This window comes from Rhinolophus ferrumequinum, chromosome 25 (assembly GCF_004115265.2).
Source record: "Rhinolophus ferrumequinum isolate MPI-CBG mRhiFer1 chromosome 25, mRhiFer1_v1.p, whole genome shotgun sequence".
Taxonomy (NCBI): Eukaryota; Metazoa; Chordata; class Mammalia; order Chiroptera; family Rhinolophidae; genus Rhinolophus; species Rhinolophus ferrumequinum.
In genome coordinates, this window is record NC_046308.1 from 19,454,709 (window position 1) to 19,580,153 (window position 125,445).

At 54.2% G+C, this 125,445-nt stretch overlaps 7 protein-coding genes across 16 annotated transcripts in view; 1 reads left to right on the top strand and 6 right to left on the bottom strand.

Moving 5' to 3' along the window:
- Positions 1–12,599, bottom strand: part of LIF (LIF interleukin 6 family cytokine) — a 17,159-nt gene extending 4,560 nt beyond the window's left edge. The window contains exons 1-2 of one of the 4 annotated variants that reach the window (XM_033097243.1): positions 11,933–12,599; positions 1,762–1,882 (exon numbers count right to left, since the gene is read on the bottom strand). In XM_033097243.1, coding sequence (XP_032953134.1) covers positions 1,762–1,780 — 19 coding nt within the window. In that variant the 5' untranslated portion in view covers positions 1,781–1,882; positions 11,933–12,599. Of the gene's footprint in view, positions 235–1,761; positions 1,883–2,201; positions 2,221–4,096; positions 4,221–11,932 lie in introns of those variants that run through there. The other 3 variants (XM_033097244.1, XM_033097245.1, XM_033097242.1) reach the window with 3 other exon arrangements.
- Positions 12,600–17,040: 4,441 nt separating this feature from the next.
- On the bottom strand, positions 17,041–21,032 carry OSM (oncostatin M). The gene is made up of 3 exons (XM_033097253.1): positions 20,910–21,032; positions 19,192–19,325; positions 17,041–18,555 (listed from the first exon to the last, which is right to left on the bottom strand). The coding sequence occupies exons 1-3, from the start codon at positions 20,941–20,943 to the stop codon at positions 18,016–18,018; spliced, it is 708 nt and encodes a 235-aa protein (XP_032953144.1). The 5' UTR covers positions 20,944–21,032; the 3' UTR covers positions 17,041–18,015.
- Positions 21,033–34,062: 13,030 nt separating this feature from the next.
- CASTOR1 (cytosolic arginine sensor for mTORC1 subunit 1) lies at positions 34,063–38,542 on the bottom strand. 3 transcript variants are annotated; one of them, XM_033097228.1, is made up of 9 exons: positions 38,317–38,542; positions 37,645–37,715; positions 36,305–36,492; positions 36,087–36,219; positions 35,691–35,814; positions 35,118–35,231; positions 34,927–35,009; positions 34,744–34,838; positions 34,063–34,633 (listed from the first exon to the last, which is right to left on the bottom strand). In XM_033097228.1, the coding sequence occupies exons 1-9, from the start codon at positions 38,427–38,429 to the stop codon at positions 34,565–34,567; spliced, it is 990 nt and encodes a 329-aa protein (XP_032953119.1). In that variant the 5' UTR covers positions 38,430–38,542; the 3' UTR covers positions 34,063–34,564. The 3 variants fall into 3 exon arrangements, with proteins under 3 accessions (XP_032953119.1, XP_032953118.1, XP_032953120.1); XM_033097227.1 differs by having other exon boundaries at positions 35,691–35,817; XM_033097229.1 differs by lacking the exon at positions 35,118–35,231 and having other exon boundaries at positions 35,691–35,817.
- Positions 38,543–40,740: 2,198 nt separating this feature from the next.
- On the bottom strand, positions 40,741–70,572 carry TBC1D10A (TBC1 domain family member 10A). Of its 2 annotated transcripts, XM_033098354.1 has the most exons (9): positions 70,262–70,572; positions 52,690–52,789; positions 48,653–48,760; positions 44,328–44,434; positions 43,551–43,665; positions 43,399–43,464; positions 42,403–42,592; positions 42,156–42,310; positions 40,741–41,585 (listed from the first exon to the last, which is right to left on the bottom strand). In XM_033098354.1, the coding sequence occupies exons 1-9, from the start codon at positions 70,468–70,470 to the stop codon at positions 41,109–41,111; spliced, it is 1,527 nt and encodes a 508-aa protein (XP_032954245.1). In that variant the 5' UTR covers positions 70,471–70,572; the 3' UTR covers positions 40,741–41,108. The 2 variants fall into 2 exon arrangements, with proteins under 2 accessions (XP_032954245.1, XP_032954246.1); XM_033098355.1 differs by lacking the exon at positions 48,653–48,760 and having other exon boundaries at positions 40,752–41,585.
- Positions 70,573–76,962: 6,390 nt separating this feature from the next.
- Positions 76,963–96,208, bottom strand: SF3A1 (splicing factor 3a subunit 1). The gene is made up of 16 exons (XM_033097593.1): positions 96,046–96,208; positions 92,990–93,111; positions 88,894–89,101; positions 87,298–87,555; positions 85,024–85,098; positions 84,154–84,304; positions 83,637–83,830; positions 82,638–82,755; positions 82,177–82,362; positions 81,357–81,478; positions 81,018–81,263; positions 80,266–80,473; positions 79,593–79,747; positions 78,509–78,610; positions 78,345–78,416; positions 76,963–77,552 (listed from the first exon to the last, which is right to left on the bottom strand). The coding sequence occupies exons 1-16, from the start codon at positions 96,106–96,108 to the stop codon at positions 77,451–77,453; spliced, it is 2,382 nt and encodes a 793-aa protein (XP_032953484.1). The 5' UTR covers positions 96,109–96,208; the 3' UTR covers positions 76,963–77,450.
- Positions 96,197–112,792, top strand: CCDC157 (coiled-coil domain containing 157). Of its 2 annotated transcripts, XM_033097595.1 has the most exons (12): positions 96,197–96,434; positions 99,159–99,308; positions 101,869–102,127; positions 104,166–104,337; positions 105,097–105,739; positions 106,457–106,534; positions 106,890–107,080; positions 108,403–108,579; positions 108,753–108,921; positions 110,010–110,149; positions 110,806–110,894; positions 110,984–112,792. In XM_033097595.1, exons 3-12 carry the CDS (start codon positions 101,880–101,882, stop codon positions 111,231–111,233), a joined length of 2,157 nt encoding a protein of 718 aa, XP_032953486.1. In that variant the 5' UTR covers positions 96,197–96,434; positions 99,159–99,308; positions 101,869–101,879; the 3' UTR covers positions 111,234–112,792. The 2 variants fall into 2 exon arrangements, with proteins under 2 accessions (XP_032953486.1, XP_032953485.1); XM_033097594.1 differs by lacking the exon at positions 99,159–99,308.
- Positions 112,793–112,888: 96 nt separating this feature from the next.
- RNF215 (ring finger protein 215) lies at positions 112,889–119,880 on the bottom strand. Of its 3 annotated transcripts, none has more exons than XM_033097598.1 (9): positions 119,501–119,880; positions 119,109–119,252; positions 118,594–118,665; positions 118,431–118,516; positions 117,816–117,972; positions 114,312–114,431; positions 114,093–114,236; positions 113,791–113,893; positions 112,889–113,702 (listed from the first exon to the last, which is right to left on the bottom strand). In XM_033097598.1, exons 1-9 carry the CDS (start codon positions 119,786–119,788, stop codon positions 113,680–113,682), a joined length of 1,137 nt encoding a protein of 378 aa, XP_032953489.1. In that variant the 5' UTR covers positions 119,789–119,880; the 3' UTR covers positions 112,889–113,679. The 3 variants fall into 3 exon arrangements, with proteins under 3 accessions (XP_032953489.1, XP_032953488.1, XP_032953487.1); XM_033097597.1 differs by having other exon boundaries at positions 113,791–113,950; XM_033097596.1 differs by having other exon boundaries at positions 112,889–113,893.
- Between the last annotated feature and the right edge of the window lie 5,565 nt (positions 119,881–125,445).

Below are 125,445 nucleotides of genomic sequence, written 5' to 3' on the forward strand. Positions count from 1 at the left end.
GGGACTCGTGGCCGAGGGTGCTCATTATCTGTCCTGGGACAGACACCAGTGTCCCCTCTCAGCCTCTAGCTCTCTCTCCCCTGGTCTGGCTCTTCTTAGTTTTCACCACATCACTACATCTGTTTCTCTATCTCCTCCAGATCTCTAAATCTTTATCTCTGCTTCTCTCCACCTTCTTTTCGCTCCCTGCTTTCTCCTGAGAGAAGGAACGAGAAATGAACGATTCCCATCAGTTGGAAGTTGGGTCCAGAGTGACACCAACCATCCAGCCCTTTTCCTCAGGAAAGCAAACGCCCCTGCGGCCTCCTCGCCCTCTGACTGGAAGGCACAGTGCCCAGGCTCAGGGGGTCTTGGGGGGAGGGGGGAAGAAAGGCCCCTGAGACCTTTCTTCCCACCTCCCAGGATAGGTCAGATTCCTAAGCATTACTTCCCGCTCACTGGCCCATTGCAGCCCAAATCTCTCAGATCAGTCTCCCACGGGGACCACAGGCGGACAGAGAGGGGTATCCTCTGCTGACCCTTTCTGCCCTCCCAAACCTGTCACATGATTCTGGATCCCTGGGCCATTTGTCCCCTAATTCTGCCCCTCCCCCACCTCTTCTACATCCTCCACATGTGGCCATTCTTCTACTAGGACCCTCAACGTCACCCCAATTTTGTGATTCTGTTCCCCTATCCATCCCCAAATTATCATTCAAAACTTTCTGTCCCCCAGTTCTGCACAGCTCCTCATCTCCATGCCCTCCCCCTTTTGTCCACTAGTGCTTGCCCCAGGCCCTGGGTTAGGACAAGGAAAATCCAGGGGTCCCACAGGCCCCCAGAGCCTTGGGGAGGGAGAGGAAATGGTGCAACCAGAAAAGAGAAAAGGGAAAAGGTCGCAGGCAGCCAGGTGGGCGGGGGAGGAAGGAAAGTGAAAGGTGACAGGAGAGCTGGGAGCTGTTGGTGCCTGTCCGGGATCAACCCTCCCCCAGGATATCTGCTTCCCCTCTTTACTCTTAGGTACCCTCAGGAGAGGCCTTTCCGGGTGGCTAAGCAGCAGGGGCTGGGGTCAGCAGACCAGTAAGGCGGGGGAACCGGTAAGGCTGGGGGAGGGGTGCGGGAGCTTCTTACACCAGGATCTTCCCTGCTGGGACAGTGGGAGCCTCAAGTTCACTTCTGCTGGGTCCCCTGCTCCTCCCAGCATCCCCAGGAAGTGCTGAGTCCCCGGGATTGCTGGGGGGGACCCCTAACCCCCACCCCCAGCTCACCTAGCACAGACCACAGCTTTCACACACTAGCAGATGGAGTCCGCACCTGCTCCTGTCCCAGCCGGAGTTTGCGAGCTGCTCGGGCGGCCGGCGCCCCTCCCAGGGAGCAGCCCGGGACGCGGTTGGAAAAGAGAAAGCGAAAAGACAGAAAGAAAGAAAGTGGGAGGGTGAATCCAGGAGAAAGCGGAGCTGGAAGAGCAGCCCGGGAGAGTGGCAGGATCGCGGAGGAAGAGGAGGGAGCAGAAGGTGGATGAAGGCTGTGGCTCCCCCTCCCTTGCCGGCCAACCTGCTGGCCCTGGGGCGGACCGGCTGGGTGCGCGGTGTTGGGACCATGTGCCTGCGCTCGCCCCCGGCCGCCACCCAGCGCCTCCAGCGGCGGGGCTGGCTGCGCGGGCGCCCCAAGTGTCCGTGTATCTGCGGCGGGTGGGTGTCCCTTTCGCGATCGCCAAGTGCCCCAAGTTGCCGCTGCACTCGCAGCGGGGCGCGGAAGCCAGCGCCGGTCGGGTGGATTTACCTGCTGCCAAGACCTTCATTATGCGCTGGACTCCAGAGGGCCTTGGAGGAGACCTTAGATGCCGGCAGTTTTCAGAGGTTCATGCTCAAATGGGGAATTTGCCTGATTTATATACTGGAGCCTGTGTTGTAAGACAGAGAGAGAAACAGCTATATTTAGCAGGGATCCCCGTCCAGGAAGTTGTTTGAGGTGCATCATAGGAAATTATGAATGGAAGAAAGTGAGAGTGAAGGGGGGGGCAGCGAGGGGGGAGGGTGGGGAGAGCAGACTTTTTCCCTCTTCTAAGAATTTGATTGATAAAATTATAATGAACTCTTCGACAAAACACCCTGTGGTTTTCCTGAGTGGCTTGCCCTGAAGTATGAGGAGGGGGAGGAGGGACCCCAGGCCGAGTCATCAGGGTCCCCTGGCAGTGGGTGCCCCAGACAGCCCTGACTCACCTGGGTTTGGGGAGGTGGCTTGAGACTAGGCAAGCAGATGGAGGCTGGCACCTGTGGCCCCCTGATTGGGGGCTTTGGGGGACAGTGGGCAGGAGGCAGGCTGGGGCTTGGCTGAGAAGGAGGCTCCAGGAAGAGGGGCTGGGGCCCGGTGTGGACTTTAGACAGTAATAAAGCGGAACTGAACGTGGGTGCTGGAAGCCACCTCATAGGTAGCCTTCTCCAACCTGCCCGTTGCCACTGGGCAAAGTGGGTCTCCACAGGGAATGGTCGCCCAGGGCCAGGCCTCCTGACGGCCATCAGAAGTACCTGTGAGGCTGGGAGTAGGGGGTTGTTGTGACTGGGTTATCTGGGGACAGCCTGGGGAGGAGCTTCTGGGAAGATGTCATGTGTCTGGGGTTTACCTAAACTCTTTGCAACCCCACCTCCCCCTTCAGGGGAAGGTAGCCCAGCGTTTCCATTCTGCTCCACCTGAGGCAGAAACCTTGAGGAGTTTAGCAAATCAGAGCCAGGTTTCCTCCTCAGGATGCAGAGGGATGGCTGGGGAGAACAGAAATAGCTTGCTCCTCCCAGACCTGCCTTAGAAGCCCCTTGGGAGCCTCAGAGAATGATGGGGGCCCCCAAAAGGTGCTTCTAGAGTCGTTAAGGCAGGGTCACAAATTCTGGTGTCTGGTAGATTCATAAACAAGTGAGAAGGGGGCAGGAAGGAATGGTGGGGATTAGGACAAAATGAGCAGAGACTCCTCCCCTATAAAAAGCATTTTTAAAATGGGGTGGGAGAGTGCTGACCAGAGAAAAGATATCCGGGGTCACACTGTCCTACAAGTTGCCAGAGGCACCCACTACCCCAAGAGATGTCTCATTTCCCTCAGGACCCCACCCCAACCCTCTGGCCTGACCTTGACCAGAACACAAGCCAGGAGAGTTGGTTTTCTAAGGCCAGGGAGACCCAGGGAGCTTTCCCCTAGGCCTTAGTACCCCCTGCCAACCCTCTCCCCAATCCTGCATGCATGCCCCCAACTCCTGCCTCTTGCCACATCTCAGATCTGCCCAGCCAGGCATTCCTTCCTCATCGTGCCAGGATGGATGGGCCTTAGTACCTATTGCTGTCCCCCCTCCCTGCCACACACACCCTTCCCCATCCAGGCTCACTTCCCGCATGCTCTGGGGGCCTGGGATATGTGGTGATAAAACTGCCCATCCCACCTGGAAGCAGGGAGGAGGCTGGTAAAGCCCAGGCTGGCTCTCCTTCCTCTTCCCTGACCCCCACACCTTGTCTCTTCTTTGAGGGGCCATAGAAGGTCCCACCTGGCACTTGCCCATCCATTACACCTGCTCTGAGGTTGGTGTACACCCCCGGAGACCCACCTATCCCAGCGTGGCTCAGGCAACCCCACGCCCAGGACATCCCAGCTCACCTCCTTCTTCTCACAATCCCCCCACGCCAGCCTCTCCTGCACAAGGGCCAGAGCACATGACCTCTGGATCCTCCTCCAGCCCCATCCCCCATCTCCTGGACCCCTATCACCGGACTCAGCCTGGCTCTTCAAACCCCAAATCCATTTGACTAGGGCCCCCCTGTGGCCCCATCTAGGGATCCCCTTTTCCCCTTCCCAAGTCTCTCACTAGGTTCCCCGATTCTCCTGGGGTCACCCACCACCCTGTCCCGACAATCTCCTGGCCCAGTCTCTCCCCTATATCCTTCCGAATGGACTTCCAGGGCCTTGCACTGGCCTCTGGCTCCCCGAAACCCACATCAGCCCTGTAATCACCCCCAATTGCCGCATAATCTCAGCCCCACCCCACAGGAAACAGGAAATGGGGGCAGAGTCTAGGAGACACTTAACCCCCTCCCTGGCTGACCCCCTCCCGTGCCTCAGTTTACCCTCTCACGGTACCTGACTTGGCCCGTGCTCCCCAAGTGCTGTGGGCCCCTCGGCACCCCAGGCCCAGCCTCCCTCTCCTGTCCATGTCCAGGCACCACCTGCACTGGGCCTCTGGGGGAAAGGCCGGGCAGGGTCTCGGAGCCGTCAGGCCGTGAGCTGCCTGCAACGTGGCGTTGGTCCCCAGGAATCAGCCGCCCAGGCCGAGCTCCAGGCCAGCTTTGGTCTCCTGGAGTTTGTTTTCTTCCCTCCCTCCCTACGCTGCTGTGTGTGTGTTTTCTCCAGCTTCCTCACGGAAGGCATCCTCCCTTCTTGGCTGCCTGCTCCCAGGGTCATGACCCCAGGCCCCACCCTGGAGTGGCAGCCCCAACCCGGCCCCTTCCAGCTGTGACTTCATCCCCAGCCTGTCCTGCTCCTGCACACTGAGCCTGTTGGGGATTTGACTGGCCTCAGGGTGAGGGGGACAATGGAGGCCCCCATGTCCCCACCCCGGCTGAGCAGGGGGTTGCCAGGCCCGAGCTCCAGGGTCTGTCTTTAGGTGGCCGTGCCATCCACTTGCTCATCTCCCCTCTCCAGGAAGTGAGCCCATGAGCTGGCCTGGGGCCTTCCCATGGCCCCTTTGGGCTCTTTCTCCTGCACACTTTAGCACATGCCACCAACCAGTCTCTCCTTTTCTGCTGATTCTCATCCACAAACCTCTCCTACAGAAGGAGTGTACAGAAGTTTTACTTTTCAGGAGGGGAAACTGAGGCTCAGAGGGGTAAAGCACTTGCCCGGGACTGCACAGAGGGTTAACAATAGAACAAAGTCTCTGGCTTGCAGGCCACAGTGATGCCAGCAGCACCTCACGCTATGAGAGTAGCGAGGGACACTATGGCCACTTCCAGGCTGCCTCCCGCGGCCCAGATGGGCGGTTAGCCTAGTGCTGTCCACTGTCCTTTCAAATAGAGACAGGTCTTATTCCCCAGTCTTTGAGGACCTGGATAGGGTCTGATACTCATTTGTACTCTTGACAGCACCTGGCTCAGCGTTACACCAGAGCAGATGCTAAGTATTTTTAAAAAGCATTTTACAATGTCTAAAAGCTGTCTGGGTCAACTCTGTCGTGGAGAGAAGGTGTGGAGTCTGGTGGTTTGAAATGTGGACTTCGGCCTCAGTTAGAGCCGCGTTAGAGGTTTGGCTCTGCCAGTTTTGAGCGGGGTGACTTTGGGGAAGTGATCATCTCCTGGTCTCAGTTTCTTCATCTGTAAAATGGGACTGATGGTACTTACACCACGGGTTTGCTATGAAGGCTCAGGACAGCACAGTTCTGAGCACCCAGCAAGCCCTCTACACATCAGCATTGGTCTTCACCACCACCCCATGAAATAGGGGTTCTTGTCCCCATTTAACAGATGAGGAAACTTGGGTACACTCCAAGGCTGAGTGGTGGAAGCTGGGCAGGAGAGGGACCTGTCTACCCTTTTCTGATGGATAATGGAAGCAAGACACCCTTATAGCCTCCAGCTTTAGGGGTGCCCCAGAAAATCAGACTGGCATGGTATGAGGGCTGGCATGGTAGTGCACTCACTCTTCCCACGTCCCATCCTGGCCCCTGACCACCCCCACCCCAGGCCTGAGCTGAGGACAGTGGCTGACCTGACCTCACCGCCCCCAGGAGCTGATTCACCCCCCACCCAGGCCTCATCTGAGAAGGAAGGAGACATAGCTCAGCTCAGAGGGGCTTGAATCACCAGCCACCCCCTGTGGAGCCCCAGGGGGTGTGGGGGCGGTGGCTAGCCCCCTGCCTGTCTGTCTGTCTCTTTCCTGCACCCCAGGGCACTCAGGGGAGAGGGGAGAGTGGCAGTGGCCATTGACAGAAAGGTGACAGGGAGGTACCATGACAGCCAGGCATCCTGTGTGGGCAGCCAACAGCAGTTAGTCACCAGGTAAGCAGCTCTCTGGGCATTGGGGAATTCCCCAAGACCAGTGACCCAGAAACTGAACACTCTGGGCAAGCCCCACTGCCCAGCCTATCCCCCTGCTTCCTTCACCATCCCCCTCCCCTGTGCCCAGCTAAGCTCTCAGTTCTCTGAAAACCCAACCAGCAGCTGCTCTCAGCCATCAGCTCAAGCCCATCCCCTACCTTGATGTTCTCACCTGGGAAATGAGCACAGGGAAGTCAGATGGCCCCAGGGGAGAAAGTTGGGGGCCAGGACTGGGGCTGGTGAGGGGCAGCCAGAGGAGACAGGAGAAGCTCAGGAATTCTTGGCACAGCCCTGGCAGTTGGGTGCCCTGTCCAAAAAGGCAAAAGCACCTCATCATTCAGCATTTGCGAAATGAGGGTGCAACGACACCTGTGGCCCCTCGCCTCCACCCTGCAGCACCACAGAACCATCCACGCACTCTCATGGACTTTCCTGTGGCCCCTGGCTCAGCTTTGCAAGTCAACTTCGGGCGGTCTGGGGCTAGGCTGGCGATGGGGCCTGTGGCTTAGAGCCAGGCAAACCTGGGTTCAAATTCTGCCCACACCATTCACCAACAGTGTGACCTGGAGCAACCGACTTCCTCTCTCTGAGCTTCGATTTCCCTTCTGAAAGTGGGGATTGCTGTAGTGCCAGCTTCGTGAGGCTGTCATGAGGAGAGTAAGTGGGAAACGCAGATAAAGTGCCTAAACATAGCATCCGTTCTAACCAGGGCTCAGGGTTGCCACAGAAGGGCCTTGGGTCAGGCCTGGGCTCAGGGGTCAGTGCACCACTTGTAGTCTGAGACGAGCCAGGGAGGGCTCCTGGGTCGTCTCAGTACCCAGTGTGGAGTGGGTTCTGGGGGAACCAGCCGCCCCTTACAGTCTCAGCAGGGAGATAAGCAGTTTCCCGCCTCGGGCCCTGGAGAGCCCAGCTGTCTTTGGGGCTCTTCAGGCCCAGGTTCTGGGCCTATTGTCTGCCCCTTCTCACTCTCACCCCATCAAATCTCTGGCAGGGACCAGTTACACCTCCTTGGGGCCAAGGAAGTCCCAGAAGCCATCCTGGCTTCCCGCCAACTGCCCCAAACATCACCCTGACATTTCCCCACTGGTTCTGCATCAGGAATCAACCCCCTGGAGGTGAATCAGAGTGACTGCATTTTTTAGTAATTCTGATAGAAATTGCAAGGGAAACAGCAGCCTGGAGAGCCCCAGTCACTGGTATGGCCAGAGGCCTGCCTCCAAGGGCCATGCTGCTCGTGCTCTGCCTTCAGCGTCTCCATCTGTAGAATGGGTTGTTCTCCCCATTCACTCATCAGCACTTAGTGAATGTGGCATTTTTGCCTCTGCAAGCACTTTGACCCCCTCCAGGCTCTCCCTGAATCTCGAAATAGCCCAAGACCATTGCAGGCAGATATAGACAGAGATATTTTCACACTGTGGGTCTCTGCCTCTTAGTGGGTCATGGATTCAATTTACATGGGTGCCGCCAGCACTTTCAGAAAGGAAATGGAATAGCAAAATCACCCAGCATCGCCTGGAGCAAGGGCAAGCACTGCTCCACGAAAGTTTTTCTTTCCATTGTCTGTATGTGTCACCACATGCACCATCCCCTGGTTGCAAGGTGCAATGTGTTTCTAACCGTGGGTCGTGGTCAAAAACCTTTGTAAGCCGCTGGTATCGATGATGAAAGCCAGGCCCGGAGGGGCTGAGGAGTGACTTGCCTCAGGCCACTCAGCTGTTGGCAGCATGGGGCTCCTGACTTCCACCTCAGCCTCCATCCCTGGCAGCTCTGCAGTGGGCAGAAGGTGCTGCGGGTGGGGTGGGGCAGGCAGGTGTTCATGGTGGGGAGCGGAGACCTGGCAACACCCCGTGCCAGGGGCCAGCCTCTCACTGTCCACTCCTTTCCACAGCCTCAGACTCCTGGGATCCCCTCCCTGCCCTCCCCACCCCGGGTGGGGCCCAGGGTAATCACAGGCCTTTCCTCACTCTGCCACACACAGGAGCCCTTCAATCTCACAGCGGGCATTGGGAAGAAGAAGCGGCCGCCGTCCTTCCTCCAGGGTAGCCTGTGTCCAGGAGCACCCACCAGGCTCCCCATGGGTCTGTCTGTCCGTCTGGGCCTGAGTGGGCATCGTATGTGTCTGCGTGTATAGTGAGGGCCTTCGTGGGTCCGCATGTCAGTGTTCTGTCACAGGGCTGGGTCTGGCCCTGTGAGTCTGTACACGAGTGTCTGTGCTGATCTGTTCACCTGTGTGTGGCTGGGAGAGAGCTGGAGCATGCATACCTCTGGCTGACTTTGTGAGCCTTCTGTGTGACTGTGTGAATGTGTGTGCAACCTCGTGCATGAATCCCATAAGAGTGTGTGTCTGACCCTGTGTTTGTGTGAGTTTGTGCATGGCGGAGGTTTCTGAGCACAAGTGGGGAGGTATGACCCTGTGTGTGTGTGCGCATGGTGCCCCCGCATGCGTCTCCAACCATCCCTGCTCCTCACCCTCCAGCCCCGCCCCTGGGAACCATGTGGCAGCCTCACGTCACAGGGGCCACCAGCAGCTGGTTTCCTCCCCACCCCACCCCAGACCCCCCCGCCCTGGCCACCCTGACTCTTGGCGCAGGGACAGAGCTGATGTCAGAGCTGAGCTGACAGCTTCCTTCTCCCACTGGATTTTCCAAAAGAGAGAGACCACAGCTCAGCTCCTATTAAATAATCTCGGGGCGGGAGGTAGGGGAGGATGTTTCACTCAATGATTTCCTGAACTCAGAGGCAATAAACAGAACAGGAAGCAGCCCCACGGACCCACTCAGCCTGAAAGTGGCCAGCACCAAGGTGGGGCCCGCCTCCCTCCCCTATGCCCCACCTGGCGTCAAGCTCACTGGGGCCACCCCGACTCAACCCCAGAGATGACGTCAGGGAGGCAGCCGGGCCCTCTCCCTAAACTGTCCCTCAGTGCTCACAGGAACTAAGGAAATGTTCTGAGGATGGTGGATGGGAGGTGATAAGATGGAAAGAGTAGAATGGCCCCGTCCCAGTGGGTGGGAGGATGGAGGGGGTGAGGTACAGTTGGACTATCCTCTTCCCTGGGAAGAGAAGAAAAGATGAACTCCCTGAAGTCAGGGAAGGATGGGATCAGTAGGGGATCTGGTAGGAGAGGCCCAGGCCACTCACTGCATCCTGCAGGCAACCTGAGTAGGATACCGGTCTCTGCACCCTTGGGCCACTCCAGCCTGCTTCCCGCCCTTTCAGGGACACGTGGATGGCACGCCCAAAGCCTTTATGAGCTTCTTTCCCACCCATGTCCCCCAAAGCAAACCATTACAAATTGCTCGTTAGAGCTATTATCTTCAATCCTAACCCCCATCGTCAAGGGAGGCATTTCAATTCTGGTTTTACAAGCATGGAAACTGAGGCTCAGAGAGTGGAATGGTTTGCCTAAGGTCTCACAAGGTGTGATAGAGCCAGCCTCCCAAAATCAAGAGCCAGGAGTCCAAGTGGTTTGGGCAGCCTGATGGGGCTCGCTGGCAGCATGGGGGTCCGGAGGGGGACTTGTCCTGCGGGAGCCCCTCCTTCTGCCTGGGCCAGCCGCTCAGCTGCTTATCAGCCACAGGACTCCATGACACAATCCTGCTCTGATCTCCTGCCCAGCTGGCCTCCTCCACCCTGCCCCACCCTGGACCCCGTTTCCGCTTCCTCCCTTTCTGGGTGGGACCAGCTGCCCGGGATCACAAGGCTGTCTGGAGAGCCGGCATCCCTGCAGCCCCTCAGCGGCCATGTCTCCCCCTTGTCTACTCTGGCCAGTGGGCTGGCAGCAGGGGACTCTCATAGCGGGAGGTCAGTAGCCTATAGTTCTCTACCCTCGGACTTCCCCCCAAATCTCACCTACCTCCTGAAATAATGTTAGCCTGGGAGAACTTAGAGACCATCCTGGCCTCTGCCGGCCTCAGTGTCCCCACTTGTAAAGAAAAAAGGTTGGAAAGATGAGGCTGGGGTGGGGGCAGGGGATACTAGGTGGGCTCTGCAATCAGCCAGGCTTCAGGTCCGGTCCTAGCCCTACCATTTGTGAACTGTGGACCTCAGACAGGTGACCTCATCGCTCAGACCTCAGTTCCAATGTCTACAAAGTGGGACGCAATGTCGTCAACCTGTGAGGTTAGTAATGCCCTCTGGAAAACCCTGGCAGGCACTGAAGATGTGCCTGAGTTACTGATATTATTATCTTAGCTGTTGAAACTTCACAGGTGGGGCGCAGAGAGGGAGTACCATTTTTCCAAGGCCACACAGCAAATTAGTTGCACATCACAAACAGCGTGTGGGCTGCTTGCCTCATGAGGACTCCCAGACAAGAAGTAAGGAACCCTGGGTTTCAGCCCTGATTTGCTGTGAGAATTCCAGAAAGAAGCTTCTTGGAGTCTCAGTTTCCCCATCTGTAAAACAGGCCTACAGAAGGCCATCAGCCTTGAAGGAGTTAGAAAAAGCTCTTCAAAGCATCAACTGTAGGATGGGTTGCCGGGGATAGAGAAAGCCTCACGGACACCCTGAAAAGCTGGGCCCAGCGGGAGTGAGGGACAGGTCCCGGCTCACTGCCCGGCAGGCGTGCTACAACGCCCAGCAGCTGAGGTCGGCTCCAAGCTGTGGACTGCAGCGCCCCCCACCGCCCAGCGGGCAACAGGCGCCATAAGCCCCAGGCCGGCCTGTCTCCGCCAGTGCCTCTTCCAGAGCTCCGTAGGGCAGGCTTTGGGGATTGAGGAAGTGGGCAGGGATGCCTGAGGTTGGGAATGGAGGGTGGGCAGAGGTTCTTGGCCAAGGCAGGGAAGAAGGAGACAGGCTGAGGTGTTCTCTGCCCAGTCCAGCACTTCCTGGGGGGGAAACCCTTAAAGACCGACCACTAGGGGACGCCAGGACCACGAGCAGTGGGCTTGGGGTGGGGGACGCGCTGCCTTGGTCCAGCTGGAGCTCTAGAAGGAGACGGAGAAGGGGCAGCGGTGCCCATTCTCACTCACTTCAGGCCCCAGGACCACCTAGTCCCCGCCCAGGACAGGTCACGGGACAGTGTCCCCGCCCTCTCAGAATCCTCTCCCCAGTTCTCGGGAACAGTTAATGATAAGATTGGGGTGAGCCCCTTGGAGGGCCATTTGTACTAAGGTGCGCCACCCCTCAGGTGCCAAGCTCTGTGTAGACTTTGCTTGTATGTTTCCTTCTTCCCCACCATAGCCCCTGGCCTGGTGCTTCCACAATTAGGTACATCTTACAGAGCAAGTAAAGCACAGAGTGGTGGAATTCTGCACTGGCCCAAGGTCAAAAGCGTAGGGAACATGACCTTGACTGACCACAAGCTCTAGATCATCCCATGAAGGACTTCACTGTGGCAAAGACCCTCACTCTTCTCCCCAAAGCAGAGGCAGGCAGGGGCCACCCCATGACCCACCGCAGCCCCTCTTGGAGGGACAGGGACCCTCTGCCTGTCGTATCTTCATCTGTGGGAAATCTAGGCCTCCAGGGGCTCAGAACCCTCCATTGTTCCGGGGAAAAGGGAACTTGAGGGGCCCTTGGGAATCCAGGAATCAAGACCCCCAGAGGAATGACTTCTTGGGATCACACAAAGCCAAGATTCTGTCCTCCCCATCTGTGCTCTCTCCTCGCCTTTTAACCCTGAGATGATCTTTAACCCCTCACGTGTCCACCTGACACTTTCACATCTGGTCTTTCTTCTTTACCTCAACATCCTCAGAGAGATGCGCAGGACACGTCTTACCATGCCCGTTACACAGATGAGGGGACTGAGGCCTAGAGAACTGCGTGGGCTACCAGGTTCCCCCCGGACACACAAGAGTAGGTGTGGTGTTCGCCCAGCTGAGGATAAATTTGGGGACTGGTACCTACCCCTCAGCCCCACCCCATCAGGAAAGCCTACCGTGGTCAGCGCCTGCACAGGACCCGCCAACGTCTTGCAGGGTATGTGCCGGGTCTTCAGTGGGATACCGTTGTCTTCGGGGCCAGGGCCCCCTCTGCTTCCCTCTCCTGCTGAATCTTCTCTGGAGACGACTCCTCACCCCACCCCCAACTTGACTTCCCGTCAAGGGCCGTGTGGCTGAGGCTCCCCCCACTTCCACCCCACCCCCCAGCTGAAGGGCTGGGGGCAACAGGGGCAGAGAACCCCAAATTCCTGGCCAGACCGTACCTGACACAGGTGGGGCAGGGTCTTCAGGTTGGCCGAGGGGAGAAGCGGGGGGCCAGGGGTGGGGAGGGGGCGTCCCTGTGCCCCGTGCCCCTGCCCAGTGCTGCGTGGCTAGGCTGCTGGGACCTGAGTCACAGCTGACTGGGCCGCGCCCAGCCCTTCTGGGTGACCCAGGCCGGCATAAGGCGATGACTGGGCAGCCCTCCACATGACCGGCCAGGGTCGGCCTTAGGTGTTTTGACTCAGACCTGCCACAGGCCGTGTGCACCAGGGCCATGCTCCCTTGTCCCTGTCCCCAGAAGAGTCACAGGGCCGTAGACATCTCCCTGGACACGGTCCCCTCCCAAGCTACCACTCCCTGCCCTGGCACCCACCTCAGAACCCTGGAGCCACCTGGCTTTCTTGTCTGCCCTTCTCCACAGGCTCCAGGGCCTCACCTGCCCAACCCCCTCCCTCGGAGACCTTCGCCCCTCCCTGAGCCCAGCCCTCGGGGACGCCCCAGGAAGCAGGGAGTGGGGCTGGCCTTACCGAGGGCCTCCCCACTCTGACCATGGACTGTGACCCTTCCCTCAGTGTGGAAAAGGGGTTCTGTGGGCATTCCAGGTCCCAGGCTTGGTGTGTGTGTGTGTGTGTGTGTGCTCGCGTGCGCGCGTGGCGGGGGGGGGGGGGGGGGGGGAGGGGGGGGGGAGGACGAGGACAAAGAACTGTGAAGAAAGAAAACCAAGCAAAAGGGAAAATAAAGAGAACGTTGTTCGTGTACCTGCTCAGTGACAGCTTGACAGCCTATGACAGTGGTGACATAGCACTTGTGTATGTGTTGTCCTCCAAGAAATCTGGTGCAGCCTGGGAGGGGGACCAAGTTAGCCCACTGCACAGAAGGAAAAGCTGAGGCCCATTCTGGGAGGTTACACCGCTTACGGGCAGGGGGCTAGAGTTTGAACTCATTTTGCTTAACTCTCAAGTACTTTCTCATCCCATGAGAAAGAAGGAAGAATCACATTAGCACTGGTGGACAGCAAAGGTGAAAAGGCCATGGAGGCAGAAGACTCGGCTTTGCCATTTGCAAGGCATGAGTTTGTTTTATAGATAGACGATAAGTGCCAGGACCCCATCCTTGCCTTTTTCCTGCAGTTTCCCTGCCCTCCGAGCCACCTGTCCTAGAAAACGTCGCATCCCTGTGTTACAGGCAGCATTGACCAGGTTCTGTGACTGTCACCCTGAAGACTTGAAAAGGAAAAAGAAAACCTGGCTTCGAGTGGATTCCAGCAACACGTTCGCACAGGACTCCTTTGTCTTCCTGGCCTGTGTCAGCTCACCCATGGCCCGTGGCTGCTTTGTCCCTTCACATGAGCCCTTGGGGGGAGCATATGCTATTTGCTTGCTCACAGGGTATTGCCACTCCAAGGAAAGGGTGCTGAGGAAAGTGTGCCTTGTGGGGGATCAGCTCATTCTGCAGCACAAAAGCTGTGATTAGAGTCCCTGCCCAGCTGCCCGTCACAGCCGATGGTCATGGGAACCCCAGTCTCACAGCAGTGGGTTCTGTGGGGTGGATGGGGCGATCAGAGAGGGGTCGCTCTGACTACAGATACAGACTCCAGACATGACCCCCTGCAGCCCCAGGGAAGCCCCACAAGCCCCTCTGAATGGGGGACTCAAGAAGGAGGGGACATTTGAGCTGACATGGTGGGGGAAACGTGGGAGGAGTAGGGAGGGGGAAATGCAGGCATTAAGAAGGTCAGGATGTCCGGATATGTTGGGGGCCAGCTGAGCGTGTAGAGACGAGCTGGCAGAGTTGTCTGGACCTGAGAGCAGGAGCCTGGCACGCTGCGATGAAGAGTTTGGAATGAAGGCCATGGAAGTAGGACGGGAGGGAATCATTGGAGGTTTGACAGCAGAAGACATGATAGTGAGATTTTAGACCACGTCCAGGGAGCCAGAACCTGGCTGGTGGGGAGAGAAGGAGGCCTAAACCAGAGAAACAATAGGACTTTGTGATCAGCAGGGAGAGGAGAGGCTGAGGGAAAACGACGGGATGGGTTGGGGTTCTGGAACTTCATTAGGGGCGTATAGGAAGCAGAAAGGTGTGGGGTTCGGGGTGAGTTTGGCCTTAAGGTGCCCACGGGTGTTCTTGGCAGCTGAGTCTGTGGATCTAGACTTGGGAGAAGATCAGGCTGGAGATGGTGGTTTGGGGAACAGCATGGAGGTGACAAATCCTCACAGGTGGGACCCTGAGACCCTCACCCCAGAGTCTGGAGATTATTGATCTGCTTCCTGCAGGGTGGGTGCTGCTCCAGCTCAAAGCCAGCCCCAGACCCCTCTCCTGGGGCTTATCGATAGAGTAGGGGGATGGCCAGAGGCCCAGCCGGGGGGGGGGGGGGAGCAGCCACCCTGGGCTTCCCAGCTCTTCCTCTGCAGATCAACCTCTGCCCCTCTGCGGGCAGCCGCACAGCCGCCACCGCACCAGCTCCCCTTCCGCTCTGAGACTCTGAGCTCGCCAGGCTTTCAGTGTCTGCCACCTCACACCCACAGCTTCCCAGCAGCTCAGCCCGAGGAAAGCCCCCCACCCCCATGCTGGCGCAGGGCAGAAAAGAGGCCCCCTCTTGTTGGAAGCACCTGGATGGCACCTGTCTGGGCCAGACAGCCTGTCATGCTTCTCAGTGCTTTGACTTCCTCCAGGGCCCCTTCTGCCTTGCTCTTCATTGAGCGCATACCCGATGCAGGCACTGTGTTGTGTGCTGGGACAGCAGAGGAAAGCAGATTCCCTCTCCATCCTCAGTAGCTCTAGGCTAGTGAGGGAGGCGGACCCTTAAGCAAACATCATACCGGTGCAGGCCCCCAATGGGGCAGTTTTGAGAGAACAAATAACCAAGTGGCTGCACCTAGACCATGGGGACTGGGGAAGAATTGTTGAGGATGCACTCACAAATATGACAAGGAACAGCATTCCAGACAAAGGGAACAGAATAGGTGGAAGTGCTGTAGGAGGAGGGAGCCTTGGGATTTCGGAAACCCAAAGGTGGCCAGTGTGGCAGGATCCGGAGTGCAAGGGAGAGCCCAGTTGGGGGCAGTGGAGAGCACTTACTAGATACCTGGTAAATAGCCTGGAATTCTTGAGGCAGATGGTCAGGAAGACTGCTGGTTGGGAATCAAGGGCTGAGAGTTCTAGCCCCAGCCTACAACCCTGTGGCTAACTGGCTCTGTGACCTTGAGCAAGACGCTTCCCCTCTCTGGGCCTTTTTGGTAATTCTGATCCTTGAATGCTCGGAGCCTTTGCCCTGTGTACCATCTGGAGGCACCAATTCTTCACCTGCATCCTTCAGATTACAGAGTGGATGTCACCTCTTCCAGATGCCATCCTGACCACCCATGTTGCCTGAGTGTGGGGGCAGAATCCCAGAGAGCAGTTTCCAGGCTCTCGGCCTCACGTGGAAAGGTGCTGGCTCAGGTAGTAAATGGCCATCAGCTGTAATTGGATGGCCATCAGCTGTGGCTAGTTGGCCGTCAGCTGTAACCAGTGAGCCATTGGCCACTAATATAACTGCTGTGGCTACACTAGCAGCAAATGGGGGCTAGCAAGAAGATGGAGTCTGAGCTAGCAAGCGCGGATTGCAGTTAGCACGGCGGAGTGCGGGTTGCGAATTGCAGAGAAGTGGACGGCAGGTTGCGGAGAGTGTGGCTCCTGTTTCCTGTGTCTCCAACCCAGCCGCTAGCGAGAATATAGTGGTATGACTCCCCTAGCTATGGCTCCGTGGATGTTCCTTTTTGGCCTCACCATATCCTGCGTTTTTATGTGGGGAGCGGAACTAGAGACCCCGCATGTCACCCCGCGTGACACTGAGTCTCTCCCTTTCTACTTTGCCAAGCTCGTACTGCAATCTCAGATGCTCCTGTCAGTACTTTTGCTTGTGTGTTGTCTGTCTGCCCCCTCACCTGGGAGCTCTGTGCCGACAGGGACTCATGAAATTGTCGGCCCGGTTACAGAGGCTGAAGAGTAATAGGAAGATACTCCCGTCCTGGCATCTAACTGATCTGAATTTAAAATGTGCTCACCTGCAGTCAATTTGCTCTGAGAACATGTCCAGGTGACTCAAATTCTCTGAGCCTCAGTCTCTCACCCGCCAAGTGGATCATATATATTGCAGACAGTCCCTCATAGGGCTCTCCTCCACCTCTAATGTTATGTCCTGTGCCCACCTCGGCCCCCAATCCCAGGAAGTGGGTGTAGCCAGGGACTCATCCAGGTCATGTTCATCTGCTTCGGTTAGCCCTTTATAGCTGCTGCCTCAGCACTATATCATCCATTGGCATATAGGTCCCCCTCCAGTTTTCTGGGGGCCAGATGGAATCCACACCCCCTGGGGCCCTTCAGGGAGCAGTTTCATTCAATTCACCGGCTGTGTCTGAGGCAGGTTCTGTTATTATCTTCTTCATTTCATGCAATGCTCATCAGCACACGTACCCGAGCCACACACCCACAGGAGCCACAGCAACCCAGACACTCCAGCCTGCATCCCTCCCCTCGTGCTCCCAAACCCCAATGTCTCAAGGGAGACCCATTCAGACACAACAAATGCCTTGTCTGTTTGAGACGCCCCCACAGTCAGACTGGGGCATGAGACTTCCCTTCCTGGATAGGGCAGGGACCTCAGCCCACTCCTCAGGTGGTAGATGCTTGTGGCCTTGCCACCTCGGGACCCCCCACACACACTTTCAAGAGGCCAGCCTCCCCCAAATCCTCTCCCACAAGGTAACAGACACACAGGGGCTTTAGAAACCAGGCAAGTTTTAAATATATGTTGGCACAATATTAACATTAAATACACATCATAAATAAGCCTTATAAATAGAAAACAGACAAAAACTGATACAAATTGATAAATTAATCACGTCCCTCCAAGGAATTGGCCCAGCTGAATTTAGGAACCCTCCAGGACAATGGTTTCAGCATGAGAAAATTCCACCACCAGGGGGAGCAGTCAGCAGCCGGAGCCCAAGACCAGGGGCTTTCCGGCGCTGGAAGGTCTGCAAAAAGTTCAGTCTGCACCCTGGTCCACTTGCATTGCGTGTCCCAATTTATGGAAAGAATTTGAAATCTCCCCTGTGTCACTGAGTCCCAGCAACTGACAGGCAGAGAGGGCTTTACATGGTCCCTAACTCCCTCGATTCACAAAGAGAAAGCTGAAGTCCAGAGAGGTAAAGTGGCCTGCCTGAGGCCAAACAGTGAATTAGGGGCCAAGCTGGGAGTTGAGCCCTGTTCTTTGGACACCGACCCACCCCCACCCCGCCCCCTGCCCAGACCAGTGCTTCTTCTAGGAAGCACTGTGACTCTGCCCCTGTCACAGCTGCTTAAAGTGAGGTCACCCAGACGTCCAGGTGTCTGGCCTGAGACTGGCAATAAGGCATAGGAGGCCAGCTCAGGCCTTGACCACCCCCTCAGAACCATGCCACCATGGAAAGGAGGAAGTCTGGGGGCAACAGCTCTGCAAGTCATGGGAGGGAAGGGCCGGCAGGCCTCCGGGGAGCAGAGCAGGGGGGGCGGTCAGTCTCACCATGAGTCAGCCTGTGTCATCAGACCCCTGAATCAATGGAAAGTTGGCCCCGCGTGGCCTGACCCAGCCACCCCACTGGGTCTGGAGAACTCAGGACTGGTGGGGAGCAATGGCCTGATCCGATCCCCCCAGCCTAGGAGAAGGTAGAGGAGTCAGCCCGGCCCTCACCCCTTAAAGTGCACTTCTGAGAGGTGGGGAAGTCAAGGGAGCAGGCTTAAAGGCACAGGGGAGGCTGCGCCATCCTAAGCACCACTGGGGCGCCCCGTAAGGCTACTGGGGCAGCTGCCCCCTAGGCATGAGTCTCTTGCCCCTCATGGAGGGTTGCATCCTGTAAGCCCCCTTCCGCAGGGCCCGGTGGGGGCTGTGTCTCCGGCTCCGGCTGGGACTCTCCCTCCACTTGTGGAAGACCTGCCCTACTGAGTGCATGAAGCGGTGGTAGCCACGCAAGAACTGGCAGCCCTGTAACTTGCGTTGAAAGGTGTCTGACGCAGGGGGAGGTGGCGGCGAGTCCTCTGTGCCTGCCTGAGTGGGTTCAGCTGTCTCTGAGGAGCCTGGAAGCAGCTGGGCCAGGCAGTAGATGTTGTTCCTAATCCCATAGATATACCTCTTCACTGTCCCAAATTCCTGGACTTTAGGGAGGTCCTGCTGTAAAATGGTCAGTCTGTGTAGGACGTGGCCCAGCTTGGCGTTGAGGGTCTGCAGGAAGCCCCTCCTGCTGAGCCCATGCAGGGCATTCTCTCTGGGAAAGACCCCGGGGTGCTCTTGGCAGTGCTCTTTCAGTCCAGGCACATCCAGGCCTTGGGCGTGCATCTGGGGTGGGGGTGAGGGGTGGGAAGGAGAATCAAGCAGTGAGTGCTGGAGCCCCCACCACACACACACAAACAGCAAAGTTTGCTCTGTTCAGCCTTAAAACGCTCGATCTCATCCACCCCTATTCAATCCTCCCCTTGTACAGATCCGGAAACTGAGGCCCAGGAGGGGAAATGATCCTCCCCTCACATACCGTCACTGCAGGCAGGGTCAGAGGGATGCAGGGGGACTGGTGGAGGGGTCCACACAGGCGGAGAGTGCGGTGTGGGGAGTGTCAGTGGGAAGGTGACCATGAGCTTCAGGAGAGCAGGACTCACTTTTGTTCACTGCGGCATCTCTGGGGCCCAGAACACGGCACATGTTAGGTGCACAATAAGCGTGCTGGACAGAGGAATGAGGCAATGGGGTTTGGGTTCACCCTCCAGGCCCAGTGAGCTTGGGAAGCTGTATTGTGTCAGGGTTGGGCCTGGGATATTTGATGTGGGCCTGGGATAACACGGGGACTCAGTTTTCCCACCCCGACCCCCATGTTGAGTGGCAGTTAGGCGGGTGTGGGTTGATCCTCTCTGGAGTTTACTCCTGCCCTAACCCCCAAGTTCTCTGAGACTCAGATGCCACCAGGGGCCGGGTACTCACATAGGGGTCTAGCAGCCTGCTAGTGTCCTGCATGAAGTCCGTCTGACGCTGAAGCTGCTTGAGGAGTTCTTGGTCATCACCTGAGCAGCTGCCCGTGACCACTGGTTTCAGGAACAGGAGTCTGAGGACCAGACCTGGGGCAGAGAAAGGGGGTGTCACCTGACATGGGAAGGAAACCACAGTGGGAGGTTTTCAGAGGAGAGGTCACTCGAGAGGGCCTTGGAGGGGTGCCTCCTGTCATCCCAGGCTTTGTGCTGTGGAGGGTGGGACTGGGCACTGTGTATGCCAGGAGCACCTGCTGGGGCCACAGCCATCTGTCCAGGGAGTTACTGCCCAGCACCTGGAACAATGGCTGTGATTCACCAAGTAGGCCTTTGAGGGGAGGTTGTGGGGCCTCCCCTCAAAGGGGAGGCTGGGGCTCCTGGGCCTGCCTATCCTGCCCACTTCATGAGCTGACATGGGGTGGCCCAGGTCGGGCTGCTGTCTGTAAGAACTCTGGGCTAAAGGATAGCTACTGCCACAGAACCCTGGGCTTCCTGTGACAGTCCCTGGCCCTCCACGCATGTGGGCTTGAGAGAGCTTCAGGGTGGGCAGCCTGATGCCCTGAACTGTCTGAGGAACCATCCAAATGTTCAGTCTGGGAAGGAGGTGCGAGAGCATTCAGTCCATGCCCCCATTTTACTGACAGGAAAACCAAGGCACTGAAAAAGAGTTGCCCAGGTCATGCAAGGCCAGCCTGTCCCCCGACCTTGAGCCTCCATCCTCTCGCCACTTCTGTCAGGCCCAGGGATGCTGTGAGCCTGTCAGAATGTTCCAGGGGCTGGGCACAGTTACCGCTCGCCTGCCTCCCCCCCTCCGCCCCCACCCCCACCAGCAGCCACGTGGTCGGAAGGGGCCTGTGGTGCAATGGCCCGGAAGGCAGTGACACCATGTTCCCTTCCTAAGAACCGTTCGGGCCCATGGGGAAGACGCTGCTGGGGAGGGCAGAGGGGCTGGGTGCCCAGGAACAGCAACAACAGGGCACCCCTCGCCACCTCCCCAGGTATCTGCTGCCCGTGTGAGTGTGCATGTGGGACCAGCGTGTCTGCCTGCTGTGTGTCCAGGTCTGTGTGAGGTTGGAGGAAGCAGTTGTGCCCCGTCCACCATGGGGACTCCAGGCTGCATGTGGGGGTTCCCAAGTTGGTGAGATTGAGGGCTCTGAATGATGTCACGTGGCTCTGTGTGTGTGTCACCCTGTGGGTGTGGCTATGTGTGCTGTGTGATTGTGTGGGCTCTAGGGCCCCCAGGCCTGGCTAACTGTGTCTATTCATCCCAGACCCTGCGAATTGAGGCAAGAAGGAGGCCCCTCCAGACGTTATACCATTTTTCTGCTCAGTTTCTGCAGCTTCCTCCTCTGAGCAGCACAACTCCCACCTCCATCCTGCTTCCCCAGCTTCTCCCCTAATCCGTCGCCTTCCCTTACTCCCTGGCTCCCAGAGTTGCCTCTACATCACCTACCCCTGGAAGCCCTCCAGGGATACCCCCCTCTACCCAGTGAAGATGCTGTGTTCTCAGTGAGCCCCTCTCCTTGCCTGACCCCTGGCTCTCTTTCCATCTCAGCATCCTTCTGCCCAGTGCCCAACCTTCCCAGCTCCCAGAGGACAGAGGGTACCCCTGATCCCCACTGGCACCTGTCGGCACAGCAAGTGGGTGCTAGTGGGAAGGAAGGAAATACTTACTGAGCAGTACCCTCCGAGGAAGCTGTGCCCGCATGCTGGGTGTCCAAGCTCCAGCCCTTGCCCACTGGGGATGACACCTCCAGGCTGGGTGCCCTGCGGGCTGACAGCCACTTTATTGCCTGCCGGAGCGATTGGCCAACACCTCGTGAGGTGGGTGGGGAGGGGGAGGGGGAAGGGCAGGCCTTCTGGGAACATGACCCCAAAAACCAAAGTTTCCACGGGCGGCCAATGGGTGCTGGGTACGGTGGCATGCCTGCTCCTCCTCCTGTTTTCTTCGAATTCGTTCTTCGAGGTCACCCCCACGCCCAAGGATGATGCAAACGACAGCCTCAGCCTTCCTGCGGTGAACAGGGAGCAAGGGGGTCCATGCCATCTGCAGGGTGCTGTGTCCGGAATAGAGAGAAGAGTCTGCCAGCCAGGTCCCTTGATGGCCCACAGGTCACTCTCAGCCCAGGAGCCATCAGCCTCCCAGGCCACTGTGGTTTGGGGCTGAGGAGAGTGAGACATCTTCCTTCTTGAGTGCCCTTCGCGCCCTCCTGCTGGGGCTGTTGGGACATCTGTGAACGGAAACCACTGGGCTCTGGGCACAGAGCCAGACCCAGGCTGGCAGCCCTGAGATTGTGGTTCTGGCCTCAGGACCTGCGTCCCCCAGTGGGACTCCAGGCTGTCTCCTTCCCCCACCATGCACCTTCCACACAACCAGCCTTCCCCATCCTCAGCCCATTGCCACCGCCAGTCCCTTTCTCTACAGACAGGGTTCTTGGAGCGAGAAAAACAGATCAGGGTTCAAGCCCACTGCCAAGCTGTGTGACCTGAGGCAAATTGCTTAATCGCTCTGGGTCTCAGAGGCCCTACCTGTAAAGTGAAAATGAGAAAAGCATTCCCTAGCCCACTTCACAGGGCTGCTGCCAGTCATGGACATAAAAGGCAAGTTCTTTGAAGGAGAAAGGAAAGATACGAAAGTCTAATTCCAAGTACTAGCTGTCGGGGGTGTGAGATGGGGAGTGGAGGAGATGGGGAAGCTGTGAGCTCAGAGGGGAAGCCGGGGTGGGGAGTCACCGTGGTGACGGTTGGGGACCAGGTTTCACTTTCAAAGATAGTGATCATGGGTTGGCCCTCCGTGTCTCACAGACCTCTGCACATCAGAATGAACGGGCCCTGGAGACCACGCGTCCCTCATCCACCAGCTACTTCACAGTGGGGTAAACTGAGGCCTAAGTGAGGGCAGACCAAGAGGCGGGGGGCTGGCCCAGGCCTCCAAGCCAGGCCTGGTGGCTCCAGCACACCTACCAAGGCTGAAAGAGGGTCATTGGCCTGCACCCTCAGGAGCCTGGCAGGGAGGAGGGTGTCAGAAGGCTGGCGAGCCAGGGTGGGAGGCTGCCAGGGAGACCTGAGCTGTTCCAGCTGGGGAGAGAATTGGGCCTGTGAAGCCTGGACTAGGAAAGCCGAGGTGGCCAGGGCCAGGTGCCCTCTGTCTGTCCCCCCTCTGGTACCCATCATGACCACTAAGGCTGTTCCCTCTGTACATAGTCCCATCATCAATCATTTATTCATTCAACAAATTTTCATTTGCCCCCACTCTATGCCAGCCACTCCCAGGTGCTGAGGATCCAGCAGTGGGCAAAACCAGACGCACGCCCATGCCCAGGGGCTGCTCCTCCTCCTCTACCCACTTGCTGGCACCAAGCACGGTGCTCACTACACCACGCCCAATCACCCCACCTTCGCCACCCCCAAAGGTCAGTTCTGGATTCTCCTCCTGAGCATGTCGCTTCCGCTAAATTCCTCATTTCTGTGCCCACCCCCGCAAGGCCGCTTCCTGTGCCCATGCCTTCTGCATTTCACATCCTTGATCTCATCTAGCAACAGCCCTGGGAGGGGGAATGGCTGGGCAAGGATGCATCAGCTCCCTTTCATAAGGAAACTAAAATTCAGAGAGGCTCAGGGCCTGGCTCCAGGCGGGAGAATCAGGTCCCGCCGGAGAGCTTCTTGCCCCTCTCAGCGACTGCGGACCGACCTCCACACTCGGGGGACAGCCATGTGCTTTGCCTTGTTCTCCCCTCCGCATAGTCCAGGGAGGCCAATTGTCTCCTTGGTTGAAAGAAGCCTCTGAGGCCCAAAGACATGAAGTTGCTTTGCCTGAGGTCACCCTGCGTGGGATCATGAAGAGGAGGGGGCCACTCAAACCAGGGCTGTTGAAAGGGAAAGACCACTCTCTGAGCATATGGCTCATTGAGGTGCCCAAGCAGGTCCCAGGGACAATGGCTGAGACACTGGTTTGCTCGAGTGGCCGTGCCAAAATACCACACTGGGTGGCTTACATAAAAGAAATGTATTTTCTCACAGTCCTGGAGCTAGAAGTCTGAGATCAAGCTGTCAGCAGGGTCGATTTCACCCCGAGGCCTCCCTCCTTGGTTTGCAGACGGTGTCTTCTCATTGTCTCCTGACATGGCCCTCCCTTGGTCTGTGCGTGTCTGTGCCCTAATCTCTTTTTATAAAGACGCCAGCCATATTGGATTAGGGCCCACCTATATGAGCTCATTTTACCTTAATCACCTCTGTAAAGGCCCCATCTCCCATTCTGGGGTACCGGAGGTTTGTACTTCAACCAATGTATGAATTAGAGGAACGCCATTCGGCCCATAACAGCTTATAAGAAGAGGGTATGGTTGGAGGGCTGCAGGAAATGTGGACACTGGTGAAGACGCCACAGCTGGGGGGAGGGGCCAGTGATGGGCAGGAGGACAGGGAATGGCCCCAAGGTGAGGAGGCCTGGCTGCCCATTCGATCAAAGCGTGAAGCGAAGATGCGTCAGCGTTTCTGGTGAGGTCAGCACCCAGTGACGTCCCTCTCGCCAGCAGGAAAAGCTTGCAACACAGCCCAGCCAGTATAAATAGGCTCCCCAACCACAGGGCCCGGGCTGTCCCCTCTTCCCGGGGCCACGTCAGCCAGTGCCGCGTGATTTGGAGGGGAAGAGAGGATCGGCTTGGTTCCTCAGAACTGCTGCTTCCTTGCTTTCCGGCCCACCCTCTGGCTGCAGGGCCTTTAAATGCAAGGACAGAACCTGGGGTGGTCTGCGGGACAGGTCAAAATTGCAGGCCGCTCCTCTGGTCCATGGGGTGGAAAGACGATGGCCCCTAACCTGCTGGGTGAAAGGAGGAGACCAATATGCCTGTGAGCCCAGTGTTCCTGGCCCAGTCACATCCCCTTTCTGAGCCTCCGTTTCCCCTCTGTAGACCACAGTAGTACAACTTAACAATCAAGAGACAAACAACCCAATTAAAAAATGGGCAAAGGATGTGGATAAACATTTCTCCAAAACAGAGAGACAAGTGGACAATAAGTACATGAAAAGATGTTCAACAGCGTTAGACAAAAGGGAAATGCAAATCAAAACCACAATGAGATACCACTTCACACCCACTAGGACGGCTGTCATCAAAGACAGACAATAACATGGAGAGAACGTGGAGAAATCTGAGCCCTGCTAAACTGTTGGTGGGAAATACAAAGGTGCAGCCACTTTAGAAGATAGTCTGGCAGCTCCTCATATGGTTAAACATAGAGATGTCAGTCACCCAACTGTCCCACACCTACATACATACCCAAGAGAACTGAAAATGTGTGTTAACACAAAAATTTGCACACAAATGTTCGTAAAAGCATTTATTCATAAGAGCCAAAAAGTGGAAGTGTCGTGCGGGGTGTCAGGCAGGGTCTCTGTTCCCACTCCCCACATAAGAACGCAGGACATGGTGAGGCCAAAAAGGAACACCCACGGAGCCATAGGTAGGGGAGTCATACCACTATACTCTCACTGGCGGCTGGGTTGGAGACACAGGAACCAGGAGCAACACAATTCTCAACCCTCACTGTGCCGCTTGCAGACTCAGCCACCATCTTCTTGCTAGCTCCCCCTTTTTTGCTAGCCTAGCCATGGCAGTTATATTAGTGCCCAATGGCTCACTGGTTACAGCTGACGGCCAACTAGCCACAGCTGATGGCCATTTGATCACAGTCGACGGCCATTTACTACCTGAGCCAGCACCTTTCTATGTGAGGCCGAGAGCCTGGAAACTGCTTTTTGGGGCTCTGTCCCCACAGGAAGCAACCCAAATCTCCAACAGAAAATGGATTTAAAAAACTGTGGTCTTTAGAACTTCTGGAAGGAACCCAGCCCTTCATGTACCTTGATTTTAGCCTAGTAAATGTTATTTTGGATTTCTGGCCTCTAGAAGTACAAGATAAATGTTTTGCCTTAAGTCACTAAAAAAATAAAAATAAAAAATGGTCTATCCATACAAGAGAATATTATTCAGCCATGAAAATGAAGTACTGATGCATGCTACAGTAGGGGTGAACTTCAAAAATATTAAGTGAAAGTAGCCAGTCACAGGGGCGGCCAGATGGCTCAGCTGGTTAGAGCGCGAGGTCTTTGCCGGTTCAATTCTTGCATGGGATGGTGGGCTGCGCCGCCTGCCACTAGATTGAAAACGGCAACTGGACTTGGAGCTGAGCTGCGCCCTCCACAACGAGATTGAAGGACAACGACTTGACTTGGAGCTGACGGGTCCTGGAGAAACACACTGTTCCCCAACATTCCTCAATAAAAAATAATAAAAAAAAAAGTAGCCAGTCACAAAAGACCCCATATTTTATGATTCCCTTTATATGAAATGTCCAGAATAGTAAATCTATAGAGACAGAAAGCAGATTAGTGGTTGCCAGGGTCTGGGGGTCTGGGGATGGGGAGTGATAGCTGATGGGTGCAGGGTTTCTTTTGTGGTGATAAAATGTTTTTGAATTAAGCTGTGGTGATGGTAGTCCATTCTTGTGAATACACTAAAAACCACTGATTATGCACTTTAAAATGATGCGTATGATGGTATGGGAATTGTACCTGGATTTTTAAAAATGCAGTGGCAAATGCTGCCTTCCAGGATGATTCGCATAATTCAGTGAGATCGTGGCCAAAAGTGCGTGTCCCTTAGCAGGTGCTTAGTAAACTCTTACCCACCAGCCACTGGGGCAGACGAAGGCTCATGTTTGTTTATGTCACAGGGTGGCTTTAGTGATGGTTGGGAAAGACATCATTACATAAGCCCGGGGCGAGCAAGACTCTACCCATGAGGTCAGCAAGGTCACCGTGGACTGGGGGATATTTGGCTGGAGACCTGCTACACAGTTCTTCTGGGACCTGGTGTGTCCCAGGTGTGGAAAGCCACGTCCCACCTCAAATTGGATAACTGATCCTCCTTCCAAGAAGACCTGAACTGCAGGGAGGGAGGAAAGGAAGGAGAGAGAGAGAGAGAGAGAGAGAGAGAGAGAGAGAGAGAGAGAGAGAGAGAGAGAGAGAGAGAGAGAGAGAGAGAGAGAGAGAGAGAACTCACTTCTGGGCAGGAACCTGTTACTATCTGCCTCACCCTAGACTGGGCCCCTCTGCTGGGAATCCGAGTCAAGGAGAAGGCAGGTGGCAGCCAATGAGTCTCCTCTGAGGTAGAATGACCAGGTGACGAGGGGGCTGCCCTGCTGTCTGCTCTCTGACTGGCCTGGAATCCCACCTCCTCACCACCACCTGGCCACCCTCCCTGAACCCTGGGGTCTCTCTGTGAGGTGAGGGGACAGGTGAGATGACCACAGAGCCTATAGAGGGCCCATAATCCCAGAAGCCCCACGGGGTCCCTTAGCAGCTCTAAGCACTGAGAAGTCACTGTAAGTAAAATAACCCTAAGCATTCACCGAGGATAGGGAGTCCAATGAGTCCTGACTTTTGTCAAGATGGCAACATACAATGCCAATTTTGAAACATCACATTCTTGCCAAAAATGTTTTGGTGTCCAGGCACGCACCCAGTGGTGATAATCGGCACCTTTCTGGAGCCCTTCTGTGCGCTGGGCCCAGTTCTGAGCATTCCACATGGGCGAGCTCATTGAATCCTTGCAACCACCTTATGAGGCAGAAATCGTTGTCTCCATCCTACAGATGGGGAAACTGAGGCCTGAGAGGTGGGGTACTTGGTGGAAGCTCACACAGCTGGGAGGGAGCAAAGGGCTCAACCAAAATGAAAACAACAGGCTCTCAAAGTGAGGAGATGGGAGATACACTCCCTTAGGAGGCAGCTGCCAGAGGCAAGGAGGAGGGCCTGGCAGTATTTCTGTAGGTCTGGAAAGATAACACTTTCTTTGAATGCAGAATGCAGAGAAAAAGCTGCTACATATACGAGATAACTGCATGAGGCCACATGCAAACAGGACCCCATAGGACCAGAGAGAAAGGCAAGGAGGGGGAAACAGAGCCACTTGCAAAATAGCTTTGCTGCCATTTCAGCCCTCTGGAGGGTCTTGTACAACACAGCCTGGTCCTGCTCCCTCCCTTCCCATTGCCCTTCAGGCAGGGCCAGTCATTACCAGGCCCTATTCATCTCTCCCAACCCCCTCACACCTCTGTAGCCTGCCACCTGCCTGACCCTCCTCAGCTCCTCAGGGGAGCCAAGTGCTCCGCCCAGGGCCTTTGCACGTGCTGTCCTCACTTCCTGAACACGCCACCTACTCAACTGCCACCTGGACATCAAGGTCCAGTCCAAGCTTCACCGCCAGGTCCAAGGCCTCCCTAACCTTTCTCCAGCCTGGCTTGGGCCTGCCCCTGCTCCCCTGCCCCCCCACCCAGAGTTCCATGCACCCCTCTTTGTAGCACTCTTCAGTGTTGTAAACTTTTACAACTGTGGGGTTGTCGCCTCAGCCAGACTGTAAATTTCGAGGGTGAGCACTGTGCGGTGACTCCCCATGGCCCTTCTCCAGAACACAGCACCGGCCCCAAATGTGATAGGCGCTCAGTAAATCCTTAATGAATAGATGAATGCATGGTGTATAGATGTGGCCATCTGTAGAAGGTCTTCTGTGGTCTCTAGGGTGCAGGATCCAGACATGCCCCCATCCCACATCTAGTGCCCCTGCAGCCAGGCCTCTAAAAGTGCAGGTCCACCTCACTGCCAGGCGGCAGCAGGTTCTCTTGGAGTCTTTAGCATGCCCTCTCCTGGTCGCCTTTCCCCAAGGAAATCAGAATCATATCACTCACAATACACCGAAGCACATGATCTCTTTTTGGGGAAGCCTCGATGTCAAAGATGCTGACTTTTTCCTTTATGATAATTTTTCAAAAGCAAATTCACAATCTATTCTTTCACTCTCTGCAGATGTCAACACTTTCCTGGAAAACGAACTGAAAAAGAAAAAGGCAAGGCATTCCTCCTGCTTCTTTTAAAGAACTCACTTCACAGCAACTTCCACCTAAGCGGCACCTAACAGCCTCATAGAAAGGGACCAATCTTCACATGAAGAGACAATCCTACATTTTGAAAACCAGACAAATCATGGTGGCTTTTCAGTCCTTCATTCAGTTTATATTTAAGTACATGCCAGGCACCAGTATTGGTATAGGAGATAAAATGCCTGGCAAGAAAGACAAGGCTTATAGAGTGAGTGAAATTATTATAAATGCCTTTTTATATCTGGGTTCTGAATGGTGAATAAACACACACACACACCAATATCCAGCCTGGAAGGCGCCTGCAAGACCCATTGGTCAGGCTGCCCATTTCTGGCCACAGGAGAGGATCCCACCCAGCCTGGGCCTTGGTAGTATTCCTGGGTCTAACAATACACCCGCATCCTGCATCCTTCCCAGGACTAATGTCAGACCCAGGAGACGTGCCTCCCTCTTGTGGGTGGGGTTTCTGAGCCAGGATGTCCCTGACCTTACACTGTGGAAAGCCATCTTCCTCAACCCCATAGAGCGGGGGTGGGGTCCTGCCAAGCAGGTGAGAACGTGGCCAGCATGCTCAGGGAGACTGAGTGATTTCTCTGAGCCCCTGGTCCCTGCTTGAAGCCCAGACCAACCACACAGCGTGTCCCAGCTACACAGGACATGATGGCAGTCTCTTTTCTGCTGGTTGAGCTAGTTTCCTGGCACTTGCAGGGGGGAGTCCTTAGTCTAGCCGCAAGCATGAGGATGGGGGCAGGAGGGGTGGAGGGCATGGAGGGAGGAAGTGGGATGGGTTCGGAGCATTCTCTTGGTGCCAGCTGCACCAGCACAGTAAGTGAAGCAAAAGCTCAGAAACTTTGCTCAACAGAGACAGATGGGGGAACTGGCCAGCGTCCCCGTGGGGCTGTCTACAAATGACAGCCCTGGTCCCAAGGGGAAGCCCAGGACACAGAGGTGGGACTCACTCGCAGGGATACTGACTAAACCTGGGGCAGGTGCCAGGAAGACCTGCCTTCTTCTCACTCTTGTTCTTGGGGAGACATCAAGGAAACTCTGGGCGTTTATCTTGATCTTAAACAAAAAAGAAACAAATCCTGCAGCTCCAAGGGGAGAGGAGGCCATCAAAGCTTGCTCTATCCAAGGGCCTGTTGGTGGCCATTCATGGGGTAAGGGGTCCAGGGCACCCTGTCCACAGATCAGGTATGTAAGGAAGAGAAGAAGAAGACAACATGGCATTAAACAAAAATGCTGTCCACCTCCACAGTTAAGAAGGCAGATCTTAATATCCAAAAGGTAAGAATAAGTCAAATGTCCATCAACAGATAATGGTTAAAAAATGTGGTATGTTCATACAAGGGAAAATTACTCAGCCATAAAAAGAATGAAGTGCTGACGTATGATACCACCTAGATGCGCCTTAAAAACGTTATGCTGAGTGAAAGAGGCTAGAAGCCAAAAGTCACATATTATACAATTCCATTTATGTGAAATGTCATGAACAGGGAAATCCAGAGAGACAGAATGCAGATTGGTTGCCAGGGGCAGAGGGGAGGGGGAATGGGGCATGATAGCAAATGGGGACGGGGTTTCCTTTTGAGGGGATGCACATGTCTTGGAACTAGATAGAAGTGAAGGTTGTACAATTTTGTGAATGTACTAAATGCCACTGAGTTATTCACTTTAAAATGGTTAATTTCATATGGTGTGAATTACACATCGATTGAAAACCTTTGTTTAAAACAAGGCTGAGCTTAAGAACACAGCAACCTCAGGAAAACCAAGGGGCTAGAAAGCAGACAGTTGGCTGCCCAGGGGGAGGAGCGCCAGAGAGCCTCCCACAGCCTCTCCTGTGTTACTGCCTGGTTAGCATCTGTGTCAGGTCTCATTTGTCCACTTAGAAAAGCCTCACCTCAACTGAAAGGCCAGGGCATGCAGCTTCCAGGAAGGGAGGTTTCCGGCTTTGGGGTAGAACAAGTCTAGGGTGAGGCACCGAATGGCAGGGCAGCCAGGAGATCTGGTGCCGGATGGAAGGTCTCAAAGCCAGACTTCCTGAGGAGGGAGCTGCCGAAGGCTGAAGACCAGGGAATGATGGGACACACTAGGGTTGTGCTGGGGAAAATGTGCTTGTGCAGCCAGATGAGGGGGAGACCAAGGCAGGGAAACCAGCAGGAAGTCTGAGGCAGCAACACAGGGGGACAACCGTGGGCTGAATCAGGGACCTTGGAAGTGTGGGTGTCATGGTGGAGGGCCCAGGCCAAGGGGCTTGTGCAGTGGGGCAGAAAGCAGGGCCAGGCTTGCTCTGGGCTGCAGACAGAGATGGAGTGGGAGGTGAGGTAGGAGGGAGACCAGGGAGGATGCGGCTGAGGCAGCCGGGGGCGAGGGCAGAACGTGGACGGCGGTGGGGGACACACACAGAACAGCCTTCCACTCCCCTGGTGACTACAGGGAGCTGGGCCTTCAGAGATCAGGGAGAGGCAGGGAGGCCTGAGGGGATATGGGTCCAGGGAAGGAAAGTGAACAAGCGGGTACATATGGGCACATGTGAGAACATGAAAACACAAAAGATGCACGTGTGTACACACGGACATAAAAAAGTCCCCTAGCTGCAATAAAAAACAGACACACAGAAACACGAAGTACATAGGCTCACATGTGCACACGCAGGCATAGACGCACATTCCAGCAACACAGGACACATGCAGAGATGGAGCCAAGTACACAGCTGACGCTCACACATAATGGGATGCATGGACAGCCACAGACACACAGACCTCCAACAGAGACACAAGTACACACCGGGATACACCGATAGAGACATGTAAATGGACACACACACTTTCCGCCGAAAGACTCATTTGTACAGATGCACATAGCCAGCACTGACTGCAAATATAGTCCTGCATATACATACCCAAGTAGCACACGGACACCCAAGCGGCTCACCCATCTGCTTGGAGCCATGGCCAACCCCCTGGGAAGGAAGCTCTGGGCAGCCCCATGAGGCAGCCTTGGCTCAGAAACCCCCTGGGAAAGTGAGACACAAACCGCGGCCATTGCTCAACACATCCATCCGGCCTGGCCCAGGGTCAGGGAGGAGCCAGGGCCAGGCCTCGCGTGCCTGCCCACGCACTCGTTGCCACCGGCAGCAGACACCAGCCACCAACGCAGACAGCTGGGATTGCAAGGGATCTTGCAAAATCATTTCATCCCTCAGGGTTCAGCTAAAGTGTCCCTTCCCCCAGGGAACCTTCCCAGGCTCCTGTGGGCACGGTGAACCTTCCTTTTGAATTCCGATATGGCCATGCCCAGCTGTGTGACCTTGGGCAAGTCACTTTAGCTCTCTGTGCTTCATTTCCCCGTGTATAGGGGGATAAAGAACGTGTGTTGAATACATAAATGAACAGGGCACCCCTCCCCCTCTCCCACACAGCGATGGGGGAAGCAGCTTCCCCATGCTCAAGTCAGCTGGCCACAGACTGGGCTCCCCTTCCTGGCTCCTGCCTAGTCCCTTCCCACCCACTGGGATCCCGGGGCCTGGTGGAACATCCAGAAGGTGTGTCGTTTATTCTTCTCTCTACATAGACCCAAGAAGCCAGCTTTGGAGCAATCAGCCAGCATGGCCCTGCCTGGCACAGGGATGGGGGTGATGACTTTAAACCCTGAATTTCTGCTTTAATGTCTTCGAGGAGGACTTAAGAGGTCACTTCCTCTGTATGGGCATGAAAATAAGGGTGGAAATGCACAGCTGACTCTTCCCGCCTGAGGTTTCCTCATCTCCCGTCCCCACCCACCCGAGTCCGCCACCCAGGTCCACATCCTCCTGGCAGATGGTGGACACCACGCTGGCGGTCTTAGGGCCGAGAGCACCTTCCCATGCCCTGAGGAGCCGTGGACAGGGCCCTCCCAGGCCCAGGCTGCCGCCTTTATGAGGACGAGCTCTCAGGTCTGGGGCCTGGACCCTCGCCCTCAGGAGGAGCTGTGCTGATGTGGACAGGTGAACTAAGGCTCCCAGGGCTGGGACAACAAGGACACAGGCTGCACGCCGGGGACTCCCCCAACCCTGCTTCTGAGGGACCCAAGCTGAGCCCAGCTCCAGGCCTGAGCTGACAGACTGCCTTCATTCGCCCTAGGACCCTCCGGGGGCCTCGGAGGGCATGAGGTGGTTCTGCAAGTCCCCACCTCAGCCTGGAACAGCTCAAGGCCTGTCTGCTGATGGCATGCAGAGAGCTTCAGGTGCGGGTGAGGCCCAGGGTCACAGCTCTAGAAGGCACCCCTTCTTAGCTGAGTGTCCCCAGGCACCTCCCAAACCCTATTACCCTGACTCTAGTGGGTCTCAGTCTCCCTGGCGCTGCCAAAGCACGTGTCCCTTTTTGTAACCCACTGAAGGCTGAGAGCTGGCCCAGGGACTCCCATGGATACTCTGGGAGCTAAAACCCCTCCACACAGACACACTCACGTGGCAGACACACAAGGGAACACTGACCTCTAGGCCTGGGTCCCAGTGAGACCAGCCCACTAGGTATGCCTGTGGCCCCCTCCCCCAGACCGGTCCCATGGGCAGCCCCAAGAACTAATCGATGCTGGATTAGGATCTGGTTTGAGGGACCAGGCGAAGCCTAATGCCCTTGGAAAGCCAAGATGACAAAAATACCCAAATCAGGTAGAGACTTGGAGACAGACAGATGGACAAACCCTCAGAGCTGGATGTGTGACCAGCTCTCTAGCTGTAGGTCAGACAGTCCCAAGAATTCTGGTTCTAAAGCCCCCACCTCAGCCCAGGCTATCCCTTGAGTCAGGGTCCAGGGCAGGCCCTATAGGAATAAACAGAACCCCCTATACCCCATGAAAGACAAACTGTAAAGAAAGGTCCCCTCTCAGGGTCAAGGGGCATAGCACCTTGAAGGACCTCCTAGGTTTCCATGCACATGGGGAAACTGAGGCCAAGGGGAAGGTTCTGGCCCAGGGTCCCCAACTGCTCACTCACCGGGCCAGGATGCGCTCAGCTCCTCTGATCTGCAGCCCCCAGGTCCAGGGGCAGGGCGGGCGCCCTGCCAGAGGCCTGGCCCCCGTTCTGACTTTTCTGAGGAGCCACAGCACGCTGAGTACACCGAAGTCACACCCTTCTGCCCTTCCTGAGTGTGGGCGGGCCTGGGCTGAAGGCACCTGATAACCGACCCGGCGCATCTGTGGGGCCCATCGGGCCACAGTGGAATCCCAGCCTCAGAGTAAGGAGGTGGCCCCTCCGTGACGGGAAACCTGGGCCCAGATATGCTGACTGAGCCTCTGGCCCAGGCGTGTAGCCACTGAGAGCAGAACGGGCTCCAGGTGGCCTCCAGGCCCTGTCCTATCCTCCTGGCAAGGGAAAGCCCAGTGTGTGGACTCCCAGGTATCTACTGTGGCTGGCCCCCTCCCACCACTACTTAGGAGAACCCTGGTGCAAGAACTGAGCGATCTCTTGGCCAGCAAGGACTCCTGTGAAGGACAGCCAGACTCAGGCTTGGTCCAAAAGAAAGCAGGCAACAGACTAGAAGAAAGGTGCTCCTGGGCCCTCCCTTGAGGGAGTTTTGCAACAGGTCAGCCATACCTAAGGTGGCAGGGAAAGCTGGGGGATCCCCAAGCAGGAGTGTCTGGGAGTCTGCTCATGTTCAAAACCTTCTCGACTATACCAGAAGCCGCAAGGAACGAAGAAAGAGGCCAGACTTCAGAGCCAGGGCTCTGGATGGCTAAGTCACCTCACTTCTCAAAGCTTTGGTTTCTCATCTGGAAAATGGTGATGGCTCACTTACCGCTCTTGCTATGAGAACTGAGTGAGGTGAGGAGGGGAGACCAGGACCTCAGGCAGAGGGGCCTAGCTTCAGACAACCCCCAAAGACCACAGCCCAGCCTGGTCACTACAAGCCCTTTATTAACAAGTTGATAAAAAGAAAAAAGAGAGAGAGAGAGAGAGAGAGACGTAAAAATACTTTTCTTCGAGGCCCCGGGAGGGGGAGGCACTGTCGGAACTCACCTGGCGGGGGAAGGCAACCCAGCCAGAGGCAGAACGGAGATTAGGGAGCAGCTCTCCCAGGGCACTAAGGGGAGATGGCTTGGGCCTCAGGCAGGGAATGTGCAAACGCCGAGGCTGCCAGGGAGTGATGGGTTGAGGGCTTCCTAGTGGAAGCCCCGAGCACCGTGTTCCCGTGTGGGCAGACACGTGTGTCCACGTGAGAGCCGGTGCCTGCCGCAGCTTACATACAGACAGCAGAAGGCCCCTCCTTCTGCAGGGTCCCCCCGCACAAATGCAGGAGGAAGGAGAGGGAAGTGGGCTCATCCCAGAGCTTGAGGAAATAGCTTAGAGAAGTCTCTGGAAGCCTGGGGATGAGGAGGACCACAGAGGCCGCTGTTCCCCTTAGGCCTCATAAGCCCAGGCCCTCCTGCCGTCGCTGGAGGACCTCGATGACGCTGCCGATGCCGTCCTCAGGCACCTGTAGACAGGTGGGGGGAGGGCGGGGTCAGGGCTGCCCCGACTTCCTGCCCCTGCCCTTCTGGCCTCAGTGTCCCTCCAGGAGCCCCCACCACAGCCCATGGCGCTCACCAGGGCATGGTCAAAGTTGAAAGTGCTGATGTAGTAGGCAGAAATGTCGGCCGCAGCCAGGGGACCCGCGATCTGCGCCACGATCCCACATTCATCTACAGGTGGAGGAGGGGGCCATGTGGATCACCCTGGTCGCCCCACAGGCCCTTCCCAAGCCCCCAACACACAGGAAGCGGCTCTCACCAAAACCCAGGGGCTGTCCGCCAATGCGCACCATCCTCCACAGCTCTCCTGAGGAGCTGGTCAGCAGGAGGTCACTGGGGAACCTGGGGGAGGCAGGGGGCCCTGGTGACCTCAGAGTCTGACGCTCCACCTCCTTCCTCCCTGGGCCTGGCTTAGGGTCTGTGGCCCACCTGGGGTCAGGGGTCACATACTTTTTCTGCGTCTCGGCATCCATGACGATGGAGATGTAGCCCTCAATGAGGGAGAAGGCAAAGAACGTGATGGAGCTGGGTCCAGGATCGCCAGGGCCTGCCTCTTTGGGGGCACTGGGGAAGGACAGGAGGCTCACGTACCCTGCAGGCACCCAGCCCACTCCATCTCCTCCCAGCCAGGGAGCAGCAGCGCAGGCCTCCCGTCTCTGGGCCACTTTCCTTCCCTGTCAGAGGGCCCTAATATCCTGATGGCACTGGGTAGGGATGGGGGAGAAGGACGATGAATGCTGCCTGTGCTAAAGACGCAGGACCCCAGGGCCAGGGGGCCTGACCGGGTCACGGCTTGGGGGTGGCTTGGGGGTGGCTTCTCCCACACTCCAGGAGAGGGCTCCAGCTGCAGCATTGGGACTTTTCCTAAACATCAGTGAAGGGCATGTGGGCATCTCAGGCTGCTGGGAACCCAGACACAGAACAGGGCACAGAGGTGCAGAACCCAGGGACAGGTAGAAGGTGGTGGGACAGACCATAGGGAACAATAATGTGAGGACGAGACTAAGTACAAATGAGGCCCACCTGTGGGAGTAGAAGAGGACATCGATGAGGGTGGTGGCAATGGCTGGTAGCGTCTCAGGGTCCAGCGTAAGGACACAAAAACGGTTCTGCGGGCTCTGAATGGGATGCACCGTGGGGCTGGGCCCTGCTAGGGAGGAATCCGGAGGTGGAGGGTGAAAACAGGACTATGGGCTGGGGTGCCCCCTGGTGGCCGGCCAGGGAGGGGCCTGGGCTGGGTGTACAGTCCTCTACAGGAACCTGCCTTGATTTTCCCAGCCTCACCTCCCGGTCTTGTGAAGCAATCATTGTCAGCTAGTCTCCCCCTACACACAGACTCACCCACACAAGCAAAGGGCCCCAGTGAGAACAGGAGCCCCCACTCCCCACCCAGGTCTTGGTGTCAGAGGGCACCCTCACCATGCTGAGCTCGGGGAAAGCCATTGCTGGAATCATCCCTGGCAACAGGCACAGGCTCCCCGCCCACCTCTCGATAAATGTCGAACTCCTGGGCCAGCGTGTGAATCACCACAGACAGGTCCTGCTCCCGCACCTGGGCCGCAGGGACATGGCACATCACATGAGTCCCCGGGCACCCATGCCCACCCTGCCTGACAGCGGCCCCGTGGGAAACTCACCAGGATGAAGTCTGTCTGGTAAGTGGACAGCATGAGCACAGATACGTGGTGCTCGGCCAGCGGTGCAATGACGGAGCGGGCGATCTTGGTGACCCCAGCAGCTTGCACTGCTGTGCCGCTGTGGGATGATACGTTCATCACCAGCCATGTGGCCTCAGCCACTTGCAGGAACTCGGATGGGGGCAGCTCTGTGGGCACAGGGCACATGACCAGTCAAAGCCTGCAGGGCTGGCCCCTGCCCGTTTCCCTACCTGAGCCTTGAAGTGCTCTACCAAGGTAAGGTCAGGTCTGGAGACTGGGGCTATCTCCCTTCTACAAGTTCTGCTCTCGACACCTGCGTGTATGCAAGGACTGAGATGTGCTCCAGCTTCTGTCCTGCCAGGGATTGAAACCTTCCAGTTGAGATCTGAGCTCCAGACTCAGACAGACCTGAGTTCAAATCCCAGCTTCACCTTTTACTTGCTGTTGACCTGGTGCAAATGATTCAGTCTCAGTTTCCTCATCTGTAAAATGGGATGACTGTATGTACCTCATTGCAGTGTTCTGTGGGTTAACAGAAGCTTTATACCACGTGACACCACGAGGGGGCGCCACCAGAATGGATTGGCTGGGGGGTGTCCTTTCCCCTTAACTAAACCAAACTTGGCTGCAGTACAAACAGGGAAACTAAGGCCTGAAGCAGTGCAGTGGGTGATGGACCAAGCTCCCGGTGGCTGGCCTGAGACTCCAGGCCTGTGAAGATGGGTCAGGCTGGAAGGAGTGGGAGCCAGATGTCAGCTCCATGGGGCCAGAAGGACCAGGCTGGCGTCCAGTCCAGAACAGGGGACCTGGGCCAAGGTGGCTGCTAATTGCTCAAACATAAGCCCCTCAGGACCCTGCCCTGGGCTGGCTGCCTGCTCCTGCATTCCTTCCCCAACCCTAAGACTCCTGGAGTTTCCAGACCAGCCCCGGAGGGAATGACCAGAACCAGGGAGGGAAGTCCAGGGGGAAATAATGGCCAGGGAGATATAACAGCCATAGGAACCCCTGATTCTTGCCAACAAGCATAATTGAGGGCCTACTGCTGGTCTGGGGCTGCTAAGTGGCCCTCACACACAGCCCATTTATAAAGCCCTTATGGGACCCTATTAAATCAGAACCCATTTTACATAAGAGGAAACAACAGCTCAGAGAGGGGAAGTGACTTGCTCAAGGTCACACAGCCAGTGAGTAGCGGAGTCAGGTAAGAACCCAGATCAAACTGCCTTCGAGGCTTCAGCTCTTGGGACACTGGACCCCAGCATCTGGTGAGAATTCCCCAAAGAGGGGAGCGCGACATCCCTCCCTAGCCCAGCCCCCACCTTTGAAGCCCTCCTCGTCCACCATGAGCGTGTAATCCTCGGGAGTCTCCGTCAAGCTGAAGAACTTGCACCTGGTTGGGGGTGGGGGGAATCTTCAGTCTGGGTTGGGCAGAGGGGGCAGGTAGACTTCGCTCCATCCGCCCCTAAAGACCCACGCCGGGCTCCTCCCAGCCCCCTCAAGCCTCAATTTTCTCCCAATGGCCGTGGGGTGTGGGACCCAACTTCTGAATAGCGAACTGTTTTCCGCCTCCTGAACTTCGCAGGAGCCCCCCGCCCCTCCATTCCAGGAGGGAGGAGAGGCTCACCCGCAGCGATAGCCCCGGGGCGTCGGACCTTGGGTCCCCTAGACCGGCCCCTCTGACCCGATGGGAGGCGTCTGGAAGAAACTCTTCGCAGTCGCCAGGAAGGAATACCCCCACCCCATTTGACACCACTCGAAATTAAGCATTGCACACCCACGGCTGTTTGCGCCTTAACTGGCCCCGGATAGGCGGCGGTCCCAGGGAGCGTAAGCACAGGCCGGATGGCGGCCGGGGGGTGGGGTGGAAGAGCACTCCCCGCCCGCTCCCGCTTGCCCCAGCTCGCCTCGTGGCGACTCTACAATCTCCCGACCCCGTACCGAAGCGACAGTGGAGCCCACCCCAATCTGTGCCCCGGAACCCGGGCGCGCACCGGCTTCGGCGGGGCAGGAATAGCAGCTTGATAAGTGGGTGCGTGTACAGCCAAAGACCGGGGCGGGCGAGGCTCAGCACCCGCACCCGGTGCTCTAGGATGTGCAGCTCCATCGCGGTCGGCGCGGACCGGACCCCGCCGCCAACCAGACCCAGGCCGCGCCGGGGGCGGGGCGGGGGAGGCGGCGCCGGAGGCTTAAAGGAGCCGCTCCGCGGCCGCTTCCACGCCGCCCGCTACTCCCCGAACCCGCCCAGTCCCTCGCCGCGTCCTGCTCCCTGACGGCCACGCCCTGAGGGACGCGCGGCCTATCCGGGGTGGCCACGCCTCCTTCTAACGCCAGAGCCTCACCCAGCTCCTCTAGTCCACCGAGCCCCGCCCCGGATGACTCCGCCCCTTTAACATTGGTTTAGTTTAGGGAATCACCAGCTGACCCCATCCCGGTCGAGTCCTCCAGACCCGGCCGGGCCGCGCCCCCTCTCCGGGCTCCGCCCATTCCACCGGTCGAGGCTGGGATGGGAGGCTTGCGTGAAATGTGGGGTTACGTCCTTTGGGCCCCCATCTGGGCCTTATGATTGAGGTCGTTGAGGCTTTGGAAGGGCCATGAGGTGAACCGGGGCTCAGCTGGGACCAGAGTGTTGCCCCCAAACCGCTGGGGCATGAAGGGGTAGGGGTGCGCTCTGCAGCCCTGGCAACCCTGTGATTCTCTTCCAATAAAGTATCCTGGTGCCTTTCTCCTTCCTCTCATAGAAGACTCCCCACTAGGGTCACAGAGATAGGAAGGGCCCCATCCACCTCTGTCTGAGCAACTTACTGTTGGGTAGGGCCGTGAAGGTGGTCAGGCCTAAGGCGGCCCCTCAAAACTAAGTGCTTGGGCCAGGAATGCCCAAGGCCCAGACTTCAGGGTAGTCAGATCTCAGACCTGAGAACTGAGCCCTGCTGAGGCCTCCCAAAGCCTGCGGCCATTAGTAGAACCCAGTCGGCCTGAGCACATCTAAACTTGCTTCATGCCCAAGGAGGCCCCCAGTGCTGGCAGATGCCCCAGATCTGAGGCTTGTTAGGACCAACTTGGGCTCGTTTCAACGTGGGGACTGGGTTCTGCTCAGGCCTCCTCAGGTTGAAGACCCCAAGGCTGAGCAGCCATCCGCACACCGAGGCTGCCCCTGTAGCAAGACCGAGCATGCTCTGGGGGACACTTGTCTGGGCAACACATTCTCAAGCTTCAGATCTGCGGCTTTGAACGGAGCAGGTTAAAGCAGGCCTGCACAGGCCTCCTGCCTGCTTAGGAGCCTCCACTGTAGGTGGGTGGATACGGGGCAGTGCCTTCCCCCACTGGACTCCGGCTCAGAGGGTTCATGTGGAACACTGTGCAGCTGCCACATCCTGGCTGTCCCCTGGAGGGTCAGGGGGAGGGGACCGTCAAAGGCTGAGCCCCTCAATTATCAATGATACAGTTGGGATGGGAAACCACAGGAGGGAGGGCTGGGAGGTAGGAAGTGGATGGCCTGGACAGGCTTATGTGAACTTTGACCTCCTCAGGCCTCAGTATCCCCAGCTGTACCAGGACAAGGTGTCCCAGGCTGAAGGCTTTGGGATGCCTGAAAATTCCTAGGGAGACTCTACTCCTCCCTCTCCTGTCCCCTCCCCCCATGGCACAGCCCAGCTTGGTGGCCTGCCAGGAACAGCCACTATTGTTTGACTGGAAAAGCTGCTTCCTCAGCAGAAGGGAGGGGTCCTCTCCCAGGGACACTCTGTCCGTACCCTCGCCAGTCATCAGGTTGTGACCATAGCGCCTGCCTGGACCCTCAATGACAGTCACCTGGCACCCTGGTCGGGAGAGGTAGCTGAGGGGCTCTGGGTGCAAATTTGCACCAGCTTCACCTTTCCCACTCAGCGCCTGTTTCTTCATCTGTCAAATGGGGATAATAACAGAGCGTACCCAATCAGCTGGTGACACAACCAGTCCCATGTGGCACGTTAAGTGCTCAGTAAATGACAGGCGGCCTTCTATCAAAGACCCGGACTTCTCCTCTCACGCTTCTCCTCCTGGGCTGAACATGTGAGAGCATTCGTGGTCTCCCCACCCTGGCACCAGCACCCAACCCAGAATGAACACTCAGAACCTTACTGGGGTCCAAAGTGGCATCCAGGCCAGGCCTTGAGGAGGAAGACCCTTAAAGAGCTCCTCCCCATCAGTGACGAGTGGGATCAAGGCTGCCGCTGGCGCAGACCCTGCTTTGCCCCAGCACTGGGCTCCGGCCCTGGTGACCCTTACCCATGGCAGATGGTGGGCACGGGGCACAGGGATGGAGTGAGGGGAACAGGGGCTGGCCCTGGACTTGACATCCCCCCTGGCAAGGATACTTCTCAGAGAGGCTCAGGCACCGGGGGTGGCACTCCCTTCCCAGTTCCTAGCTGCACACCAGCTCTCTACTCAAGCCTGTTTATTTCTGTACAAAACCATGTTTCTATTTACACAAAGAGCACCCCACCCTTTACCCCACCCTCTCCCCTCATGCCAGTGCCCTAGCCCTGGGGAGCAACCCCCCAGGAGGAGGGGCCTGAGTGAGGCCCTCACTTCTGCATGCCCCCGCAGGGCCGGCCCAAGCTCCATTCTGGAGATAATAAATAAGGAGGCTCAGGCAGAATCTGTGCTGGGCCCGCCAGACTCTACGCCCAGCGGCCAGGCAGCCGGGCCCCCCAAGCGCCCCCCCGAGGGTAGGCAGGCCCTGGAATGTCAGTCTGTGAACCATGTGTGTGTTGAGACCCCGCTCTGGAGGCCTGAGCTGCCGGGGTTACAAGTAGGTGTCCTCACTCTCCTGGGATGTCAGGCTCTCGTGGGAGTGGTGGTGGGCTGAATCCTGGGGAGCTGAGTCCTGGGGGCCTGGGTCCTGGTGGACTGGGTCCTTTGGGGGCAAATCCTGTGGGGGATGTGCATCCCCCGCAGCGGGCACCACCTTGGCTTGACTTGGGGTTGGAGTTTTGTCCAGCTGCCCACTCGCCTTCGCCTGCTTCTGCTGCTTCTTCTGGATCTCCTTGGGTGGCTTGGGTTTGCCTTTGGAGCCAGGGAGGGGGGCATCTGGGGGCAGGCGGATGGACGGTGAAGGTTGCAGGGTGGGCCGGGGGCCTGGCTCTGCCTCCAGGATGGCCTTAGCGCCATGCAGCCTGGGCGGGGAGCGGCACTGCAGCTCACCCCGGGTCTCCTGCCAGCGCCGCAGCTGGATGAGATGCTCACGCTCAATCTGGCGCTCTGTCACTGGCAGCTCTATCACCTGTGGGGGCGACGACAGACAGGTGGGCATAAGGAAGAACCTCCCCCTCTGCCTCCCAGCCAGGGCCGCTGCTCTGCCTCAGGCTCCCCCATCCTGTTACTAAAGGTTGAATGAAGGTCTGGTCCCTGAGGTGGTCGTCAGGCCAGAGTCGAGTACAGGTGAGCCAGGCCCTGAGACCCACTGCCTCAAGCTGCCCGTGCCGCATGGCTCCGCTTGCCTAACGGTGTGTTACCTAATTATAGCCCCTGAGAGACAAAAATCCACAAAAGAAAAAAGGGAAAATAAAGCCAAGGCCGTGGATGTGGTACCAGGGAGGAAGAGGGGGTGACTGGTTGCAGCTCCCTCTCATTCCCGAGTGGTTCAGAACAGGGAAGGCCCCACAGACCTAGGCCTCTCTACGCCCCCTTATTCACAGCGGGATGAGGTCCGCCCCCACCATCCTGGGCTGCTGTGCACTGGGCCTGGCACCAGCGACTCCCGCTCAGGGGCAGAGGGATACCAGGCTCCCCTGCAAAGGGCCCCCATGTCCCCGCCTCCCTCCGGGTGCTGAGGGGAAGGGGTGGGCCGCACCTCCTGGACCAGGAAAGCCTCCTGCATGATCTTGGGGCTGAGGCTCCGCAGCCGCTCGATAGTCTCGTACTGGCCCTGGCAGGCCTTGAGCTTCTCGGGGGAGCCCAGCGCGTGCTTCAGCAGCACCAACCCCACCCGGAAGATGATCTTGACTCCTGAATGGGGAAGGAGCGCAAGGGGGCCTTTAGGGAGTTGCTCCTGTGGGCTGGGCTTGGGGCAGGGGTGCTCCGCGAGCTCAGCCTGGTACCTTCGCAGAAGAACATGTCCCAGACGCGCAGCACGGAGCTCCAGGGCAGGGTACGGGTGAACGCGCACATGAACCACTCGGTCATGTAGAGCAGCGGGTCGATCTTCTGCCAGCTGAGGTGCTTGTGGGCCACGGGGGACACCTTCTGCAGCAGCGAGAAGAGGATCTCCCCATCCAGCTGGATCGCCTCCTGGGGGGACAGTGAGGCCATGACCATGGGCCAGCAGCAGCCAGGAGACGGACTATGCACGCCCTGGCCCCCAGCACCAGGCAGGCGGCCGGCCTTGTGCTGGGCGCTGGGATACAAGGATGAGCAGACAGCATGTCCTCCTCGTGAGCATGTAGTGAAAAGGGGCGGACAGACATGAGTCACAGGAGCAAAAAGACTGGGGATGGGGGTGGGGGGGAACTAAGTGCCCAGAACATGGCAAGAACAGGAACACTGGATGAGCACGTGCTGGAGATTCCACCTGTCAGGGTCCCTCCTCAGGTTGGTAGAGCGTGTAGGCCTTCAGCACACAGAACAGATCCTGCTGGCTGTGGAAAGGCCAAGCGTGGCAGGGATGACAGGTGCCTCTGTCACCTACTTCCCTCACCTGTGCCCCACTAGACCCTGACAGGTGGAAGCTCCCTGAGGGCAGAAAGAGGAGGGAAAGGAGGAGCTATCAGAGGAAGGAAGGGGACGACAGGGGCAGAGGTGTAAGCCTATGTCAAGGCCAGGGCAGGGAGGAACTGGGTGTTCTGGAGGAACGGAGATCTTCCGAATGGCCAGATGGCTGGAGGCTGAGATGGAGGCAAGAGCAGAACTGATGACGCTGGAGCCTGGGAAACCTGACCCTGGCAGGCGTGGGGACTTCAGCCTGAAAGCAACAGGAGGCTGGGAAGGTTTCCAGTGAGAGCAGGACTGCCTGTGGAGCGACAGGACTGGAGAGGCCGCAAACGGTTTCCAGCCTGGGGGAGGTCCCAGGCCGGGTCCGGGGCCCAGCAAGCACTCACCAGTTTCTCACTGTAGTAGCCGGGCAGGTACTTCTCACAGATCTGCACCAGGCACCAAAAGGCTTGCTGTGGGCGAGAGAGATGTAAGGTCTTGCTGCTGGGTGTTCCTCGCCCGCCCGTCCCCTTGCCCGCAGATGAGGGCCTGGTGGTACCTCAGCGGGCATGTGCATGAGCAGGACAGCAGCAATGGGTGCCTGGGCCTGGCAGTAGCCCTCCTCAGGTCGGTAGAGCGTGTAGGCCTTCAGCACACGGAACAGATCCTGCTGACTGTGGAGAGGCCAAGCGTGGCAGGGATGACAGGTGCCTCTGTCACCTACTTCCCTCACCTGTGCCCCACTAGACCAGACCTATCTCAGAATGTGTACTTCTCTGGAGAGGGAGCATGACCTGACTGCGGTCACCAAGGGGTCAGTCTCCCACTGCGGCACACGGATTCTCACGTGACCAGAAGATGGAGGCACCCCCCCCCCTTTGACAGGTGAGAGCAGAGCCTCAAAGAGAAAGCAGGGGGCAAGGCCAGGGCAGGATGCCAGATAGAGGGGAACGACGTGTTGGGGGCTGGAAGTACGGGCCCCTCACCCAGAAGCTGTGGTCGCAGGTATCTGTCCTGGTCCCCTGGCCCACCACATGTCTCCCTTCCTACATACCCTCTGCTGACCCAACACTCTAACCCTCTTTCTCTCCACCAAAACCTATTGCAAGAAGAGGGCAATACTCTGGGGAGTAAATGATGAAAGTTGCCCCAGAGGTAAGAAGAGACACTAAGAGGACCCATCAGACTCAAACCAAAGAAGGGAAACTCTAAAAGTGGAGTTTGGGGCCCACAGCTTCCGGGCCTCCTAGGTGCCCCCAAACTCATTTTACCTCCTCTCACTCCTGAGGGACAGGGCCTAAAGCCACCACCAGACTACCACACCCAGCCTGCTCACCCGTGGCCCCCCCGGGACACAAACATCTCGTGGAAAGGGAACTGTCGGTGCAGGTCGCGCTCAATCACATCCAGCCATTTGGGGTCCCCAGGAGACATGTCCAGCTCCTGGAAGCAAGGTCAAGGGCATATATTAGGCATGAAGGACGGCTAGGACGATACAAATGTCCCAGGTATTGGAGGAGGCCCCCACCCGGGCAACGCCCACCCAATCCCATTAGGGACTGTGTCTTCCTTTGGACAGGTCAGGAAACCTAGGTAAGGAAGCCTGGGCAGAGGCAAAAAGGCAAGGGCAGTGAAGGGCCCTGGAAACCCTGAGAGGTGATCCTGGCTCCAGGAAGACCCATGTGGGTAAGAATGTCCACCACAGCTGTAGCTGGAAGTCACTTCTAGGTATTTCATTCAGGACTCAAACACCTTGTGTCACATCCGTAAGATGGAAGGCTACCATCAAAACCATAGCTACCACCTGTTATGTAGCACTGCTCTGAGCCACCTGTGGGCCTTACTGACTCTTCTTCTCCACCCTAAAACACAGGTCCTATCATTACGCTGTTCACAGATGAGGTTCAGAGGAAAGTCATTTGCCCAAGGCCTCATTATTAGAAAATTGGTGGGATAGGGCCGGGAGACCACGTTGACTCAGGGTCGTCAATCCCAATTCCTCTGCGACCTGTTTCCCTGTGCAAGTGGAACCGCCTATTCAGGAAGGGGTGTGTGTGACACAGTGTGCGTGTGTGTGTATGTTCTACACACAGTGCTGTCTTGAAGGACATGATATTAGTCAAACCACTAACCTCAGAGCCATCTCTGAGCGCTGAGGTTTCAATAAAGTTTAACTCTTCTTTGAACTTCTGTGAACATTTTAAGCTTGAGTACCATTTATAAAAACAAAGTACAGTTGACCTTCGAACAGCACAGGTTTGAACTGCATAGGTCCACTTCCACGTGGAGTTTTAAAAATTTACTTTTAAATTATAATTGATACACAATATTATATTCATTTCAGGTATACAACATAGCGATTAGACATTTATATACCTCATGAACTGATCACCGGATAAGTCTAGTACCAATCTGACACCATATAGTTATTAAAACATTATTGACTATATTCCCTATGCTGTACTTTGCATCCTGGTGACTATTCCAATTTGTACTGCCTAATCCTTTCACCTTTTCACCCATCCGCCCAACCCCTCCCATTTGGCAATCATCAGTTTGTTCTCTTTGTTTATTTTGTTTGTTTATTTGTTTTGTTTTTTTTAGATTCCACATATAAGTGAAATCATATGGTATTTGTCTTTCTTTGTCCTACTTATTTCACTTAACACAATACTCTCTAGGTCCATCCACATTGTCACAAATGGCAAGACTTCACTCTTTTTATGGCTGAGTAATATTCTATTGTATATATGTACCACCTCCTCTTTATTCTTTTATCTATCGATGGATGCCTAGGTTGCTTCCAGATCTTGGCTACTGTAAATAATGCTTCAATGACCATCCAAGTGCATATATCTTTTCAAATCTGTGTTTTCAATATACGCAGATTTTTTAAATCTTCATATAAGTGGACACACATAGTTCAAACCTATGTTGTTCAAGGGTCAACTGTATTTTCAATCCAAAGCTAGGAATCCATGTATGCAGAGGACCGATTGACGTTATATGTGGATTTTTAACTGCATCGGGGGGTTGGCACCCCTAAGCCCTGTGTTGTTCAAGGCACAACTGTAATACACACAAAAAAATCATTTCTTGGATATCTGAAATGTTCTATATCTCAATTTGCATGTTGGTTACACGGATGTGTATTATTTTCATCACTCACTGAACTGCACACTTAAGATCTGTGCATTTTACTCTGTGTAAATTCGTATCTCAACTTTAAAAGAAGAAAGAAGAAAAATCAAAAAAAGGAAACCCAGAGCAGGGAAGCAGACTCAGTACACGTTGCCTGCAAGACGAGGGAGGCATCAGGGGAGGCCCCAGGAGGAAGGCTGAGACCTTGGCAAACACACCAAGTGGGCACAGGCCCAGGCTCGGCCCTGACCAGCAGGTGACGTCATACAAGCCCCTTTACCTCGATGGGGGGAATTCTAGCACTAAACTAAAGAACCTGGGTACCAGGTCACTTGACATGTGATAGCAAGTACTAAGAGAACGAGCTGATGGAGTGGTCAAGGCTGGAAGGTGGTGGGAGAGGCCGGGAGCTTCCAGAGAAGGCTCTGGAGCAGGCACACAGCTGAAGAAGTGGGTGTTCGACCTCTAGGGCCCTCCATGCCCTCAAGATGGGGGCCTGCGTGTATCCTATGCACCACCAAGTCAGGCCCAGGATGGGATCCTGTCTGAGTACAGTGCTTTTGTTGGAAAGGAGAGGAGGGTCCCACAAATTCTTCTGAGGGTTCCTATGAGGTAGGGACCTCAGGACCCAAAAAGTCAGTTCCTAGGATGTGCTTGCCTAGTACCTCAGCAGCCCAAGGTGCTCAACAGTGCATGAGTGGGTGAAAACAGAAACGATGTAGCTAAAAAGCCTATGGAGGGAAAGGGCATTGGGCGTGAAAGGCAGGCCTGCGCCGCTGCAGATGCTGCTGCTACCACAGCCTCCATGAGAGCCGGAAGACACCTCATGAGGTGACGCGAGAGAAGAAAAGCAGGTAACAAACAGATGGAAGGTCCTCCTCTGCCTTGCACAGGGAAAGAGGAAGGAATAGCAAGTAGAGGAGAAAACAGAGCCACCAGGGACTGCAGAACCTGCCCTGACAGCTGAAGTTGGGGTTGGCCACCTGGGTCTGCCTGGGAGTACAGGTATGTGATGCCACCAGCAGCCCCTTCACTGTACCTCTGCTTTGGGCTCATGTGCCCACAGCAGCCAGAAAGAGCTCATCTCTCTGCATTTCCTCTGTGTCACTCACAGGCAAAGTCATTCCAGCTGTGCTCACAAACCACTCTTCCAGCCCCCAGGACTGCCTCAGGGGCCTACCATTCTGCTTCACGGCATCCTGAAGGCCTTTCTTGGCAAATCTACCTCCTTCCACAAGCAACCGTGAAGGCCCCTTAGGGGTGGCCCATTCCTATCCAGACGCACCACTCCTCAACACACGCATAACGCACATACGGCTCCGTGCTCTGCTGCTCACGCAGGCTGCACTCACACCTGCTGACAGAAGGCTGGCCAGGCCACCCGCGCTCTCAGCTCTCTGCTGTGCTCTGGCAGCTGGAGGTAAGCTACGGACTTAGGTGGGGCTCTCGCCCCTGAGCCTCCCCCTCCGCCCAGGATGCGGTCCCCTGAAATGGAAGAGATATAGCCACTGGGAGCAAGACTCGAACTGAGAGGCCGCTTGGGTGGGGCCTGGTATTGGTGTCCAGTGCAACTGCCCTAATTCAGAGCTTCCCCAGCCAGACACGCCACCAGGCAGCCTCCCTGACCTCCAATGCCAAGGGCTACCAGCAAACAGCTTTCCCCCGCTCCAGGTCAACAGCAGAAACTTTAGGCTGCCGTGCCTCACCCACCCTTCTCTAGGAATGGGTTTGAAGGGACAGGAGTGTTCAGTGAAGGTGAAATACGTCAACAAAGAGCTGGTGGCTTGCAGCTCTCTCACTGTCTTCCTGTCCCCAGTCCCAAGAGCCTGTGGGAAACCCTAATGCCTGGGGCCAGGCCAGGCAGGTTAAGCCAGGGCAACCCCAGGGACGCCAACTGCCTCCCACAGTTCCCTAAGGGAGCAGGCTGGACGAGCTGCCCAGCCCAGGCGGGCCCCAAGAAGCCCCAAGAATGGAGGAGTGTTCTTACCCTGGCAGCCAGGGGGCAGGGGACAGCAGGTAGAGGTGAGGAGGGAAAAGCATGGGTGCGGAGGGCACCCTCTCTGACCACTAACTGGCTTCTGACACCGAAGGATATTAGTTTGTCTCTGCCACTCCTGGCGCTGACAACCTACAAGCAACACAGGTGAACCACGTCTGGCCAGACTTGAATGAGGCAGGAGAAAGAGTAGAGAATAGAAGCCAGGAAGTGTTGAGGGTTCTGTGGCTCTACTGGGCAGGCCCCCAAATGTCCTGAGCACAAGGCCCAAGGCAGTCAGGGAAGTGATCTGAGTGTCCCCTTCTGATGCACAAGAGCTGGGAGGTGGCCCACTGAGCCTAAGCAAGCAGACCTGAGTGGTTGTGAAGAGAAAGCTGGAATGGGCAGTGGGGTACATTACTTGATGCGGGGCTCTGTCCACTGCTCATCCTGCTGAGTCCAGCTGAGTACATGGAGGGCCACTGCCATGGGGAGGATGCTAAGAGATGTGGGAGGAAGGACAGGGTGAAGGCTGGGCAACTCACGTCAAACTTTCCAGGGTTCTGCTGTAGCTTCACCTTGCCTCCTGACAGGTACTGCCAAGCACGACCCCGCAGAGAAGGTGGGATGCCCTTCTGGCACCGCAGACGGATCTGAAAGTCACAAGGGAGGCTATGCCAATGCGTCCACCTGGGCGACTCCCCCAGGGGCTGCATGCCAGCCCAGTGCCTCTGCCGATGCTGGGTAGGCCTTCGGCGAGCACATCAGCAAGAGCGGAAAGGGGGAGAAAAGAGGATTTCCCTACTGTTGCTACCAAGGCAGATCCAATGACTGGGGCTTGTGCGACTGCTGTTTATGGTGCTGCCACCAGGTGATGGCAGAGTCCCTGCTCCAGGGACAACACAGGTATTCCCGAGGTCTACCACAGAATTCTGAATCCCTAACACCACTTTCTGAATCAAAATGGAAGCACACAAGTTGGAGGAGCCTCATGAGATGTCACAAGGAAGGCATGTGCAGTGAGGGGCACAGCTACAGCCACAGGGAGGGCAGCTCATGAAATACCTGAGAATGTGGCTGGGGCACCTTCGTGGGGGTGTTGGTTTAAGGACTGTTGGTGGCAGGACAGAGGCAGCCTAAAGAGGGCTCTCAGCACAACTCAGAAGAGGGGGGCTGATCAGAATGGCTCCCTCTTTGTTTTGGTTAAGAATCCCCTCTTCTGCTCTCCCGACCCTGAACTCCCACGATCTCCGCTGCAAGGAGGGGCAGCTGGCCTGGGCGCTAAAGTGGCCCAGGTCTGCCCACCACTCAAGGGGTGGGAGAGGTGAGGAAGGACGTGTTCTGGGGCAGCTCACGACCCAGAGCTAGTACTCAATTCATACGCCAGCTATTTTTATCAAAAACAGGCTTCCACTGCCAAAACCCAGTCTGAAAACTTGTCACGTCTCTTACACATGGGAAAACTGAGGCAAAGAGTAGGGAACATATTAAGGTCACAACATCAGAGGTGACCACACTGTAGAGGACCCCGCTACCTCCATACAGGCTGGAGGGACACAGCCCCATGCACTTTTCACTTCCCTGGCCTCATGGAGCTGGGCGGGGAGGCAAGCTCCCCTGTGTTGGGGGCTGAGTGAGGCTTTGAGGCAGCTGCCCTGATCGTCCTGCCATGACTTCAAGGCCAAATGTCAAGAAAGGTAAGAGCAAAGGTAGAGAGGCCCTCCTCCAGAATGGGGGTGGGGGACTGACATTCCCCTCAACCCCTGCACTAAGCAGCCGTGTCTGGGATAAAGGAGTTGGGAGCTCAGGGCAGGGGAAGAGCGCCTAGATCTGGGTTTGAGTCCAGCACTGACCTTGAGCCAATCACTTCTCATTACTAGTAAGATCAGAATGATAATACCTAGGATTCTACTAGAATGGGGAAAAAACCATGCCTAGCAGAATGTCTTCAATAAACGATGGTTTCCTCTCTACCCCTCCGTCCCAGGAGGGTGCTGACACAGCTGCCCCAGGGCTTTGAGCTATCACCTAACTTCCCCTTACCTGGAAACCCCCTCAAACAGTACCATTAAAAACTCTCAAAGGAGGGAACACAGAAGGCCAGGCCTTCCTGATGACTAGTGCAAACAAGAGAAAACTTTCCAAGGGTCAGAGTGTCAAGAACCAGGAAGGAGACAGGCTGAAGGCAGTGGGGGAAGAGCCGAATGGCTGGTCACAGGAGCCAAACTTAAGCTCTGGGACTGCCAGCAAAGTGGGGAGAAAAAGGGAGCGGAAGGGAACTGCCCCAGGCTCTGGGAAGAGTTTCCAGCCGCTGTGGGACAAGGGTCTCTACTTAAGGCAGACACTTGGTTTGGGCAGGTTTTGACCAAGAGAAGCAGTGAGGCCCAGAGTCACAGGCCCTTCAGGCTCCGCCCAGGGCCTAGCTCAGCAGAGCCAGCCTCTGCCTCATCACAGCCCCGGTCCTGCTTGGCCTGCCTCGGGGGAGCCCAGGAACACCTTCCATCCACAAGGTTCTCCCTCAGTCCCAGGGCTGGGGAGTGAGATGCAGTTCAGCTAGCTTTGCCCACTCTGGCGTCTGGAATCCTCCTCAGCACAGAGGTGCTAAAAAAGGCAACTCCACCTGCCTGCTTTAGGCGGGAGGCAGTGGTGGGGGTCAGTAGGATAAAGCAAAAGTAAGTGCTCAGGCAAACAGAAAGCACAAAGGGTTATCATTCTCTGAAGCAATGCGTGAGAAAGCAGGTCTCTGTGACTGGTGAGTGAGGCCCCACCCTGCCTGCTGAACTCTGGGAGGGACGCAGCCTGAGCAGAGCCCTCTGGGGGAAGACAGTGTTCCAGCCACAGGGTTCGGTACCCCTCCTGGGGACTCAGGATGAGTCTAGGAGAAGTGTTGGATCTGGACACACTTCCTGAAACAGGTATTGTCCTTCCTGTGCCATGACTTCCTTACCACGGGGCGAGCCCAAGCCTGTGCAGCCAGGCAGGAAATGCTCCCAGGGCCAGTGTGGCCACAGCTGAGGTTGCAGAGGAGAGCAGAGGGCTAGGGCGTCTGAGTAGGGTGGGGTGCAGCCTCCTGTGGTGGCCCCTGTTGGGCTGGGGTAGCCCTCAGCTTCTAACCACAGCACCAAGGAAGCAAAGGGGAAGAGGAAGTGGTGCTGGCTGCTCTGCTGACAGGAGCTTCCCAAAGATCCCCTCTGGAATCCCCATTTGCTAGGGAGCCTGCGGCAAGGCCAGAGCCAGGAGTCACCACAACAGACAGTGGAGAAGGAGCTGCAGCTCAGGGTAAGAGCCTGAAGGGTAAGTAGGTAGGAAAACAGACCCCGGAGTCAGACAGGAGGCACTTGAGGAAGAGCTACCTTAAAAAAAAAAAGAAAAAAAGAAAGAAAGAAGAGAAACAGTGGAAGACTTTCTAATAAGCAAAAAATGATTGCCCTCCAGCCCACACGGAACAGCGAGAAAGAGCCCAGGCAAGGTGCACCCCTCTTCCCATGGGCACCGGGCTGTATAGTCACCATCTCGTGGGAGCCTTATAACAGGATCGTCAGTCCCACTTGACCAGGGAAACTGAGACTGTAAGGGTGAACTCACTCACCCACAGTCACACAGCGAGCCACGGGCACGAGGAGAGGAAGGCGGGGGCTAGGCCCAGGCCCATACCTGACCTTTGATCTTGACCTTTCTGCTAGGCTCTGCAGCTGGCTGTGCCAGCGGGGACCACACCAGCGTGTTAGCTGATGACAGCGAGCCAGCAGGTTTGCTTTCTGCATTGGGAACTTGTGCAGAGAGATCCCAGCTGCGAGGGCCTGGGCCAGCCTCCACGAGGCCAGGGGGTAATGAGACCGTGCCAAGGTGGACAAGGGCATCCACACACACACGAGTGGGGGGCAAGAACATTCCTCCGGACAATAGGGTTGGTGCCTAATGATAGTCCAAGCAGCAAGGCCCACCGGGTGTTTTCATTGTTATGACTATTAAACTGTGAGGTTACTTTTATTTCTTTTTGCTTTTGGCCAAGAGGCAAGAGGAAACTCATCAAATTAATCTAGAAGGTGAAGAAGTCCCCTTACTATAGTGGTGAAGAGTATGGGCACTAAAATTAGACACCTGGATTCAAATTTTGATTGGGCAGGTCGTCTGTGAAGTGGGGATACTACCACTGCCAACCTCACTGGGGGACTCGAAGGATTATCCAAGTCCAGTGCCCAGCACACGACATGGCAAATGTTCAAGACATGTCAGCTATTATGAGAATTATAAAGTCCTCCCTGGGAGGCGATAAGCAGCAACAAGGACTTCTCCGAGGACGGGGGAGGGAAGCTGCCCAGGAGGGCTTTCGGCTCAGAGCAGCTTTGAAGTTTGACTCCAGGACAAAGTTTGCACGAGTCTGGAGTCATTGGAAAGGAGCAGGTGAAAGCTGGCCCTGCCCTCCGAACAGCTTCTGTGCCCACTTCAGAGCTGGTGGGGCACACCTACGGCATCTGGCAGCTGGAGAAAGCCCTGCTCCTCCAAGCTGAGGTACTTCCTCCCTCTTCCTCTTCCTCCCAGTGACCAACGCCCAGCCCAGGCCTAAGGTCAGGCCCCTCACCTTCTTGTGCTTTTTGGCCATCCACTTGTCCCAGTTGTTGAGCATGTCCAGCCACTTGGACTCCCTCTGCCTCAGCACCTCCAGCGGGACTTCCTCTAGCCTGTGGAGCAGAAGGCAGGGCCCGTCACAGGTGCCAAGAGAAGCAAAGGCCCTGGCTTAGGCCTCAGTCACCCATCTGGTCAGACCTCCTTTCTTCCCCCTGCCCTCCATCGCCTGCCGTTCCCTTTGGGGCTGTTTAACTCGTGAACACCCTACCACAGACGAGAGGAAGCCCTGGCCCTCCTTGAAAGGCACAGGACAGAGGAACAACCAGGTTCCAGGGCTCACTCCCTCGCTCAATGTGTCAAGGGGCTAAACGTCACCATGCCTCTCTGGGGCAGAGGCCCGAGTGCCTGCATCTGGGCGCCAAAGCAAAGCATTCCTGTCCTGGGTCTGTCTTGAGAAATAAACCTCTTCAGAGGGCCTACGTGCAAGGTGCATTGTTGGACGAGAAAACTAGTCAAACAAGTACAGAAATAACATGCTCACCTCTTCACTCCAGCAAAACTAGTTACTCATAGTTTCCCCAATTACCCCCTGGCCCTTTCCCACCTTTCAAACTGTGCTCATGCCAGACCCTTTGCCGGAATGCTCTCCAAATTTTCTCCACCTGTCAAAATCCCACACACACATCAAAGCCCCATCAAACACCACTCGTTACGGGTAGTAACCGAGCAGCTATCCCAGCGGGGTCAGCATTGGGCCAGGGCCAGGGCCTCCGGGCAGGCTGTGGGGAAGCACGCCTGTGACTGAACCAAGTCCTGGCCCTGAGGCGTTAACGTTCTACCAGCCCCGAACGCCCACTAGAGCTGGTGGGGCAAACAACTCAGAAGGGAGACCCACCCCAGGCAGGCCCTGCGGCAGGCGGGGGGAGCATCCCCGGTTCTACCAGAGGGCACGCCAGTGAGTGGGCTTCCTCTAAGGAGTGAGTCCCCAGGAATTCATGAGTTCATCTAACTCTGACGGGAAAGAGAACGAGGAGACTAGCATTTGTCGGCTGGGTATTTACATACGCTTTCCTATTTAGCCTACAGAGCAAAACTGGTAAAACAGCAACAAAATGCATGTGTGTACCTCTCTCCACACACTCTCTCTAAAACATTATTTTGAAAGTAGTGGATTATGGATCTTTTAAATTTCTTTTTTTGTACTTCTTTTGTTTTGTTTTCCGTTTTAAAAAGTGTTCGATGGTACTAAGAGGTAGGCTATCCAGAGAGGGTATCTTATTCAAACAGCAAATCAGTGGAAAAAGCCAGACTCAAATCCATGTCCGCTCCGAGCCAAGAGCCGCACTCAGTCCGGCCTGACCTCCCAGAGAGGAGCACGGGGTCAAAGGCACTGCGGCGGCTGGGAGGAGGCGCTCAGGAACAGGACACGGTGGGCCGAGGGCTTGGCCCAGGCCTCAGTTCTGATTCTCTCTGTGCCGGAAGGAAACGCTCTGCTGTGACTTTTACTGGTTGGAAGAGCAGAGGGAGGGGCCCTGGCAGAGTGGAGGCCTCTGTGAGGCCTCAGAGACACAAAAGGGCAGGTCCTCTTCTGTGCAATTCATCTGGAGAACTGCACAAGCCTGAAAGCAGCCTCAGAGCTGAACAGCTGAGGGAAGACAGCCTGGGGCCAACCTGGTCCCCTGCACACACCCACACTAGTCTTGAACTTCTGACCCTCTCACCACCTAGAGGCCTAACCACGGACTGGGGACACTCCCTGTCCCTCTGTGAAAGGAGAAAAGCAGAGACCACACCGTTAGATCAGGTAATTTACAAAAGGACATGTATCTCCAGGCAACCCCCAAACACCCGGGGAATGGAAACCCAAGAACCAGGAATCACAGGCCATGCTGCTTTCCACCACCTACAAAGCACTTGATGATACACGTTAGGGGATGAGGCTTCTTGTGAACTAAATGAAAGGGAGTTCCCACACTGAGTCAACAGGAAGTTCTGGCAGCTATGGATGTGGATCATATCTGATCCAATCCCCCCACTGAGCAGGTGAGAAAACTAAGGCTCACAGAGGGCAAGGCTTTTGCCTGCGTTTCCAAAGAATTCCCTTTTTATTAAATAAAGAATTCCCTGGTTATTAATGTGCCCATTTGACACCTCCACCCTCAGGTCTTGTCTTTGCTGATAAGATCTGATTGCAGGGCCTCAGAGACAGCCATTCTCCCAAAGGCAGATACACAGGGAAACACATTCAAGTTTAGTGGGTTTTTCTTTCTTTCTTTCTTTCTTTTTTTAAACTGATGCCAGATAACAGCTTTGGCAGTTTCAAAGTCCCAACATCAAACCTCAAACCGGAATTTCAGTTGGGTACAAAACAAACGACCATATTTCCTGGGTTCTAAGACACTACTGATTTTAAGTTACACCATCGATTTGGCAAGATCTTCTCAGAAACATACAAAAAATCCACCACTACTTTAAATGTACATGTCAACTGAAAGATTCTGTTTTGATTTTTAAAGCCTTCAACTAGGAACATTTTGAGGAAATAAGGTCATTTGAATGGCTTCTCCCTCCAACAGCAGTGGAGTTTCACCCACCTAGAGGTGGTGGAAGGAAGACACGGAGGTCTGGCTGTACCAGAACTGAGCCAATCACATGCTCTCGGGTAGACTTTTCTTTACGCACAGGATGCGCTCCTGAAGAGTTGTAGGTTATCCATTTTGCAAAACTCAGAAGGTTCACATCTCCTTCAGGCTAGTCAGTCAGGACCTCAGAAGGCATCTGATCAGACTGCTATCTGATATAGGAATCCCTTCTACAACAGGTAAGTCCCTTTCCCTCTCTCAGCCTCAGTTTCCCTATAGGATTGGATGGCCTGCATTGTGAATTGACCCTCAAAGAACGCCCAGAAAGGAGTCGTGAGATGAAGCTGAGGTCGGGTGTCTCTGCAAACAGCATGATGGTGTAGAGGTCCTGACAGTGGAAGGAGAGTACCAGCCAGTTTCTAGTGACAAGGAAGGTGACAAAAAAGGCCAGTTTCAGGAACCGAATGGCCCATGGGGGATGTTTCAGGTCTGAAGGCTTCACTCACCCTTCACAAAACCCCTCTCTCCTTAAGGTGGCCTGAGGGAGTCTCTGTAACCAAAAGAACCTAAGGAGAATAGTCTCCAGGGAACGGGCCTCATTATCTCCAGAGGAAGCCGCCCTATTGTTAAAATTTCTTACAGTTAAAAAACTTTCTTCCCCATGTAATGCCAAAATTTTCCTGGTAACTTCTTACACCCCCTAGTAAGGCTGCACAATTCTCAGCCAGACCAGCCTCATACCAGGCACCCACATGCTTATTTACCCCTTGTCAACCCACCCATCCTCGCTGGATTGCCCCTTCTTCTCTCCTCTCCAGTCAGAGTGACCCTTTCAGGGCCCAATATAACAATCAAACCCACAACTTCAACAATAACAGCAGCAATAGTAGTTACCATTGGTATATCTTTTACTATCTATTTCTTTCTAAATGCTTATATATATTATCTCATGTACATTTTATAACTCTACCACAATATCATATCATTCTCTCTATTGTATAGAAGTAGAATGTAAGACTTAGGGTAAGTGTCTCATTCAAGGCCATGGAGACGGCAGTAAGTGACAGAGCTGGGACTCAAACCCAGGCCTGCCTGACTCCACAGCCCACGCTCCAGACCCTGAGAGTACAGCCCGCGGCCCCTACAGGTCACGCCCTCAGCCGCTACACCTGCCCAGATCTCATTAACTGGCTTCAAACCTGAAGACCTTCATCCTGACTTAGAACACCATTTCTCAAAGTTTTTAAGAGACCCACAGGAAGAAAATACCTTATACTGAGATTTTACACACGCACACACACGTGCGCACGCACACACTTAACCAAAACATATTTTATAAAATAATTTACTCTTACATGTATTCATGCACTTGGATCTTTTCAGTTCAATTATATATTACTCTATTCTATTTCTTCTTCTTTTTTTTTAATGCTGGGCACAATCCCCTAAAATTGATTTTAGCACTAATTCATGAATGGATCAAAGCATGAAGTCTGAAATCGAATACTCGTTGCAACTTGCTCATATTGCTCAGCACTGCCCCTCCCTAACTGGATTGGGTCTTGAACTTCTGTAACACCCACTGTGTGGGTTACCATGCACCCTACAGATGTTCAACAGGTGCCTGCCTGGTTTTTGCCATGACATTACTTTCATCTGCATTGCATCGTGGGGTATAAGGCACTATCTATAGCAATTTTATTTGTGCCCCTAATAGCCTAGTAAGGTGAATCCCTCAGCGATGAATTGCTATTTCCATTTGGCCCATGAGAAATTTGACCCAATTTGAGAGGTTGTATGACTTGGGCAAAGTCGCAAAGCAAATAAATGGCAGACAGGGCTTCCCCTCTGCTCCAGTGACTCATGTGCTGCTTCTGGCTCCCCTGGGAAGGCTGTGGGGAAATCAGGCTGTTCTAAGATGATGCCATCAGGCTCTATCTCTGGCTCCAAGCCCCTAGAGACTGTCTAGCCGCCTCCTCCTCCAGTCTTCTGACTGACTCAATGAGTGACCTGCCCATACCTAGCAATGCTCAGTGAGACCCATACGCTGAACAAGCACAGCTGGCAAGCACAACCTGAGTTAGAGACAGCAAGCCTGGGAAATGTGCCATTTGCCAGGCGCCCCCTCCTGAGGGAGACAAAGGTGGGCAGCCAGGGAGCCCCTGATCCCAGATTTTGCCGGGCTCTCGGGCTGAGCTAGGCTTAGCTGTGCTGTGTCACGCCACGGCCCAAAGCAGCAGTGACATGCCACTGACTCCAAGCTGTGTAGGCGCCCAGTTTCCTAGTCTTCTCTCCAGACCCAGGGGCTGGGGGCTGCCAAGAGCTCAAAGGGACAAGACTGTTTCCCAAGGCTTCTGAGACGGCAGGTTGGGGCTCTTGCTCTCCTTGTCCTTCCAGCTGTCTGCTTTCTGCTCAACACACCTCAGTCAGGTAAGGTCCCGTGCCCACGACATGATGGTGGAAGGTAAACCTCAGCCCCAAGGAACCAGATAAGACCCTCTTCCAAGCTTCATGCTCCAAACCAGCCCAAAGGAAAAGAAACAGCCCTAGTAGAAAGCCCAATGTCACAAACCACAGGATTGAACCTTCTCATCTCACCCACTGCGGAGGCCAGGTGAGGTGTGGGGGACAGTGCCCCACTCTCTTAGCCTCCAGTTCCCCACCTGTAATATGGAGGCAATGCCACCTCCTCAGAGGGCAGCGGTAAAGATCACACGAGGCAATACATTTCCAGCACTGTCCGCGTACCAGCTCTGCCACACACTGCATAGGCACACAATTTCCCAAGGTAGCAGCTTTTACTATCTCCATTTAATAGACAAGAAAACTAAAGCTCAGCATGGTTGAGTAATCTGCTCCAGGCTCCACAGCCTGGAATGGAAACTGCCACTTGAGCACCAGATTATCCAATAAGGGCAATTGACCCACGTGTGCCACCACCTCAGCACCTGTCGCATTCCCTTCCCTCTTCTTCACCACCCAGTAGAGAACCACTTCCCTCTGTGCTGAGAAGAGCAGGAGCGAGCAACATGAAGATGTGGAAAATTGGGAAGTGGATGTGCAGAGAGAACACGGCCAATCACAGATCCAGGGACAGCAGAGTGGGGGAGCTCCCCTCTCCCGCCCTGTGCTAGAAAAAGAAGTGAGGATAAACAAAAAGCTGAGCTACTTTGCACACTGGGTAACAGCTTCTGGAGTTCATTAACCTAAGAGGTGGTAATGACTGAAAGTATAAATAGCTCTTATGCCAGCTCCGTAATAACTGATGCTAGGACACTGGAATGCAAGAGGGGATGGGCTGGTGGTGAGCACACGGCCACCGGTCAGGGCTGGGAGGCCTGTGACATCACCAGTGAGTCCCCCCCCCCCCCGCCCCCAGCCAGGGAGGCCGGCAGCCCAGAGGGTAACTGATCTGCCCGAGGCCACAATGTGAGCCGGGATGGAAAAGGAAGCGGCTCTGCAGCAGCCTGGCGCTCCCTCCTGCGGCTGGCAGCCCCTGGCAGGAGGTAGGGCAGTGTCCAGGCTCCCTGGGGGTGAGACATCTGCTGGCTTCGCTCTCCCCAACTCCCAGTGCCAGCTAGTTCTGGGCCGGCCTCCCTTCCCATAAGGAGTTCCCTGGCTTTGCTCCTTCCAGCCCTGGGTCAGTCAACAATGGTAAACAGGTTCTCTCCACCCTTCACTGGCCCCGGTACCCTGGCCTCTGCCCAGCTCTCCACTCTGCTCAGCTCCACCCCGGAGATTCAAATGGAAGAAATGGTTCCTTTCGGCACCAGCTATGCTGGCTCCAAAAAGCAAGGAATGCCCCTTCCCCACATCTGGGGAGAGGCACCAACCACAGCAGAAGCCCCCAGGACAACTCTCCCGACTACTGCAGAAAGGTATGGAGACTATTCTCAACCAAAGATATCCCTTCCCCAAGCCCCCACCCCTACCAGAAAGAGTAATGCTTGCAATGACCCCACCGGCAACTGGGTCCTCAGCTCAGAATCTCACTGTGGGCACTCACGGTCACCCTGACTTGTGCATGGCCCCCTCACGCATCCTGACCACACTGCTGGATCTTATTGATAGATCTTATCACATTAGTCTTGACTCACTGCTTACATAAGGTCCCTCTTCTGCCCAGACTCCTTCAAGGCTCCCTACCGCCCTCCTTGTCCAACAGAAACCGCAGGCCCTCCGATTCCCTCTAAACGTCCCTCTTTTTCCCTCAGCCCTATCTCCAGGGGGCCCTCTTGCTCAGCTGCCCTCCCTCACCCCTAACCCCCCTCGCCTTCCGAGGCCTCATTCAGAACTCCCTCTCAGCTTGACAAAGCCTTTCCTAACTACTCCAGGGACAGAACACAATCAACACCTCATTGTATTCCGTACACATCTCTCTAGAGCCTGTGTTCCAGGCCCTGCGTCTACAAAAATGAAAACATACAGTCCCTGCCCTTGAGGAGGTCGATCTGGCAGAGGAGACAGTTGGATGAGTAAATACCCAGCATACACAGAAGTGCCATCACAGAAGCATGGAGAAGGCACTAGCAGACTGCAGGAAGCCCCCAGGGTGGGGGCAGGGGTGTTGAAGGAAAGTTTTAAAGGGGAGCTGACTTTTGAAATGGTCCTTAAGAGTGACAGGAAGTGGCCAGGGTGAGAAAGGAGAAAGGGCACAGCAGGCGGAAGACCCAGTCTGAGCAAGCACAAGTTACTAGAAAAGGGCCTGGCTTGTTTGGGGAATGCGACCCGTCCAGTGGAGCGGGTAAAGCTTCTCCATCTGACTGTCCACTCTGCCGAGGCAGCATTCTACAAAGTCAGAGGCTCTGCCGGGCTCATTCTCTGCGGTGTGTCCTGGCCTAGAACAGAACCTGGAACCTAGCTGGTGCTCAATAAATGTGTGTTGACTTGATCCATTAGCTTTGTGACCTCAGGTACTCTGAGTTTCAGTCTTCCCCTGAGGGGGATGGGAATACTGGCCTGGACCTGAGGAGCAGGTGGGTAAAGCACAGGAAGTGCTTGTTAAGGGCACGCCCTCTCTGGCCTGACACCAGCTCTGGATCTTCCTGGAAGCCCAGCACAGGGCTGAGCATAGATGTGCTTCATGATGACCTTTTACAACATTATAATTCTAATATTCAATTAACATAACTGGATGTCTGTTATGACACTTACCAGGCACTTGCTATGCACCAGACATGGAGCTCAGCACTTAACTTACATTATTTCATTTAATCCAGACAACAGGCCCACGAGCTAGGTCCTCTAATTATCACTCTCCTTCTGCAGATGAAGAAACTCAGGTTTTCAGCAAGCCAGTAACTATCCGAGGTCTGGGGCGAGCAGAGGACAGCTTTGGCGGGTGAATCCAGGCCCTGCTCTGCTCCCACTCTGCCACTTGACTCCAGCACTGAATGCTGCCCACCAGGCTGCGTGGGCATAAGCTTTGGAGAGCTTGGAGCTTAGTGAACTCGAGCCACAAACTGTGATGCTTGGCAACTTTCACCTTTCTGGGGCTTGGTGTCAGCCTCTGTGAAATGGGGATTACAATGATAACCACAGGGCACAGAATTAAATGAGGTGGTGTCAGTGAAAGCCTGGTCCACGTGCAGGCTCTTCTGTGAAATGGCACCCCCATGTGACTATGCCGGAGGGGTCACTCAGAGGCAGGACAGGAAGCCTAGGATGAAAGTCTACAAGGAACACAGGAGAATGGGGTAATTATAAAGCAGACTCTGACTCCTTCCCCAAGTGACTGCCACCACCCAGGAGGGCAGAGGCCCCAGGCAGCCCTGTGCTTGCATTCTTTGAATTGTATCTTTCAGGAGACCCACCTCTGTTTTCACTTCTGCTTTATCTTCACAGATGAGGGAGAAGACAGATCAGGGCCTTCAGAGTCAGGGTCACCTGAAGGCTCTGTTCCAAATGACTCAATGAGGAACTAACTGCTGGGGGGCTCCTCAACCTGCCCTGGCAGGCCAGAAAGCTCCAGACTGCAAGCTGAGTGGTGTGGCTCCTGTCTCACCCCGAGGCCCAAGGGTGGGTAGGCAGCAGTGCCCATGAGGTAATCTGGATCTGCACATCCACGTTGCCTTGTTCTCCCACCATTAGGCCAAAGGCCCGAGGTGAACCTCAGAGTATAATTCACTCAAATTATAAGAGCCACCATGTACCATGGAGCCCTTACTTTGAGGCAGACACTGTGTTGGCTGCTTTACCAATGTCACCTCCCTTAATCCTCATAAGACACCCTCTCCACATGCCACCACCTAGCCCTTTACAGACTCAGAGAGGTCACATGGCTAGAAAGTGACAGAGCCAGGACTTGAAGACCAGTCTGCTGGTGTCTTGAACCCAGGCTCTCCCAGGCCCAAATTTAGGTTCTTTTTTGTAAAACCAAGACAGGGAGGGAGGGAAAGAAGCAGCATCCTCCCAAAGTGGCTGCCGAGAAGGGTTGCTCCTGAACACACAGAGTCCAGGGCCAGAGTGCACTAACTAAGGAGGAACAAGTGTTCTCCACACTATATTCCCAAGCCCCCTCACTACCTACCTGCTTCTGCCTTGCCTTGGGGTACATGTGAAGGGTTGTGTGCGGAGAACTGGGACAGAAAGTGTGTCACCCACTATGGTAACTCAACAACAACAAAACCCAAGAAGCCTACTTAGACAAGTGTAGACATCTGGGGCTGAGCTGAAGCCCTAAGGCTGGGACAGGAAGGGGAGGAGAGGCCAGCACGGTAGCCACCAGCTTTGGTAGAAGGGAAAATTGGGAAGGAGGAGTCCTGGCTTCCAGGCCCAGTTCCTTCACTTGCTCAGCCTCGGTTTCCTTGTTTACAAAGAGGGTAAAATAAAACTTACTCTACTGACTTCCCGTTGCTCCTGTAAGGATGACTGCAAGGCAATGGGAGCGAAAGCACTTTGCAGACCCAACAGCTGCACAAATCACAGCCTCCTTTGATTTGATTACACCCCCAAAGCCATGAGGGCCACTGTCCTGCACAGAGTGGTCATCACGAGAGGAAGGGAGCGCGCTGGAGGCATTGGCCTCAAGTGGCTGTGCCGGGACGACCCCTTACACCTCATAAAAAAACTCCTCAAAGCACTTTTCATAGACTCCAAGGTCGGTCTGAATATTAGACGCAGATGAGCTCTTCAACACCACCCCATTAAAACTGCCGTACTTTCCATCTGAGGGAAACTACAGCATAGAAAGATTAAGCAACTTTCTCAAGGTCACACAGCAAGTTAGGGGCCCAGGGAGGCTGAGGACTCAGGTCTCCTGACCCCGTTCAGTAGTCTGTTTACATGAAGCTCCTAATCTAGTTATCTCATTTGATCCTCACAATCCTTTTATACACAGGCCCTGCCTTTACCTGTTTGTAGAATGTCCGACTTCCCTGCTAGGCTCTAAGTTCTGGGCGGGCAGGACCAGGTCTACCCCTGAGCCTAGCATACAGCTGCACACATAGTAAGTGCTGGATGAAAAACAGGGGGCCTTAGCCCTAAGGTCAGGTGAAGGGCTGTGCCTAAGTTACACACCATAAAAGTCCGCGGTGGAGCTGGCATCCCTGTTCCTCGTTCAGAGCACTTTACCATGACTAGCCTAAATTCACATTTCCAGCTAGAATCTCTCATCTTTGAGAAACAGTTGGGGGTGCCACTAAGTGCTGAGGGGTTCGCCTTCTCATAAGCACTGGACTTGCTTCCACCCATCACAGCTGAGGCACCAGCTTCAGGAACAGAATAAAGACTCAGGCCAGCCCTCAGCTACCATCTGCTCCCCCGATCAGCGAATGCTGTGCCCAAAGCCCCAAACCTCCCCACCCGGCTGCACACCACCCTATGGTGGGTTTTCCACACCCCAAGACCTTACTGCTCTCTTCTTGCTGTCTTCCTTGCCATCCAATACGTGTACTGGGCAGAGACCACAAAGCTCAGTACCACTCACCCCACCCCCTCCGAACCAGGCCAGCTAACTCGCTCTCCTACTGAAAAGAGACAAAGAACCCGTTGATGTGCCCTAGGCATGCCAGCCATGCCAGGCACCTTGGGGAGCCCAGGGCTGCGACAAAGCAGAGTCAGCAACAGCCCACTGTCTACTTCAGAGGAAGGCCACAGCTGGCCTTCTCTCCCTGTGGTCAGAAGGCCCCGGGATGGGTTCTGTGAGACTCCCGGGCCACTTCAGCCTGTTCCAAGCCTTCCCAACTTGCTGTCAGTCCACGCAGCCAGTCAGGCACCACGCCCTACTGATTTGCTGGCCTCTTCAACCTCATAGCTCCAGACCTCCTCCAGGCCTCTCCATTGCCATTTTGGGCTATCCCAAACTCTTCCTGCTAGTCTCACGCCTGCTGTCTGGCTCCTCTTTAGGCCATTTTCCACGCCATCACCAGACTGACCTTGACGAAACACAGAAGGCCTCAGTGTGAATTCAAAGCCAGGCAGAGTCTGCCCAACCTACTTTCCCAGCCTACCCCTTGCTTCATATCACCCTCCTGCCTCCTGCTCCTCTTGTCACCTCTGCATACCCCATTTCTCAAACAGCTGGTTTCTGGGGGGACTTTGCACGTGGGTTCCCTCCCATCCAGTGGAATGCCTTTCCGTGCTCCTTCTGAGGCCTAGATCAAATGCCACTTCTTTTTTCTGGGGTCCTATAAGTGAAGCAGGCTGCTTCATCCTATATATTCCCAGAGCAACCACACACATCAATTGTAGCCTTTGTTGTTCAACATCGTAAAGATTTGTGTGTGGTTCTGGTTTCCAGCCAGCCTAGGAACCCTTTGAGGGCAAAAAGACACAGATGTCTTGTTCACTTCTGTATCCTTTTTCCCAATCACAGGAGCTGGCAGCGTAGGTGCTCAATAAATGTTTGGTAAATAAGGTCACTGTAGATGGAGAAACTGGCAAAAGTAAGCCTTGGCTTTCTCTCCCCGGCTCCTGAGTCTGCTGTCTACTTCCTTACCTGGAAAGCAGCAAAGAGCTAAACAGTGACAGCATCTGAGGAGCTGGACAGGACATGGAATGGAGCAGGGTGGGGTGGGATAGCGAAGGGAAAGAGAAAGATGAAATAAAGCAAGTTCAAGTTGGCAACGGCCCTGAAATCCTGGAGAGGGGGCTTCGAAGAAGGTGGAACATCAGGAGCATTGGTTTGTCAGTGGAGCAGCCAGGACAGTTTGCTCCCTGCCAGGGAGAGTCCCTGGGCCCAGGATAGCAACAGGTTTGCCGGGGGCAGACAAATCAGCTAAAGGAGGCCTCCCCCCAGGTGTGGGGCCTGCAGGATAAAGAAAGTGATCAGCTAGGGCACTGGCAATAGGCGGACGTTGGCAGGGTTCTGCTCTGGTGGGCAATACAGCCTGGCCTAGAGACTCAGTTGGCTTGGAATGAGGAAGAGGATGGGCAGTGCCATATAGCTGAAGTAGCAAGGGGCTGAGTCAGCAGATCTGGGATCTCTCTCTCTCTCTCTCTCTCTCTCCCCCGCTCTCCCTCTCGCTTTCCCTCCTTCCCTCCCTAACCTGGCTCCATTGTTAACTAACTGTGAGGCTTCTTCACACCTTGGATTCCTCACCTGTACACAGAGCAAAGTCACTCCCCTACCTATACAGAAACACTTCTTCCAAAAGGTACAGACAAGATATCAAAGTCCCACGGCCATTACGCAGTAATTTGGGATCAAGAGCAATGCGGCATGGACTCTGGCTGTAGGAGGGCTAGACCCGGCCTGATCTGGACATGCTTCCAGGGTCACCCCAAGGATCTTCCTTCACAGGGCCCTCTTGGACTTGGTTATCCATGGACTTTCACTGTACTGAGACCTGCCTTGCCCTCCATACGGGATGGGGAGGTAGCCACGTTGCTGCGAACTCCTGCTCTGGGTGTGGGGGCCTCAGGGACTGGCGAGCACCTGCCACCCTGCCTGCTTCCACCTTAGCAAAGCTTAGTCACTGGATTCAGCATTGAGAAACAGGTTCTAGTCCCAGTTCTGCCATTTACTAGCCAGCAAACCTCAGGTACTTTCTTCTCCAATCTTCAGAATGGTCATCTAAAGAATGGGGATAACCACACCTTTCAGAGGAAAGTGAGGGTTCACCACTGGTTAGAGTTCACTGCTGCCCTCAGGGGATGGACCTCACTGACACTCATCATCACAGCCAGAGATGGAAAGTAGAAAATGAAAAGACAGGACCACTAGCTACTCGTCTTTAAGAGGGTGAAGAACACTCATTGGGCACCTACTATGTGCCAGGCTCTTTTCAAATATCAGCTCATTTAAACCTCACAACAACTCTGCAAAGTCAGTATTACCATAACCCTTTCATAGTGAGAAAGAGGCGCAGAAAAGCGAAGCAACGTGTCCAAGGTCATACAGACCGCTGGGCTCCAGAGCTTGTTGTGTGAGGAACAAGCACATAGCACCTTCTTTCCTCCATCTCAGTGTAAACGGACTGGGTGGCTGGACTAGAGCCAGGCCTCACGGGCCCTCTGGAGGTCCTGTTTCAATGCAGATGCTGGGAGGACAAAACATCAAGCGGGCCCCACAATCTTATCACTTTCCCACAGCTTAGGATTTCTTAATAGGCGGACATACAGGCACCTTCCCAGGGCAGCAGCTGGTGAGCTGGCCCCCTCCTTCACCAAGTCAAGTCTTGTCTGAGGCACTAGAACACCCCCAGGGCCACCAAACCGGATTTACCTTTGAAGCTGGAGGAAGAGAAGGAAGAGAGAAAATGGAGGGCCTGTGGTCTAGAGTCACAGACCAAGGCCCCACATGTGCAGCTGCCTCCTTCCAGATGGGCCACCCAGGGACCACTCCACTGCCAGCTCCATGCGCTTTTGGGAACTAATCGTTCAAGAAAAGAGGATGCTCTGAGCTTATAAACTGGAGAAGGTGGTGGGAAGGCAAGGAGGCAGGCTCTGGCCTGCCAGGAGGGCCCTGGCCCTACCCCAGTAAAAACTGGCATAGACCAAACTCTAAGGATGCCAATTAAGCCAGTTCTATGGTTTCCAAAGTCATAGGGCTGCCATAGTTGGCTAGGAGAAGTGGAGGGCCCAGGGGACAGGGAAACTGAATCAGCAGAAGACAACACTACTGTTCCAGATGCTTCTCCCGAGGCCCAACGCAGATCCCTCTCTCCCCCGACAGGAAGCCAACACCCACAGGATCCCAGAGAGCAAAGCTCCTCACCTCACATGGCCTGCCACACTGAGCAGGCTGAAGCTGGGTGGGAAGCTGCAGCTCAGGCCAGGCCTGGCAATCACATGGGAACCGGAGAGGGAGGTCAGGGACCCACCTCTCTCGGGCCAGGAGACCTGGTATCTAACTGGTATCTAACTTCTTTCCCTTCCTGACCACCTCCTCTTTGCTACAGAAGGAACACCCACCGCCCCAAACAGGTTTGCTCTTCCTACCCCCAAAGCGATAGCAATGGTAACATCTCTCCTTGTACCTTTTCCTGCTCAGGACACTGTTTTCTCCTCCTCTGGTCCTTCCTGGGCTTCAACAACCAGCTCAGTTCTCAGCTAAGCCAAAGGAACTAGCATGGCCAGCACCCTTGTCTGTGCCCATGCCACCCACAGGATCCTTTGCTGGCTGGCTGCTTTCTTGCCTTTTCCCACTTACTGGCTAATGCTCAAGATCAGGGAGTGACCATCTCAGTCCCATCAAAGGTTCCCTGCAGAGTAGGCTCAAAAGACAGACAAGGTGAAGAGGCAAAAAGGGCCTAGAGGGCTGGCAATCAGGAGTTCTGGGTTCAATTCCTGACGTTGCTCCTAATAGACTGAAGAGGTAAGGCTAATCACTTCTCTCAGGTCTCAGTTTACCTATCTGTAAGATGACGGCCACTAAGGTCACTTTCAGCTTTCTGATTTGAAATATTTGTCAGTAAATGTCATTCAGTAAATAAGTATTAATTGAGCATTTACTTTGCTGTAGGCCTGAGGAGAAAAGCTGAACAAGTCTGGCCCCTGCCCTGAAGCTGATCAGTCTAATGAACTGGTAAAGACGACACACTCTTACCCCTGCTGGGCCGTCCCTGTTAGACTCCTCCACTTCTGAGGGAGTCAAAAGTGCTGAGCTAAGCCAGGGAAGGTGAGGCTGGGCAGCTTCCTGTTAGGAAACCTTCTGTTCTACTGTCCAGCACCTGATTTTATGCTGGGACCATAGGCCGTTAATGAATGGTGAAGGCAGTGGAAACTGTCCTGACCTTGGGAGTCAGACACCCTGGGTTCAAGTCTTGCTTCTGCTACTAATATGCTGTGTGATCTTAAGCAAGTTATTCTGCTCTCTGGGCCTCGGTTTCCTCATCTGTATAATAAGTAAGGGCTAAGCTGATCAATCTCTTAAGATCTCTTCCAGCTCAGCTCAGTCTTTGATTTTACGATCTACTCATGCCAGGCACCTAACAGTCACCTGAGCGGGTAGCCTCTGTCCTGCTTTCTTCCCCATCCCCCCAGCCCCTGGCATCTGCCAAAACTGACCATCTTGAGACAATCTTTGGCCCAGCATGGCTGAAATGGACCTTTCATCTGGAGCCAGAGTCCCTGCCATCTCCACTGCAGCCATCAGTGCTAATGTTTCACTTCTCTGGGATAGCACATGGACTCCTAGACTTCGACCACGAGACTGGGTTCAGGGCAATCACCCTGAAACTTCCCATAACTTCCCCTCTCATGGTCATGGGCAGCGACTTACTTTTGGTTTTTTTGGAACCACAATATAAAGTAAGCAGGAGACAACAATGCTTTCAGAACCAGAGATTTTAGGTTGACTAACAGGGTCAAGAAAATGAGGCAGGGAGTGAGGAGGGGACCTGGGACCCCACCTCAGCCCCAGCGCTATGGACACGAGTGATGCAGAGGGTGTCCACGGCCTTTGTGGTTGGAGGGTGGGGAAGACAGATGTCTGGCAGCCTGGTTGGGGACTACAGCCAAAGGGAGGTGCTCCCACTGGGGCCTCTCTCTGTCCACAAATACCAGAGGTACGCCCTCATTTTTCTCCTCAATTTTCAGACCCTTAGAAGGAAAAGAAAGGAAACTAATGTTTTCTGGGCCACTACTTGTGCCAAGCACTGTGTGAGGCACCTTTGCATACCTGATCTTATTTAATCTCCACAGTAATCTTGGGAATAGGTGTTATTATTTCCATTTAAAGTGAATAAACAGGCTCAGAGATTCAGCATCTTGCCCAAGGTCACACAGCCAGCAAGTGTGAGTTCTTCCTACATCTAGACTTCTTCCTCTATATCACACTGCTCTGTACCCCGAGATCTAGTTAACTGCCTTATAAACATGTAGTAGGAATTCTTACCTCCTAGAATTCACCAACAAATCTGAGCTCTTCCTTCCAAGAACCCACAAATGCAACTGGGAACTCCTTTCCCACTTCTCAACACCCGATCCCTCCCAGGGTTCTGGTCCCTGGTGACTACTCCTCAATTCACAAATATACCTTAAATCCCCTTTGGGTTCTCACAAGCTAATCTCTAGGGAATCTGACAACGCGTCAAGTCAGGATGAGGGATCAGAATAAGAGGTGTTCTCTGAGTGCTGGACTGGGCTAGGCCTAGTGGTCGTGAGCAAGTGGGAAGAGGTCGGAGGACACAGATCCAGTAGGAATGAACTCTCCTTAAGGAAGGGGCCTGCATTTCTCCAGAGGAGGAGGCCTGGTGAATACGAAGCTTTGAGACTGGGGAAAATCCCGGAAGTGACCTTGATGGGGCTGCTTGTGTGGGCTGGGACTCTTACACTTCCCTAAGTCAGAAGAGGCTGGAGGAGCCCTGGGCAGTTACAACTGGTCAGAGAAGGGGAGGAAGGACCCTCTGGAGAAGGGTCATGGCTGAGTACTGTGGGGCCCCCCAGGTGACTGTGGGGGGCTATCTCTGTCGAAGTGGAGGCACATCAGGAGGGAGGCTTCAGTTCAGTGCAGAGCACTGGTCTCCTGTGACAGGACAGGGTGGGAGAGGGGTCTGGAGTCCCTCTTTCCTGAGGGGACCACTAGCCCACACTATGATCTCTGCGAGGACTGGGCTCAGGGGATCCTGTGGGGGCAGAATAAGGCTGCCCACTGTTCCCAGCGTGGAGGGAAGGTGCCATGCCACCGCTCACATTTCTCTGCCTGCTGAGTGCCTGGGTGCTCTGGGGGTAGGCGATTTCAACCCTGCTGTCTCCCCGCCGGCCCCTCCTCTCCAGTCTGAGTTTTGGGAAGAAGTCCACATTTCCAGAGCATACACAGAAACAGCAGACAGCCTGTCCTGGAGGGGAGGCACTCTCGCCTTGTGGACACTGGGAAGGGGGAGTGTCTGCCCACCTGTTGCCAGTGACAGGGAGAAATCGGCCTTTGAAGGGGGAGGGAAGCACTTCTGATCCTTCTGTGTGGCGAAGGGGCTGTGTGTCCCAGGGGGGCTGTCCATACGTTAGTTGACCAATATCAGTCCATCCAGAGGTGTGTCTTGACGTAAGGGTCAGTCTATCCTGGAGTGGGGTGGGCACAGGATAGTCTGTCCCTTTGAAGCCTGCCTAAGGTGTCCCCTGGTGTGGGGACACCACACCAGGGGTTATTTAATGGGGTTAATAAGACAAGGGCGTCTGTGGGTCTCGTGGGGGGGGGGTATAGAGAATATCTGTCTGTTGGGGGAGGGGCAGCCATCTGTGAGCCTGTCAGGAGGTGGCAAAGTCAATCAGCCCCAATGCCAGGGTGGCAGCAATGATGTTGGAACAAGTGTCTGTCCCACAGCTGGGAGGAGGGCACTGTCGGTCGGCCTTTCCTGGGGGGGCCACCACTGGATGGATGGTGAGGGCAGAAGGAAGCTGGATTTGGCCTGTCTGTGCCTCGGTCGGAAGTAGGCTCGCGGGTGAGGGGCAGGTCAGTCTGTCTGGGGGAGATGGGGGGGCAGGGGAGAGAAGGGGTCGGTTGTCTCTGGTTGGGCTGGGGGCATGTCTGTCCGTCCCGAGGGCGCTGTCCACGTCGAGCCCTCCCCCCGCGGGTCCCACGCCCGGCCCCGGCCCAGGGCCCCGAGCCTCGGTGCTACTCACGCGCCCTCCGCGCCCTGCGAGCCCACGATGAAGCCGAACTTGTCGATGCGGCGGTCGGCGAAGCCGTTGGCCTCTGAGTCGGAGCCTAGAGAGCTGACCTCGTCGGCGGTTGCGGCGTCCGGACCCGGGGCCAGGCTCTCCCGGGTCCCAGATAGGCTTCCCCCGGCCGCGGGCGCGCGAGGCCCGTTCTCTCCAGGGCTCTTCGCCATCCCGGCCGCGCCCGCCGCCTCAGCTTCAGCGGCCACCTCAGCCACCTCAGCCGCCTCAGCCGCCCAGCCACCGCCGACGCCGCCGACGCCCCGCCCACTCGCCGTGCCCATTGGCAGCCGCAAGACTGGGGGCGGGACCCTAGGCCCTCCCGGGAGCTCCCCCCTACGCCCAATGGGCGCCGCGGACCCAGGGGCCCTCCCACCTTCCTCAGAATGGCGCCAACTGGCCCGACGTGAGGGGGCGGAGCAGCCGTCACCCGGAGCCCTCCCCCCCAGGGCTGCCAATCACGAGAGCTCACCTGAAAGAGCTCTGGCCTTTCCGGGTTAGCTCGAGCTGGGCCTGTCACCTGCAACGCCAAGCAGGCAGAGGCGGACCGAGGCGTCCGCCGGAGATTCCGCATCTTCCTCCTGAGCCGCTCCTCGCGAGACCCCAAGAACATTGGTGGGGATTATTTCATCCATTCACTTATGAGGAGCTCTGAGGAGACTCCGGATGGTTCGGGGATTCGCCCAGGAACAGAGGCTTAAAGACCCAGGCTGACCTAGAAGTTCCTCAGACCTTCCCCCTCACCCTCTTACCCCCACCCCCCACTCCCGCTTACTGCTTCTGGGGCTTTAAATTAGCTCGTGGGAGACCTAATTAATAAGAATAATAACCAACGTTTATTGAGCTATTCACTGCCCCAAGTTCTACCTACTTCTTGTAATCTTTTTCTTCCCAACAGGTCTGAAATATAATCAACATACCATAAAAATCACCCGTTTAAAGTTTGTAATTCAATGGTTTTAAGCATATTTATAGAGTTGTGCACCCATCACCATAATCTAATTTGGGAACATTCTCAACACCCCAAAAAGAAATTCCTATCTATTAGCAGTCACTCACCAACATTCCTCCCCCAGTCCCTGGCAACCACTAATCTGCTTTCTGTCTCTACAGTTTGCCTTTTCTGGACATTTCATATAAAAGGAACCATATGATTGTGTGGCCTTTGTGTGTCTCGCTTATTTCAATTAGCATAGCGTTTTCAAGGTTCATTCATGTTGTAGCATATGTCAATACTTCATTTCTTTTTATGATTGAATAATATTCCATTGTACGTATAGACCACATTTTATTTGTCCATTTGCCAGGGATAGTCATTTGGGTTGTTTCCACTTTGGGTTGTTTCTATTTTGGGACTATTTCCACATAGCAGCCAATGCTGCTATGAACATTCAGGTACAAGCATTTGTGTGGACATATATTTTCATTTCTCTTGTGTAAATACCTAGGAGTGGGAATTTCTGGGTAATATGTAACTGTTAAACCTTTTGAGGAACTGGCAAACTGTTTTCCAAATTGGTCACACCATCTCTTGTAATCTTTTAGCACAACAAGGTAGATACTATTACTAGCCTGATTTTATAGTTAAGGAAAGTGAGGTACAGGGAAGTGAAGTCCGGTGCCTAGGATCTCAGAACTAGCTTATGGCAGAGCCAGGATTTGAATCTAGCTCTTACCAACAGCTTATATTGGGAGGCACAGGCCAATTGCATCCACACAGACTCAGCTCCCAGCAGCCTACTTCTGACCCCGGGATTATCAATACTTGGAGCCATATGATAGTTCCTCACTTAAGTCCAGTGCTTTAGAGTTTACAAGTCACAACCATCTTGTCAGGTGACACTCTCTTGTAGACCTGTGGGGGAGATAGGCCCAGAGAGGGGAAGGGACTGAAAGAGCCAGGCCTGAGCTGCAGGGCCTGGGACAGGTTTCTAAGGAGCCCAAAGCAAGCCCCAAGAAGTTGGTTTTAAGATTTCAGTGATTTTACCAGCCACATGGCCTAGACATTCTTGAAGACTTTGCTGTGCAGTTTTCACATTCCATTGGCTTCTGGTTTTCCATAAACAGGGCAACGACGGACATGGGAGTGGGCACAGGCTATTTTGGTCGTAAACTCTGTCTGGGAGGACGTTCCTCCTCTCTAGTGGTTCCAGACATAGTAGTGGGCTCTTAGTCCCAGCTCCCAGGAGGGGCAGAGTGAGCTTCTCAGCAAGCTGTAGGCCTATCCCAAGAAAAGAGCTCCAGGAGCCAGATACACCTGGAGCAGATACGAAGCTCCAAGCCTGGCAAAGTATCCGCATCCTTTGACTCCATAATTCTGGTCATAGGGTCATATCCCAAACACGTTCAGCTCTGCAAGGGCACATGTACAGCGATGTTCACCCTGGGATATTTGGGGTGGGGTTGGGAGAAGGGTAGAGGGACGTTTTTTGGGAGACCGGGTAGCTGTTTCTCAAGTTAAGGCCTTGATGCCCCCCGGCTTTTAATTTTCTTACATAAGACCACCCAGGACTCAAATCTCTGCTCTGTCACTGTGTGACAGTGAACAAATCACTTTTCTCTGAGCCCATTCCCTCATCTGCAAAATAGAAATACTGAAAAAATACCCCTTTGGAGGAGTTGTTCTGAGACTTGTGTTTGATAATGTGGGCTAAGCATCTGGTACATGGAGACACCCAGTAAATAGAAGCCAGGGGTGGTGGCATTTGTAGTTTGTAAAGCACTTGCAAATTCATTATCATCTTGTGTGTATTTCCCACCACAGCCTGTGGTTGCAGCAGAGTTGTTCACCTAATTTAACCAATGGCTTGGGAGTCCTCATTTCATGTCTGTGCTCCCTCAATAACTGGATGTTCTTGTGCAAAATTGTTAACTTCTCAGAACCCATTTCCTCTTCTGAAAACTAGGAATGTCAAAAATTACTTGAAGTCAACAAGCTGTATCTCTGAAGCTTCCAGCCCATAGTAGACACTCAATAAATGTGAGGTTTCTTTACTTCAAACTCCAGAGCTCTTTATTTGATATTGAGTGTGAACAAAAGAGATGAAGTCCTGGCCCAGAAAAGTTTATGTTCCAGGGGAGGAGAGAGAACATGAACAAGCTTAGAACATTTGTCAGATAATGTGAAAAGGAAAATAAAGTAGGGTAAGGTATAGAGAATGCCAGGAGCAAAGATGGGGCCTGGGAGGGGGGAGTAGATGGAAATGAGGAAGCCTTTCTGTGGGGACCTGGGAGAATTAGAGTGTGGGAAGCAGGGCAGCAAGTGCAGAGCCCTTGCAAGAGAAGCAGGTTCAGATGGCGTGGTTAGACTGGAGTGAGACAGCAGGAGTGAATGAATGAATGATCCAAAGGAATGTCCCGCAAAAATCATGTAGCTCACTGGGGATACGAACGAGAGGCCTTTGGCAATGCTGTGAAGCATCCTGGTCGGCTGATTGTTGCAGATGTTCTTTTGAGGATGAGATGCTTGGCCAGCGCTACAGGAATATATTGATAACCTGGAGTCTCATCACTGGGGTCATTCCCCAGAAAGTTTAGCTGGAGGTGCTCACATAGCCACTCCCCCCCCTGCAGTCCCCTCCTGGATCCTGGCATTTGGAGCTTGCATATACTCAGAAAATCTGTTAGCACTGGCCACGAGCAGATATCCAGATGTCTTAGCCTTTGCTCGTCATGAGAGCACTGGTTCAGAAGGGAGACAGCTGGTGCCCAGCAGCCCATGCCGACTAGGCAAACTACAAAGCTTCTTTATCCCTACACTGATGACCGTTAAGAATGTTTTGGTCCAAGGGGCAGAGAACACAACTCAAATGGGCTTAACTCAGAACTGCATTTAGTGGATTCCATACCTTAAAAAATTTCAAAGGTATATAAGCTTCAGGGGCATTTTGATCCAGAGGTTATCACCAGGGATATCAGCCTCATTTTCCTTTTTTCTCCTTTTCTCTTTGTATTCCTTCCTGTGGTTGCTTCATCCTCAAGCTAAAGCCCCTCATGGCAGCAGCTCCAGGCTCACACCCTTCCTCCACACATCCATACAACAAATGACTCTTCTGGTAGTTTCTGCTTACTGGTGAGGAGGCTGCATTCCTTTGTGTATCACCTGTTTACACAACACAGGTGCCTAGCCCTAATCTAATCACAACAGCCCAGGGGTAGGGAACAGACTGACATAGTTGAACTCAGCTTAGAACAATAGTACCTTCTCTGATATGATAAAGAACAGGAATGTGTCTTGTCTTGCTTCATGGATTGTGTTGCTCAGAGATACCTAGAATTCCTCTTTTTTTTTTTAATGTAACAATGTAGAATAGTTAAGAGCAAATTCCCAAATCAGAGTTAATAATCTTAACTTCAAGATTTTACATTTTACTTTCATTTAAAAAAAGTAAACTTCTAAAAATCGTATATACTAGTATGTATACTCTTAAACATGAACTATATTGTATGTTGATTTTTGAGTTATAGGGATAAATGAAATACATATAAGGATTGCTATAATTACAGTATACCACATATTTCCATTCAAGTATATATCCTAACATAACCTAATATAATCTTTATATTTATAACCTAATATAATTACATATTCTCTAATACAATATGTAATTTTAAAAAGTGAAATGGGTCTAATCATGAGTGGCCTCCTCTGGGCTCATTTCAAGCAGCTGGTAGAATTGAAAGTGAAATTCCTTAATGTCTATGACTCCCTTCGAGCCAGTCTTTAAAATTATAGTGACTCTGAAAGCATCAAGTTGTGCCCAGTTTTGCCAACAGTGCCACAACAGGAACATTTCTCCCCATTTCATGGCCCGCTCTGCTGAAACGGTGAGGACAGTGTGGTCACCAACGGAAGAGCTGCTTTGACTTCCAGAGCCCTCACTGGCTACATGACCTTGGGCATCCACCTCATCTAAACAGTGAGGCAGATAATCCTCAGAGGATGGCAGTGAGAATCAGAAAAGCTGTGCATGTGAGGTGCTGCCTCCATGTGGCAGACCCCAAACAAGAAACGCAGAGTGCTGGGCTGCACGCTGGGCCTGTGGCCACCGACAGTCCCAAGGCCGCCTTGCGGTCAATGGGCATTCTGCGACTGAGCGAGCCAGGACATATGTTCATTCAGGAGCTCTGGGAGACTGGGTTCGGGCCCCAGAGGGCAGCTCAAAGAACTCATTCACTCACATTCCACCCAGCACCATTCCTGGCCTCCAGTCACAGCCTGTCACAGAAGGCCTGAAGGATCTGCCAATCTATGCAGAGTGCCCTGTCCCCCATATCCAGAGCCAATCCCAGAAAGAAAGGAGAGCTGGGACTGAGTCTCTCCCAGGTCTCCTGATCCCTCTCCTCTTGGAATGACACCCAGGTGCTGTTCAGGGGGATTTTTGGTGTTGGCCATGGAGAAGTAATTAGCAGTGGCTCAACTTTAGGCACCCAAACCATGAAGCCTACTTTAGGAAACCAAATTTCAACCCTGGTCCCTGCAGGAAACTTCCAGCAACCAGGAAGAGGCAAATGTTAAAAAAGATGAGGAATAACATTCACTGACCAAGTTAAAAACTTGGTCCAGCAGTATGTAATGGAGCCACACGAATGGTGCTGTAGAAGGGCCACCTGAGCCGTGGGTCTGGAGTTGCAAGCTTTGAGCTTGGCAGGGGGTGGGGGAGGGGAGGATGGTAACTAGAATACTGGTTTTGTGACCTTGGGAATGGCCACACCACTCTGAGCCCTGGAGATGACCTCATGCGGCAGCTAGGAGGATCAAATGGAGGAACTGCAAAGAAAAGGCATTGGGAACTCGCACTGGGAACTCTGGCGGAAAATAAACATGAAATCTTCAGAAGGAAATCAGCTTTAGGTTTAAAACCAGGAAACGGTTATCAACAGGCTCTCGCTTTCCTCCCTCAGAACACCTACAGCAGCTCCCACCTCCATGTGCTAGCACAATTCCAAAAATAACCACCTGCATCTGGCCCTTACTAAGGGGCAAGGACTGTGATAAGTGTTTTGCACACATTCTTGCCTCATCTTACTGTGTGACTGTGGGTACAGGACTCACCCTCTGTGCCTCAAGTTTATTTACATGTAAAATAGGAATACTCAACATCAGGATTAAGTGAGTTAAAACTGATAAAGTGCTTAAGACAACAAGGGGAAAGTAAATTGGTTAAACTTTATAGTCCTTAGAATAGTTCATGGCCTTGGCACAATTAAGTATTCTTAAATAAATAAGTAATAAAACAACTAATCACGTCCCATGCTCACTCCGGGTGAGCCCCTGCCCAAGCTCACAGAGCCCATCAGATGATGGGTGATTCCAGGCCTGCGGGAAACCGCTACCTTTGAGTCTCACCTGTGTGTGTCTCTCCGCCGCCCACTGACCCAGGAACTGCATCTCATCCCTCCCTGTTCCGTAGTCCTGGCACGTTGAAGACGTCTGTACTGGTCTGCTAAACACATGGGGCTATGCCTTTGGAGGGTCCAAACGTTTTCAAAGGGCAGTTAAAATATACTTTTCTAAGACCCATGAAAGACTTGCTGGTGGTAAGAAGTCAGTCAAAAGCCCAGCATTCCTTAGAGCAGCAGGAGCCACAGGCACCGTACCATGCGCCCTATGCCTTGAGTCTGGACAGGTGCAGGTGGCCAAGGGACAAGTCTTATAACACTGATTTCACAAGAAGGGTCCAAGAGGTTTATTAGACAGCTCATAGCAAGACACAAAATGATTAATGACGATAATAAGCATATTCTATCAGCCAAGTGCCACTTGGCACTATGACACTATTCCACAGAACATCCGTGCATTTAAAAAAAGTAAACTTCTAAAAATCTTATATACTAGTATGTATACTCTTAAACATGGTTCACATTAGGTTCACATTTCCTAATGGGCTGCCTGAAGAAATGAATCCCCTCAAATTAAGACTCAAACACAAAGGAATTCCAAAGACCACTGGGGAGGAGAGTGGCACACGAAACCCTCTCTTATCAATGTGGGAGGGGGTTGGGGGAGAAAACTGTCAGACAATTTGAATTTCCAAACTTAGTAAGAGGGAAACAAATGTACTAGGCAGGGTCTCGTGGGTCTGGGGCAGAGGGTGGGGGACAGGAGAAGCAAAACGGTAGTGGCTGGGACCTGACAGCAGGTTTCTCTCTTCTACTTCTTCCTCCCACCTCTCTCCTTGAGGGCCAGGTGGATGATGGCGCCATTGGCCATGTTGTAATAAGCCAGCGAGTTGGAATCCTTGATGAAGATGCCCTGGAAAACAGATAGCGTGCATTAGCATGGGGCAATCTGGCCTTGAGCACATTGCTCAGTCTCACAAATGGCAGTGTCCATTCACACTCTGACCTTAGCAAATACAGGGGCTTGAAGGAAGGTGGGGGGCAAAGGAGGTGTGCAGGCACAAGGCAGGATTAAAAGTTTCTGGTTCCTCCCAGAACCTTCTTCCTACAAAGCCTTCTTCCTACAAAGCCATGCTCTTCCCTTTTGTTGACTCCCCAAATAGCTGGCCCTGACCAACCCCACGGAATTTTGACTCTCAAATCACAAGAACTTTAGACATCAACTCGTCCAACAGCCCTCCTTCACAGAGCAGAAAACTGAGGCCCAGAGTGGGGATTTGTCAAAGTCCAAAAGAGGGAGAACACAGCAGCTCCGTGTGACCTGGTGGCACCAAGCTGAGCTGGACTATCACTTCTGTGTCCATGCGCAAAGCCAGGCTACCTGAGGCCACACTGGATGGGTTGGCTCTACCACTGGGCCAGAAAGCCACCAGAGCACTCCCAAGTCTTGTACCCGGATGTCTACACCAGTAGTTGAGGCAGAGGGATTTTTCAAACCCCACACGAGATGTACTGTGACCCTGTCAGAGCGTCACCCTGTCAGATTAACCTGTCCCGGCACTCCCAGCCAGCGTCATCACTTCTAGGATGGACTCAGATGGCCACACCCAGGTGTCTCCCCACTCTTTTGGTTCCACAGGGGATTTGGTTTCTAGGACAATACAGGAGTTGGGTCCCAACAGGCAGGACCAGACACCCAACTCACCTCATACTGCAGCTTCTGCTTCCCTGCAGGCATGCCCGTGGCTTCGTGAATCTTCACCTTGATGACAGAGACCTGTGGGACCAAGGAAAGGTCATGCATCCCCTTACTAAGGTCAGCTGGAGGAAGCTGCCCCAAACCCTTGGTTCCCCTGCAGCAATTCATACCTGGTCTGTGAGTGGTAGGGTGAAGACCAGCACCTGTCCGTTCAGTTTCCATTCGGTCTTATCCTGCATGTTGGGCACCTGGACTTTGATGGATACTGGACCCTGCAAATAGAAGGTGGTCATTATGCCCAGGAGCCCTGAGCCAATCAGGAACGATGCTCTCCTATTCCTGGGCCAGTCTAGATCGTGTCACCTCTCCATCTGGGCTCCTGGACTCTGGCCCCTGGTTCACTACTAATGATGCCACTTGTGACAGGGCACAAGTCACTGCTCTTTTCAAAATTTGATTTCTCTTCTTTAAAATGATCTCTACCCTGCTTCCTGGGGAGTCTGGAGCTGAAGAAGAGACACGGAAATGCTCTTCAAACCCCACAAAGTACCACGAGAGAAAAGAATATGAACTGTGAGGTCAGAGGCCCTGGGTTCCCAACTCAGCCACCCTGCTAACGAGATCTTCTCGAGCCTCCGCGCCCAGTATGTAAGGCGGGTGCTGACAACCCCTGCCCGGTACTGTCGTGAGCACTAAGGGACAAGTGTCCGTAAAATGTGTAACTCGACCTTGGCACGTAAGTACCCAAGAGATGGGAAACACTACCAGAAAGTAAAAGATCTGGTCAAATGTATCAGGAGAGGGGCTGGAGCCTAACAGCTTCCCAAGGGACCAGCAGCACTAAGGTTCTGACCGCCTAACAGGCCCCCTAACAGGGTCCCCAGAGCAGGCAGGCCTCCTAAGGGCTGAAAATGGAGCAGGCCATAAAGAAATGAAGAACTGCACCCAGGATTTTCTCTCGGGGCCAGGGCCTCTGTCACACCCGAGTCTTACTTAATGTAGAGCTGCGTCTCCCTGCTGACCTCTACCATGGTTCACACCAAGGGACCACGGATGGTATCTGTTCCTCTGACTGCTAACCCCACATACAGTGTGTGCTCAGAAGCGTTCACAGGCCGCCAATGGCTAACCTAGGCGCCTGAAGCCGAACTATAGGAGCAGAATAGGGTGGGCCAGGGAGTGTGTCACTGGGGTGGGACTAGACGCCCCCAGCTAGACACTCCAGGCCACAGGCAGCCCTGTGGGATCATATACCTTGTTTCTGCGAAGGAATTCCTCCTCGGGCATGAGGCTGTCCTCTGTCTTCAGTTTCTTAGAGGCAGGTTCATCTTCCATGGGAGGCGGAGGGTGGACAGGGGGCATTGGGGCTGGAGCTGGGACGGGTGCTACAGGTGGAGCGGGCACAAAGGCTGCAAGGACAGGAACAAGCAGCAGTGTGAGTAGGGGGAAGGGGCCCAGGACTCAGGGTTGGTGGGAAGTGAGAGGAAAGGCTGCAAAGGTTTCCTCTTTCTTCCAGTCAGAGATGTGAAGGGCTACTCCTTGCTGAGTCTGGCAGCCAGCTGGCTGCCTGGCAAGGGGACCTGGGAGGCTGCCCAGATTGGGCAGCAGGGGACTGGAGGACGTGCAGGACTGATGGACGGAGTGGGTGCCTACTGGCAGCAGGCACTGTCAGCCCCGCACCTGTCTAGGGCCGGACCCCTCCCTCTGGGTACACAAAGCCCAGCTCTGCCACTTCAGCCTATCTGCCCCAAGAGCTGTAGCTCCCCAGCTCCCAGCTCAGGGATCTCTCACATCGGGGAGTCATGGCTCTCCTCTGGGCTAGACCCCCAGCTAGAACAGCTGGCACTGTCATCAGCCACCGCTCTGCTCACAGTGCTTGGCCTGTAGTCCTGAGTCAATGGCCTGGAAAGTGATCCGAGACACTGACCTGTTGGCACAATCATGGGGGGTGGGCGGGGTGCCATGATCGGAGGGGCTGAGGGAGGCATGGGCACCACGTTGATCCTGGGCGCATGGATGATGGGCGGCATGGGAGCAATCACCGAGCCTGGGGGTAGCCGGACTACGGATGCCATCGGGGGCCGGGGCATGACGGGTACTGCAGACACAACTGTGGTCCGGACGGGAGGTGGCATCTGTGGGGGAGAAGGGAGCCGTACATCACAGGAAACCAAGGCTGGACTCCCAGGGTCCACACAGCCGGCAACTGGTCACCTGCAGCCTTGAGGGCTGCAGCTGGACAGCTGACTCGGCGCCCTGGGGCTAAGAGATTACAGCCTCATCTCAGGCTCTGACAGGAACTATGCCGAGGCCCAGGGCAAGTCTCCTTCCACTTGGGACTCAACCAGCTGCTCGTGGCAGACACTGAGAGAGCACTAAAGAGGCTGACCTCGACTTAGCCTCCTGGAGATGAGCCAGCAGTCCTCGAACCCCCATTAAGCCCTGCAGCCCTTTTCTGCCCCCAGCCTGTTTCTCACATCTGCCTCTTGCCTCCCTCCTGTTCCAATCCTCCCACACAGACAGAAGGTCAGGCTAGAGGTTCTCGATTCCAATTAACGGTCCTTTCTTTCTACCTGACCCACTCGGTGCTCAGGCCCCACAGCTGCCCTTTTCAGCCAGTAGTGTCCAACCCAAGAACCCAGCTCTAAAAGATCAGTGACAAGGTGGCTGCTGGCTTACTGCGGGTGGCCGGGGCACCGAGGTGATGGGTGGGGCCGAACTGGGGATATTGGTGGCTGAAGACGGAGGTGGTGGCTGCTGGGGGATTTCATTGGGCTTGCTGGGGCCGATCTTCTCTTTGGTATCATCTTCTGGTACCAGGCCCTTGGCCTTGTGAATCGCCTCAATCTGCTCCTGGAGGGTGATATTGGCCTGCGCAGCCTGCTGGGTCCGGGCCATGCTGCCTGAGTGGCCATCCCAGGTCACCTGCGAGGGAAAGCAAAGCCACAGCTTGTAAGAACTGAGTCCAATGTGGGAGTCTGAGGACGAGGAAGACAGTAGAATCCATCGGAATTGTACCTTTTCCTCTGGTTTCTGGATCTCTTCCTCACCAATCTTCTTACCAATGGCTGTTTCCTCTACACCGAAGATGTCGGTACGCCGCTCGGCCAACTGTTTCAAGCTGCTCTCGATATCCAGACCTGGAGAGTCACAGAATGGAGATGGGACAAAGGGAAACTAAACCAGGTGCCCTTCTGACAAGGCAGCAGCTCTCCCGGTGCAGGGTAGAGGCTGGTCCTATGGGACGAGGCTGACTCTGGGTCCTAACCCAGCACGCCTGTCCTCTGAGCCTGGGAAGGCTGCCCAGTCGGCACTAAATAAGGCTATAACCAGAACTTGTCCAACTCCTTGACTCATGCAAGAAAATGAGAGGACGGGGTTACACAAGTAGCAAGTAGCACAGTCAGGACTAAAAGCCTGGTCTCCTACTTTTGGGGCAGTTTCCTTCTTAGCTGCTTCGTACACAGCAGTCACGGGACACTATGTCTCATTTCCAGGTGCTCAGGGTACTCCATCATCAGAGCTCTCATTCTAAGACACTCCCAAGAATGAGCACCCCTCACAGCTATAGTCAGATCTTGCTCTGGGATGTCAATGCACATATGCCATCCACATGAGGTGCCTGACTTTGGAGGAGTCCTATGGAGAGTTATTCTGGAAAATTGGGAGTTCTTTTATAGCATCACAGGCTGCACCTATCCTTGAAAGCTTTTTACTTTCAATTGTTGCTTTTTATGTTTGCTTAAAACAAGCTGTTTAAGAGATTCCCAGGGATCAAAATGAGTCAGGGTTGAGTCAGAGAAGGGGTGTGGACTGGGTGGGGGAACCCCCACCTCACCTGGAGCATACACCTCATCGTCGCTCTGCTTCTCACGGATGGAGCGATCGCGCTGCTCCAGCCAGCGGGGATCAAGAAGCCCGATGCGCATGTGTTCCTGCATTTTACTGGCAGGGATCTTCTCCCCCGTGATGGGGGACACAAGGTATTCATCTGGAGCAGGGGCTGGAGGCAGGGGCTTGGAAGCTAAAAGGAAACAGAGGTGCTTGAGTGAGAATACTGGGTGGCAGCCTGGGTTAAGAGGGTGCTGTTTCATTCATGCATCATTCACTCAAGACACATCCATCCAGTGCCACACAGTACTGGAGCAATGCAAGTCGCCAGGGCACTAGAGATGACTAAGCCCTGTTCCCCACTGCGAGGTCTAGGACAGAGGTGCTACCAATGCTTTTACAAGCCACCTATGTAGAAACAAGCCATCCTAGAAACAGAACACACACGGACAGGAAAGCAGGCCCTACCCTTGGGGTCATAGTCCTTCCGGACAATGACCTGGTCTGGAGTTGGGGGCAGAGGTGGTGGCATGGGTGTCTCTGGCGGTGGGGGCACTTTCTGCCCTTCGTCTTCATCATCTGAACCCTGAAAAGCAAAGCAGTGGTAGGACTCAAGAGAGGGACCGAGAAGCTACCTCTCTGCAGCTGAGGCCTGGTGGCTCTCAGGGTGGCAAGGGGCCTAGGCCCCTGCCAGCCAGCACCCATGTGCTAAGCCTCCCCAGGCAGCTGAGGCCAGCCGGCAGGCAGCCAAGCTGCTTCCTCACAGCATGAATGGGAGCGCTGGGGGCTGTGGTGCTAACACTCCGCCCAGGCATTTCCAGCAGCTGGCACCAGACAGTCCCAGGAGGCTAAGGGCACTTAACATGCCGGGGAGGGTGCGGGGGGGCAAGTCAGCACTCAATGGTAGCTGCTCATGAAGCAATGCTGGGAGGGAAAGAAAAAGTCAATTCCCACAGACACAGGGGCCTTTCTTCTCAGGCTGCACACAAATTCTTTCCGAGGGGAGGAGGGCAGCTTGGCACCAGAGCCTTTGTGCCTGCTCGGAAGGCCTGGTTCAAAGCGGGTCGAGGTGGCCGAAAGGAAGCACGGGCTACAATCAGCAAAGCACTGGGGACTGCTGATCATTTGGCGTAAGCTCCAATGCACCAAAGCTCATGGTGTAGAGTGTTCCCTGCGAGCTGGCATGGGGCTAGCGGGGAGCAGGGCCTCTGGGCGAAGGGGGAAGGTCCCAGCACAGGACCTGCACGGCCTTCAGATCCTCGCCTGTGAATGAACCTTTGTTGCCCAAGCTGGAAAGAGGCTCTGTGCTGTCTGGGCTCGGCTCGCTGCTCAGCCAGGACGCCTTCTTCAGGAGCCACTCCTCTATTCGCGGTTCACCAGGGAGCTGGGTCTGACTGTGGTGGCGTGCACCCCCGCCCCCGGGCTCCAGGGGAAAAGGTCATCCTGCAGGCCTTCCCAGGGGCGTACCTCATCCATGTCTTGCACTTGGGTATCCTGGTCCAGCTGGGAAGGAGGCTCCTCTGTCTTCTCCTGCTTCTCGTCCTCTTCATCAGACTCGACCTCCATCTCCACCTCCTCACTCTCTCCAAACTTCTCATAACGCTCCTGAATGAGGATTCTGGCGCCCAGCTCCTCCGGGGTGGTGGGGGGAGGGAAGTTGCCTGGGAGAGGGTGAGCCAGAGTCAAAGGGTGGCCTCCACAGGTGTCCCTTAGCGAAGGCCCATCTACCTGTTCTCTCCTCCCTGAGCTCTCCAAGGCTGTCTGATTTCTCTATCTCCAGAGGCCTACCTAGACGCTGATACGGTATTTGTTGAATTAGGCCTAACTGCGGCAATGTGGTAGAAGTGAAGTCTTCTGGGAGCAGAGATGAAACAGACACTGGTAAAGCCCCCCTGAGGGAGTCTGCTGCTCTCTGGGAACAGCTGCATGAGCTCTCCCGGGATGGCTCTGAGTTCTGGCTCCCCATCTGGAGTCACAGACCTACCTTGCTCATTGGGTTGGAAGTCCACCGTTTCTACCACCACAAAATCATGCCAGTCGATCTGTGCATAGGCCACCCGCTCCTTCTCCTTCTCCTCCTCTTCCTTCTTCCTCTCACGCTCCTGGAACTTGGCCCACTCCACTCGGTAACACACCTGAATTGATGGGAAAAAACAGGGTGCTGAGCTGAATCAGGGTCTGCTTTCGACGAGGGTGTCACCTCCAGGGCCTTCACCAAAGCCAACGTCTCCTTCAGAAAAGGAGGCTGCTCTGCCCACGAGGGGAACTGCAAGCAGCAAACTATGGTATTTATATCTGGTTTCAGCCAGGCCTAGAGTTTGCACAGAATGAAAATTCTAAATGCCACAGAAACCTTCTGTCTGGACCCTAAGGGTAACCATTTATAACCTCAGTTTTCTGCTTGAGTTAACGAGGGGCTCTGTGTTCAGAGAGTAGCTGACTCTCTGACAGGAAGTCTGCATGACAACCCAGTGCCCAGAGAGAAGCGGCAGCCTGAGAGCCTGAGAAACAAAAGACTTCATGTGGCCACCCAAAACAGCACCAATATACCTTCTTCCCTTGACTCTGACAACCTGAGGCTTCATACGGCATCTGTCACCGGAGACCTGTTTAGGAGTGGGCTTCTACTGAGAGTAAAAACAGGGAGACCTAGTGAAGCCAAAGGTAAAGCAGAAAATTGGGGAACACAGAATCTAGGCTTCTTTGGCCTTTGTAGCCACAAGGCCTTTCTTCCCACCACTCCTGTGCCTGAACAGAAGGTACTGCATCAGAGACTACTTCCAAACGCAAAAAAGAATCCACACAATATAACTTGCCCCATCAGTAACTGTTTGTAGTAAGAACTTGAATTTACCTGGTCCAAAACCTCTCGGGGGTTCTCGGCCTCTTTCTTGAGCTTTGTAAATAAGCCTTTGGGCGGAATCAAGATCTGAAACACAGAAGGATTATTAAAGCAACTGTCAGTGCAGACAACGTGGGACAAAGAGGTGGCCTTTCTGGGTCCACGGAAAGGCACAGAAAGGAGAGTGGGATTTTGGGTTACAATCCCAGCTACACTTGGCTGTGTGACTTTGGACAAGTTGTTTAACCTCTATAATTTCGTTTCCATCTATAAAATGGTGACACCACCACTTAAAAGTTGGCTCCATCAACTAAAAAGACTGCTGCAAGGATTAGCAGGAAGGTATGCAGAACCACGGGCAGACTACCCAGCACACGGTCAGTACGCGATGGCTACTTTCAGGGGATGGATCTGCTCCGATCCTTTTGCGCATGCTACCAGGCCTCTGGACTATCCTACTTAAGACTGCAGCCAGGGAGCATTGGAGATCTTGCTACCTGGCATATGTTGTCAGTTTGACTCAAATAAACTCTTATAAAAATTTTCTAGAACAAAGACTGGCCTCACTTCCCTCCTTTCTGTCTCCTCCTTTCTTTTTCTCCATAATATTTATCACCACCTGACATATACTGACATTGCATTTGTTTGTCATCTTCTCACGAGGCCAGAAACTCCACAAAGACAGGGATTTGTCTTTTTTTTTTTTTTTGCACTGTATTCTAGCACCTGGAATAGTGTCTGACACTCAATGTGTATTTGCTGAAAAGAACGAATGCTGGCTTTGTTCAAAACAGCCAGTCACTACAACTGTCCCCCAGTATCTATTGTCACGAGCAGAGGCCCAGCGCCACCACATCCTCCTGTACCTCTATCCCTGGAATCCATCTGCTCCTAGAGTTGCCATGGCTAGAGACAGACACCAGCGCCCTCAAGTTAGAGTACTAAATATCAACACCCAAGTTCTGAGGGAGAGGACCAGGCAAGTAACAGAACAAAAAGAAACCTGGGCACCTTTAACTCCAGAAGCAGTCCACTGGGAGAAATTAACCCAGGGCTCACTTAAAATTGATACTGTACTTACAGTAACCCTTTGGCCTTGGGCCTTCAATGACTGTTATTTCAGTTACGGGCTTCTGCTGAATTTGGTCATATTTTTAAACACACATATTTTTATAATTCTTTCTACTTATATACTTATGAGTCCTTTTAAGTCAGAACCACCCCCCCCCCCTTTCTTTTTAAGTAGGGCGCAGCTCACAGTGGCCCATGTGGGTATCGAACCAGCAACCTTGATATTATTAGCACCACGCTCTAACCAAATGAGCTAACTGGCCACCTCTCAAGTCAGAACTTTAACATACTGTTTCTACATGTCAAGAACAGATGTGTAGATCATGCCACTAAGAGGAAGACAATCTCCACTACATGTGTAGCAAGAAAAACGTACCACGGGCAAATCTGTATGTATACTTTGCAATAAATTAACGATCGGATTATTTTAAATACCAGTAATAACTCCTAGGGTCTGGAGTAAAAATGCCAGAGCTGAAGTCCCAGCTCTTCAACCCCATGGCTGTGTGACCCTGGCCAAGTTAACTTCTCTATGCCGCAATTTCCTCTTCTGTAAAGTAAGTATAACACTGGCTACCTTGTAGGTCATCAGGGGTTAAATGAGATGACACTGCACATGTAAGTACTCACATACTAACTATATTTACGTTTGTTTCCCTATGCCTATTTAAATGATATTTCTAATTCAAGTATTTTTTTTAGAGTGAAAGACATAGGTTTTAGAGTCAAATGTTGGATTAAATCTCATTGTAGATACTTACTTACTGAGAAACCATGAGTAAGTAACTTCCCCTCTCTGGGCCTGTTTCTGCTTTTGAAAAAGGAAGGAGAAATGCTTACCTCATGGGTTCTTATGAGGATTAAATAAGGTAATAGACCCTTATTAAGGACTTGTTTCTTTCTCAGGCCCTGTGCTAAGCACCTGAAAATTTAAAGGTACTTAAAAGCAGCTAGCACCACTTGGCCTTGTCACACAGCAGGCGCTCACCTAATGACAGTTACCAAGCATGTGTTTCATTTCGCTTTAGAGATGTTGCATTTAAGAGGAAAAACTAAATAGAAATCAAAATTTCACAACGACCTGGGGTTTTTAACATCTGCCCAGGCGCCCCACAAAGGAGCACTGTCCCCAGACAGGGAGTGGATAGAGTCCTCCTTGGGGTAAATGCCGTCCTTCCCTGGGCCCAACACCCTGGCCCCGCCCTGCCCAGGTACCTTGGTGTACTGTTCCACCAGCTTTGTGAAGTAGTTGAAGAGGCTGTGCTGCGGGCGGAGGAAGTCGAACTGGTAGTTGCGCTGCTCTTTTTGCATCAGCTGGGTCAGAAACTGGCGCCCATTCCTGGCCACAAACTGAGCCGTCAGCTTCACCACGTCCAGGTCGAAGGCTGAGATGGACGGGGGGTCCGCAATGAACTCAAACTCAGGAGGGGGCTCTTTGGGCACGATGGTCTCTTGGATCACCTGGGCTTGGACCTAAGAGGCAGAGCGAGTGTGAGGCAAGAGGCACAGGGGTGAACTGGCTCCAGAGAGGGGGCTCTACACTTGTATTAATGATGTGCACACCACTGGCACATGGTGTGAGACAACCCTAACTCACAAAAGCAACCATTTCTTGGCTAACTATAGCCTCAACAACCTGAATGGCTTTTAGTGAGACCCGTGACCCTCAGTACCTCTGCTGCTGCCCTGAAACTGAAGGCCAAAACTGGGTGGCAGAAGATCCAACAAGAACATGGCTCATAAATCCCAAGCGAGGCAGACAGAGGACGCAGTAGGCCCTACATGTGTGCAGAGGACCCCACTGGACAAAGGATTTCCATCCACGTTTGCTACCTCATCTGGCTTCCACACGAACCATGAGGACAGAGAACAGGTTCCGTGAATCCTTTTTATAGATGAGAAAACTGAGGTAGCCTGAGGCTCTAAGACTACCAAAGTGCAATGCAAGGTCTCACAACCTACTTCAACCTTTACTTCCCACTATAAAACAAGGAACACCCTTGGCCCTTTGCACCTTTTTGCCTTTTGAGCCTCTTCAGCCCGCTCCAAACTCTTTTGGAGTGTACTATCCCTTTCAATAATGGCCCTTGAGCCACTGCTTCCTGCTTGGGACCACTCCTATTTCTTTGACCTCTTCTAATAAACTGATTTTTCACTTAAAAAAAAAAAAAAGGAACAGCCTTTGCCACCATGGTTCAGGAGTGGGACGAAGAGAAGGGACGACTCCAGGTCTACCAAGGAGGCAAAATGTGCCAGCCCTTCCTGTCCTCATTGGTAACTGTAATCGTCCCTACTGCTGGGCCTAGTGTTGAGGGGGGTACTAGGGAAGGCCAGACAGAGAGGCCCTGGGACGGTGAGACACGAGAGGATGGCAAAAGAAGGGGCCCATAAGCCACATCGCAGCACTGCCCTCATGCCACGATCAAGGCAAAGACGAGTGGCTGAGTGCATGGACTTTATATAGAGTCCTGACTCTGCGGCCTTGGGTAATTCACACTTCCCCACGCCTCAGATTCCTCATCTGTAAAACGCTCCCTTTGCTGGCCTCCTCATGCAGTCCCTGTGAGGTGCCAATGAGACAAGGCCCCTAAAGCAGAGCACAGAGCTTGACAAGCAGAGCTCAGGAAATGCCAACTGTCAGCAGGACTTTGCTGTCTGAGTCTTAGCATCTGCCTGTGTAAGTGGAGGATAAAAAGCTCATGTCTCTCCCTGGGTGGCTGTGCGGTTTGGGACAGCAGAGTTCATTGCCTTTCCCTCCCTGTCCTGGTCCCTCTCCGCCCTGGGGAAGTGAGGGCAGGGGCTGGCTCCAACCTTCTGAGGCAGCTGCTGCTGGGTGGCCTGCTGCTGCTGCTGCATGACCTTGGGGATGGCGGCCGAGGGCTCCTGAGCCTTCCCCTCCTTGAACTCGCTGACCTTGTGGCGGTAGTAAGCATGGTAAGGATCATTGGGGTTCAGAAAGTTGAACTTGGGGTTGTTGATCTCGTTCTGTCGTATCCTAGCTTCAAATTCAGGTCCATTTCTAGAAGGAGAGAAAAAGATTCACCACCACAACGCTTGCAACGGCTGAGACCCAGAATGCCACCCGTTCGAGCCCTCTTCTTGCCCCCACGTATCACTCAAACTCGCCGGTCTCTCAGCAGAGCAGAGGTCCTCCTTAAGACCCCTGCGGCCAGGCCAGCGGCCTCCTGCCTCCTTCAGCCTGGCCCCTCCTCTCCCACAGGGTCTCCCCGACCTTCACTTTCCTGCAGTTCCTCAGCCAGTCTGGCCATTTCCAAAAACCATCTGGACTATTGCTTTTTTCTTTTTATGAGATGTATTTACTTCTAAAAAAAAATGTACTTACAAAGGAAGGCATATATTGCTACTTCAAGTAAAAGTCAGCAAGGCTTTACTAACAAAAGGCAGCCCTAAAATTAAATACAATGAAAACAAAGTAATATTGTTAAAAGTTTAGCTTGAAGCTCACTGCACCTAAGACCAGTTCACATAGTTAAAAAGGGGGATTACTGAGAGCTGGAGAAGTGTTACAGATATACTAGCACCAAACTGAGACTTTGTCCTTTGGGTAATGAAAAGGATTGGAAAAAACATGAAAATGTAGACAATGAGATTTAATGCCTTGTCCAAGTGTTGCCTAAAATCACCTAACTTACTACAGGTGAGCCCCACACAGGAAACACTGCTCAAGGACCTGGACTTGTGGTGCTGTGTAAGGCACGTTCAGACAACAGGGGAGCAATAAAATCGGCAAGGAGGTCTCCATTGTCTCTCGGTATCTGGGACAGTTTCCCATAGAAACCCCATGTGCCCAGTTCGCATGCCTTTAAAACCTCAGAATGAAAAAAAAGTCTCTCTCATAAGGTTTAGGGAGCCCCTGATTTTTTAAGAGTCCCAATAGTAATATTTCAAGGAGTCACACATATATAACCTGTGTCAGTCAGAAAGTGCACTAAACTTAAAGACACAAGATATGGACGTGTTCAAGTCTTGGGTTCACTACCTACTCACCAAGTTACCGAATTTCTCTGTGACTCGGTTTCCCATGTGTAAAATGTGCTAACGCCACCATCTCTCTCTACCTTGAAGTACTGAGATCAAATTAGTTAAGGAGATGCCAAAGTCTTTTTGATTCTTACAGTGGCCTGCCAAAGTGAGGGCTGTCACTCCTATAGAAGATAGAAGGGGCCGTTCCATAAACATTAGAGATGATCTGGGTATTAGGGGATGACTGAGGGCCTTCCAGCGCTCCTCCCGTCAGAGTCCAGCACTCAGAGGCGCCCCAAACACACCAAGGGACAGCTCCAGGGCTGGCGGGCAGCAAGGCTGCTCCACTCTCTCTAGACTTTCACCACCTGGCTCTGTCAATTGAAGAGAGAGTGGGAGACAGGGGCAGGCGATGCTGTGGCCCAGATTAACCACTGTAACAACCTGGGCCATCGTGGTGGGTCATCAACACCCAGGCTACCTACTCCGCAAATTCTGGTCACACTCTGTCATGTGACTAACACCATAAGGTCTCAATGTGACAATGCATTAGAACTGGAACCTCATGCTTGGGGAAAAAGCATTCGTCCCCCTTCTTAAACAATGCAAACTACACACAAGGAGGAGAGTAAATGCACAGTTAAATACTGCTATTTCGGCCACCATACCCAGCAAATGCCCAGGGGAAAGGGTTGCTAGAAAGAGGGGCTCTGGTTGTCTCCTCTATCACTGCTGCCTAAGCCATAACCTCACCACATCTGGGAACAATCTGAGAAATTAAAACAACAAGAAGGCAGTCATGTTCATTCCCAGCTCTTCTGTTGCTTTAAATTAGCTTAAAGTTAATTTTAGAATTGTATTCTCTAACACAAGGCATAGATCTCCACAGGAAAAGACAAGACTCTGACTCAACCCAGCTGGTGGGACTTTTAAGGGTAATTTCCACTTCTGTTTCTTGACAGGAAAACACAGTGAAAGGAAAACCTAACCTACAGAGAAAAAAACTTCTTTTGGAAAACCATACTCGGTGATTTTTACTGTTATGCTCCATTAATGTGCAAACCCAGCAGAAATGAAGCAGAGGGTCCTGCATGTTTGTTTTATCCCAGAGTGAGATGCTGATCTGTCCCTTTATTGCAACGTAAACAGCAGCAAGTTCACAGATTTTAGAAACACCTACAAGGCAACCATCATCGCCAAAAACAGATCTAAAGATGTGGATGTATAGATTTATTTTTAAGGGAACTTGGATAAACTCCTATTTCTATGGCAGCAGAGGTTGCCACAAAATTATTGGAAAGCTACTTGGCAAAATGTTTAAGAAATCTTTGAAAATGCTCTGTCAGCCAGTAGTGTGCCACAAAGAATTTTCTTCTAAAGAAACAATCTACAAGGGAAAGCAACTGCTCAGAGACTTCCCCCCAGCATCATGTGCCAAACTGAAATGCTGGAAACCTCAATGAAAAGATAGAGGAGATGGCCCAAGTTAATGCCCACCGCCTCAATATGGTACAGCCTCTCCAGCGAGGACAGTACAGCACTAGACCGCAAAGAAACACGGGAAAATGCTTACAACACAGCGCAAAAGGGAAAAGCAGGATGTGAAAGTATCTCTGCTAGGATTACAAGGACTTAAAAAAGGATGCTGAGGGCCAGAAGGAAACAGGAAAAAGTGAAAACAGCCGGCCAAAACTATTCCGGTAGTGAGATCGTGGGGATTCTTCCTCCAACACCCTTTTCCTATTTATTGTTTTTAAAATATCACGGGAAAAGGAGAAGTGTGAACGCTGCTATGAGACATTAAGCATTTAATACAACACCTGCTGCCCTAAATCTGACATGGGCTGGTACTGTTCAAGCAAGCCCAGAACAGTTTTAACCCAATACCCAGGTTAATCAAAGCCCTTGAAATGTGATGAGATGAATCTGCCTGGCACCTGACACAGTGAAAGACATCAACCAGAGGAATCTCTTTCTGTTTCATTTTATTAGGTTGGGAAAGGCAGGAGCCGTCTATTAAATAACATCTGATGATGGGGATGCCGCCTCAGGGGTCAAGGCGTGGCCCCCTGGAGAGCAAATGCTCCCTGAGAGCAGCAGTCTGCTCAGGGCAGCTACTGCTTCCATGCAAGGAGCTGTCCAGTTCATTAAGAGAAGCCAGAAATCCAGACGTATTGCATAATCTCCTCATTTTGAAAAAGCGGGAAATGAGTTAAAAAAAAAACACTGCGAGCACAAACAAAAAATGTGTAGGTTGGATGTGGCCTTCTGGCTGCCAAAGAAATAAATATCCTAAACGAGGGGATGTGATGTGCTGACCCTAGGAGTCACGCGACCATCAAGAAGATTCCATCTGAGGACATCTGAGTGAGTGTCTGTATGATGGGGAGGGACAAGGGAACTCGGACCGATTTCCACACCGTTTGAGAAGACAGCTAACACCTGCATAGTATACCTGAATTATGTTCAGTCCCATTACCTCACTCCTGCCTCACAACCACCCAGAGGTGGTATTTTGTTCCCTTTCACACATGGGTCACTCGAGGCTCTGAAGAACAGTCCTTGCACAATGAGAATGATCAACTTTCTTTTTTGTCTTCCTCAAGCCAGCGGTTCAGAAATAGATACACGTACTATCCATGACAAAGCAGCTTTCCAGGCATTTCCTCCGGCCCATTTTGGAAGCACAGGTTCCTGGTGACTCTGGGACTGGGTGTGACTCACAATGTGCCACTGCTGCACTGTGTTAGAGATGTCAGGCCTGCCAGCTGCCTACCTCAGCTCCATGTTGCGGTTTTGGATGAGCTAATGGGCCTATGCCAACAACGGCTCTCTAAAAACCCAGTGTTGCCCTGTACGAATTCAGGAGCGCTTGGGGCTAAAATCCACGCGTGAGCCACATGAGCAGAAGTAGCTATGTTACCTGGCCACAAAGCTAGCAGTCTTGTCAACGATATTCCTGACTTCTGGAGGAGGGTAAATAATCCCCACCACTGGCTTGGAAGGGGTAGAATCCTCCTTTGAAGATGCTTCTTCCTCTGTGGGCTGTGAAAAAGAAAAAAGGAATTGAGGTCTCAAAGTTCATGATTTGAGGCTGGACCACCCTCTCCCTTCTCCCTCCCCCCAGGTTAAACCCTTCTAGCATATTTCTGAGAGCATTAGACCTTCTCCTGCAAACTTCCTTTGGGTTAGAACCCTCTTCTTCAGAAGAGTGGTTCTCTTAACTGCATTGTGCTTACATGGGACCCTCCTAGGGAACTAGTAATAAAAAGCAGCTTCCCTGGCTCCCCTAGCTAGACCATCTCAGTAACACCGGGAATCTGTATTTTTACCAAGAGGCCAGGTGATTCAGATGCAGAGAGCTCTGACCACATTCTGAGAAACCATGTTCCAGAATCTAGAAAGCCCCACACCAAGGGACGGCTATATAGCGATTGTTTGCCCAATGAAGAAACAGGACACTCCTTGCTGGCTGCTCCTTCTGCACTGAATACCCTCTCCTCTGTATCCACCCATAGTCTTCACCACTCAATGCTCAAAATGTTTTGTGAAACTCCACTGGAATACTCAACATTCATTATCAATACATTGCAATATTCTTTCCTCACCAGTCTTCCTTTAGTAAACAAAGTGTCAAGTCTCAGAAAAATAGTTTCTCCCCTGACCTCATGTTCCTTTCTGCTGCGGCCTTCTCCCCCGCCTTCCTCCGCTAGCTAAACATCCTGAGTTTTCACAGCCTTACTGTTCCCACTTCCTCACCTCCCATTTGGTCCCCATCCATTTGAAATGCTCTTGCCAAAGTCAAAAGCAACTACCTACACACAGCCCACTAAGCAGTTACCCGACCACGTGATCAATGACCACTCCTTCACAAAACTCTCCACTCAACTCCCAAACCCTGTTCTCGCCTGTCTTTCCTTCTTGCTCAGCATTCCATCCCAGTCCTTCCTGGTTTCTGGTTCCCCTCCTGCGCTATAATGGGCACCCCCAAAACTCTGTTCTTGATTCTCTTCCCGGTATTCACACTGTCCTCAGGCCAGAACTCACAACCACATCCTCCATTTCCCCTACCACCTCTAGGCTGAACAATCCCGCCCAAATGAATGTCCCGAATCACTTGTGTGCTAGAGCTTTAGATCCACTTGGCTCCTAGGTACTTTCAACTCTATCCTCCTTCCTCATGAATGGCCAAGCAGGCACCTGGTCAACCAGGCCAGAAACTTGGGCCTCCTACCCCTTCTTCAACCTCCACATTCAGTGACAGTAACATTTATCGAGCAGAGTAGGTGCCATATGCTTTTTTAAGCACTTTAACTATATTAACTCTTATAACCCTTATGAGAACCCTGTGAGGTAAATACTTTAATTATCTCCATTTTACAGATGACAAAACTGAGGAATGGAGCGCTTAACTGGCCCAGATGGCAGCAGAACCAGATTTCCAACATACCACTTCGGCTGGAGAGCCTGTACTACAAGCCGTTTTGTGACATGAGCTTGCCAGACCCTCTGCTCACCCCCAATGTAGCCAGGCCCTCAGCATTTTTTTTAAATAAAATGACGAATCCTCCATCCTCCTTGCGAAGTTCTTTGTATCACTGCTTATATACCTGAATTTCTGAAACATGAATGTGTCATTATCCTGCTTAAAATCCTTTTCTCCCCATTGTCTACTTGAAGTTCAAATCCTCTGAACCGCATCTCCTGCCACCGCTTCCCCAACACTGTGCTTCAACCACACTTATTTACCTTTCACCAGAGGCACCATCTGATTCCTATCTTGCTGTCTTTGCACTTACGTGGTATCACTTTATTTTTCCCCAGCGACTGGGAAAATGCCAGGACACACAGGTGCCTAAATATTTGTGGAAAGGGTATGGACCTATCAAATATATGGTGATGGAAGGAGAACTGACTCTGGGTGGTGAACACACAATGGGATATAGAGATGATGTATTACAGAATTTTACACTTGAAACCTATGTAACTTTACTAACCATTGTCACCCCAATAAACTTTAATTAAAAAAAAAATTAAATGTGGGGAAAAAAAGGGTATGGACCTCTTCTGTCATGTTCCCCACTGTAGTCTGAACCCAAAGCAGTGGTCAGCACACAATATGTGCTCAATAAACGTTTGCTGAATGAATAAATAATGCCATTTCCCTCCCCCAATCACCTCCCTGCTGAACTCCTATTCATCCTTCTAAAAGCAATTTACCTCGCACGCCTGTGGGCTTCACCTACTTTAATCTCCCCTCCACCCGGTCAAAGCAATGGTCATTAGATTACTGTCTCTCTTGTACCTGAAATTTGTTATAGGGCAAATCACAACATACTGCAACTGTTTATGTACGTCTTTCTTCCTCGGTTACCTGAGATGTTTTTAAGTTCCACTCTGTTATTTACAGTGATGGGGCACTAACCATTTGTTGAGGAATTAAGTATATCTGTATCCCCACTAGCCTGTGAGCTCCCTAAGGGAGGAGTTGTGCCTCACTCATTCCAGTAACTTGGAAGCCTGGCACGGTGTCTGGTTTAGGCTAAGCACCGAGTAGATGCTGAGAATTAACATTCAGAGCTGTACCCCGCAGGCTGGGAAATCAGGGGTAACTGGGCAAAGGCTGGGAGCCGGTGGGTCCAATTGCCACAGAAAACCGGTGGATGGGCTGGAACAATGTTTCTCAAATTTTAATGAATCGCCTTGGGATCTTGTTAAAATGAAGATTCCTATTAAAAGACCTGGGGTGGAGACTCCGCATTTCTAATAAACTCCCAGGTGATGCTGACGCAGCTGGTCCGCAGACCACGCTTGGAGAATCACTGTCCCAGAGCTCGGCTCGCTACTGGAGGGCAGCGCGTTGCCTCCTGGGACTTGCAGTCCCTCGAAGCCCGCCTAGGCGGCCGCTTCTTCCTGCAAAAGTGAGGAGCGCCCAGGCCTAGGCTCGGGCTGGCGGTTGAGGTGAAGGGGGCACGGTACCTGTTTGGGCTCGGTGACCACAGGCGGCGGCGGGGGCACCGCCTGCACAGGTCCAGCCGGCATGACTGCGACGCTCAGGGTTGCCAGTCCGCCTCGGTGTAGGTGAGCAGCGCTGCGTCAAAACGGTGCCCGCAGCGCGAGTACGACGACCCCGCAAGATGGCGGCGGCCGAAAGAGTCGCCGCCGAGGAGACAAGGCTGACGCACTTCCGGACCCGCCCCTTCACCGTGACGTAATTTCCATGGGAGTCGCCCTGCGAGACGCCGTTGCCATGGCAACGGTCGGGGCACACGGCTAGAGTTTGCCGGGTTTCACAGAAGTGGCTGGCATGCCAGTCAGTTCTATGAGCCGACCAGACACAGGGGCTGAGGCTGCGACGCCGGAGACGGGTGAGACGTTCTATCTACATCACCTGCCGGACGCCTCCCCATTTACTCCACTGGCACACCTTTCCTTTACTCCACTGGCCATTTCCTCGCTTCCTCCGACCCCGCCTTTCAAGGCCCCAGCTCCCTCCAATTGGTCTCTCACTTTGGAAAACCCCCTCGGGCCCTCCTCTTCAAAGCCCCACTTCCTTTCTGCTTTATCCCCCTCTTTCGCTTCAGGCCCACCTCCCCCAAAGCACCCTCCCAAGTCCCAAGCTGTAACTATCTCTGGTCCCTTTTCCCGTGGGTCCGCCTTTTCTAGATTCACTCCCTGCCTTCCTCAGTCCCGCCCTCAAGTCCCACGGACTGTGTCAAATTGGGGCAGCTGCTTCAGATTTCACCCCCTCGCTCCCCCTTGTACCTCCCTGTAGGCTACTTTCCTCGCTTCCCTGAGGCACTACTTGAATCCCGCCCTTTTTGCTTTCTCTCCTCCCCGTACCCTCTCCCCTCCTTTCCAACTCCTGAATGCGGGCCAGCTCTGAGGCCTTGTCTGGACTTCAGTTTCCTCACCTGTGAAATGGGGGCATGATAGGAAGAGATGCCCTCCCAAGTCTCCTCCCTGTCTCTCATGCTCTCTCGCACACACACCTCATAGCTGTTTTATGTCATTGTTGTTTATTATTAATGTAGAATCATAATGATATCTAGAATTTATTGAACATTTACCATGAGCCAAACCCTGTGCCAAACACTGCATGCATGACAACAATTATTTCTTATAGCAACTTCTTTTCAGATGAGGACAGTGAAGCTCAGCGTTGGTGGAGTGGGAACCCAAACCCAGGCCATTCTTACTCCTTTACTAGTACAGTTACTTATTCCTTTGTCTTCACACGGTTTTTTCAGTGTCCCCAGGGATCCAGGCAATTCACAGTCCTGAGTCAGAGACTGACAATTGCCATATACATGGTTTTCCAGGGGTTTTCATGGTGGTGACCTTGAATCTCAGCAGGTGCATTGGTGGGGAGGTAGGCATAATCTTTACCAGAGGGGTAGGGTCCTAGGGCTCAGAGAGGGAAGAGGCTCGAATGTTGAATGGGAATGGAGGAAAGGCTCCCTCCCTTCTCTGTGAATGAGAAGTCTACCTTGAGCTTAAGGGAACTGAGGAAAGGCAGTTAGCTGCCCCTCCTACCTCAGGGCAGTGTCGGCTCAATTAGTACCATCACCTATGTGACCTCAGGAACTGTGCAGGGCTGGCAGCTTCAGACAGAGTTTCACTCAGCCAGGAATTAGAAAGCTGATGTCAAATGCTCCTACACTTGACACACACCTAAGTGGTTCTCAAACCATGCTGATATCTGCAAATCCCCAATGTTCAGAAGAATTGACAGGTAAACTTGGCTATTTTTTAATGTCGCAGTTTCGTCTTACATATTCTTGCTTCTTTGGCATTTGCTGGTGCTTATCAGAACTGGAATCTAACAGGAGTTGGTATCTTAGATGGCCTCAGATGGCAGATAGAGTTATTTGAGGGTGAACAGGTCAGTGTTTCTTGGTGTCTTCATAAGCAAGCTCCTGAGTTCCAGCGCCTCCTTCCAGGGTAGGGTTTCTTGCTTGCTTTATTTATTCCCATCCTCCCTTTCCAAAAAGGAAAACCAGGATGTTTCAGTCTGTTTTTTTCTGTCTGTTTCTGCCTCATTTCTTGGGGACATAAAATCTCATGGGTGGCAATATCTCACTAGAGGCAGTCACCACGGCAACATATATGTATGGGATATGGGCCTGTGTGCGTGCGTGTGTGTGTGTGTGTGTGTGTGCGTGTGTGTGTGTTGTGGGGTAGATACTCAGGGCCCTGTGGGTGAGACTGATAGAGCTGACACACCCATGATTCGCTCCCTGAAGAGACCCTCAGATATAGATGATGGTTCCTCGTGGACAGGGCTCCATGTGCCTTGCTCTATCCCTATTCTTGACACAGTGCCCAGGATATAGTAGGTACTCAGTCACCGTTTGCTGAATGAACACACAGGATCTGGCCCTCTACACCTACACTGTGCAATACCGTGGCCACCAGCTCATGTGGTGGCACATTTGAAAATGGTGGCTGATCCACACTCAGATATGCTGTAAGTGTCAAATGGACACTGAATTTTGAGACTCAATGCAAAACAAAATAAAAATTAAAAAAAAATTTTTTAATCCCCTTAATGACTTTATATTGATTTCATGTTGAAATGATAATATTTAAATAAAATATTAAAATTAATTTAGCTGTTTTCTTTCTTTCTTTCTTTCTTTTTTTACTTTTTTAATGTGGCCAGTAGAAAATTGGAAATCCCATATGTGGCTTCATTATATTTCCTTTGGACAGTGCTGCTCCAGCAGCAGCATGGCCTGAGGACAACAGAGATGTTGGACTCAAGAATCCCAGCTCCCTGAGTGAATTTAGGCTAACCTCCTAACTTTCCAGAGCCTCAGTTTTCTCATCTGTATAAAGAAAGTGGCACACAGTAGGGAAGTGGTACACAGTAGGGAAGTGGTACACAGTAGGTCCTGTGGTCAGAACTAGCACGGTTGACGGATGCTGTCTATGTGCAGTTTCAACTCAGGTGACCCCACCTGCCTTTTCCCTCACCCCATTCATCCAGCCGGGAACACTCTCCTTCTTCTGGGACAGCCTCCTCCCTGTCCTCCAATAAGCTCTCCCTGAGTGATCGCTCATTCACTTTTGCCTTCATCCATTCCCAGGGACCCAAGAGCTGTTTGGGGCCAGCCCTGCACTGGAGACAGGAAGCCAGGTACCTGGATGAGCCTCTGACCCTGAGCCTTAGGCTGGTCCGAGAGTTGGGCAGGCGCCCGTGCAGACATCCAGCTCCATAGGCAGTCACCTACACAGAGGTGAGAACAGGGCACAGTACTCTGGGAGGCCAGAGAGGCCAGCTCAGCCCTCGGGAGCTACCCCTGGGTACCTCTGAGTGTCCCAGCACCTGTGGGCACAGGCTGGCCCTCGGGCCCCTTGGCCCAGGTGGCCAGGTGATACCCCAGTGAACTCAAAAGACAGTCCATGCGCTTGCAGGGAGACAGACTGCCCCTCACAAATAATTACTCAAATAATGATTCAGTGCTGGTGTGGTGAGTGCTGGGATAGAAAAGAACAGGATACTCTGAGAATGTGTAACGGGACTTTACCTGGCCTGGGGAACTGAGGGAGGTATCTTATCCAGAGGAAGTATGGGGGTGGGGGGCGCAAATTGTAGGTGGGGAGAAGCTGAGGTCGGGGCAGACCACCCAGGGCTCGAGCCTAGGGAAGCAGTCCAGTCTTTATGTTGTAGAAAGCCATTCAGGGGTTCTAGCTGGGGTAGGAGTTGCCTTTTTAAATAATCACTCTGGCTTCATATATAGAATGTGAGAGGTGGTGCTGGGCAAAGGGAAGAGGGTGACCCCTTGGAGGCTGTGGTAGTGGTCTGGGGAGATGGTGAGTGTGGAGCAGTGTTGATGGACAGAAGTGCTGGGTTCTCAGCATGCTTTGGACATGGGATTGGCAGCACTTGGTACTGGATGTGGAAGTAAAGGAAGGGGACTCAAGGAAGTGCCCAGGTGCGCTCAGTGGGGGTGCCATTTTCTGAGATGAGAGAGATTGGGGGGTAGAAATAGGTTGGAGGAAGAGAGGTGTCATGGTCAGTCCTGGACTTACTGTGGGCCCAAGGGGCCATGGTCTAAATATTGCCCAACGGCCCTTGCCAGGAGGGGCTGTGGTGCAAGGAAGCACTTTCTGATGCTGAGAAATGCACAGGGTGGGGAGGGACCAGTACTCAGCGTCCACAGGGCTGCCTGGCTCTGAAGAGAGGGCTGGCTCTGACGGCAGGTGCCAGAGAGGAGAACCCCCGAGGCGTGCAATGAGCCAGAGGACGGGCTGGGGCAGTGTCACTTCTCCACCTTCTGAGTCAGGGGCCATGGATGGTTCATCCAAATCTCTGTCTTCAGATGTCCATAGACTCTAAAGATGGACAAGAAACAGGCTGCATGGGCCGCAGGGGAAAAGCGGAAGTACAGAAAGCCGTGGCTCCAGACTAGGGTGACCTTTGCTGTCGTAGCTGTTAGTAATAGTCATCCCAATAATAATAGTCACTCCTGCTGGAGAACTTGACTGAGGCCTTGCCCTGGACCAAGCACTTGACTTGGGGACACTTTCAAGGCCTCACAACCACCCAGCCTGGTTGGGAAGGATGTCCCCACCTCACAACTGAGGCAGCTGGGGCTCAGAGGGGTGCACTGACTTGTCCAAGGACACAAAGCCAGGAAGGGCAGGACTGGGCTCTCTGTATCAATGGATAATGGGCCCCCTGTAGGATAGATGTCATTACAGAGTTTCAGGTTTTCCTCTCTTGTACCTTACGACTTGTCCTCCCCTCCCCAAATCCATGTGTTTTTGAATTTCTTTGTGCATTTTTTTCTTTTCTCCATTCAATTACTCAGTCATGCACTTGCCAGTGAGCAGGTACTGTGAGCTAGGCCCCAGGCTGGCCACACTGGGCCGCCACAGTGACTCAGGTGGACTGAGGACCTGGCCTGGAGAGGGGAGGCTGTTCCAGCCGAGTGACCAGGGCCGAAATGGGGAAGCCGAGAGTGGTGATCTAACCCAGCCTGAAGGGTGCTCAGGAAAAGCTCCCTGTAGAAGGTGATATCCCGGAACCCTGAAGGAGAAGAGGAGTTAACTAGGTGATGGAATTGGATGGGGGAAGCATAATTCAGATAGAGGGGACAGACGGGAATAGATTCGGAAACGAGTGCCTACGAATGAGCTGCTCTGTAGCTGACGGTGGTTGGAGTGGTGAGTATGGGGCAAAGAGGGGGGAGACGGCGGGGGGGGGACGTAGTCAGAGGAGGTCTTTCTCCCAAGCGCCACAGGGAGTCCTGAGGGGTTGTTGGCCAGTGTGAAGTGATCAGGTAAGGTTTGGCCCAGATCTGTGGAGCTGAAGTGGATGAGATTGGAGCAGGCAGTCCTGTGGCCCAGCTGAAGCTGCTGCAGTGATGTAGGCAGATGACAGTGGCCTGGTACAGCCCAGCACTCCCAGACACGCTGTAGTTATAACTCTTTTCGTTGTCAGTTGCCTGTTCAATGGTTCGCTCTGAGAGGGAAGGATGGTAGGTACAGTCTTATTCAGATGTGTCCACCCAGCATTTAGCAGGGGCCTGGCATACACAAGCGCCTAGAAGTGCCTGTGGGACAATGGAATCAGTAGTGTAGGTGTGGGGCAGGGTGGGTGAGAGGGAGGCTGGCAAAGTCACCACAACCAGCTTCCAAAGGGCCTGGTGACCTGGGGCCGATAAGCAGACTTCTCCGGGGTCTCAGATGGACTTGAGCCTAGGAGCATCTGGGAAGGTAGGGGTCCTAGGAAGTTTCCTCCAGCCGCTGCCACATGGCTCTGGCTAACGGGGGTCCTCTCTGCCCACCTAGGAGCCGTGAGGATGGCTCACCTGCTGGGCAGCCCGGCCTGCATGGACAGCCTGCGCAAGGACCTCACCGACCTGCAGGGCACCATCGTAGATGTCTTTTCCCGTGCCGGACCCGTGCGCTTTCCCTCCTGGAAGTTTCCTGACCGCGTGGCCTGTGACCTGGACATGGTGGCCCTGCTAGAACGCTATGACCATGTGCCAGGTGACCCCGAGTTCACACAGCTGTCCCATGCTGTGCTGTTGGAACTTGTCATCGACAGGTAAGGGCCTTGAGGAAATCTGGTGATCTGGAGAGAGGGGCCCCCACCCCTTAGCCCAGTAGCGGCCTCGGGATCCCCCTCCAGCAGTGGTGATGACGTTGGTAAAAACTGTCACCTTTGACTGAGAGTTGTCGGGGCCAGGTCAGCTCAGGGCCCTCACAGGATCTCACCTTGTGTGTGTGCTGCGCTATCCTCTCCTCTCCTGTCCTCTCCTCTCCTCCCTCAGGGAGTTGCTGGCCACCATATTGCTCTCTGTGGCACCCCAGCTCTGACCGCTGCCTCTCCGGCTGCTGCCAGCTCCTCCTCAGGGTTTCTGTGTGTTGGAGACACCACAGCTGCTGTTCAGAGTTTCCATCCCAGGCTTTTTTTCCTGGCGTCTTGTGGGCTGTGCTGTTCCCACTGCATGTCATGGGGCCAGACACGGGATGTGTTTTTCCAGATCCTGGCCCTGCTGCGAAGAGGCCAGTGGATTCCCCCGCACTCCCACTATTTCTATGCTATCATTAATGTTGACATAGTCGTTAGCCTTCCACTCCCTGGGACCCCAACCCAGGTTCCCTGTGCTCCAAAACCTTACACACTAATGAAGTCGTGGGGACCTGACAGACAGGGACCCCAGCAGCTTGGGGATGACCTGCTTGGGGACAGAGAAGCCAGGGTAACCACTTAGAGGCCTAGAGGAGCCCTCGGTGTAAAAGCACCATTTGGAACCCGTGAAGGGCCGAACATGTAAGCACAGAATACCGCTTCCTTCCTCCTGGCTTTGCACATGCTGTGCCCTTTGCTAGGAGTGCCCTGCCCACCCCTTCCTGGTCTGGCCAAGCCCCATTCATGTGTCAAGGCCTAGTTTACCCGTCCCCCTTTCTGTGAAGCTGTTGCTGACATGTATTCCCACCCCTTGCTGGCCCCCTCTGCCCATCTGTGGCTGAGTTTGTTGGAGCCTCCCCTGGGATTCTATGTGTGTACATAACTCCTGGCAGAGACCGCTGGGTCTGAGACCTAGAGCATCCTGGGAACCCTGGAGGGCAGGGCCATGGTCACCGGCTCAGGATGTAGCATTTGGAGGAGGCACTCAGTTCATGTCAGGGATGGGATTATACACGTATGACTAAGGATGAAAGTAATGCCGCCAGCACAGCAGTCTCCCACTGTCTGAGCACACAGACTGCTCTGTCAAGGCCTTTTTCCAGGTGCTTTTCCACCCCCCCAGTGTTGCTCAGCTGTCCCCATTTACGGAGGAGGACAGTATGGCCCAGGGAGGGGCAGGACCTGGAGGTGGTTGGCACTTTTTCCCCCAGGCCCTCTCTGCCTAAGACCCAGTGGTTTTAGGATGACCCCCCCCTGCATGTGAAACAAGAGGTCACTTATCTGCCGGGGATGTTTTATAAACACAGTATTTTTTCCTTTCAAATAGCCTGGTTCCCATGCAAATGCAAACTTACCTTTTCAACACCCCATTGCCTTAGAATTAGGCCCTGACTCTCATTTGGAACTCCGCGGTTAGGATAGAGACCTAGTGAAGAGTCACTCCACGTGTCCGTTGCCACAGAAGCACCCTGCAGGAGAAGCCCCTGACTAGAATCAGGAAACTGCAGGCACCCCTGCCCTGCACACTCACCCTTAGGCTGTGGGCAAGCTCCTCCTGTCTTGGGTCTCGGCTCTGTCCTCTGTAAGGTGAAGGCTCTGAGCCACGTGACGTAAGGCAGCCACTCACCCAGCACTTTCTGAGCACTCAGGATACAATGAGGCAAGGTCAAGCCTCCCAGAGCATCCTGGTCCACTGGGGGACAGCCAGGCAGAAGTGCTGTCACCCAGGAGTCCCAGAAGAGGCCCCCAAGCTCAGCTCTGAGGGAGGGCTTCCTGGAAGAAGTGGCTCTTAGGTTGGGTTTGAAGCTGGCCTGGCAGAGCATATTCTAAGATGCTCCAAGTCCCAGATGCCTGAGCCAGTTCCCCAGAGCCAGAGGCTGCTGGTTCTAGGGCATGCGGGCACACTGGCACTGGGCTCTGCTCCAGCTGACCCTGCTGTTTCTGCCCGCAGGCTCCTGCTGCTACTTCAGAGCTGTGGGAGCTACTTGGAGAACGTCGGTTCGGAGCAGACAGTGCCCCCTGCCCAGGTTGCAGGGCCCTGCATGTCTGTGGGGCTCACAGTACGGCGCTTCTGGAATAGCCTGCTGAAGCTGGGCATGCTGTACCAGCAGGCTGCCCCTCAGGTGGGTTATCTAACCCCCATTCCCCAACTGTGATCACCCTCACACCAGTCCCCCCTCCCCCGCCCCAGCTTCCTAGCTCACCAGGTGTGCACCGCATCCATCCCCGCTCCTCAGAGGAAGGTGTCAATTCTGGAGCCTCCCAGTCAAGGCACGTGCAGCTTGGCAGTTAGCCACAGAGGCCACAGCAGGCAGGTCTGGGCTACTGGGCTCTGCTGTTTGTACTGTGGGACTTTGGAAAAATCCTACCTACTCTGAACTTCAGTGTGTTCATCTGTACAATGGGAGTAATGCCAGTCCTTACCTCTCAGGGCATTGTTAGGTAATAGTGTTAGTATGAGCACCATTTGTTATGTGTTATCCCATAATCCTCACAACCACCTAGTGGGAAGGACCGCCATCACCATGATGGGGAGCAAACTAAAACTGAGAGTGACCACAGTGACACGAGAGCAGGCAAGTCCACTAAGCAAGAGCCCAGTAACCGGCAACTGGGTCTGTCATTGTTACTTTCCCACCCATGTATGTAAGTGCATTGAGCTGGGGGGGTGGGGGTGGGACAGGGGCAGCAGAGAGGAGGCCTGGGTTTGGTAACTGGAGGCAGTGGAAAGAAAAGAGAGGGTTCGCTCTCATTGCTATGGGTGTTAGATAACATCTGAAAGTCTGAGCATCAGGGAAGGCTGTCACAGAACTCCCCAGGGAAGTGGTCACCTCCCACGCCCATCTCCCTCACTTGCTTTCCCTTTCTTTTCCTGACCACAGAAAAGGGCAGCCCAAGGGGAGAGCCCCACCTCCAAGCCCACAGCCAAGGGCGAGCCAGCCAGGAGCCCTGAAGTTCTGACTGCCAAGTTCAAGTCCCCCTCCCCACGGCCAGGCTTGGCCCAGCCCTGCCGAGAGCCGGACAGCGTCCCCATCATTGTCTCCCTGAAGTCTCGAGCCAGGACCGCTGAGAACACCAGGAGTATCCACTCCCAGACTGTGGAGACGGCCCTGGTGCCCTGTGATGCATGCACCAGCGTCCAGGGCAGCCTGCGGGAGGTGGGCAAGGTAGTCATTAGCCTGTGTCAGAGCCAGAAATTGCCCTCATCCTTGGGCCAGTTTCAGCAGCTGGTGCAGGACAGCATGGGGGTCAGGCCACTGCCCGCTGCCACTGTGGGCCACTGGGCAGCAGAGCAGAGCAAAGACCTGACACGCCTCAGTAAGCATGTGGGGGCCCTCACTCAGCTTGTCGGGCCCCTCAGGGCCCAGCTGGAGGAGGCTGATGGGCAGAAGGGTGCACTGAGGAAGAAGGTGAGCGAGCTGGAGCAGATACTGCAGCAGGAGCAGGGGGAGCGGCAGCGGCAGGCGGAGGAGACCCAGCAGCGCCTGGCCAAATGGGAGCACGACAAGCAACAGCTGCTCACAGGTCTGTGCCCCGGAAGCCGGAGCCTTAGTGCCCGGGACTCCGCGACAGCCTTAGTGTGGGCTCTCCCACAAGCAGATCCCCCGACAGGGCTGCAGTACAAGTAGTTGGTGCGGAAGAAACCTGGGCTGGGGAGTGGGCCAGGGATGCAGGGAAAGGAAGGCAGCAAAAGAGGGTACACTCATCTAGCCATCCAGCAAGTGGAGCTTAAGCCCACCGGGAACACTGGCGCCGGTGTAGAACACGTGCCTCTGTTATCACCTGAGAGGGGCGAGAGAGCCGGGGGGATTCATCCACTCATTCCTGTCAGTCGCTAAAGGTGACTCCTGGGGGAGTTCGCTCCCCTGGCACCTCCAGCCAGTAGAGTGGCCTCTTTGGCTTTGGTGAAAGCCGTTAGACAAACAGATGCAGCTACTGGCACTATATAGAAGTCAGCCAGTGCCCGCTGATGTGAGGTCGGAGGGATTTGGGCAAGTCACTGCCCTTCTGAGCCTCCCTGTCACTTCTGTGGTGGACACTGAGGCCCACAGAGGGATACAGACATGGCAGCCAGCCAGTAGGAAGCAAGTGGATGGGAACCCAGGCTTCCTGACACCTCCACCGAGTTTACCCACAAGCCCAAGTGGCCCCTCCACATGGTGATGGCTGCCACCACTGGGCAGGAAAGCCATCGGCCAGGCCCAAGGAAACCTCTGAAGGGACTTTCTCTTGGCTGCACAGAAACAAGTGACCTCAAGATGAAGGTGGCCACCCTGGAGAGGGAGCTGAAGCAACAACAGGAGACCACGCAGGCCGTGGGTGAGGAGCCCTGTCATATAGCCCCATACCACGTGCCCTGTATTCGGTGGTATGGCCAGACGAGTACCCTCTATCTCTGTGCCCTGGGCTTCGGGGGCAAAGACAAAGGGAACCACAAAGGAGGGTAAGCAGCCACATTGTTGGGTAATGACCCGAGCTGGGCTACCACCTTCTATTTTCAGAACCCACCTGAGGCGGGGTTCCAAGCCCCATTTTGTGGCTGATGACACTGAAGTCCAGAGATGTGCTGTGACACCCTCCTCCTCACCCCGTCCCATCGTGGGTCAGAGGCAGTGCAGGCTCGCCTCCAGGGCTCCCCTGCCTTATTCCTTCCCGTGCCCACTCAATCCTGCAGAGACAAAGGCCCAGCAGCTGCAGGAGGAGGCTGAGCGCAGGGCAGAGGCCGAGAGGCAGGTGCAGCAGCTAGAGGAGCAGGTGCAGCTGCTGGCAGGGCGGCTGGACGGGGCCAGCCAGCAGATCCGCTGGGCCAGCACGGAGCTGGACAAGGAGAAGGCCCGCGTTGACAGCATGGTCCGCCATCAGGAGGTGAGGCCGGGGGCCTTGCCACTGTCCTGGGCACCTGCAACATAGGCTGCAGGGAGAGATGGCTCTGGCGGGGGTGGGGATGGGGTTATCTGTGTAAGGCACCTGCTCCCCAACACACACCCAGATTTTGATTTGATTCACCTTTGTGGAGGGTCTGAGCCCTCCTCTGATCCAGGCACTGGGGGAATGGTGACCCAGGGACAGATAGGGCCAAATGAGGCCTTGTTCTGGAGGAGCTCCCCACCTGGCAAGGGCAAGCAGTTGTGCCAACCACAACTCTCCTGCCGGATGGCTAAGAGAGGCAGGGAAAATGCTGCAGGGGTCCAGGGAGGGACAGTCACATCTGCTTGTGGGAATCCATGAAGGCTTCTGGGAGGAGGTGGCCTTTGAACCGGATGCCAATGGCTGGTGATTACTCCATCAGCAAGAGGAAGGATAGAAAGAGCAGAAGGTGAGCAGGGGCCCAGGATACAGCTGTGTCCTGGGCAATGGGGCCACGCAGGAGTTCCCAATGGGGCTGAAGGAGTGAGTGACCTGTCACACCTGTCACCTAAAGAGGAGGCAGGTCTGGAGGCTATCCCGGCTGGGTGGGGGGCCACGACCCCAGGTAGAAGCCCTCAGGGTCAGGCATGGCCCAGGACGGGAAAGTCTTTCAACGCCAAGCGGGTGCTTTTCTCAGTGCCCTGCAAATAGTCACAGTCACCACACATCAGGTGGCTTCTGTGACCCAGGCACTGGGCTCAGCCTCTGCAACCCTCTCATTCTCCTCCTCGCCACTACAGTAGGAGGCAGATACTCTTGTCATCCCCATTTTATGGATAAGGAAACTGAGACTCAGTGAGATTAAGGAAATTGCCCAAGGCCACACAGCTAGCCAGAGGTGGATCCAGGACCCAGAGATGACCTGGGCTGGTTCTTTTTGCTTTGCGCTCAGTGAGTGTCAGGAGTGGTGTGTTCCAAGTGACGTGGGCGGATGGGACACTGGAGACCTAAGGAGGAGAAGAAAAGCACATTTCCTAGAATTCCTCTCCGAGTGGAGAAGTGGGAGTGAGGCTGATAGAGTCAGCCAACTGCTTTCTAAGGGGGCAGAGTCTGCAAGCTGGGGGGCCTGGACTTGACCAGGATGGGGGTTGTGTCTCTCTCCTGCCTTCTTCCCTCTGCCTCTTGCCCTCCACATGTGTATAGTACAGCCTCCCCCTACACAGACAGATGCCGCACAAAAGGGAGGGCGGGGTTACAGATACTATAGCCTCCTTAGTCACAGGTGGCTGGGCCTAGCCCCATGGGCCTCATGGCCTCCCTGCCTGCCCACCCCGGTTCAGTCCCTGCAGGCCAAACAGCGAGCCCTGCTCCAGCAGCTGGACAGCCTAGACCAGGAGCGCGAGGAGCTTCGGGGCAGCCTGGATGAGGCCGAGGCCCAGCGGGCCCACGTGGAGGAGCAGCTGCAGAGTGTGCAGAGTGAGAGGGAGCAGGGGCAGTGCCAGCTCCGGGCCCAGCAGGTAGGAGTGGGCAGTGGGAGGGTGCAAGGGAGACTTCCTTTTCACCAGAGGAGCCTCCAGCCAGCTGAGTGCCTGTGGGCCTGTTCCATGTCTGAGGAGTGGAGGGGGTGGGGTGTCCTCAGGGGAGCCAGGAGCTGTTCCTTGGGCCAGGTCTGAGCCTCTCTCCGTCCCAGGAGCTGCTGCAAAGCCTTCAGGGGGAGAAGCAAGGCCTGGAGCAGGCGACGACAGATCTGCGGTTGACCATCTCGGAGCTGGAACTAGAGCTCGTGGAGCTGAAGGAGAGGGAGCGGCTCCTGGTGACCTTCCCAGACCTGCACAGACCTGTCGAGACCCAGATCCAAAGTAAGGGCCTTGGGTTGGTACAAAGGGCATGCTGGGGCCTGGGCCAGGCAGGACACTAGCGTCTGCAACTCCCCAGCCTGCAGTGGGAGTGGTAGAGCCAGGCCAGACAGCAGTTTGGCCCCTACAGGTTCCCCACAACATGCAGGTGCTTCATATGTTACCCACTCCTCTGTGTGGATGGGGACACGGAAGCCCAGAGGAAAGGTGACTGTGCACCGTCACGTAGCTGAATCCAGACACAGGTCTGGCTGCCTCTGTAGCTCGTACTCATCACCATGTCACATGCCAGTCCTTGCTCACCTTCCCTATGTCCCCTGTCCTGGCATCTCTCCAAACCACACCATGTGGCCAGCTCTAGGGCCACAACCCCAACTATCCAGTGTCCTGGACCCCATGGCACTGGAGCGCTAGGGACCAGTCTCGACAGAGGACTGGCGGCCAAGCCACCTAGGTTCTCATCTCAGCCCTCCAGCCCTCTAAAGCACTCATCCATCCGCAGAGCCGTCGGGAAGATCCCCCGCAATGTAACTGGTCATGATAAGTCATCACTCCTGAGGGCTGACTATGTGCCAGGCACTTCTGTTGCCCTCTCAACTGCCCCGCTAGGCAGGTAGCAGCTTCTTTTTACAAACCAGGAAACAGAATCAGAGAGGGCAGGAAGGAAGCATCCATCCCCCGAGTGGTGAGAAAGAACGTCCTTGCTGTATTCCTGACTCCTACCCAAGAGTGGCAGTGGGACTGGACAACTCGCTGTCTCTCTGGCCCTCCAAAAACAGCTGGCCTTGGAAGAGAGCCACTCTCTTGCCTATTTGCTAAGTCTTCCCTGAGCTCTAGATCCCACCCAGCTCTCAAATTCTATAATGCTGCGGTCACCTTCCAGCAGGTGGGGGATTGGGAGTGGGGCAAGGCCTCAGGAGAAGGAAGATGAGATGCGAGGCCCGGTGCACGGACCCTGCCAGCTCCCCTGTGCCTGCGGGGCCACCGACCCAAAGCACTCCCCAGCTGTCATGCTTGCCCTCAGGTCTTGTCCCATTGGGCACAAGAGGCAGGCTTGGTGGGGTGAGGTGCCAAAGAGTGTGTCCTCACAGGCTCCGGCAACGTCACGGATGACATGGAGAGGCAGGTACAGGCCAACGACATCCGCATCCGGGTCCTGCAGGAGGAGAACGGGCGGCTCCAGTCGATGCTATCCAAAATTCAGGAGGTAGCCCAGCAGGGGGGCCTCAAGGTAGGCTGCCTGGCTCCCTCCCCTGAGGTGGCTGGCCCTTGGGGACTTGGGAGAGGCCCCTGACCCAGCAGAGGTCTTCAGACCCCACCCTGGGAACCTGTTGAGAGCCTGCCTCGTGGGATGTGGCTTTAGGCTGCACTGTCGTGAAACATCTTCCCCGTTAAGAAGGTGTGAAGATGGCACAGTACCTCCTAGCTCCAACCCTAGCTCTGGCCCTTCGTACTTTCATTCCCAGCGCAACCAGGAGCCTTGTCAGAAAGCAAACCTTCCCACACTTACTGCTCCTGAGGCGGCCCTGGAAGGCTTCCCAAACCCTGCCTCTTAGAAGAAGGGGCCATTGGGACAGGTTCAGGCCCTCCCGCCACCTCCCTGGCTGTGACACCCTCTCTGAACAGTGGGAAGGGGACTCCTGGGACTTTTGGAGCTTGGGGTTTTTTTGTGTGTTTTTCTTTTTTTAAAATTTTTATTGGGGAATACTGAGGAACAATGTGTTTTTCCAGGACCCATCAGCCCCAAGTCAAGTCGTTTTCAATCTAGTTGTGGAGGGCACAGCTCACTGACCCACGTGGGAATTGAACCGGCGACCGTGGTGTTATGAGCACTGCGCTCTAACCACTGAGCAAACCGGCCGCCCCTGAGCTTGGGTTTCTTTGCAGCTGATCCCGCAGGACCAGCTCTGGGCCCCTCCCGGCCAGGGAATCCAGGGAGCAGTGCCCCCAGCCCAGCCCCAGAGAGCATCCCCAGGGTAAGTGAGGCTTTGCCAGAGGCGGGGCAGACAGGGGCTGGGCTGGTTCCCTCACTTACAGGGGCTCTTGTCATCTGGTCCTCCCTCAGGCCTCTGGGTAGGCGGTACCTACCTGGCAGCAGGATGGCCAGTGCAGGCAGGACCCTGCCTGGCCAGCCCCGGGCATCCCCACCTCGGCAGCCCAGTGGCCGGCCCAACAAGTCCTCCCTAGAGGATGTGACCCACCCGACCACCTGTGCCCAGAACCCCATGCGGGCCTTGGCCAGGCTGAGGAGGAGACTGTCACCAAGCCGGGGCCAGGCCGGCCCTACACACCAGCCCCAGGAGCGGCCCATGTAGCCTGTAGTGGGGTGGGGCTGGGGGGCAGGTGGCTGGCAACCCACCCAATGTAATAAAGCCCTGGCCGTCACAGCACTGGCTGAGCCAGGGGCAGAGTCCTTCCTTCCCTGTCCTGGGCAGGGACCACTGAGTCCCCAGCCATGCAGGTTATACAGCAGCAGAGGCCTGGCACATGGTGGATCCTCCGTAAATGGAAGCTTCCTGACAGGGGCAGTGGGAGAAGAGGGCACACACCGAGGGCAGAAAGAAGCTCCTAACACCTGGGCCAGGTAAAAGGCAGCCTTTCAATCCCCATAGCAAGGGCCAAAGGGTAGCATGGACTCTGACACCCCACCAATGAAGGGCAGGGGCGGTGTAGGGGGTGTGCAGCGGAAGGAGGTCAGCTCAAGGTAGGCCCCATGAGGGTATCTAAGGCAAGAAAGGAGTCAGAGACAGGTCCTGGCTCTGGGCTTGTGGAGACAGGCAGAGGGCAGCAGCGCCGTCCCCAGCCCCAGGTCCAAAGCTGGGGCCTCCCACCCTGGCTCTGAACCTGGGGATGGGGACATTAAGGACCCAAGAAAGTCAGCTTTCCTTTCACTGAGGAACTCTTCACCTTCAGAAAATGTGAGTCACGAAGGATTTCTCTAACTCCAGGAGGTTGGGTCTCCAGGAAACCACTGAAGGCAGGGCAAGGCCTCACCCAACCAGAGGGCGGGACACCCTAGCCAGCCTTGGCTTTCCCAGGCCTGTTCCTTGGGGCCCAGGCCCTGATGCCACCTGCCACACCAGACCCCTAGCAGTCGTCTCCTCGGGAAGGTTCCAGCCTGCCCTGATTCACCTTGCCTGTGAGGGACAGCCCTAAGACCTTGCTGAGGACTTCTCAGGGTGGGCGCTCCCAGCTTCCTATGACATTTTCCCCTGGTGAGGAGGCCAGGTCGAGTGCCCCAGTTTAGGGAGAAAGGTCAGGAGGGGCCAGGTGTGCAGCTGAACCGGCACGGCCAGCGTCAGCCCAACTCTTGCTCCTGTGGAGCCGGGGGTTCCTGAGGAAGGCTGCGATGCTCTGGCCCTGCCCCTCACAGGTGACAGGCAGCCTGAGCTGGGGGCTCCTGAGGCAGGAGGCCTGGGCCCAACAGCAGGGGAAGGACCTGTCAGTGCTCAGCTCCTCTCTGCATCCAATTATTAGCTCACAGTTAGGTCAGAAGTCCAGGCCCTGTGTGGCTGGACTCCCTGCTCAGTCTTAGAAAGCTGACATCCAAGTATCTGCCAGGTTGCATTCTGTTCTGATGGCTCTGTGGAAGAACCCAGGCTCATTCTGGTTGTTGGCAGAATTCTGATTCTTGGTGCTGTAGGTTGAGGTCTGTTTCCTTGCTGGCCACGGTCAGCCAGGGGTCACTCTTAGCTCCCAGACTGTCTGCCTTCCTTGCCCCCTCCATCCTCAAGTCCTCCATCCTCAGAATGTTTCATGTGGTTTGGTTAGGTCCACTTAAATACTTTCCCTTTCAAGGTCCACTAACCTAATCATGGGAGTCAAATCCATTAGAATCACAATTCCAGTATTATACAAGGCATGTTCATGGGGTCTGGGGGAAATCTTGGGGGCCGTCATAGAATCCACTTCCCACAGGCAGTAGAGACCAAGGTGACTTGTTTTTGGAATCTTAAAACATCCACACAAATTTTACTTATGTTAAAATATATCCATGTTTATTTTAATATTAAACCTCCTCTACCCCAAATCTTTAAAAAAAAAAAAATGTTCCTGGAAGATGCATAACATTTATCCTGTGGCTTCAAGTCTCCTGGTCAGCGATCCGGAGCCCCACCGAGCACAGGACTGGATGTTTGCTAAGGCCTCTGGTCCCAGCCAGGCCCAGGAAGGGAGCCCAGCTAGACAGACAGTGGGACCCGTGGCTCCCAGTGCCCAAAGACCGAGGGCAGCAGGCCGCTGGGTTTAACATCACTGCCTGACCAAGACGTGTCCCAAAAGATGGTCAGGCCAAGGTGCCCCCGAGGCCAAACAGTTCCTCACCCGACCCACCCCCCCAATAAATAAGCACAAAACCTGGCCACTGCAGCCTCAGCCCCTGGAACGTCCTGACAAGTAGGCCAGAGAGCTCGCAGAGACCTGGGAACAGCTGCACTGCCACACACCCTCTTTCCCCAGGCCCCTGCCCATGGTCCTGGGAGCTGCCTGCGAGGAGGGCAGACACAGACACCCCACGATTGCACAGAAGGGCCCCAAAGGGGCCTGTCTTCCTCTCGTCCCAGCAGGTCCAGGTCCTGCATCCTCAGCTAGGGGTTGTCACCCCCTCCTTCCCAGTGTGGATGTGGTGGGTGGGGCACCTTGCTCCTCACCCACAGGGCTTTCTCTCCTGACCATCTGCTGTCCCATTCCAAGAGCCCAGGCCAAGGCCAGGGTGCAGGCGGGAGGGGTCCCATCACGTGTGCAGAGATCCAGCTGGGGCAGCTAATCATCTGAGTAGTGGTTCCCTGCAGGGAGGAGGAAAAAGAACAGGGAGGGAGGCATCAGGTGGGGACCAGGTGGAGCCAGCCAACGGCCCCCACCCTTGGTGCTCACCTAGGACGTTGAATTTGCATAATGGGCAGGTTTGCTGGAGCATCAGCCAGGGGTCCACACAGTCTCGGTGAAACTCATGCTTACAGGGCAGCACCCGGAGCCACTGCAGGGCAGGGGGGCAGGACGCAGGCCACAGTGGCAGGCCTCCAGGTGGGGGTGCCTGGCCCCATGTCCTCATCTGAGCTAGGGAACTAAAACCACTGCGACCTGCCCCCACTCCCCGCCATTCTGCTTTCTGTAGTGCTGGTGGGGGTGGTTCATCACAGGGCAGCCAATACCTGGCCTCTGCCCAGGGCACTTACCTGCTTGTTGCAGAAGTAGTCCAGACACACGGCACAGGTCTCAGCACCAGGCTCCGGGGGACCCTGTGCCGCTCTGCCCAGCCGGCAGCGCCGAGTCTTAAGGGATGCCAGTCTCCGCACCACACGGCGCTTGAGCAGGTCCACCTGTGGGGGGAGGACAGGGATAGTTTGGCAGGCCTTGGGGCTGAAGGCACCGGACTCCCTCGGGCTGGCTCCTACCTGGCCTCCTGGCTCCCGCTGGCTCTGTCTTGATGCCTGCCGCTGGGCTTGGACCATGAGGCCTGTGCACAGAAGCATGGCCACCAGCAGGATGGCGTTCCACAGCTGCTGCAGGGGCTTCTGGGGAGGGGAGCAGGGCGTCAGGGATGCTTGGGCCACCCCATTCTCCTCCCCCAGTAAATCTACTCTAAGGACCAGGCAGGGCAGGTCCATTGGCACGAGGCTCCCGGCTTCCTCTTCTGAAGCCTCCGTCCCAGGGGCTGCCCAGCTGTCTTCACTCCACCCTACACAGTGAGGCAGCCCACATCTGTCCCCAGCCCAGGCCTCTCCTAGGCAACCAACCCGTTGTCTTGGCACCCATGGAAGTGTCTATCTGGCAGCCTCACACACTCCCCAGCCCAGGACCCTGCCACATCCCACCCCATCCCTAACCAGTACTTCCGGTCTGCTTTGTCACCCACCCACCTCCATCCAGGCTGAGGGCGCCAGTGCCCAGACCCTGTTGCCTCGCTGTCCTAGGGTCTCATGTTCCTCCTCTCCAGCCCACTCCTCTACCGTTTTTAGGGCCCCTGCTCCAAACTCACCCACCATAGCCCCCGGTATCTCACCTCGCAGACTTTATCAGGCAGCACCCCTGCCTGACATCATTCCGTCCCCGCCTTCGGGAGAATACCCCAACTCCTCCAGCCTGCCTGCCTTCCTCTCAGCCTCCTTGTTCCTTACCCCCTCCCTCGTCTGTGCCTTCCCACACACTGTTCCCCTATTGGGAACTCTCTTCTTCCTCGCCCCTTCCCTTGGCTCATGCCTTTGGATGCCCCTTGCTCTGGAAGCTCTCCCTGACCCCGAGGGCTGGGCACGTGCTCCCCCCTTGCCTCCCTTGCTCAGCCCTCCTCACACCTACTCTAAACCTGCGTTTCCTTGCTGCTGCTCTTGCTGGTCCCACTGGAGGGAGGAAGCTCTGTCTGACGTGCTTCACTTAGTCTTTGAGAGACCCCTGGGGGGCTGCACTGACTTAACTTCCACCATATGCAGGGTGGCAGCTAGACCGTGACTACTAAACAGCTGGCTGAGGAAATGATGTGGCACTGAAAGCAAAACCCGGCCCGCTCCCAGCATAGGCACACCTCACCCACACAGGCCCGTTTCACAGGGTCCGTGGGTGTTTTATGATTAATAAACACATTCACTTAAAAGCTTTCTGCATTCCTAGTAGCTTTTTGTCATCATGTTCTTCCCCTGCTAATGCTGAGTTCAACTGCCATCATGTGAGGGGAGAGGGGCCGAGCAATTATTTGATGTTAAATGAGGCCACCACTCAGGACAAAGGTGTGTGCTGCTAGTGTCATGACACTGCTTTTGCTCAGGGCAGAGGTACTCTGGGGGCCACTACTGAGAGATGTCTGTGAGTTCCAGCTCCCCACTCCTTCCCACCCTCCCTCCGCTGGTTTCTGTGTCCCCATCATCCCTTCATTCCTGGTAGGATGGTGGCACCTGCTGCAGGAAGCTCTGCACACCCCTAAGCTCAGGTGCCTTCACTCTGCCCCAGAGGGCCATGCCCACCGCCAGCTCAGCGCTCACCCCAGCAGTGACAGTGTCTCTTTGGCCTATCTCCTCTCCAGATGGGGCTCTGTGAGCCCAGGGCTGGAGTTGCCCTGTCCTTGTGACCCCTGCCATGCTGAGCCAGCTGACACCTGGCAGGATTCAGAGTGGCCTTTACAGTGTAAGCCCTGCAGGGCAGAACCTGGAGCTCTGTGCGCTGGAGCGACCAGTGACCACTGGGTGGGCTGAGGGTGTGGCCAGCCTGGAGCTCTCCTGTAGGCCTGAGACCCAGCCTTCCCAGGCTCCGTGCATCTTGGGGACCCCCAGGTGAGGAGGGAAGGCAGGGTTGGGACTTGATCTTTCTGGTACACCGGGGCTGCTGCTCTGGATTACCAGAGGCTGAGGGGTGATGACTGGGCCCTGGGGTCAGGGCTGAGTGCTGGCCTCGGCCGTCCTTCAGACACTTCAGGTACGATGGCCACCCATACATGCACGGCCCACCCCGGCCAGCAGTATGGCTTTTCAGCTTTGCCCTCTGTACCAGCCAGACCGGCCTAAGACTGTTATTCCCGCCTCAAGGCCTGTCATGCCCTCTCCCAGCCTGCTCCTCTCCTAGTTCAAGCCTTTCTGCCCACACCTGCTCCCATCCTTTCATCTGACAGCCCCCTCACCAAATTCCTGTCCCACACAGAGGTCTGTGTGGGCTGCCCTCCAGGGGGAGAAACAGTGAAACAGGGCTCTCTTCTCTTCCAGAAAGCCCTTCCGATCCCCCAGCCTCAGTGCCTGCTCCCTCCACTGCACTGTGGTTTGTGCTGCTCACAGGACTTAGCACGTGCTGTCTGGGCTGAACTGCCAAGAGTTCCTCTTCCCTGCTTGTCTTTGAGCCTTTCGAGGGCAAAGTCCAGATCTTAAACAGCCTTTTGTACCAGCCATAGCCCTTCTATAAAGCCTCAAATGTACTACAATCTCAAAAGTTATTTGGTGACCGCTGACTTACTCAAGCACTTATGCCAATAAAGATATTCAGAGTAGTAGCAGCTGCCCATTAGTTCAGTGCCCGCCAAGAGCTTATATATATTCCTATGGCCATGTGCTGTCCCTATTCACAAATGAGGACTATAAGACCAGAAAGGTGAAGCGCCCGGCCTGAGATCATTCAGCTAAGGTTTCAGAGCCAGATTTTGAACCCAAGTCTGCCTGCAAAAAGCTGCCTCGCACAGCCCACGTCCTCCGACACTTGCTGGAGGCTGCACACCAGGAGACTGGGGCATGCCCGCCTTGCACAGAGTAGGGACTTGAGAAATGTTTGCAGACAGGACACCTTTGAACCCTCTCAATGTTGAGCACTGGGAAATCCAGAGACAAGTAAGACACAGCCCTGACCTTCAGAGACAAAGTCATGCTCTCCAACACTTACATAGTAGGACGGGCTGTCCTAAGGGCCCATGAAGGGCCTGAGAGACGGAGGCCTGGGAGCTGAGGGTATGAGGGAGGCTTTCCAAAGAAGGCAGGCAGGATGAGCTGTGAGGGCACTGGCTGGACTGGAACATATGGAGACAGAGAAAAATGGTGTCCATACTTGCAGCCAAGCATGGCTAAGGCTTAATGGCAGGAGACCAGGGCATGTGTGAAGGCCAGTAAATGGCACAGGATGGCGGAGTATAAGAAGACTAGGAAAAACAGGATAAGTGGGATAAGTGAGTGATCAGGAGAGCTGTGAAAGCCAGGTTAAGGAGTCTGAATTTTACTCTGCAGGCAATGGGGAGCCAAAGGCTTCTGAGCAAGAGAATGACATGATAACAGCAGCTCACATTCATTGCGTATTGACCCCAAGTCACTGAACACTCACAATAGCCCTGAGAGATGGAAGTGGTGGTCCTTGCCACCCAGGTAGGGAGAGGCCACAGGATTTGAGGCAAGGCATGTATGTGGTCCCACCTGAGCCTCCTCTCCCAGGGCACCCACCTGCTCCTGGGCCCGACTGCCTCCCAGGCACACCAAGTCCTGCCATCCTCCGTAGCCATCCTTGGAGAGGCCACAGGTGGTCCACAGGGTCAGCTTCCACTCGATGTTGGCTGACAGGGACTCTCCGCTGGTGATCTCAGCTGTGGCCTGGGTCCTCCTGGGAGAGAAAGGAACCAAGGAGCCAGACAGAAGGGCTCTTGGGAGAGGAGGTCCACACCCCTCCACCCCAGCCTTGTGGGAAAAGGATACCCCCAACTATCACCCTGTAACCCTTCTGCTTTGGCCCTCAGGCCTTTCCTGGCTATTGGTTTTTCCAGTTCTCATACCAGCCAGGCCAGGGAGGCCCAAAAGCTCAGGGAAGAGCCTGTCAATCAGGAATCGGGCTTCCTCATTGCTGGCACCAATCCTCTCTGCCCACAGAGCCACGTCCTTACTCCAGGCCCTGGCACATCCTTCCAGTCTCCTCACCCATTTTTCAGACCAGGAGACTATAGTCTTAAGGCTAACAGGAGAGGTTCTGGTCCCGAGACCTGGTTCTGAGCCCATGGCAGAGCCAAGGACCCACAGCACCCAGGGTCCCAGGCCCAGCCCTATGGAGCCCAAACTCCGACTCACTGTAGCAGTGCCTCCAATAGCTTGGTGACATTTGAAGAATAATGGAGGACGATCACCGGCCTGAGCAGAAGCTGGGATATGTCTAGCTGTAGGGAAAGAGAGGGTCAGCTGGCTTTGTTCCCGTTACCCAGTCTGTGTGCCCCCAAAATCTGATCAAGTTTACCTCTCGGACCACGTTGTGGTTCAAGATGAGGAGGAGCAGGGCAGAAGCTCCCAGGAAGAGCGCCCTCCGCATCTGCAGGACAGAGGCAGAAGCTAGCCCACATCCTCTGACCCATGCCCTGCTCACACACCTGTTGCCAGAGTTGTTCTTAGCTCCTGGCACCTGCAGTGAGTGTTTCCTCTGGACAGACTGGCTCTAAGCTCCTTGAGGTCAAGGACAGAAACCCTTATTCCTCCTGCCTTCCCCCGAGAGGCTTGTGGGACTCAAACAATGCTCTGCTTTCCCTGGTCCTAGCAGGGCAGGCCTGCGCACTGACCCCCAGCAGGAACTCCCCACTGGGCATTCTCACTGACCCTCACCGGCCTCCCCCATCTCTGCTTCCACACCATCATTAAACCCCACCCAAGCCCAGGAGTTTTCTGGAAGCTCCTTAAGGTCCCCCCTAATAGTCTGGCTCTAGCAAATGCCTTGAAAACCCCTCCTCCAGCCCCCTTCCCCACATACACCCCCTGCACCTGCTGGATCAGGGCCTTGGGATAGGCCTGAGGGCCACTGCCCTGGCTCTCCTGATGGAACTGGGCCGCCTGCTCCCTGCCCACATACGCCACTGCAATCCAGCCTTCCGTGGGCACCTCCTGCTCAGCATCCACGAGATCCATCTGTGGGGGCGAGGGGCCATAGGTAGAGGAAGGGGAGGAGGCGATCAGGCACACAGGGGATGCAAGGCCAGAGTTTAGGAACGAATTTGGAGCAGAGGGCATCTGGGTCTCAGGTTCTGGAAATCGGAATGCTGGGGGCCTGGGAGGAGATGCTGGACTGCCAGGGGGTGGTCCAGGTGAAGGCCGGATCTGGGTGCGGGGTCTACACTGGGGCCAGGACCAGAAACAGATGGCTCCGCAGCGCTCACCAGCAGCAGGCGGCCGCCCAGCCGGGGCGCCGGGGCGGCCTCGGGGCCAATCCTGACGCCCTCCAGGACCAGAGCGTCCTGCCGCGGTAGCCTCACGTCCACCCGCACAGCACGGGCCCCGCCCCGCCCCGCCCCTGCAACGGGCTCGCTGCCATCCGCAGCGGCCCCCGGTCCCGCCAGGCCCAGCCAAAGCGGCAGCAGGGGCAGCAGCAGCAACAGCGGCGATGGCGGCGGAGGAGGCGGCGGCGACGGCGGCGACCTCAGCGCGGGGCGAGCGGTGGGGCCCATGGTCGGACCCAGCAAACAGACGAGACAGGAACACCGGGGGTCGCGGGCGCGGGAGTAGCGGAGCGAGGGAGGCCGCGGCCGGACGGGGCGGGGCGCCGGGGGAGGGCGGGGCTGTGGCCGGACGGGGCGGGGAGCCGCGAGAGGGGTGGGCTCTTCGCGGCTCGGGCGCCCAGGCCAGGCCGCGCGCGCCCCCTGGTGGCCAAGGAGAACTCTGGCGCCGACGGCCGGGGAGGCTGGAGCGGAACCTAGATCACCGTGTAGAGGCGGGAAGTCAGAGAGGAGGTGCTCACTGCTTGCTGGGTTGTCAGAAGCGGAGACTGGGGCAGAGAGCGAGAGACATAGTTGGAAAGGACGACTTGGGGAGGCGGAGACACGATGAGGGCCACAGAAGGGTAGGAACGAGGGTTATCTGGGGGCCTGGAGGCTGGAGTGGCCTGATGGTCCCACGGTGTGGCCTGAGCCAGATTGCACCCCTCTCTTCCCTGGGCCTCAATTTCTCCCCTGGACCAAACTCCAGGAGGCAGAGAACCAGAGATTGGTGTGGGAGTCAGCTGGGGGAGATTGAGGCAAGGGTCCTGGAGTGACAGAGAGAGGGTCTGGGGATGCTTGGTTCGATGGAGCAGGCCAGACACAACTCCTCAGTGGGGCGGAGAGGCCGGGTCCTCAGGGAAGTCAATTCTCTGGGCTGTGAAGTGGGCACAATATGAGACCAGCACTGCCGAGTCCCCAACAAGTGCCTGCCAGATGCCTGCCAGAATGTGCAAGTTCCGCGAACTGTCCTCAAACTCATCCTTTCCTCCAAGGGTTGCGGCTACTGGAAGCTGGCTCAGTCTGAAAGCCTTTTAAAAATTACACCGTGATAAAAGGCCAGATGAGTCCTGACACTCATTTCCCTAATATTTTATTATGAAAAATATCAAACATACAGAAAAATTGAAAGACTTTTACAGTGAACACCCTTATAACCACCAACATTGAATTATCAATGCTCCAGAAGAATAAGATGGAAAAAATAAGACAGCCTGATATCAGCCCAAAGACAGACAAATGGGACATCAAACAGAGAAGCCAGAAACAGTCCCACACATGTAAACATGGCTATGCCCGAGGAAACAATGCAGTTGGGGGAGGGGAGGAGGAAGTATGATGGACTGTTTGATAAACTGTGCTAAGAAAATGGGTTAGCAATAAGGAAAAGGAACGAAATTGGACACCTACTGCACATCATACACAAACTATCAATTCCCTGTGGATTAAAGACCTAAATATGAAAAGTCGTACCTTAAACATTCTTAGAAAGAAACACTATCTTGATTACTTCAAGATCGGGAGAGATTTCTTAATGTGTAAAAGCAGATTATAAAAGAAAAGATTGAAAAAAATTCATCCACAATGAAACGATTGTTAATGAAAACATTGGAGTAAAGTGGCAGGGAAAGCTACAAACGGAGAGAAGGTATATGCAACCAAATGATTCATCTGCAGAATACACCAATACCTAAATATGGGCTACAAGATGCAAAGAGGCAACAAGAATGGTCAATAAATATGAAAAGATGCTCAAGCTCATCATTAACCAGTGAAATACAAATTAAAATCATTTGAGAGATTAACTGGTAAAAGTGGAAGAGTCTGATAATACCGAGTGTTGGTAGGGGGGTGGCACAATGGAATCTACACGCTGCTGATGGCTGACCAGCCTGGTTGTACTGGTACAGTACAGCCACATTGGAAACTATTTTATATCAAATAAAACAATCTGCATGTTCTCAGGCATTCCACTCCTGGGTCTACACTCTAGAACAGTGATTCGCGATACAGACAATATTAAAATCATCTAAAGGATCGTCTACCAAATACTGATGCACATCTCCTATTCTAAATCAACTGAATTGTTGTCTCTGGAGGTCGGAATTTGTTGCTGATAATGATTAAAAATGTACACACCGGGCTGGCTCGGTGGCTCAGGCAGTTGGCGCTCCGTACTCCTAACTCCGAAGGCTGCCGGTTCGATTCCCACATGGGCCCGTGGGCTCTCAACCACAAGATTGCTGGTTCAACTCCTTGACTCCCACAAGGGATGGTGGGCTGCGCCCCCTGCAACTAACAACGGCAATGGGACCTGGAGCTGAGCTGCGCCCTCCACAACTAAAATTGAAAGGACAACAACTTGACTTGGAAAAAACAGTCCTGGAAGTACACATTATTCCCCCAATAAAGTCCTGTTCCCCTTCCCCAATAAAAAAAAAATCTTTAAAAAAAAAAATGTGCACACCAAGTGACTCTAATGTGCAGACCTGGCTGAGAACCATTTCCCGGGCATGTGTTGAACAGCCCTATTTAAATAGTAAAAAATTGAAAACAGCCCAACTCTCCATCACTGGAAGGGATAAATTGTGGTATCTTTATTCTTGTAGGTTACTAACATTCCTTTGTGGTATGAAATCACTCTTGAGTCCCCTTGGTTTTCCGATTCGGTGAATGTCTCAGCCCATCTGTCAGCCCCAATGACAAGGTTGCAAGGACACACCCTGTAATTAGCCAGGCTGTTGGCTTCACTTCTGCCTATACCTATGCCTACGAATTACTCCCTACCCGCCACCTCACTCACCCAGGCAGAGGGTCCTCGCTGCACCCACCAGACACAGATCCTTACTCACACCTGTCCCCAACCTAGAACACATTTCTGCTTCCCCACAAATATCCACATCCCAGCCTTCCATCAGTGGGAGCTGGAGCGCCCTGTGAATTTGGTGAGTAAGAAGAATTACCCTGTGATTACTTCCCATGGGGTAACCCTTGGTTATCCTGGAAGAGACAATGTGGGAGGGTGTAGCCCAGCTCAGCCCAGCCCGGGGCCTTCTGCTGTTGCTGGAGTGGAGGTGGGTGTGGGTGGAGGAGCAGTAAAGGTCGGAGTTGCCACTGGAGGGAGTATAAGCCCAGGAACAGAGCAGCAAAGGACCAGAGATTGACTGCAGGGAGATGAGTGTTTGGGAGCAGAGCATCTGAAGAGGAGGAGACTGGAGGACCCAGAGGGAGGGAAGGGATCCTAGCTGGGAGAGGAGGGAGGCTATCGGGCGTGGTGCTGACCCTTTGGCCACCCGGCTCTCAGGGATGGACAGACAGAAAACTGAGCCAAGGCCCAGCTTGCTTCAGGCCTGGGCTGAGTAGGGAGCTGTCAGGGACAGCTGTCACTCTCTCACCATGTACAAGTTGTCCAGGCAAGCCACTCCCTTTTCTTGGCCTGTGTCCCCAACTGTAAAATGGGAGTTGGACAAAAAGATTTTCAATAGACATGCCGTGATTCCAGGTGGCTTATGTCTTGAAATACAAGGTTTTCTGGCCCTGAGCTGGGCTGTGAACTGTGTGTGAACCGCCCCAATCTCTCTTCACACCCTGAAGTTGTAGGGCAACCTAGGAAAAAAATGAAGCTCTTAACAAAAGTGTGAGGTATGGGGTGTATGATAGGGGTGGTGAAATGTTTTAGACTCAGTACCAAGAATGGGATGCATGATAAGGCCGGTGAATTCCCTGGACACAGCGCACAGCTGCTCTTTCTCTGCTGTGACATGAGTTCTTCAGTGTGGTCCATAAACATGGATGAGGCATTCCATGAGTACACGGACGGTGGTGCTGGCAGAAGGATGTAAAGATAGGCAAATCCATATTCAGACTAGATGCCTGCTGTAGTGATTGAACCTTGGTCCCCTCTGTTATGGGGGGGGCCAATATATACAATTAAGCGGCCACCAGGTGGCAGGCTAGTCCACATAGGAGCCCAGCAGTAGTTTCTGGTTTTACGAAGGGACTTGAGGAAGGCAATGCCTAGCTCACAAGAATGTACACCCCCCTATCCCCAGGGACTTCAGGCCCAGTGACAACAAGAGAGGGCTAGGCTGGAGGGCTGTATTTACAGAACTTGGGATCTTGAGATCCCTTCATTGTATAGGCATGAGCCCCAGGATATAGAACAAGTTGTCTTAAAAAACATCTTAGACCATGCCTTGGTTGCCTGGTTCCGTCACCACCTCCCGCCACTCATCCAAATGCCGGAGAGGGGCAATGACTTGCCCAAGACCCCACAGGCTAGGTGCAGAGTAGTAGCAGAGGTTTGTCATGTGAGGGAAAGGAAGGGCTGCAGAGTGGATGGGCAGCCAGCGGCCTGCTCCTTCCCTGGGCTCAGCCCTGAGGGGGCAGAGCAAATGTTGGGTCATGCCCACAGATGGATGTTGATTATCTGCAGGGTTCCAGGCACTTGGCATGGAACAGTGACCATGACAAGCAATGGCCCCTGCAGTTTAGAATAGTCAATGATAATCACATCCATAAGCAAGATCATTTCAGACCATGGTAAGTGCCATATGAAGGAGATAAAATGACTTTAGAGAATGGCTGGGGGCTGGGGGCTGCTTCAGCTCCAGTACCAAGAGAAGGAAGGCCGCTCGGAGAAGTGGTGTGGAGACCTGGCTGGCAAGAATATTGCGGAAGAAATAGACAGCTCAGGTAAAAACAGCTGATACATTTACTATGTTCCAAGCACTGTTCTAGGTCCTTTGCATGAATTAGCTCATTTAACCTCATCACAACCTTATGAGGTAGTAAAATTATCATTGCCATTTTACAGAAGGGAAATTGAGGTACCGGGGTCAAGTAACCTTGGTAGCTGAGAGAACCCAAGTAGTTTGCTGCAGAGTCGGTGGGCTCACCCCATGCCATTCTGCTTCTCAAAGGCACTGACACAGAATGAAAAAGTCTGGCTATAAAATCTGGATTCTATCTTGAATGCAGGGGGTAGGGGTAGAAATGACAACCCCCTCTCTCTTTCCAAGGGAAGGCTTGTGTCAGCCAGTGCCAGAGCCAGGGCATGGTCTCCAGCACCCGCCTGCCCTCTCCTCCCTTCCCCTCCGGGGGAGTCCTGAAGTCCCAGCTCCCTGCCCCCAGCCTCTGGGTTCACTGCTAACTGGGCCACCTCATTCTAAAGGGATTTGACTCCAGGAGACAACTAGAGACTTGTGAGAAAGGGCTTAGGGATTAGGCAATGATATCTGGGAAGGTAAGGGAATTAATTAGGGGGGTTCGTTGTGGGAAGTGGGGCGGGGAGAGGATTTATGTCTTCACAAAGCCAGGGTGGACTGCGGAAGTGAGGAGGAAACCGGCTCCTGAGGAGAGCCCGACGGGGCTCAGTTTCTCACATTCTGTTGTGTCTTCAGAAATAACACATAATAGTATGAATAATCCCTCACATTTGTGCACCCATAGCTTTACCAGCCATTTTTCCACTTGGAATTCTCACAGCAGCCTTGGGAAAGAGGCAAAGATTACATTTGTCCCCAGGTTACTGGCACCCAGAGAAAGCAGGTGACTTTCCCCCGAAGGAACTGGGGTTTGGCTCCAGGCCCCCCACCCCCACCCCCGTTCCTGGCCCAGGACTGCTTCCGCTGCTCTCACAGAGTTAGTGCAGGGGGAGAAGTGAGGGGTGGGAGCTACAGCAGAAGTCATGGGAAACTCAGGCTGCCACCTCCTAGACCGAAGTCTCTAAAGACCCCTGGTCTCCTCACTGGGGTAGGGGAGGAGGGGAAGGCAGCGGGGAGAACAAAGAGTGAGGGAACAGAGGGGTGCCATCCTGTATTCCGGGCAGTGGAGCAGGGCTGCAGCTG

Bases quoted from the DNA above. Each gene is read 5' to 3' on its own strand.
- OSM (XM_033097253.1), bottom strand. From the start codon at position 20,943: ATGCGGGCACAGCTTCCTCGGAGGGTACTGCTCA. The intron at 19,326-20,909 runs GTAAGTATTTCC...TCTCTGCCCCAG, and splicing joins TCCTCGGAGGGTACTGCTCA to GTCTGGTCCTCAGACTCCTG. The intron at 18,556-19,191 runs GTGAGTACCCGG...CCCCCACCCCAG, and splicing joins GCAGGCTGCTAGACCCCTAT to ATGCACGCCCAAGGCCTGGA.
- CASTOR1 (XM_033097227.1), bottom strand. From the start codon at position 38,429: ATGGAGCTGCACATCCTAGAGCACCGGGTGCGGGTGCTGAGCCTCGCC. The intron at 34,839-34,926 runs GTGAGAGCCGCT...CTCCACCTGTAG, and splicing joins CGGACAGCCCCTGGGTTTTG to ATGAATGTGGGATCGTGGCG. The intron at 34,634-34,743 runs GTGAGCGCCATG...ACCTGTCTACAG, and splicing joins TCAACTTTGACCATGCCCTG to GTGCCTGAGGACGGCATCGG.
- TBC1D10A (XM_033098354.1), bottom strand. From the start codon at position 70,470: ATGGCGAAGAGCCCTGGAGAGAACGGGCCTCGCGCGCCCGCGGCCGGG. The intron at 42,593-43,398 runs GTGAGTGCTTGC...CTGTCCCCCCAG, and splicing joins GCTACTACAGTGAGAAACTG to GAGGCGATCCAGCTGGATGG. The intron at 42,311-42,402 runs GTACCAGGCTGA...TTCCCCATTCAG, and splicing joins GGACATGTTCTTCTGCGAAG to GAGTCAAGATCATCTTCCGG.
- SF3A1 (XM_033097593.1), bottom strand. From the start codon at position 96,108: ATGCCGGCTGGACCTGTGCAGGCGGTGCCCCCGCCGCCGCCTGTGGTC. The intron at 83,831-84,153 runs GTAGGTCTGTGA...ACCCTCTCCCAG, and splicing joins CTTCCAACCCAATGAGCAAG to GCAACTTCCCTCCCCCCACC. The intron at 81,264-81,356 runs GTACAATTCCGA...TTTCCCTCGCAG, and splicing joins TCCAGAAACCAGAGGAAAAG to GTGACCTGGGATGGCCACTC.
- CCDC157 (XM_033097594.1), top strand. From the start codon at position 96,374: ATGCCAGTCAGTTCTATGAGCCGACCAGACACAGGGGCTGAGGCTGCG. The intron at 107,081-108,402 runs GTGAGGCCGGGG...ACCCCGGTTCAG, and splicing joins GCATGGTCCGCCATCAGGAG to TCCCTGCAGGCCAAACAGCG. The intron at 110,150-110,805 runs GTAGGCTGCCTG...GTTTCTTTGCAG, and splicing joins CCCAGCAGGGGGGCCTCAAG to CTGATCCCGCAGGACCAGCT.
- RNF215 (XM_033097596.1), bottom strand. From the start codon at position 119,788: ATGGGCCCCACCGCTCGCCCCGCGCTGAGGTCGCCGCCGTCGCCGCCG. The intron at 117,973-118,430 runs GTGAGTCGGAGT...TTTCTCTCCCAG, and splicing joins CTATTGGAGGCACTGCTACA to GAGGACCCAGGCCACAGCTG. The intron at 114,432-117,815 runs GTGGGTGCCCTG...TCCCCTCCCCAG, and splicing joins GCAGTCGGGCCCAGGAGCAG to AAGCCCCTGCAGCAGCTGTG.